Source organism: Rhinolophus sinicus, chromosome 5 (genome assembly GCF_057876585.1).
Source record: "Rhinolophus sinicus isolate RSI-liver-muscle chromosome 5, RSI-T2T, whole genome shotgun sequence".
Classification (NCBI taxonomy): Eukaryota; Metazoa; Chordata; class Mammalia; order Chiroptera; family Rhinolophidae; genus Rhinolophus; species Rhinolophus sinicus.
The window spans coordinates 16,811,930-16,945,648 of record NC_142505.1 but is presented as its reverse complement, the minus strand read 5'-3'; the positions used below and the strand labels follow the sequence as shown (position 1 = coordinate 16,945,648).

The 133,719-nt window shown below is 39.8% G+C and overlaps 1 protein-coding gene across 2 annotated transcripts; it reads left to right on the top strand.

The window, feature by feature from the left end:
• Positions 1-23,876: 23,876 nt before the first annotated feature.
• On the top strand, positions 23,877-74,929 carry PDCD6IP (programmed cell death 6 interacting protein). 2 transcript variants are annotated; one of them, XM_019727687.3, is made up of 18 exons: positions 23,877-24,229; positions 31,856-31,910; positions 33,419-33,488; positions 39,417-39,544; positions 41,685-41,838; positions 43,203-43,303; positions 45,591-45,722; positions 52,298-52,520; positions 53,535-53,658; positions 55,631-55,808; positions 58,783-58,894; positions 59,845-60,014; positions 60,553-60,801; positions 61,160-61,294; positions 62,603-62,697; positions 69,231-69,351; positions 70,474-70,661; positions 71,448-72,104. In XM_019727687.3, the coding sequence occupies exons 1-18, from the start codon at positions 24,021-24,023 to the stop codon at positions 71,620-71,622; spliced, it is 2,619 nt and encodes an 872-aa protein (XP_019583246.1). In that variant the 5' UTR covers positions 23,877-24,020; the 3' UTR covers positions 71,623-72,104. The 2 variants fall into 2 exon arrangements, with proteins under 2 accessions (XP_019583246.1, XP_019583247.1); XM_019727688.3 differs by having other exon boundaries at positions 23,888-24,229; positions 45,606-45,722; positions 71,448-74,929.
• The last annotated feature ends 58,790 nt before the right edge of the window (positions 74,930-133,719 follow it).

Here is a 133,719-nt window from a genome sequence, read left to right as displayed (position 1 = left end):
TCAAGACAGTATGGTACTGGCATAAGGATAGAAATATAGAACAATGGGATAAGATTGAGATGCGAGAAATAAACCTATGCATCTATGGTCAATTAAAACTTAACAAGAATGCCAAGACCATTCAATGGGGTAAACAACAGTGTTTCCAATAATTGGTGCTAGGACAACTAGACACCCACATGCAAAAGAATGAATCACATACAAAAATTTTCTCAAAATAGACCTTACTGTAAGAGCATAAACTATAATACTCTCAGAAGAAAACATAGCAGTAAATCTTCGTAACCTCAGATTTGGCAGTGGATTCATAGATATGATACCAAAAGCATGAGCAACAAAAGAAAAAATAGATAAACTGGATCGCATCAAAATTAAATCTTCTATAACAGTATTATGCTTCAAATGACACTATTGAGAAAGTGAAGAGGCAAGCCACAGAATGGGAGAATATATTTGCAAATCATATTTCTGATTAGGGACTTATACCTTGAATATATAAAGAAATCTTAACACTCATTATAAAGACATATTCCCCAATTTTAAAAATGAGCAAAGGATCTGAACAGACATTTCTCCAAAGAAGACATATAAATGGCCAATAAGCACATGAAAAGATACTCAACATAATTAGCCATCAGGGAAATGTAAATCAAAACCACAGTTACCACTTCACATCTACTAGGATGGCTATAACAAAATAAGTCAGGTAATAACATGTTGCTGACAGAAACTAGTGACAAAAGACCACATACTGTATAACTCAATTTATCTGAAATTTCCAGAATAGGCAAATCTATAGAGACAGAAAGTAGATTATTGGTTGCTTAGGGCTAGGAGGAATGGAGAAATAGGGAGGTGATAGCTAAAAGTACAGTTTCTTTTTGGGGTGATGAACACATTATAAAATAGACTGTTATGATGGTTGAACATTATCAGTAAATATTAAAAACCATTGACTGGTACACTGTGAATATATGAATTATATGGTATTTCAATTATATATTAATAAAGTTGTTATTTTTAAAAGGTCACATACTGTATGATTCCATTGATATGAAGTGTCCTGATAGGCAAATTCATGGAGATAAAGGGTAGATTAGTGGTTGCTACGGATCAAGGAAAGAGGGAATCAAGAAAGACTGTAATTTGGTATGGCATTTCTTTTTGAGGAGAATTAAATGTTCTGGAATTAGAGTGGTGATGGCTGTACAACATTGTGAATATATTGAAAGCCACTGGATTGAACACTTTGAAATGGTGAATTTTATGTTATAGGAATTTTATCTCAATAAAAAAGTAGCTTGTTTCGTTTATTTTAGACATTGAGAAAGACAAATGATTGCTTATACTTCATTTAAGATAAGCTCATTAAGTAACTGACCCATTCATTAAATGGAAACAAATTATTACAAAAAGTTTAAGTAAAAGCTCTCTAGTTTTTCTAGCTTTTCACTGCTCTGACTTACACTGACTATAATTTCCATCACTATGCATTCTTTAAATGACAATGCTTACTTATAAGAATAAAAGGCCCAGCCACTCACGTTTTTAATTAATGTAATTATATCAAATCTGAGATAATTTTTAAAAGCATTTGCTAGACATTAAAGTGGGCTTTAATAGCTATAATTTTCAGATTAATTTTTTTGGCCTAAATACCTATTTACTTATCTACATGTATACAGAAAAGAAAGAAAAAATTATAGTCGTTTCCGTTTTTGGTGTCCTTCCCTGGGTCCACATTATGACAAAGTTCTTTGTATTTAGTACAAAAATCAATATGGAGTGATTTACTATCAAACTGTAGTATAATAAGTACTGTCATAAAGTTACATTACAGCTAACATTACAGAGAGATGCATGGTGACAGCATCCATCTAAATAATTATCAGCTGCGTTGTCTATGAGATGTTATGCAAATAAATTATTGCTACTTTTTCCTTTATAAAGCTCATTGCCTTAGAACTGCATCTGTTGAAACTTACATTGCTGAATGTTTGATGGACAGATATATATATATATATATATATATATATATATATATATATATATACATATATATATATACATACATACATATATGTATATATATGTGTATATATGTGTATATATATGTAAACATTTCATGGTATATGGGGCTTGGAAGTTTCTTAAAGTTTTGAGTAAGAAATAAATTTGTTGATTTTAAAAAGCGAGAATTAATAATGATGTGGAATAATAGACCACATGAATACTCTGCTGCTGAGGATATAAACTGGTACTAAACTTCTGGACAACAGCTTGGACTTGTATGCATCAAGATTCTAAAAATTTATATAATCTTTAACACAACAATTCTAGTTTTAGAACTAAATCCTAAGAAAATAGTTGAATTAATGTGCAAAATTCTGTTTCTTGTATCGCTATATCTATATAAAAAACCTACATGATGAGCAAGCTGCATTTCTACCAATAGGCATGAAGTTTGACATATTTATACAATGAAATACTCCACGGCCATAGATATTGATTATAATGGAAAGATGTCCAAAACATATTTTTAGTGAAAAAAAGGTTATTAATCAGTATTTATTGACCAATGTCATTAAAATGATACAAAGAGGTTGTACTTTTCTATTTTTTCTGAATTTTTGCATTGAGCACGTGCTATATTTACAATCATACAAATCAATAAAACTAGATCCCCCTTGAAGAAAAGGACGCCTTTGCTTGCAATAATGAGTGGTTACCCCTCTCTGTCTTATCCTCTTACTACTAAACATCCTTCAAATCCTGGGACTTGTTTGAGTTTCCTACTACCGTGCAAGGAGGGCAATGTGGGTATCTTCCTCATTCATAACAGCTTAAGGTATGCCAGTGTCAGGCCAAAGGTCACATCAGAGAAAAGCACTGATGGCTAACTCCAGTCCTTAGCCAGTTGTTCTGGTCAGGGGTCTTAGGTGAAGGCTTGCCATAATATTTCATAGTTAAGCTTCCATGACACTCCTCCTAGGAGCTTTAAGAAGCAAAAGCATAGGTCACTTCATTGTCCTCACCAAACCCTATTCCTCCCTCCTCATTCCCAACATTGTTCTCTACTAAGCCAGTCTATCCTGTCCTTCTTATTCTCCCTCTAGGAGAATCCTGCGTAAGCTCCCTTCAAGGGGTCTTCAATACCAGTGTTGGCCTCGTCTTATTGGGTTAGGAGGAGGAGTTAGCTGACAACTCTGTTCCCATTACAGTAAGTATCAGGATTACTGAAACTACATATTAAATGTGTTTGATCACCTGGATAAAAAGTTCATTTCACCTGTCTGCTCTTGGGAGTAGAAAGCCCTATCCCTATAATTTTGTTCTATACACTTAAGGATACATAAATACGAGTAAAAGGTGGAAGGATAGGATAGTCCCAAATTTGACATAAATTGTATTAGTCATAACTATCCCTTGCTTCAGCAAAAAAGAGGGGGTAGAGTAGGGAGTAGATCAGATCCAGAACAGAAACACCTCTTGTCCAAGAATTGTGTGCACATCACATCACCCTTTTTATACATTATGGTACCCACTACAATTTACTTTCAATAAACGCCTATGAAATATAAGTGGAGTTAGCAATGTATCTTACGTATTCAACTGCACACCATGGTTGGATCTTGATATACTAGATGTTCGCAAGAAGGGTTCTACTATAACCAAGTAAGATCCAAATCTATAAACAGATTGGTGAAATTTCTACTTATTAAGAGGAAAATTGCATCCCACAGAGAACACTGAAGTCCATAATTCTGTAATTGAGAGCAGTATTTATGTAAGAGAAAAAAGTTTTAGTGAAAAACATATAAAATTTGTTTGTCTCAAAACAGCCACACCTAAGTGTATTTCACAAAGCTTCCACCAAAAATGGGTTACAAACCTGAAGATTAATGCAACTGAGTTCTAGGTTATAAAAATGAGCAAACCCCAGTTTTTGTAATTATCTATTCGAAGCAGTGTCTCTTAGTGTGGTTCTTCTCACTCACCCTGGGCAGTAAGAGATTGGTAGTGTCTCCTTTGGGTGCCCATCCAGGTGCCTAGTATTTTCCCAGGACTGCATTCTTCATGTGACCTTATCATTCACTCCTTTCCCATTGCCCCTCGTGGGTAAACTGATAAATAGTCCCAGGACAGAAAAACTTCTTTGGTTAGCTAGGGAGTAAGTGCATTTTAGGCATGGGAATGAATCTCCTTAACGAGGAAAATCTCAGGTGAGCGAACAAGCTGGTATAAGGTATTTTGGTCAGGAATACCTTTAGGTGCCCCGCAAACATTGTTGTGAGTATTGTCCTGTAGGGCAGGCTCCTCTGAATCTGGTTCTCTTCCCAAGTGCTACATGGAAGCCAAACACAGGCCACCTCACCAGGCCCACCAAAGTGTGTGCCCAATCTTCCTTACCTGCATCTTTCCCTACCAAGATAGCCTACCCCACTCCTCTCACACAGGAAGGATTCTGCTCAAGTTTCCTCAAGGAGTCTGCCTCTTTGTTGGCCTCTCTGTTGGGGGAAGGAGTAGAGAATGCTGAGCAGGGGACTGTTAGCTCCGTTTGCTTATAGGGATGGCTGGGTGGACGGACGACTATTCTCATCAATAGTAATGCTAAGCATGTCACTTTCAGTGTGTTTCTGGACATGGGCTCCCTCTTGTGGTTCATAGGATATGAATATGACAGACGATGTAGGAAATTACATGTGCATTTGTACAGTTGCAAAGATTACTTGGGCTCTGGTTGAAAGATGATTGTAGCTGAATGGATAAACAATTTTTAAGCAAACATTGTGAAGACCTAAGTTAACTTATTTAATCCATAATTATACATGTATAAAGACTCAGTATGCAAGAAGTTATACCACTTTAATAAAGAAAAATCTGGCTTCTTCATTATTCCAAAAGTAATAACTAACATTTAGGGAGTGCTTCCTATGTTCCAGGAGCTGCTATAAACATTTTATGTAAAGAATTATGTGACTTTTTATTAAGGAAAAATTCAAATTTAAGAAATAAAGAAATGACCATAAAAGAATCTGCGTGTATCACCCACTTTCAACTGCTATAAACACGGTTGGTGTCACTCCCAGCTCCTCTTTACCAGACCAGTGCACCCATTCCCTAGGTCTTGTGAATGTTGACTGCTGACTACTCACAGTCATCCCCCTCTCTGGAGAATTGCCCTCAGTTGAATGGGAGCTGAGCTGCCCGGAAGACAACATTTCCCTCCACCCCACCAAGCAGCTCAGAGTCAATAACTGATGACGTATTTATTTGGGTGAAAAAATAAAAACTTGCTCCCTTCCTTTAGAGTGATACCAACTCTGTGGTGCCCCCTGCTTTAAAGTGATACCAACTCATGCTCCAGAGCTTTCCGTGGGATCAGGCTGAGTCTAGATATTAGTTGAGACCACATCCCTGTGTACTTGCTCTGCCAGCCCCATCCTACTTTTTTTCACTCCCCTTCTCCCATAAGCACTCCTCCAATAAACCACATGCTCCTGCACCCCTGTCTCAGGCTGAGCTTCTGGGAAACCAGACCTAAAACAATATATCACCCTGTGGATCAAAGAAACATTTATAAACAAATATTATTGGGCATCTGTAGTGTGCTAGCACTTTCTAGACACTGGGTATCTATCTATACAGACCACATTCTCTGTCTTGTGGAGATTACACATTACTGGGAGGCACTGACAAAAGTAACCAAACAAATGGATACTTGTATATAATGAAGATAAAGGAGCACTGTTTGATGGGGTGGGGCACTATTTTGGAAAGAGCATCCACAGTTGTATCAGTTATTTTACTTTTGGTATAAGTAAACAAAAAATCCGCCTCACTGTGACTTAAGTAAAAAGGGAAATTTATTATATCAAATAACAAAAGTCCAGATGTAGGAAGGCTCCATCGTTAGTAAAATAAAGATATCACCAAGGAACCAGGTTCTTTCTGTCTTCCTGCTTTGCCATCTTTGATGTATCGTTTTGGACCTCCAGACAAAAGAAACATAACGATTCTGAGGCAGAGTAAGTGTTAAACTGCAAAGAACACCTTGGAGACAAATTTAGTGCAACATCGTGGTTATTTACTCATTTATAGGTATATAGGAGAGAGTACAGCCTTCTATAGACTGTTTCCGATCAAAGGCATGGGCAGGACTTATAAAGGCAGAAGTCACAAACTTTCACTAGGAAAAAAATGATTGCTTGGTTTAAACAACCCCTTGGATTGCCAGTTCAATCCAAGGGTATTGTGGAGCTTGGCACAGCTGATTGTCATGGCCAAGGTGAGTTTGTTGAGTCTAGACAGTGGTCACAAATTCATCATCAGGCAGATTGTCTACTGACTCCGACTAGCTTTCTGAAAAGCAGTTGTTCTGATTCCTTCTTCTGGGGAAGCAGTTACTCTGACTCCTCACAGGTTCAGGGTCATGCAGTGAGTAAGTCTGAATGCTTATGTTCAAGGTTCAGCAGTTATTTTACCATTCTCCTCCTGGTCACGAGACGGCGGCAGCAGTTCTAGACAAAATAGTAGGGGACTATCTTGAATCATGCTGTAGCATATAGTCTTTAGTAAGCCTTCAATAATCCCTTTCAATGGTGAAGGCTAGATATAATATCAGATATAATGCGCTGGATTCATTAATGCAATACTTACTTTCCCCCAAGCAGTGAAGCAATAAAATATGGGTCAGAATGAGAATCATGGTGACTCACAGTTTTCAAAGGCAGGTTGAATCATGTAAACTTCATTCATTATTGCAACTTAGCTTGTCATTAGCTAACTCAGTTCTTCTTCAATCAGTTTCTTCTCAAATATACCTTCCTAGTTTGGTTCATGTTTTTGTCCCCTTTTCACATAAGCTACAATATACCTCTTTGAAGAGATCTAAGAGCTTTATAGTTCAGTTTAAATTCTAGTTAACTTGTTATGGAGCTTGCACTGACAGAGCATATAGTACAGTTAGCATAATATTTATTCATTCAAGAAACGTTTGCTGTGTGTCTCTATGTGCCAGCAGGGAACTACACAAGCAACACAGCCCTTTCTTTAAGATGTTCAGCAATTATCAGAGAGTTGCTATTCTTGTCATTTTTACTCTCCATCCTCACATACTCTCCAGAATCCATTTAGATCAGACTTTTACTCCACCAAAATTGCTCTTGAAGGTTACCTTTGGTTATATCAAATTTAATAAGACCAATTTTCATTCTAACTAAGAGCACTTGGCATGCTTGATCATTCTCTTCTTTTTGAAATATTTTCTCCACTTGGCCTCCAAGACACCACTCCCTTATGGTTCTCCTCCAATGGTTCTGGCTGCCCTTTCTGTCTCCTTTGCTGGCTCCTCTTCATCTTCCTGATCTCTAAACATTGGAGGGACCCTGAGCACAGATATTAGAGTTTTTCTCTCTGTCTACCTCATGATCTCATTCAGTCCTGGCTTTTTAAGTTTTATTTTAAAATTAATTTGTATTTCATTGAAGTAATATATACACCCTTTGAAAAGTAAAATAGTACTTTTGAGGTAATAGGAAATATATATATTGGTCTCTGTCCTGGCTGCTGGCACAGAGCTCCTAAAACCGCGTAATTTTCTAAGTGGTAAGAGCACTAGGAGCATCTTGAGGTGACTGAGTGCACTCCTGGATGAGGGCTGGTCACCAGAAAGACCAAGCCATGATTAGAAGCTTGGAACTTCCAGCCCCACCCCTTATTCTCCAGCGAGGGGAGAGGGGCTAAAAACAGAGTTAACAATTGATACCTATGGGAGGAAGCCTCCATCAAAATCCCAACGGTTGTGGGGTTTGGAAAGCTTTCAGGTTGTCACATCTACACCAGGAGGGTGACACACTGTCTTCCTCCTTTAAAGAGTGTTGAGAAGTCCAGTCATTTTTATTATGATTCCTTATATGTGACCTTTTCCTTTTTCTCTATGTGCTCTAGAGTATCGTCTCTTTGTCTCTAATGTTCAGTTATTTCACAATGATTGGGTCTTTAAGAGTATAAAATTCTGTGTGTCAGAAACCCGGTGCTTTAAAACTCCATAAATAAAATTGAAAAGCAAACAACAAATTGGAGTAAATATTTGCAATATGTAAAATCAAGTGTTACTATCCTTATAATAGAAATGACTCTTACAGATCAATATGAAAAAATGAGTTCTCCAAAACAAAAATTGAAAACAGTAATTTGAAAAAGAATACAAAAATGCCTAAGAAACACATGAAAAAATCCATAGTCTCACTAGAAATAAAATAAACGCAAGTTAAAACTGTGAAAAACTATTTTTCACTTTTTCAATCATTGAAGGTTAAAAAAACAAACGACAGCCAATGTTGGTTAAGGTTTCAGCACTTTCATATGCTGTTGATAGAAACGTAAAGTCATACATACATCTCTTCCAGATGAGGCACAATTTTGTGGGTCAGATCAAAAACTTTAACAAAATGCTCATATCCTTTGATTTAACAAATTCACTTCTGGGAATGTATTCCAACGTAATGATAATGAATGTGAATAAAGATTTAACGACCATCCAGGCCATGTTGTGTACATTATTGAGAAAGTGGAAACAGTTTACATACTAACAAAACTAGTGAAAAGCACTCCTATAATAGGATGTTTTAGCAGAATGTAGTAGTAAATTTATAGTATAAAAAGTAATCAGTATTGGTAAGAAGCTGACTCATGGGTAATGGAAATGAGACTTACTACCGTTTAAAAGTGACAGCTGCATCTCTGTTAGGGGAGGTCCCCCAATAACCCTTTGTTCTGGAAGGGGCATTCCTTTTAATTAGGTAAATGTAAGGCAAGCAGGGGAAGGGTGTGGCTGGACACTTTGGGAGTTGTCGATGCTTCTCTTTTCATCATGATCTTTGGAACAAGGAGTTTGAGGGTTGCTGGGAAAAAGTCAGCAAAATTTCCCAAAGACTAAGAAGCTTTCTGGGAAGGAAGTCATTGGGACCCTAACAACTTTCTTAAGGAGGGTCAGTGTTACTACATCACCTGTGATGCACTGAAAGTGGCCTTGACCTGAGATGGCAGCAAAAGACACCAGGCTTACCGAGGAGAAATTCACCGGGAAGGAGAGGGGAGCCTGGCCTGCTTATCTGGGTGTAACATTGCTGGCTGGGAGGACAAGTTTCTAGCTCAGTCCATATAAATTTCACTCTGACACCACAGGCGTGTCCTAGAAAAAACTAGCGCTTAGTCTTTTTAACTTTGGAATTGCAGACTATCCGAGTACTTAAGTTTTAACAGCTCCATCTTGTGAGCAGTCTTGATAAAGCGGATCTCCTGTGTTTCAACAGTGACACCCGGTGGAGCGGAGAGGTAGGAGAGACTGCTGTCTGTGAGGAGTATAGCGGTTTTCCATCGCTCATTTTTTCATTTTTTCCCAGCTTTATTGTGATATAACTTACAAATAAAATTATAACATATTTAAACTGTACAACATAGTATTTGACGTACGTATATATTGTGAAAGGATTTCCCAACGAGTTAACTAAAACCTTTTGTTGTTTATTTGTGACAATACTTAACGTTCTACTCTCTTTGCAAATTTCGATTATACAGCACAGTATTTTGAACTATGTCACCATGTTATCATTAGAGCCCAGACCGTATTCATCTTGTAACTGAAAGTTTGTATCCTTTACCAACTTCTCCCTAAGTCTCCTACCCCTCAGCCCCTGGCAACCACCATTTTCTTTATTCATTCACCTGTCACTTAGGTTATTTCCATACCTTGGCTATTGTGAATAATTCTGCAATGAACATGGGGGTACAGATATCTCTTTGAGATAATGATTTCATTTTAATATGGTCGTTCTATTTTAATTTCTTGAGGAACTTCCATACAATTTTTCAAAGTGGCTTTACCAGTTTCCATTCCCACAAACAGTGTACAAGGATTCCCTTTTTTCCATATCCTCACTAGCATTAGATATCTTTTGTCCTTTTGATAATAGCCATTCTAACAGTTAAGAGGCAATATCTTGTGGTTTTGATTTGTACTTCTCTGATGATTAGTGAGCACTTTTTCATGTACCCGTTGGCCATATGTATGTCTCCTTTGGAAAAATGTCTCTTCAGGTCTTTTGCCCATTTTTTAATGTTTTCTTTGGGGAGGGCTATTGGGTTGTTTATGAGCTCCTTATATATTTTGTATATCAACCCCTTATTGGATATGTGGTTTGCAAATATTTTCTCCTATTTCATATGCTACATTTCCATTTTGTTGATGGTTTCTTGGCTGTGTTGAATTGAAGCTTTTTAGTTTGATGTAGTCCACTTGTTTATTTTTGCTTTTGTTGCCTTTGCTTTTGTGTCAAATCCAAAAAAATCACTGCCAAGACCAATGTCAAGGAGCTCACCCCATTTTCTTCTAGGAGTTTTATGGTTTCAGGTCTTACATTCAAGTCTTGAATCCATTTTGAGTTGGTGTTTGTGTATAGTGCAAGATAGGAATCTAGTGTCATTGTTTTTACATGTGGATATCCACTTTCCCCAACACCATTGATTGAAGAGACTATCCTTTCCCCTTTGCATATTTTGTCAAAAATTAATTGGCCATATATGCATGGGTTTATTTCTGGGCTCACTATTCTGTTTCATTAACCTATGCATCTACTTTTATGCAATACCAGTAATTTTGATTACTATAGCTTTGTAGTGTAGTTTGAAACGAGGAAGAATGATACCTCCAAGTTTGTTCTTTCTCCAGATTGTTTTGGTCATTTGGGGTCTTTTGTGGTGCCTTACAACTATTAGAATTGCTTTTTTCTGTTTCTGTGAAAATACCACTGGAATTTTGATAGGGATTGCATTGAGTCTATAAATGGCTCGGGGTCGCATGGACATTTTAATAACACTAAATCTTTCAGTCTTTGTGTCTCGTTCAATTTCTTTCATCAATGTCTTATAGTTTTCAGTGTATAGCTCTTTCACCTACTTGGCTAAATTTATTCCTAAGTATTTTATTGTTATCTTAATTTCTCCCTGATAGCTCGTTGTTAGTGTATAGAAACGCAATTGCTTTTTATATATTTTGTATTTTACAGCTTTACTGAATTCATCCATCTTTCATTCTTAAAGCCAGTATAAGGAAAATTGATCCTTTGGACTCTTCCTGAGCTTACATGGAAGGACACAAATATACAGTACACACAATGTACCATTACTGTCTCCTTAATTTAATGGAAAAATCCTCAAGAAATTCAAGCCCTGTTGTTATATTCCAGTTCCTAATTTTTCTCCCCTATTCTTAGACACCAATCTCTCTGCAACAATAATTCCTTCTCACCTCTCACAGAAAGGCTCACTCATTCTTTGAAATGACCCATCCCTTCCAGATGGTTAGACTATAACCTCAGCAGTACATTCCTCAAAACAGGAGACTGTTCTGAACAGTATGCTTCCCAAGAGTGAATATCACCCTTGGTATTTTTGACATTTTAGACCAAGTAGGTTTTTGTTGTGGGGGACTGCCTCTTGCATTGTAGGTAGCATCCCTGGCCTCTACCCATTAGATGCAAGTAGCATCCTCTGTCCCCCACCCCCCAAGTTGTGACAACCAAAAATGTCTTTGGATATTGCTAAATGTCCTCTGGGGGACAGAATTACCTCTGGCTGAGAACCACTAGATGGTGGGTAAGGGCAGTGGAATTCTCTTATAGTCCAAGTTAGGGTGGGGAACTTTTGACTATCCAGATCCCACAAAAAGTACAAGGTAAATGAAGGAGCCCACTTCTGTGAGTTGTAGATGAGTCTCTTTGTTCTGCTACAGATGCTGCAGATGACTGTTGAACCACTATTTCTCAGACAAACATTAATATTTATAAAGTATAGCCTAAACACAAAGTGGAAGATATCTAATTTCTCATCTGCCCTACAATTTGCAAGGCCACATTTCTCATAATGAGGTTAGAATTACACATTATTATTAAGAGAAGACTTAATTCACGTACCTTGTTTCCAGATGTATCTTCTTTGGATCATCCCTGAGCAATATTCCTTTTGATTCACTTAGCTACTCAGAGGAACTGGAGTACAATAATAAGGGTTGAATCTCTTGAGGACTTTTCCATTAAACTAAGAAAGTTGTTGTCATTCTTTTTGTTGCCTCAATCCTCACTAAAGGGAGAATGAAGAAACACAGCAAAGTCTGTGACTAGGACCACATTTACCGAAAGATTTCAAATTATTAGTTGGAAATTTAATCTTGTAGGTTCTTTTTTTGTGATGGTGGTTGCTGTATTATTTGGTACATAGATATTTCAGGTTATCTAATACATAGTTATTCAAAACTTTTAATTGTAGCCTTTAGTTACAATATGTTTTCTGGATAATTTTATCGTTTAGCATTATAAAGTATCCTTAATCATATTTAAAAGTCTTTTTGGCTTAAATTGTCTGATATCAAGGAAACAATATCTGCATTCTAATTGTTACCATTTTTCTGGTATATCTTTGTCTACTCCTTTCTATTTACCCTTTCTGAATCACTTTGTTTTAGGTTGCATTGCTTGTGTGTACTATAATGATGGTGTATTAGTTAGCTTTTGCTGCATAACAAACCATATCAAAACTTGGTGGCTTAAAACAAGAGCCATTTATTTAGCTCATGATTCTGTAGGTTGGCTGGGCATTTGTGGTCTATGCTGTTTCAGCTGATCTCTGATGGGTTTGCTCATATGTATGACGTCAGCTGGGTGTTGGCTGATGGCTGGATGATCTAAGATAGCCTTATTCACATGTCTGAGAATTGGCAGATTGTTGGCTAGGACTAGGGAAATGACTGAGTCTTGTGTCTTTCATAATCCAGCAGGCTAGACTACACACACAGAGGTCACAGGGTTTCAAGTGCAACCAAGAGGGGACAAGCCCTGATAATTGAAGTGTCTGCTAGCATCACACTTGGTAATGCCCCATTGGCCAAACCAATTCATGTCAATAACCCAGACCTCAGGGGTGGAGAAATAGACTCCACTTCCTGAAGAGGAAGATCTACAATGTCACATTGCAAAGTCATAGATGAAGGGAGGGGAAGAATTTGTGGCCAATTTTATAATCTATCACATTTGGGCTTTCTTTGTGAGTCAATCTAAGTCTTTTTCTTTCAATGATTGATTTAACATTTATTTATATTTAAACATTTATTATATGATGGCTATGTTTGATCTCAATTTTGTTGTATCATTCTGTGCTATATTTACTGAATGTATTGTTATTTTTATTGTTTTTCTCCATGTGGTCTGTTTGCTCTTCTTAATTTTCTTTTAGTGTTTAGGCAAGTTTATATGTATTTTTTGTTTGTTTTTAAAGTTTATTAGGGTGACAATTGTTAGTAAAATTACATAGATTTCAGGTATACAATTCTGTATTACATCATCTATAAATCCCATTGTGTGTTCACCACCCAGAGTCAGTTCTCCTTCCATCACCATATATTTGATCCCCCTTACCCTCATCTCCCACTCCCCTCCCCCATTACCCTCTGGTAACCACTAAACTATTGTCTGTGTCTATGAGTTTTTGTTTCTCATTTGTTTGTCTTGTTCTTTTGTTGTTTTTGGTTTATATACCACATATCAGTGAAACCATATGTTTCTCTGCTTTTTCTGTCTGACTTATTTCACTTAGCATTATACTCTCAAGATCCATCCATGCTGTCACAAATGTTCCTATATCATCTTTTCTTACCGCCGAATAGTATTCCATTGTGTATATACACCACAACTTCTTTATCCATTCATCTATCGAAGGACATTTTGGTTGTTTCCATATCTTGGCCACCATAAACAAAGCTGCAATGAACATTGGAGCACACATGTCTTTATGTATCAATGTTTTCAGATTTTTTGGGTAGATACCCAGGAGAGGGATTGCTGGGTCATATGGTAATTCTATTCGTAATATTTTGAGGAACCTCCACACTGCCTTCCATAACGGCTGCACCAGTCTGCATTCCCACCAACTTCCTTTTTCTCCACAGCCTCTCCAACACCTGTTACTATTTGTCTTGTTGATGATAGCCATTCTGACTGGGGTGAGGTGATATCTCATTGTGGTTTTTATTTGCATTTCTCTGATGATTAGTGATGTTGAGCATTTTTTCATATGTCTATTTGCCATTTGTATGTCATCTTTGGAGAAATGTTTCTTCAGGTCCTCTGCCCATTTTTCAATTGGGTTGTTTATTTTTTTGTTGTTGAGTTTCATGAGTTCCTCGTATATTTTGGATATTAGCCCCTTATCGGAGGCACTATTTGCAAAAATCTTCTCCCATTCAGTTGGTTGTCTCTTTATTTTGTCGATGGTTTCTTTTGCTGTGCAGAAGCTTTTAAGTTTCATATAGTCCCATTTGTTTATTTTAGCTTTTACTTCCATTGTCTTTGGAGTCAAATTCATAAAATGCTCTTTGAACCCAAGGTCCATAAGTTTAGTACCTGTGTTTTCTTCTATGCAGTTTATTGTGTCAGGTCTTATGCTTAAGTCTTTGATCAATTTTGAATTAATTTTGGTATGTGGTGACAGATAGCAGTCCAGTTTCATTCTTTTGCACATGGCTATCCAATTCTCCCAGCACCATTTATTGAAGAGGCTGTCTTTCCTCCATTGCATGTTTTTAGCTTTTTTGTCAAAAATTATCTGTCCATATTTATGTGGTTTTATTTCTGGGTTCTCAATTCTATTCCATTGGTCTATGTGTCTGTTTTTCTGCCAATACCATGCTGTTTTGATTATTGTAGCCCTGTAGTACAAGCTAAAGTCAGGGAGTGTGATACCTCCAGTATTGTTCTTTTTTCTTAAGATTGCTTTGGCTATTTGGGGTCTTCTGTGGTTCCAAACAAATCTGATGACTTTTTGTTCTATTTCTTTAAAAAAATGACATTGGGATTTTGATGGGGCTTGCATTAAATCTGTATATTGCTTTGGGTAATATGGCCATTTTAACTATGTTGATTCTTCCAATCCATGAGCACGGAATGTCTTTCCATTTCTTTGTGTCTTGTTCAATTTCTTTCAAAAATGTCTTATAGTTTTCGGCATACAGGTCCTTCACATCCATGGATAAGCCTATTCCTAGGTATTTTATTCTTTTTGCTGCAATTGCAAACGGAATTATTTTTTATATATGTTTTCTCTGCACTATTCCAGCTTCTCACACAATGCGGGGATTCCCTGGGAGACGGGCTTCTCCTCTGTTAATAGTTCGCCTGGGTCACAGGGCGCAGTGTCCGTGTGGGTATGCGGAGAGCTTTTGAAGTTCCAAAGCTCTTCCTGCACCAGATTCAGAGCCCATAAGTTTCAGCAGTTCTGTTTACTCCTGCAGGGATCGCCCAGATAGGTGGGGCCAGGGGCGGGGTGAGTTGTGAGAGGTGGCCCAGAGCAATGGCGGCGACCACCACCACAGCCGGTCCTGCTTCCACAGCTCCCTCCCCTTTGCTGGAGCTAGTTGGGCTGCGAATTTGTGTTTGCGGCCCACAGTTCTCAAAACAGCAAATATTCTGTTGTTTTGATCTGACACTGCTACTGTTTCGCTTCTAGCACCGGGCAGGTGGGAGCGGGCGAGCTCTGGGAGGGGAGGGAGGGGGCGGCTAGTCTCAGTGCCTAAGGCTTCTGTTCTCTGCTCGGCAGTGCGGGCTTAAACCACCGTTTTCAGCCTTCTTCCCTCAGTCTTTTCTCCAAGGTCTCTGCCGTGAGTGTTGGGTTCAGCCGTGTTATATGCTGCCCCCTCAGCCCTGTGGGCCATAAGCGGAGCCCTAGCAGTCTGAGTTCTTACCTCTCCCGCAGCTGCGGTAGCTCCGGGAAGCAGCGAGCTCGGAGCACTGAGCTGGGTCTGCGTCCTGAGACCACGCGTCTCTGTCTCCGCACTCTCCCTTCCCTCCTCCCCCGCTCACGCGTTTCACCCACCTTTAGGTGAATTCAGTAGTGGGCCTCTTCATCTTGCCTGTCTGCTGTGCAGGGAGTCCTTTGTGGAGTTATTGTTGTTTGATTAGTTGTAAGTTCCAGGGGAGCTTTACAGAGGCTCACCTCACGCCGCCATTTTGATGACGTCTCTATGTTTTTGTTTTAGTGGTTACCTTTATACTAATGCCTTTTTCTTAATTTCGTCTCATTTTTCCTTGCTTCCTTCTGCTCTTTGACTTGTCAACTTTAAGTGACATTTGTTGATATCATTTAAATAATATCTTTTGACTCCTATCTATTAATATTTACCAATCAAGTTATTTATTCTATTTTTCCTTTCTGATGCTTGCAATGTACTGTGAAATGGATCCAAAAAGACAGATTAATGGATGGATGGTTAGAGGGATAATTAGACAGATAAGCTATAAAGATAGATATGTGTGATGCTAAAATGTTAATGTTGGAATCTATGTGGTAGGTATGTAGGTATTAGTGTAAAATTCTTTGCTGTGTTTGAAATTTTAAAAATTAAAATGTTGGAGGAAAAAGTACATAGGAGCCAGCCTAAATGTGCTCCCATTGGCCAAATGTTGGATAAAATAGAGCATCAAAATAAATGATAGTAATGGATTATGATCTACTGAAAAAAATCTATGGTCCATGCTGATATAAATACACAAATGAATGAATAAATAAATGGGAGAGAAAGGAAAACTCTTCCTTATAGAATAATACTAAGTAATAAATAGAGGAGGAATGATGGAGAAGAAAATTACCATTTTGCAGCCATCATTGAAATAATAAATTCAGGCAAGAATCATCAAAGGATGTAAAAACTAGTGGAAAACAGTTTAATGAGGAATGATATATTTATATAGTCGCAAAGTATATTCCCATACATTACTTGTTCATTACAATGAGAAAATAGTTATTTTTCCAGGAAGAAACCGGGTGGACACCACCTTAAAAAATTAGTGTTTACTATGACTGTAAATTTTGTTAACACCATACCAAGCTATGTCCTATGATTTTATTTCCTTACTTGCATAGTCTTTTGTTTTTCTTAGAGTGTCACTGTCTTTCTTTTCTTCTTTTTTATAATAATTCTTATTTTTCTCTAAAAGCTCCATCATGTCAGGTATTTTATCTAATCTTGCCAATCTCTTTTTTTCTCTATGGGATCTTCCTCTGGAGCTCTTCATTCGCCTGCTTCGATCAGGGTGGCTACTCTTGAAGATCACGTAGCACAGTGCCATGGTAGAACTTTCCTGAACTGCTCTCCTAGACCTCTTCCTATGAACCAGCTCCTGAACTATCCTCTATGAGGGTGGAATCAAGACCTCTGTAAATATATGCAATAGATGACAGATTGGTCACACAATTCTCTTGATTTAAATTTTGCTGGGTACACAGTGGAAGCTCAAGAGATATTTGCTGAATGACTTAGTATCATAATCCAAATGTTATTGATACTTTCCTTTGTACTCTGAGCTTACAGGGTTTGGTTTTTAATATACGACCATAAAGATTAAATAAATAAAGATAAATGAAACTACATATATGCTATATATATGCATATTGTATATATGCATATACAATTTCTTACATGGAAACTCAAGTGTATTTATTATGAAGAGACACTAATAACCATTTTTTTTTTTACTGCTCCCTGAATCTGAAACAGATAATGTATGCCTGAGGTAACAGAAGAAAGAAACATGCTTATGTCACTCTAAAAGCAAATTAACAACAAAAGTCAGGGTGAGAGAGTGATGGTGCTCCCCTTTCAACTTGAAATACTTAAAAAGAAATATTGGATTTTAGTGAAAATAAGAGTCTTGAAACTGACCTCAATGTCACAATCTTCATTTCCAGCTCTCCAGAAATATTTATTTCTACTCTATAAAGCATTTTTTTTTTCCAAAATAATGCTTATATTTATTCTCAGAAGTTATCTTACCCAACCAAAATGACTCTCATTTAAGAGAGACACTGGTGGAAAAGGGCAGTAGTTATTTAAATAGCTGTGAATGGTATTAGTGAGCTGGCAACTGATGGAAATATGATCAGCAGTAAATGGGATGAGAATGAACTTAGGTAGGGAGTAATTCTAAATAAAAGGCATAACAGTTTCCCTATTTCTCTTTACAATTTTTGATGCCATGCAGGCAAAATCTACATACCCACATGTGAAAAATGGGTAATTTTCTCTTTTTGCATTCATTTCTTGTTTTGTTTTTTAAAAAGTTAAATATGCAAACAGAATAAGAGACAAATAGTTTTCTATTACATGTTGCAAAAAAAACCAACAGTGTCTCTAACACCACTCCCCCCTTTCCATTCCTTACCTAGGATGTATCTCCCCAGGTGACATGGTATAGGGACATCATTGATGTTCTTGATTTCATCAAGTCTGTTTGAGTGTTTCTATTCCACACCTCCATCCCTCTAGGCTGTCCCCTGCACCCCACCTGCCCAACATTCTAGGTTTACCCTGAGAGTGTGGAGTAAGCAAGTGAGGACACTTCATTTACCTTTTGCCCTTCACTTTCTCTCAGACTCTTCCTCTTAGCATCCAAGGGCTTTCTTTCTTGCATTACAGGAACTTTCCTTACATCAAATCCTTGTCCTATTTATTCTCTCATTCATTGTAAAAACTACTATAGTCTTCTGGACTTGGCTTCTGTAAGCCTCTTTTCTCCTCAAGAAAGATTGGCTCCTTCAAAAATCACAAGTGCTTTCTTTCAGGCTGTTGTGTCAACATAGACTTGGAAAACTCTATTTTGAAACTGAAAGCTGTTACCAGCAGGGTTCTGTCCTTCCAGAGAGACAATTATTTCCATTGGTTCAATCAATGCGGGTAAGGTTGGGCCCATCAAATAGGGATTATCAAGGAGGAAAATCTATGGATTTAATATCCACCAAAATATTACACTGAGAATAAATTCTAAGAACATAATTTATGAAGTTCCAATACACAGATGGGGAATCAGTGATACTCTTTGCAAGTGTGGAAGTAGTGAAACTCATTCTTGGAATGTGTCACTAGTGTTCCCCAACATCCAATTCTCCCTTCCTTCCCAGGGATACAGAAAACTACCCTTCCCAGTTCCACTGCATTTTGACAGGGCCAAGTCAAAGGTCTAGCCATTGAAATGTGAGGGATGTGAGAGACCTAGTGCAGTGAAAAGCTGCTGTTTGGTGCTATGAATTCCCTCTTCCCCTCTGACCATGGGGTGTCATGTGGAGATGGCTAAACTACAAGATCAAACTAGTCTGGATTACTGAGACACCACTTGGAGGACAGCTCTCCTGGACAGTTGCCTGTCCCATTAGACTTTGTGTGAGCAAGAAACAAATGTTTATTATGTTAAGAAACTGAGATTTTGAAATTGATTATTATAAGACCATGAGCCAGCCTATCCTAATATACCATCCTCTTTTGGCCGCTGGCCTGTGGCTAATTAATAAAGGTAAAAATTAAATTAAATCAACAAAATACTTGCAAGTTAGGATAAATGCTATGAAGGAAATAAACAAAGGCTGAGTGGGGAATCCACTGTAGATGGCATCATGGGGGGCAGACATTTCAACAGAACTATGCAGGGGGAAGTATTCTTGGTCATATGAGCAAAGAAAGATCTTCCTGAGTTTGAAAAACTAAAATAAGACCCATATGACTGGGCAGTAATAAATGAGGAACAAGTGGTGAAATATTAAATTGAAGAGCTATGCAGAGATAGATCATGCTATGTTAAGGAGTGTGTATTTTTTTCTAAGTTCCATCACATAGGATTGTCTTAATCTTCTCTTGATCAATGCCACAAAATTAATCACATCTACATTCATTTCCTTTTTCCCTCCATCTGCCTCAACGATTGACAAAATTCTCATCTTTCTGACAGTTAATCCCTTCCCTTGTATCCTCCCTGCTCTGGTTACCCTTTCCTCTCCTTTTACCATGCACTTTGCTCCTTTGGCTATCTTCGGATCTTCTGACTCTTCATTCTCTCCCCAATGGATCAGTCCAGTCAACCAACCTACAAGATACTCTATTTTCTTCTGTTGCAAAAGACACTGAATCTGATGCTGTATTTCCTGATAGCTTTTGACCTATTTCTATTTCATTGTGTTCCTTTATAGTTCCAGGGGCTTAAAAATAATTTGTATGCAAACTGTTTATTCCCAAACAAGGCCTCCTCCTGGAGTTCTCATCTCATACCCAACTGTCAATTTAATGCCTCCATTTGAAAGCTTGGGTATAAATACTCTCCATCCCCAGCCCCATCAGTGGATTATCCATCAGTTTTCCTTATAGTATCACTAAATCATTCCACCAACCACTCAGATGTGCAGGCCTGAACATGGGGAGCCATCCTGGATCACTTCCTTTCCTTCGCCTTCCTATCTTGTTTATCAGTAAATTCTCCAATGTTTAACTAAAAAATATATCGACTTGGCTCACTCCTGTTAATGTTAGCTTTCATGATCTCGTGTCACATCTATTTCATGATTTGCTTCCCAGCTTCCATTTTGCCTTCCTCTAATGCATTCTCTATACAGCAGCCAGAATAGCTATTTTACTTTAACCTAGAATATTTTGATTAAAACAAATTTTTAAAAATTTGGTAAAATAAACTTTTATAATAAAAGTAGTGTGTATGCCTTAAAAATTACATAAAAAGATAGGCAAATATAAAGAAAATAAAAATATACATTTCTGCTTCCAAAGATTACAACTGCTAGCACTTTAGGGTATAATCCTTCTAGATCTTTTTTTCATAGCACATAAAAGCACACATGCATTTTGTAACCAAAATGGGATATTGTAACATATATACTGTTCTGTGACTTGCTCTTTACAGTTAATGATCTCCACCTTCCATGGCAATACATTTTCATCTTATACTCAGTCCATTTATATTTACATTTCCTCAAGAGTCCTGAAAATGCATTTTATAGGTGGTCTGTTCAATCCAGGATTCAATCTAGACTCTTAAAATTCTTTTCATAGAACAGTGGCTTTTTTCATAACAATAAGTTGTTGAAGAAGGGCCAGTTAGCCTGTAGAATGTTTTTTACCTTCCGGATTTGTTTGGTTACTTCCTATGGTATCATTTACTTTGTTCTTTTACCCTCCTGTGTTTCTTATAAATTGTGTTAGATGCAAAGTTTGGATAGATTCAAGTTAAACATTTTTTGCCTGGAATATATCACAGAAGATACTGTATAGTTCATACTACATCCTATCAAGAGATACAATATCAGATTGATGCACAGGGTGTCCTTTTAACATTAATTGTATAATGTCACTATTGCTTAAATGCCATTTATAGTTTCCTTTGCTTTATTCTACAATACAAATTCTTTAATTTGGCATACAAGTTTCTGAATGATTTGACGTTTGCTTACTTTTCCAAATTTATTTCATTCCATTCTTTACTTGCTTTGTAATTTTTTGCTTCAACACCCTGGAGATGGAAAATGCTGCCCCCTAGGGCCTTTCCACTTGCTACCCCTTGCTCTGGGATGTTCTCCTTTGCCAGTCTTCCCTTCTTCTAATGTCAAGTCTTTTTTCAAACTGAAAATCCTTTTAAGTTTACCTTCTCAGAAAAGACTTCTTTAATTATCCTGTTTCAATTAGGTTCTTCCAAGGGACCCTAATATCCTATATCCCAAGAATCCTGTGGGGACAGAGCCAGGAGTGCAGTTTCCAGGCTCTCGTCCTCACGTGGAAAGGTGCTGGCTTGGGTAGTAAATGGCCATCAACTGTGATTGGATGGCCATCAGCTGTGGCTAGTTGGCTGTCAGCTGTAACCACTGGCCACTAATATAACTGCTGTGGCTATGCCAGCAGAAAATGGGGCGAGCAAGAAGATGGTGGCTGGCAAGTGTGGATTGCATTTAGCACGGTGGAGTGCGGGTTGTGGATTACAGAGTAGTGAACAGCAGGTTGCAGGTCATGTGACTCCAGCCTCCAGTGAAACTGTAGTGCCATCAGTGAGAATATAGTGGTATGACTCCCCTATCTATGGCTCTGTGGGTGTTCCTTTTTGGCCTCACCCTATCCTGCATTCTTATGTGGGGAGCGGGACCAGAGACCCCGTGTGACACCCTGCATGACACATGGCGCAGCGAGCAGGGTACAGTGCCAGCCAAATCTCTCCGAAGTGTGGTGGAGCAGTTTGTCCGTATGAACACTCAGTCTCAGGGAGACCAGGAGGAGCAGCTGCCGGAGAGCTGGATCCCCGTGGAGGAGTGGAAAGACGTGGACGGTTCCCCAACCAGCATAGGCCAGAGAAAGCGAAGGTCGCTGCGGCCCTGTGGACTGGGAAGTTCTTGCTGAGGCAGCCTGGATGCAGAACTTGTAGTCCCAGGAGGAAAGGCTTGCTAAGTTCTCCGTGGGAGATGAGGGTAAGATCAAGGTTGTCCCTCACCCCCAGGACAGCCCTGGCGAATGACTATGGACTATGGGGAATTGCCTTCTATCCCTAATTTAATGGACCGCTTGACTGTTTGCTTGAGAACGTACCACCACGTAGTGGAACTGGCAGATGTTTGCTTTTGTGTCTCGACCAGCCACCATGAAGAATGTGTGAGAAAGCCTGGCTGTGTCCGGGGAGACTAGTGGTACCCTAAGAAGCCCAGGAAGTCTGGCTGTGCCCAGAAGGACTTGTGGTGCTCTGAGACTGTGCCCAGGAAGTCTGGCTGTGCCCAGAGAGAGGGTGTCAGTGCCCTGAGAGGCCCTGGCTTTGCCCGGGAAGTTTGGCTGTGCCCAGAAAGACTGGTGGTACCCTGAGAAACCCTGGGTGTAGACAGGAAGTCAGGCTGTGCCCAGAGAGAGTGGCAGTGCCCTGAGAGGCCCTGGCTGTGCCCGGGGAGACTGGTGATACCCTAAGAAGCCCAGGAAGTCTGGCTGTGCCCAGAAAGACTGGTGGTGCCCTGAGAAACCCTGGCTGTGCCCAGTGAGCCTGGCTGTGTCCAGGATATTGCATTCACCTCCAGGCTCCTCGCACAGGGCCCCTCACGGAAGACTCTTGTTGCGTAGATTGTGAGGCGAGACCCTGTAGGGGTGGAATGTGGGGATAGAGCCAGGAGTGCAGTTTCCAGGCTCTCGGCCTCACGTGGAAAGGTGCTGGCTCAGGTAGTAAATGGCCATCAACTGTGATTGGATGGCCATCAGCTATGGCTAGTTGGCCGTCAGCTGTAACCAGTGAGCCACTGGCCACTAATGTAACTGCTGTGGCTACGCTAGCAGTAAATAGGGGCTAGCAAGAAGATGGTGGCTGGCAAGCGCGGATTGCAGTTAGCACGGCGGGTTGCGGAGTAGTGGACAGCAGGTTGCAGGTAATGTGACTCCAGCCTCCAGTGAGACTAGTGCCATCAGCGGGAATATAGTGGTATGACTCCCCTATGTATGGCTCCGTGGGTGTTGTGTTCCTTTTTGGCCTCACCCTATCCTGCGTTCTTATGTGGGAAGCAGGACCAGAGACCCTGCCTGACACCCCGCATGACAAAACCTGTTTTTGTACCATACTTTTTTCGTATCTGCGTTTTTATCTTAAGTGTAAACTGCACAGTGCTGGGACCTTGCCTTGTAGGCTTATTATGCACTCAGTGGTTGTACACAGCAGTCCGCTGAATGAACTACCATAGGTCACAATAACCCTGAGGCTATAAGGTCTTGCGTAGGTCCCTGCAAACTCTCGCGGGTGGTATATATTATAACAGGGGTACCGCTCGGAGATGTTCGAGTGGAGGAATGGTTACTTTTAAGTGAACGTGTCTGTTCACCCATCGCGGCAGTAAGGAGGAAGGGGAGAATGCCACCTGCGAAGAAAGCCAGGACCTCATCGCGCAGCCAAGGCCCAGCAGGGCCCAGGTGAGCTGAGCTCCCAGCCCGACTCCCTCACGTGACAGCGGGCGGTGCGCCGAGGGCGCCTGCGCGGAAGCTCCCGGAAGTGGCCGGACCGAATCGCAGGCCGAGCGCACGTCCGTCAGCCGGTGGGTCCGCCAGTCTGCTCGCCGGTGTCCCGCGCTCCCCTGCCTCGTCGCTGTCCTGCAGTTTATTTGGCCGGAAGGCGATCGAGGTGCTCGCCATGGCGACGTTCATCTCGGTACAACTGAAGAAGACCTCGGAGGTGGACCTGGCCAAGCCGCTGGTGAAATTCATCCAGCAGACGTACCCGAGCGGCGGGGAGGAGCAGGCCCAGTACTGCCGCGCGGCGGAGGAGCTCAACAAGCTGCGCCGCGCCGCGCTCGGCCGCCCGCTGGACAAGCATGAGGGCGCGCTGGAGACGCTCCTGAGGTGGGCCTGGGCCGGGCGCGGGAGGTTGTGTGCAGCCTGCCGCCCCACTTCCTTCCTTCGCTCGTCCTATTTCCCTCTCACACCCACGGCCCGGTCCGGCCGCCCCGCCCTGCGTTGGTGGGGCCGTAGGTGTGGCCGCATTCCTTCCTGGTGAGCGGAGCTGCACCGCTGGCCACCGCTGACTGCCTGCTTGTCTGGCCGGCTCGCCCCCGCCCTAGATCCACTGGCGCTCGGTAGATCCGGATACCTGGGGGGAACGGTCTGCCACAAACTCTCTCTCTTGCCACATGTACCCAGGACTAGTGTTCTTCATTTTTGTTTTCATTGGGGGGGTGGTGGTGTCTCTGAGACTCCCCTCTTCCCCCCGGTTTTGCATCACCGTCTTAAGACTTTCTTGGCCAGATTTAGATGTCAAAATAGTAGTTGCTTAAGGGAAGTGGGAGAATTGAGACACTGGAATAAATAAATGTCTATTTTTGTCCGCTTGAAATGAGCCCTCTTCCTAAGTTCATTATAATCAAGTGACAGATTGAGAAGTCCAAAGTTTAGGAGCTACAATTTTTTGAAATCAAATTTGAGTGACATAATAGAACCTTCAAGACAAGTTGCTTACAGTCAGTTTGTTCACAAACAGGTATGCACATAATGGAGCAAATTTCGTTATTTTAGTAAAAGCTTATTGAGCTCATGCTGTATTTAATAAGAGTTCTTGCCTGGTTCTTTCCAGTTAGGCTAGCAGAACATTTTTATAGCACTTTATAGTTAAAAAATTTCTTTGGACTGCCTTGTTAAATGATCTCATTTCCTGTGTGTAACATTCTTGTTTCACAGGAGAAATACAACTGTATTAGGATGTAAGGGAAGCTCAAGTTAAACTAACTTATTTGTTCCAGTGACTGAAAAGTCCAGGACTTTTGCTTCCTTAGCTTTAGGCGTCGCTGGAGATACTCTCTTGATTCCTTGTTGATTCCCTCTTAGGTTTGTTCCTGTATTGGGAGACATGGCCTCTGGCAGCTCCACTGTAATTGCAGCCTGTAATACTCAGAATCATACATAAGAGTGCTTTTCTCCTTAGCTCTGGTGGAAGTCCATGGGAGGCCTTTGATTGGGTTGGCTTGTGCCCATGTATGATGGTGGAAAATGTACTTAATTCCCTTGTCTGAGTCACTCAACTGGTTTAACTTGTTCATCCTCCGAGATCAAAGCAATATGGACTCGGGAAGAGATGGTTCCCCCAAAGGAGCATATCGAATAGATTGCTCAGAGGGATTATGACCTCTTGATGTCAGTTTTAAAGATAAGACTGTTGGGTTCTAAAGATCATTATATGACACTTAGTATAAGCATTTTTTAAAAGTTAAGTTAGGGATACTTACACATTCTTTAGAATTAATACACTTTAAAAAAAATTTCTCCAAAGCTGTTTTTATGTAGACATGAATAGCATTCAGTGAGGATTTTCCATTAGTAGTGTTAAAAAAGCACGAGTGTATTGAGTAGTATGATGACAATCTTGTTGAATAGATTAGGTTTGTTTTGGTCCCAACCCTTAAAGAGCTTGGAGTCTTCAGAGACAATTGGTGCATGGATTTGAGACCAACAGTCGAGAGAATAGTGGATTGTAGTTTTGATGGGGTTTTCCTGTGAACTTTAAAACGTCATTTATTTGTTGATTCCTTTTTTCTTTTCCCAGGCATAACTGTGAGAACTGTTCCTAGGTACTAGGGCTGTTACAGAGATAGTCTCTTTGAAGCTACCATGTTTCTTTGGTCATCGCCATATTATCTTCTCCTAGCGCATTCGTTAACAACTACTTTTTTTTCACTTCTTGCTCTTCTAGTGGGGTTAGGGTGAGCTAATAGACTACTATCTATTAAATTTTATAGTGGAGGTGTGTACAAAAGTTCTTTAGGTACATATGCTGTAAAAAACATTTGTGAGATGTTCATTTCAATCAAGCAGAATATCTTTTAATAATTATTTTTGGATAATTGTGTAAACTGAACATTAATTAACACATTTTTAACTTAATTGTATTTTAACTTTTAAATACAATTTTCATAAAGGAGGGGTAAGCTAATTTCTAAAGAATAGAAGCTAGCTTGGTAAATACATAGCTCTGCAAACAGGTCCAGTAATGGACTTGCCTTTTTATTTTTACTAACATGTAGATGCTCTGTTAAAATTTCCAGAAATATACATTTATGTGTATGATATTGAGAATGAACATCATGCTTTATGAAGTGGCTTTGACTATAAGTTAATTAGAAGAGCCTTAGCAAATGGTGAGCTTTACTCTAGGGTGATCAGAGGGGAACCTGCTGGTTTTTTTGGGGGAAACTCCAGATAGCATCGTCTGTGTCTTTTGTGGCGATTAGTTTCTTTAGAGAGAAAGCTTCCAGTCTACTTCCATGAAAAAGCCTAGTTATCAACTTTCTGAAATTTGATCGGGGGAGTGGAGGTTGGGGATCTCAACAATTACGTGTGCAATCTTTTATATCTATTTTTAGAGTGGCGCCTGTATTAGGTTTTTATTCAGCTGCATGTGATAGATCTCAAATTATCAGTGAGTTAAACTATGATTTTATTCCTGTAAAAAGTTGGTAGGTAGGTAGTTCTGGTAGTCTAGGGCTGGTATAGTGGTTCTGTGAAGTTTATTGGGCTCGGGCTCCCTCCAGCTATCTGCTCTGCAAAACCTGGACTCTTTGTCCTTAGGGTCCAGATAGCAGTCAGGCTCAAGTTTCAGACAGTGGGGTAGAGGAAGAGAAGGGAGGCATAGGGCTCGGCCTTCCGGATGTTTCCTGGAAACTGCCCCGCAATACTCTGTATATATATTACTGACATTACGAATGTCCACATCTCATAGAAGGGTAGGATAGGAAAAGGAATTTTTATTAAAGGCAGCCACATACCCAGCTGAAATCTGGGGTGCTGTTAGGAAGGAAGGAGACAGAACGTGCAGGCAAGTAGCCTCAGTCCCCATCCGCCCCACTTAGCTGTGCTCATCACCACCTGAGCTGCGCTTCACATCCCTAACATTTCTTGGGAGTAAACCTACGCTCTGGGTAGAGGATCTGGTAGCCTGAAGGTTTCTTTCAAAGATTTTTCCACCACACCTTCTCTTCCCACCCTCACACTGAATTCCTGCCTTCAGTGAGTGGTACCTCGCGCTTCTTAATTCAGACCCTTTCTGGCTTCTCTGGCATGATTTGGCTCATGCTTTGTTAGCTCACTTCCCTTTAGGCAGTTAGAATTTTGGCTTTCTATGCTTCATTCACTTTTCACCCCTTAGAAAATGTCACTGAAACCTCTTGTATGCTGTTGTGCCCTTTCCCATTCTTTTGGTCCTTGTGAATTTTTATCTTTTTAATTTCTTTTTTTAGTGGAATTTTGGGAGGAAGCAGAAAAGGGTGTTTGTGCAGCAATTTGTTTTAAGTGGAAGAGGAGGGTATCTGCATTTTTCAACTCTCCACATGTGGTTGTATCAATTTACATTCCCATCAGCAGGAATTTGTGAGTTTGTTTTTTTGTTTATTTGTTTTTACCTCCATGTCCTTCCTAATACTCGCTGATTAATAATTCAGGTTATTGCTTTTTGCTCAACTGATGGATGAGAGATGGTACATTATTTTAGGTTACAGTGCCCTGATTTCTCTGAGGTCCAGCATCTTCCATTTACTCTTCAGTTTCTTTTTCTGTGAATTGCCTGTTCTTTTTCTTTGCCCATTTTATAGGTTGTTTGTGTTTTCCTCACTGATTTTTAGGAGTTATTTACCTTTTCTGGCTGTTTATCCTTTTCCATTATATATATTGCAAATCTCATTTTCAAATCTGTTACTTGTCTCTTAATTGTGTTTATGATATCTTTCTGTCACACAGAAGTCCTTGCAAAGTGTTTTATTTTCCCCATAATCTGTAGTTACAATTTTTTTTCTTATTCCTAATGTTGCTCATATATTATGTATGACTTTCCCTCCTTGATCAGATTTGCTAAAGGTTTGCACATTTTTCTTTTTCCAAACTAAATCTGTTTTGTTTTGTTTTATTTTCTGCTATTGTCATTCACTTATTTTCTTTTTCTTCTTCCTTTTTGTATTGAATGATTAACTTTTCATGTTTTTTGTTTTTTTAATACATTTATTTTAGCACTGTCTTTTCTGAGTCTGCTTTTGGCTGCATCCAACTGATTTTTGATATGTTGTATTCTCATAAGATATTTATTCTTTAATAGTTGGTAATTTTAGTTTTGTTTTCTTTAACTCAAGAGTCATTTATATAGACTTGGTAAAATTTTTAAATAGATCAGTCTGTCACCCTTTTGTGGGTTAAAATTTAGTTTGTTGCATTGGGGAAATATCTGTTTTGTTTGTAAAATAAAATTGATGGAACTAGTCGCACAATTTCTGAAAATTTTTCCAAGTGCTGGTGTTTTATAGACCAGGAAAGAAATACTGTTCTATTTGACTTCAGAATTATTGCTTACATTCTGATTGTTGGTTTTGAGGTGAAGATACTGAGATAATCTTAGCACTAATAATATTGCTGCAATTTGTGAATCAAATAGGGTAGAAGATGTAAAGATACCATACCTTATCCCTCTCATTTCTTTAATTTTCTTCATAGCACTTATCACTATCTGCTATACTATATTTGTACTTATTTATGTTGTTTGTCTATCCCTCTAGCAGTAAGCTTCTGAAAGGTACACATTATAAAATGCTTCCGTACTGCTGAATTCCTATGTCCTAGAACTGTGGTGCATAGTAAGCTCTTAGGATACTACGTGTGACAATTTAGTTCGCAAACTCATCCTAGAAAAAGTGCTACATACCTCATCGCTGAATATCACTATGGTCACCTTCGAAGTACTCCCCTTGGGAAGCTATGCACTGATGCCAGCCCCTAGTCTACCCTTCAAAGCAAATTTGGAACTCTTTCTGGAATGGCCATCAGAGCTGTCGTATTACCCTAGATGTCCTGAATGTCATTCAAATGTCTTCTTTTCAATATTTCCTTTATCTTCGGGTAAAGAAAGAAGTCATTGGGGGCCAGATCAGGTGAGTAGGGAGGGTGTTTCAATACAGTTATTTGTTTACCGGCTAAAAACTCCCTCACAGACAGTGCCGTGTGAGCTGGTGCATTGTCCTGATGCAAGAGCCATGAATTGTTGGCAGAAAGTTCAGATTGTCTAACTTTTTCTCACAGCCTTTTCAGCACTTCCAAATAGTAAACTTGGTTAACTGTACAGTTGGTACAAATTCATAATGAAGAATCCCTCCTATATCAAAAAAAGGTTAGCAACATCGTTGCAACAAGTTCCCGAACTTAATTGTCAGCCTTCTTTTATTTGTTGAACGAGTGAATGAGAAAAGGCTTCTCTGATGATATGTCAGCCTAGACAAGAGAGGTAGAAAATTGTGGTGGGAAGTTTCTAGGTACAGAGAAAAACGTGTGTGAAGGTCTGGGGCCAGGAGAGAGCATAGACTTCAGCGACAAGGATGAATAGTGAGTCCTCTGAGGTGAGGCTTGGAGAGTTGAATGATGGCCAGGTAATGCTAGACCTTGTCAGCATTTTTAGATGTAGTTTTAAGAATAGTGGGAATCCATTAAAGGGTTTGAGTGCTTAATACTTCAGAGTTTGTTTCCTAAGTACAGGAATACGCTCCTATATAACAACAGTACAACTTTCAAAATCAGGAAATGAACGTTGGTTGAATATTACCATTTAATCCATAGATTTCATTAAACATTTGTCAGTTCTCCCAATAATGTTTACAGGTCCACAATTGAATCCAGAATCCTGTGTTGCCTTTAGTTGTTGTCTCTTTAGTTTTCTTCAATCTGGGAACAGTTCTTGTTTTTCCTTATCTTTCACGACCTTGACATTTTTATAGAGTACAGGCTAGTTACTTTGTAGAATGTCCCTTGTTAAGGATTTGTCTCATATTTCCTTGTGATTAATGCATTTTGGGGCAGTAGTACTACCAGAGTGATGCTATGTTCTTTTTAATGTTATCAGGAAGAACAGAATGTCGCTTTGTCCTGTTACTGGTAATGGTAACTTTTATTGCTTAGTTAAGACGGTGTCTGCCAGGTTTCTTAACCTTATAGTTAATAAGTGTGTTGTAATAGTATTTTGTGGGGAGATACTTTCAGACTATAATATCCTGTTTTCATCTGACTTTCGTGTTTTAGCATCCATTGATGAATCTTACCTGAATCGGATACTATACTCTGAAAGGTACCAAATGGTGATTTTTCTTACTTGCTTATTTTTTCTAGATTTATTAGTTGGCATTGTACAGTGTGGTAGAGCTTTTCCTAGCGACCTGTTTATTTTACTTCAGAATGGTGGTCTTGTTTTCCTCCATGGGTTATGATTTGTTATTTATTTTATTTAAATTGTTCTAGACTTCGCTAGTGGGAGCCCACTGAAGCTAGGGGACTGTGTCCTTTTGATGTGTCCTCATTATTTTTTGAGTGCTTCCTTAGCTTTTGGGCATAGCAAGATGTCTTAGGCTTGAGTCTTCAGTTTGCTCAGTCTCCGTGGTGAGTCAGCTATCTATCTAAGGAGCGCTGGCTCCTTTTAATGCAGAGCATTATTTATCTGGGCACTAGATATGCTGAGTACTACCTAGGTGTTACTGCTTCTAGACCCTCTCAGCATATACATTTAGGGAACACACACACACACACACACACACACACACACACACTTACTTTTCCACTGTATTACAAAGTGGGTTTACACTGATACTTCCATTTCCAGTCCAAAGCCACAAAGTTTATTCTAGCCTTCTCCCTTCTCTTATTAGTAACTCCTTTCTCTTATAGAAACCTGGCTCCCATTATGTTTGATGTAGTTCCTTAATTGCTCAGCTCTTCCCGTTTGTAACGAAACGCATGGCCATGCCAGCCAAAAATTTAGTTTCAGACATGTTGCCTCTCCCTCCAAAGACTTGGCCTCAGAAATAACCATTGGGAAGATAGCCTTGATGAAGGGATGGCAGGGCAGGGAGATAAGGGAAGGAGGACATTGGAGAGGCCAGCTAGAAAGCTTGGCCTTGGATACACCCTTACCCCCCTTGCTACTTCAGTGGTCATCTTGTTGAGGGGAAGACGGCTTCATGTTTGATGATCCTTCTGGCTGTTCTGTGGAGAGCAGATTGCAAAGAATGAGGGAGGAGAAAACAAGATAGGCTGGTGAGGGAACTTTTGAATTAGTCTCCTTTAAAGGGAGGGTAGTGGCTTTGGTGAACTGTGTGGCAGTGGTGGAAATGGACAGAAGTGGAACTATTAATTTGCCCAGTGGATGTAAACAGTTATACTAATAAAAAATAGTATTTTAAGAAATAGTTTGATTTCCTGCAATAATAGTTGATGAGTATTTTTCTTTGGTGGTGAGTATGAGTTTTTGTTCACAGTTTTTTCATTGCATGCGTTTTAGCTCCTGGGTTACACGTTAAAAGATTATGTTCATTAACTTAAAAATGGCTGATTGAATTTTATTTGTGGGCCACTTGAAGTAAGCATGAATAATTTTAGTATACTCTTTAACCGGTTGTATTTGCATAAATGCGTATAATATTGAGCTCTGGTAATTTTTAATTTTGCTCTCTTTTTTAGATACTATGATCAGGTCTGTGCCATTGAACCTAAGTTCCCATTTTCTGAAAATCAGGTAAGTCATTTATTTAATTTGTTTCAAAATTATATGATAATGGCAAGTCACTCATTTTCTCCCACCCATGGTATTGTTTTATTAAAATAAATGGTGTCTCTTCACTATCTTTAGGTTTTTATGAGACTTTTATACAAATTGGAAGCTTTTAGGTTCATCTGATATGAATCTATGTCTTTTTGAAGAATGTCTCCTGGAACTTTATTCATGTCATTCCTCAGTCAATTCTGGGCTCACGTAGAGCATTGGACTGCTTTTCTTTCTTTTCTTTCTTTCTTTTTTTTTACTGCATTTCATATCAATAAGACCTATTGACTGATTAATCTACAGTGTCCTTTGGCTCTTACAGAATTAAGGAAATTATCTAATTCAGAAAGAATTAGTCTTAGTTTATGTACTTAAAAAATTGTACAAGTACCTAAATGTAAACAACTTGTATACAATGTTGTGCTGTTGTGATTAGATGTTACAGTATAAGAATGTCAACTTTACTTTTTCTAAAAGGCTGGATAGTGAAGATGCTGATGGATTACAGTTTTATTTGGGAACCTTGAAAGTCTTTAATTTCTACAACATTTCTAAATTTTAAAATGAAAAATACATTAAATATTCTAGTAATAAAGTTTTTATAGGTGTGATATGTTGCGATTTGCTTTAAAATACTGCAGGAAAAAAAGTATGTGTGTGTTTGGGGTGGTAGGGGTGGATGGGCAGGGAAAGTGGGGGGTGGGGTAGATGAATCAAAAAGGGCAAAAGGGTAGAACTGGTGATGGGAATATGGGGGTTCATTATGTTATTCTTTCTAGTTTTGTGTGTATTGAAAATTAATCTAGAGTTAGAAAATTAGATTGTCATACATAATTTAAAAGAGGCTAAGTTCTTTTAAACCTTCATGTGTGGAATATTTTAGAAGCCTGAGATGTGGTTTTTTGTTTTACTAAGTAAACCCTTTATTCATGTATAACAGATATATAGAAAAGTGAACATACCGTATATATAGCTTGAATCTTCACAAAGCAAATATACATGTATAACCATTGCCGAAATCAAGAAATAAAATGTTACTTTACCCCACCCACCAAAGATAAGCATTGTCTTTTGTCATCATGGAATAGTTTTTAACTTTATCTTCTGGGAAACCTGTAATACTTACTTTACTGCCTGTGCTTCTCTCTTGGCTTATTTGACAAGCATTTATTAAGTTCCTATTCTGTTCAACCCATTGTGTGTTAATAAAGATGAATAAGATCGTGTTTTCTGGAGAAGACAATATGTACAATTATTGAAGCAGAGTGACCATTTGAAATAACTTAGTGCCAGTATTTTATTTGAAAAAAAAAAAAATTACGAAACAGGAAAATGAATTGATTGGCTAGAGAAGATAATATTTTAGACAGGTTGAAGCTTTTGTCTTTTTCCTCATTATGGGTTTTTCTTTGAAAGAGACTTAATATTTAATGAGCTACAAGAAGGTAACATAGTTTTCCATTTTCTCTTTTTCTATTAAGATCTGCTTGACATTTACCTGGAAGGATGCTTTTGATAAAGGTTCACTTTTTGGAGGATCTGTAAAGTTGGGTATGTAATTTTTTAATTAAAAATGGTAGGAAACTTGGTCTAAACACTTTGTTTTAGGTTTTAAAAATTGCTTTCCAAATGACTCTTTTTAAGTAATAAGATGTTTTACATTTCCTTTTTCTTTTTAATTTCAACTTTTAATGCAATTTCCAAATATTTGTAGAGAGCCTATGCCTTGCCAGGCACTGTCCTAGTTATAAAAGTGAATAAGACAGTTATACTCAGGCTGGTTGGGAAGACAGTTGATCAGTCTGTGAACAGACTTGGGGGAGCATGGATGAGGAAATTAATTCTTCCTGTTGAAAATAAGCAATGTTGGAGTGAGACCTTGAAGGATGAATTTGTTCTTTCCAGGTAGAAAATAACATTACAGGTAGAACATTATAACGAAAGGTCGTAAGAGTGAAAGCTTTTTAACTTGGCAAGTTAACCTCTCTGTGTCTTCATTTTCTCTTGTGTGTGAAGTGGGGACTAGTACTGTGAAGTACTGTTTATCTTACTGGGTTCTTGTGTGGATCAAATGAATGAATACATGTAAAGTCCTTAGAACAGTGCTCAGTAGGTAGTAGCTGCAATGAAAAATTATAATATTGTGTTATATAACCATATATAATATATTATTACAGTACGTATGCATTATAGGATATATACTGTATACTATTACATAACAATATTATTCAGGATAAATTATATACATGTTACTATTAATTATTGTTAAGGCTTGAAACCATAGGTTGAGTTGGGGATTACGGAGGGTGAAGACAATGGAAAATAGACTGTGAAGAGTTGTAAAGAATATGCTCCTGAGTTTTGTACTCATCTAGCTTACATGTTCATAGCTAACATTTATTGAGTACTTATTCCACCCAGGCACTGTGAAAGGGGCTTTACACAGACTATCTTACTTCCCCAATAGCCCATTGAGCAAACTGGTTTAGAATGATTAAGTTTCTAAGGTCATATGGTAAGGATTTCATGAAGCTGGATATGAATCCAGAAAGCTTAATTCCAGAAACTGTGAAGAAACAGACCAGTTAGAAATGGTGAGAGATGGATGAAATTAGACAAGGAGTATATACATATGTGGGTCAGAGGAGAAGGGATGGGATTGAGAGACATTTCAGAGGTGAAACTGACTGGGTCTGCTGTCATTCAGAGGGAACAGTAAGAGTTAAGGGTCTACTTCAAGATTTATAACTTGGTTTGACCGTTAGATATTTATTCCTTTCAATAGACAGGTTGAGTTTGACTTTTCTCTGTTTTCTCTGGGTAGAATTTTTTCTTTGGCATTTGGAAATAATAGATTTAAAGCTCAAAAGAGGTAGAGACATGGTTTTGGGAATAGTTATCATTAAATGATAAAACATTTATCTCCTCTGGTAGAGTATAGATTGGGAAAAGTGTGAAAGCCAGAGCTAGAGAATATAACATTCAGGGGAAACGGTGGAAGAGAGTCCTGAGAATGAGGTTGAGAAAAAGCTTTCAGATCTCAGAAGAACCAGGGAAAAATAGAGACATGGACTTGAATGCCAGGAGATTTTTCAAAGTCATGTAGGCCAGTGGTTTCCAAACCTGGCTCACATTAGAATTACCTGGCGAAATGTTAAAGATACATCGGTATCTTTAAGGATAAAGTTACAGAATGCCAGATGTAATAGGAAGTTTCAAGGTGAGAGGCACTGGAATTAGAATCTGAAAATATTTCCAGGTGACTCTGATGTTCATCCCGGTTGGAACATTATTGACAGAAGTCAAGTCATGTAAGGTTGGAGAAGTCACTGGATTTGGCAATGAAAAAAATTTCACTGAGGTCACGCTAAAGCAGCCAAATTGCATCAGTTTGAAGGGTGGAACAGAAGTGATGAAATGGAAACAGCAAATGCGGGTTGTTTATTTCGGAAAATTTGCAGTAAAGATTTTAGGATAAAGGGAGCATTATGCTGAGAGAGAGGCAAGGTCAAGAAAAGTTTTTAGTGCTGTTGTGACAAGCAAACTGGTCGGCTGAGAATAGGGAGCCAATGGCAGGAGAACTAGCAGATACCTAAGTGAGATAGATTAAATGATGATCCAAGTTCCTGGAAGAAGTGGGAGGCAAAAAAAAAAAAAAAAAAGCATACATAAAGCAGGAGGTACTCCATCAAGGCATTTCTATTAGCAAATATTGGGAATTAAATGTCCTTCAATAATACCTTTCTTAAATAAAGCACGAACTACTCATTCATTCGAATATTGTGTAATTTTAGAATACTAAGAATGATAATGTAAATATCTATTTGACATTTAAAGCTATATCCATGGAATATTGAATAAAAGGCTGTTACAGCTCAGAGCTGCTGTGCTATGAACAGTGGGTAACTCTGGGAGGTGGAGGGTATTGGGTGATTTTTCATTTTCTTCTGTAGTTTTTGTAAACAATTGTTTGACTTTTATAAAAACTATTTATAACAGCTATTTTCATTTTGAAAAGCTTAGTGTGAAAAAAAAAGAGCTCAGGTACAAATAGAGAAGAGTTGAACATTAAGAAAAAAGATCTCTTTGAAGAAAGGAGAATTGAGTATTTTTATTTTGAAAAAAAAACCTGATTTAAGTTTAGATCTGATAGAAATCAGAAAGGAAAAAAGATAAGATTTAATTATAAGAAAAAATTTTTTTCACAAAGTCTCTTATACATGAGAAATGTTGAAATAAAATGACAGACTACAGCCTGAGATGATTGTGTGTGTGTGTGTGTGTGTGTGTGTATATCTTGCAATTAAAATGTTTATGTATCTTGTATATAAAAAGTTGACCCCGTATCTGTTGCTTGGACTGTGTTTCATTTTTTCTGAAGTTCACTGACTTTTTGTCATGTGTTAGGACCAGTTGCTTCATATTTAGCCATGACTTTGTTATATTGCTGGGTGTGTGTGTGTGTGTGTGTGTGTGTGTGTGTGTGTAGAACTTGCTCCACCACCATATACATTGTGTGCTTTTATCATATTCTCAAGATTTTCTAAACTTTTCAGTCTTACTATTTATTTCTCTGGAGTCCCTTACTTCCTGAGAGTCTCACTTATGGCCTCTTCTCTTTTTTGCTTGAATCTGGACTGTTTGCTCTATAAAGCTGCTGCATAACTAACATCCTGGACTGTTACTGCTCCCTTGGTTAGGGCTACTGTTTTCTGGATATTGTGTCTTCCTCTTTTGCTAGAATACATTCTTAAGTAACTTTCTGAGAAAAGGTCAACTTTCTGAATTCCCTTTTTCTGAAAATGTCTGCATTCTGCGCTCACGTGAATTTGGTGTGAAATTCTGGCACCTGGGTGCTTAGGTCAGAAACCTTGGAGTTATTCTTGACACTATTTTGCTTCATTCCCCACATCCAAATAATTTACCAGCAAATCCTATCAGATTTTTCTTTAAAATACATTCCAAATCCAGTCACCTCTCAGCACCTCTCCTGCTGCCATTCTAGTCAGTCACCACCCTGTCAGCACCTCACTGCAGCAGTTTAGTCTCCTCCTTTCACCAGCGTTGCTTCCCTGCAGTCTGTTGTCCACAGTGTGTGGGCTGAGTGATTCTCTGTTCAAAACTCTGCTGACTTCCCATCTCACTCAGAGTGAAAGCTAAAGGCTTGACAGCATGAGTTGTCTCTTTTACCTCCCGGAAATGATTGCCTACCGTTGTGTCCCCTGCTCTCTTTTTTTCCAGCCATACTGGCCTTAACACATACTTTTTGAATTTATTAGAATTGTTTCTTCAGAACTTGAAGGCATTGTTTCCTTGCCTTTTACTATCCAGTGTTACTGATGAGAACTCTGATTTTTGTTCTTTTGTAGGTGACCTGTTTTTTGTTTTTCCCTTGGGAAGATTTTTATAATTTTCTTTTTATCCTTTGTGTTTAGAAATCTCAAAAAATCTAACTGGCTTTCATTTTTTTCGTATGTGGCATTTCCCTTTCAGTTTGAAAGCTCATATTCCCTTTAGCCCTGGAACATTTCCTTACATTTCTTTGGTAATTTCCTCTTCACTTTTTCTCTCTTCTCTTTGGAATGCTGAATTAGTCAGATGTTGGCTTACTGAGCTACTCATAACTCTTACATTTTTCATTTATTTGACTTTATGGGCTGCCTAGATATTATTTTCTAATATTTCTTTTGAAAAACTTTTAGCAGTCAAGTTTTTAATTTCCAGGAGCTTTTTCTTATTCATGGGTTGTTCTTTTTAAAATAACATCGTGTTCTTCTTTTATGGATGCACCATCTTTGAATCTCTTTAAGGATGCTAATTAGGATCTTTGAAATGTTATTTTCCATTATTGGAATCATCTTTGTTTACTCTGGGCACAGTTTTTCTGTTGACCTTGATCTTTATTTTGTTGCAGGCTTTCCTTCCTCACATCCTGGTTATTATAGGTTTTTAATATATTTATTTAAGAAATCTCAGTAGCTGGTATGTATGTCTGCTTCATTTTAGGTTGAGGAGGGTTGGAGGCAAGCTGAAAACTGGCCACCATTACAGGGGAGACTACTAAAATGGTGTAGCAAGGAAAGTTTTACTTTATGGCACGACTCTGTGGCACACACAGTGGGTTCTGGTTCTCCTAGATGGTTTGTTCAGTGTTTTTGTTTGTTTATTTGTTTGTTTTGTAAGGAGGCTTCTGATTATTTTGCTTGCTGCTGGATGCTTGGCACATTAGGTAAGACTCTGGCTATCACTGTGATTGAATTTGTCTTTTTTATTGTGGTTAAAAAAACACAACATAAAACTTGCTATTTTAACCAATTTTAAGTTCAGTAGTATTAAGTATGTTCATATTATGAAACAGATCTCCAGAACTTTCTGATCTTGCAAAACTGAAACATTCTCTGTATCCTTTAACAACAACTGTTTTTTCACCCATTCCTCTAATCCCTGGTAACCACCATTCTGTTTCTGTTTCTATGAACTTGACTACTTTAGGCACCTCATGTAAGAGGAAACATACAGTATTTCTCTTTTTGTAATTAGCTTATTTTACTTAGCATAATGTCCTCACAGTTCATCCATGTGGTAGCATGTGACAGGCTTCTCTTCCTTTTTAAGGCTGAATAATATGTCATTGTGTGTATTTGTCACATTTTCTTTATCTGTTCATCCCGTCAGTGGACACTTGGGTTGCTTCTACCTTTTGGCTATTGCGAATAATACTGCATGAACAAGGTGTACACTTGCTTGGAGATCCTGCTTTCAGTTCTTTTGGGAAGATACTGAGAAGTAGAATTATTGGATCTTATGGTCATTTTCTAATTTTCTGAGGAACTGCCATACTGTTTCCCACACTGGCTCCATTTTACATTCCCACCAACATTGTACAACAGTTACTGTTTCTCTACCTGCTTGCCAACAATTGTTATTTTCTGTATTTGGATAGAAGCTCTCCAAATGGTAGTGAGGTGTATAGATTCTCGGTCAGAGTTGTATTTTAAGCAAATGATTTGCAAGCCTCTGAGAGATATTTTGACATAAAGGAGTGAGGCATGGGAGGCCCACTAGCAGCTCTGGCATTGGCTTAGTTTTGGAGTAGTGAGGAGTTGGTTTACATGAGTTGGGAAGATACAATTTTGAGAGGAGTGATGGAAAAATGGAATGAATTTATTTGGATTTAAGTGAGAAATGACACAGAATGACTTTTCATCTTGAACCTGACCAATAACAGTGTGGATGTAAAGGGAAAGAAAAAATAATATTATTGATCTTTTGAATTTTAAATGTTGGGAATATTGTTATGGAAATAAATGCCTGGCAGGGCAGCTAGAAATATGGGAGCATATTATGGGTGAGAAAACAGGTCTGGAAACTTGTTTTATGAGAGGCAATGGGAAAGAGGTCATAGTATATCTCTTTGAAACATTAATTTTCTTTAGAAAAAAATAATCTGATAAATTTCTCCTTCTCAATTTTTTACAGCTCTTGCAAGCTTAGGATATGAAAAGAGCTGTGTGTTGTTCAATTGTGCAGCCTTAGCTAGCCAGATTGCAGCAGAACAGAACCTGGATAATGATGAAGGATTGAAAATCGCTGCTAAGCATTACCAGGTATGCAGAACAGTAGTCACTACATAATGATCAACACTAAGTTGGATTAAATTGAAAATAATTTGCCTTTAGGTTTATAGATGTTTCTTTTACAGACAGGTATTTTCTTGAAAAGTAATATCCTTTTTAATGAATTGAGTCATATTTTTGAAGCCCTTAGATAAACTGCTTACCTATAAACCAGCTCTGTTTTTCCTCAGCATTTTATACCAGCACCTAGCACAGTGCCTGGCACATAACAAAGGCTCAATAAATGTTGGGAGAACAAATGATTAAATGTGTGAGACGAGATCCTTGGTAAATCCCTTTTAAATAAATGACCTTGTTTTAAAAAAATTGTACACTATTTTCATATATATTTTTTCTTATAGTGAGACACACGTAAAATTTCACCAGAGTCACAAAAATTAAGACCTCTTGGCAAGAAAAGTTTAACTCTGAGACTTGTGGAGAGGTCATATTTAAATGTGGTCAGATATGTAATGTTCTTAAATTGGCTATATTTATATTTTTAGATAGTGTCATTTCTTAATATGGCATATTATTTTGTGGCAATTATTTATTATTTACTCAGTTTTTTTGTTTTAATTTAAAGAATGATAAGTGATTATTAAGTGATGTCATCTATAATCATGTTTTCATATTTGATATTGCCTTATAATTTACAAAAAGTGTTTTCATGTGCATTATTTGACTCTCAGATAGATTTGTGATGCACCGTTATGTAATGTCATTCTCATTTTACAGACAAGGAGACTAACGGCAGAAGTATTAATAAAGTGGTCCATTGCGCTTTCAGGTGTTCTGATTTCCAAATTTAATGGAATTCCAAATGGTCCTCCACTCTCTCATGCTCTGGAATTTGCTTGTCTTAGAGGTGGAGTCTGATTTTTCCCATTCCTAAAGTTTAGGGGAGAGGTGAGGAATGCTGTTCTAGGAAAGTGAGAGGAAAACATAGTTTTAGCAAACAACATGCTCCAAATTGTGGCTTCTCATACAGTCAGATAAAAAATATGCCCTTTCTTTTTGAGGCCATAAATGGCAAATATTTAAAAATGTGATAATGAAGTAAAATTATGCATACTTTTCTAGTAACTGTAACTTAGTTAATTGGCACGTGAGATCTTGGAGGGCATTCTGCATTATTGAGGACACATTCCGTTTTGTGAGTCACCTCTGTGATTCACAGGTGGTCACCCAGTGTGATGGAAAGAGAACTAGTGGTATCAGATGACCTAGATCCTTGTCTAGGCTGCTGGCCGCCAAGAAGCTGTGTGCCCCTGGGTAGGTTCTGTAACCTCTGTAAGCTTCCAGTTCCTTATCTGAATGAGAGACTGGATCCTTTGCTGCTCTAGTCTGTGATTCTGTTAGTTTACTAAGCAGGGTCGGTGGATCACTTCCTGCAGATACTCTAGTTTTAGGATACTTCGTGGCTGCAGAAAACGGGATGATCACTTGAAACAGTGAACCTTGTGTTATTTCTGCGCGGCTTATCTGTATAACCCACATCACCTTTCAGTTCCAGACTGCTTTCTTTTTCCCAGTGTCATTTGTTTCATAAAAGCAAAGATATTTTAGTGTTTACCTCAGCAAAATATAATTGGGAAGAAAAATCTGATGGATAACATTTCACCAAGGAGCTCTGAGAGCCAAATAGAAATTGCTAGCAATGAATGGTTATGATATTCCTCAGAGGTCTAGGTAGCTATACTATTTGAAGTTTCCCCAAGTATGGCATATTTAATTTTTTTGAGAGATGAATTTGTTTCGGACCATAGCAAGAGCATATCAGTACTAAAAACATTTTAATATTTTATCTCTACTTCCATTCTCTTGTTAGTTTTGAGGATGTATATCTAAAAATAAGCTTAATCAATTTGTCCCATTAATTTACTTTGTTTTTCTGTTTAGTTGACTTAATTTTTGTTAAAGTTCCTGTTACTCTGTAGTGTTTTAGAAAAATACCCTATTGTCTATAGGTTAAATGTTTTTGATCTGTTTTCCACAATATAAAAATTTAAATATAGTAACTGTTCAACTGAGTTAACATTTGAAATGATTTGTGTGTAAATGATTTTGTAGAAAACTAAGTCTTGCTGAATTCCTATAAATTTTAAAAATTCTTTTTTCTTTCCTTTAGTTTGCTAGTGGTGCCTTTTTACATATTAAAGAGACGGTTTTATCTGCCTTAAATCGAGAGCCTACTGTGGACATATCTCCAGATACTGTTGGGACCCTCAGTCTTATTATGCTGGCACAAGCCCAGGAAGTATTTTTTTTAAAAGCCACAAGAGGTAATTCCAATTTGTCCTCCATTTTTGTTACATATGGAAAGAAGGGATAGGCTTTTAAAATTTGAAGGTAATTAGAATTTAACATGTTTACTGTAGAGCTTTCCTCTTTGAACTTGACACGTGGATTAAATTTTTCAGCTTACCTCTGAACTTAGGGTGGAGCAAATGCACGTTAAAAAATGTAAGCTGTCCTTGAAGTCTTTTATATAGAATGGATAGTTAGCTATTGTCTTAAAACACTGAACTCTGGAATAATATTTATGTAGGTTTGGAATATGTCAAAAATGTACTCATACAGCAAGTATTTATTGGGTACTTTCTGTGTTCCAGTTCTAGCCTCTAGATTAGGGGTATCCAAACTGCGGCCTGCGGGCCAACTGCGGCCCATGATCCATTGTTAATTGGCCCACAGCAAATTCCAAAAATATATTTAGTTTACTTAAATAAACCAGGTGAGGCAATACGTACTTCATGAGTGGCCCGGCTGTTTGTGTATTTTACCACATATGGCCCTTGGTAAAAAACGTTGAAAAAAGTTTGGACACCCCTGCTCTAGATAAATAGAGTTAGCAGACAAACAAGATTACTTATTTCAGGAAGCTTATATTTTAGCTTGGGGGAGATGATAAGCAAGAAATTAAGTAGCTGAGGTAATTTTAGAGAGAGGTAATTGCTATAAATAAAATAAGATGGATTATGTGATGGTGGCCTGGCTGTGGGATAAGTATGTAAGAGTGAGTCATGCTAATGTTAGATTCATTAGAGTCAAGAAGAGTTTGTTTGAGGAGGTCTCATTTCAACCAGACCTAATTGACCAGGAGGAGCCATCTAAGCAGAGTCCCTGGCACTGTGAATCTCATAAGGCATGTAAGTTAGTATGACAGATTGGAATGTGGGCTGAATATGTGAGTGCAGAGAAATTGAAAATAAGGGAGCAGTCATCAGGTGGAAGTGATATTAACTAGAATAATTTTTTCTTTTAAAATAGCTTATATTGAGATAGAATTCATATAAAATAAAATTCACCCTTTTAAAGTACATACTTCATTGATTTTTCAGTGTTTTGTAAGCGTCACCACCATCTTATTTTAGAACATTATCATCACCCCAGAAAGAAACCCCATACCTACTGGCAGTCACTCTCTATTCCCTTTTCCCCTTAACATCTGGCAACCATTATCCTGTTTTGACTCTTTGTATTTGCCTATGGAGTAATTAAGTTCTATGCAGATGAATTGATTTCATCAGTAAGGATTTTTTTAGACAAATGTACAAACTTGTGATGTCAGTGTCTATATTGAGTCATGATATATTAGATTATTTTATATTTTAATTATAATGGTCAATTTAATATTTTATTCCAGATAAAATGAAAGATGCCATCATAGCTAAATTGGCTAATCAGGCTGCAGATTATTTTGGTGATGCTTTCAAACAGTGTCAGTATAAAGATACTCTTCCCAAGGTCAGTTATTGTTTTTATATACACTTGGTTATTTTGCATGTGGAAATATTTAGATACTGTTATGTACAGAAGCAAGTGGAAAATTATGTTTTATAAAGATACTTGAAATTTTAGGAAAGGCATTTGAGCACTAAATTTGTAGAACTAGTTTTTTCTTTAAGGTGCATGAAAATTTGTTTTATATTTAGGGGATACCTTTGCCTCTGCTCTTTATGAAACTTGTTTTTTTGAAGCTAACTCTCTTTCTGGAAATTTTTGAACATCTGTCTTTAGTAATTTTATCAAATCAAGGCATTGTGTAGTTCTGAATCATTGGTGATTTGGGACAAGCAGGAATACTTGAGCATGTTGATTATTCACACTTTTAATTATTGTCCTGTTTTCTTAAAGATGAGTCTTAAAGCGCAAAAACAGACATAAAGAAAAAAGGAAAAGAAAACTTAACAAATTCATCCAATACTTTGATTAGAATTAAGTTTTGCCAACAGGGATAGAAAATTAGGCTGCTATTGGACAGTTAAGGAAAACAACCATCTTTAAATCACACATCACAGGAAGTATTAATTGTTTTAATATAAACTTCTCTGAAGTGGCATTTGAAATGACTAGTCAGTGATGACCATTTGAAATGATAAAGCAGAGGACTAAACTAACAAGTACATTTAGAATGGTGAAAAATGGAAACTTAAAGATTGAGTGAAATGTCGCATGGTTCAGCGACTTTTTCAGAAATGTTCAAGGAATTAGTTTTACCTGTATGATAGCGTATGGTATTTGTCACATGATCTTTTGTAGAGAAGTTTATTGTTTAATAAGTCATTCAGGAACTTTTGTAAATGATGAAATTGCAGACAGTTTTGTGGTGCAGTAAAAGAGCATGTAAGTGCATCAACAGTACCCCTTAGTCAGAAAATGAACAGTAAGGAATTGATGTGAAGATTCCTGGAGATTTAAAATGCACCAAGAGATCAGTTGAAATTTACCCAGCACTCTTGGGTATTAATGATGTTACTCTTAAAAAGAGACTCGAGATCTCCTCTCACCGTTTTTTCATCTGAAAGACCTCATGTTCAGCTGCACAGTGTATCGTTAACGTCCTGTTGGGCCATTAGTTCAGTCCTATCATGGAGAGAAGAATGTCATCTACAAAGACTTGGAAACTACCTCTGCAGCATTCCTGGTATTCCTTGAAAATCTCCTGTTTAAGTACCAAGTTGCTCCAGCCTTACCTTGAGAACTGGCATGAGTGCAATTTACGATTTAGATGTCTTTTATTTTTGCCTTTTTACTAATAAAGCTCATAAGATATTTTCATATCCTAGTTATAAAACTGGAATATCTGCAAGTAGTGATCCAGGAAGCTAGGATATTATTCACTGGGAGACAGGAAAGCACACAGGTAGTAATTCAGTTTTCGATTCTCTTATTTTTTTTTTTTCTCTAGACAGTGATTTCTAGTACATTTCTTGGATTTTAGATGGCATGTACTTCCTAAAAACAGTGAGGTTGCAGGCTAGGATTTGATATTTTGGAAGAGTTTCTATCCATGTAACTGCTTTTCAGGTTCATGTTTTTGGATCTTTTAAAATTAATTGTGACTGGAATTTTTTTCCAAACAGATTAGGGCAAGATAACCCTGAATTGTATTAGTCATTAACTTAGTGCATTTGTCTCTTTGCTTTGTGGTTTTGAGTATATGATACTGAAATGTTAGTTTTTATATGATACTTCATTTTTATATGGCTAAAAATCCATCTTTATTAAAAAGTCTCAGGATATGAATGTAAGTGGGAATTTACTTTATTGTCTTTTGTCTTTTAAACATGATGAAACAGCTATAAAGCAATTTCATTAGTGTGTGTGAGTAATGGTGGTTTAGTTACTCTAAGGGCTGGGCAAGGGCTCATAAGACAGCTTCTAAACCCTGTGCTTGGTGTTCCTCTGTGACTGTCCATTCTACTTCTCTTTCTAATGCATGCTTTCCTTTCTTCTTTGTAAACACAATATTGACTTCATGGCTCAATTAAAGAGAATTGTAAAAATTTTAATTGGCTTTACTTAACTTTTTTTTTTAAAAAGACAACCTTAATTTTAATTGGAAGAAAAAAATTGAGATTATTGAATTCAATCCATGCTAAATCATGTGGTCCTCTCTGTTTACACCTGATCACGAACCTATCTCTAAACCATTAATTGGGTAATTCTAACTTCTGTCTCCTTTTCCTTTTTCTTCCTGCATCCCATGTTGTCTGTGGTGGTTTGTGTGGTTGGACTCTCCCCTGGTTAGTATTTTTATTTCCAGGAGGTGTTCCCCGTCTTGGCTGCCAAGCACTGTATCATGCAGGCCAATGCTGAGTACCACCAGTCTATCCTGGCAAAACAGCAAAAGAAATTTGGAGAAGAGATTGCAAGGTTACAGGTGAGTCCTTTAGAATTAAATATCAAGCAACTTGGATCTCCATTTTGTTTTTCTTAGTAAGATTCTCAAATTTGCTCCTGAAAATCTTTCCCAGTCATTGCCCCTATCAACGGAGTCAAGCAATTGCTTTGATCTTTAGGCTTTACCTACTGCATGCTTTCTCAATTCTCTTATTTAAAAGATTCATGCAAAATTTACACTTAGTTCTCTTCTATTTACCCCCATTTATTTTAATAGAAAATATTCTAGATTACCAGGCCCCAGAAAGGATGTACAGTGTTTAATCTGTGGTCTAGACTTCGTCTAAATTGGAGCAGATAAGTCCACAGCTTGAGAAGGACAGTGGGAATATAGATACATCCGCAAATAGCAGAGTACCTTCTGTGTAGTTGTATCTATACTGTAGGCTTCGGGGTTGTCAGAAACTTGCTGTGACATCTTGGGCAACTTCACAACAGGGCAAGGGTTGTTTATATGAGTTGTTTGTATTTTTGAGTATTGGTAAGCAGAGTAGGAAGAGGACTATTAAGGAAATTTAACTACGGACTGGATATTGGAAGATACTATGCAAGTATCATTTAGGAAGTTCAGATTAATTAGTCTTTTCCTGAGAAAAGAAGCTCAAGTTTTAGAAAAAATAAAATGTATGCTTGTATTGTACCCCACACTGGCAAAATTAGGAAAGCATACTTTTTTTTACAAAACCCAGATTATCAAACATGTCTCTTTTGTCCAGTCATTCACTTTGATTATAGTAATTTACATTCTTACGTGAAAATGCTTCTGAGAAAGGGGTTTCTGTGGGAAAGATTTTTGTAGGCTAGCATATTTAAAGTATTAGAAGGTAACTTTTTTATTTTCTGGAAATTCTGGGACTAGTGGATTCAAGCAGGCCCTTATTTGGTCTCTATAAATCAGTCAGAGAAGAGCTCCTTTTGAAATTTTACTGTAATTTAAAAAATCCACTCTGGAAAAAGGAAACTACTCCAGAATCACACAGTGAGAGGTGAAATTTTTCAGTTACAGACACGTAAGGGTTTGTAGTTTTAGCTTTACAGCTTTAATCGTAGGTCAGAAGTTAACACAGAATGTACATGCTTACAGATTCATATCTCAAAAGACTATTCCTCTTTTCAGTAGGCATGAAATTTTTTTTTTTACTTAGAAATTGATTAGAAATAGGCAAACAGACTGAGAAAGATGACCAACAAATCATATCTCTGCATATAGTCTCTCACTCAGTAGTGAAGAGTACCCCATGAACCAGATAGAAATCATTAGGTGATCACAACATTAAACTAGCTTTCCAATCATTGCCATTAGCAGTGGGGGAAAAAACTTACTGGTTATGAGCAAACCAGAAACAAAAACAAAATCAGAGTCAGGAAAATCAAAACAGTAGGTAAAGCAGCAACAAAGGTAAAATTGCTGCTTGGGATTCACTTCTGGGGCCAAGCAAAATTGTGTCTGGGCTTCTATAGCTCACGAGGGGTGCTTCTAGGGCAGTGCAACTTATTTGGCTCCAGAAGGTGCGTCCACTTGATCATCTTGATGGAATCGCTAAAGCTGCCAAAGTACAGTTTTCCAAAAGACCTAAAAATATCTAGATAGAAAAATATGAGTTATATAGAATGAACACGTTAGAGATTTGTTTAACTCATTAGTGAGTGACCTAGTAAGATCGTAAAGCTGATTTTGTGAAAGGATTGTTTGTTTTCTTAGTTATGATAGTAGCTTGTAAGTATTAAAGAGAGAGTGTCCTGATTAGGAGATATATGCTGAAGTATTAGGGATGAAACATCATGACATCTGAACTTTAATTTCAAATTGTCCTGCAAAAAACCAAACAAACAAAAAACCCCAACAAAAAACATGTATATATGTATATATAGGAAAGAGACATAAAGCAAATCTGGCCAAAGGTAACAGTTGTTGAAACTAGGTAGAGGCTCTATTGTTATTCATTGTCCTGTTTTTAAATTTTCCTGTGGGGCTTGAAAATTTTCAAAATATTAGGAAACAGGTACATATAAAGGTATACATTTCAACCTGTTTCTCTACCTTTTTCCTTCTGTCCTGTTCCTGCCTTTCTTTTTTCTCACTGCCCCATAGGTAATTTCCACTAGTTTCTTGTTTAATTCGTTCAGTGTTGTTTTTCTTTGAGATACAAGCAAATACTCACGCACACACAACGTGCATTCTTAACTGTCCCCATTCTTATATAAGAGGGAAGTACGTTGTGCATCTTGCTTTTCTCATATAACAACATATCTTGAAGATCTCTTTATTTTAATACAGCAATAGAGAGAGCCTCCTCAGTTTTCTTTGGAGCTGCACTGTAATTCATCGTATAAACCAGTTTATTGCTGTGCTCTATTGCTGGATACGTACGTTTCCAAGATTCACTATTACAAACAGTGCTGCAGTGAAGAATTATGTACACTTGGCATTTCGTATTTTAGCAAGTGTCCCAGGTTTGGCTTCTATATCAAAATACCACCGACTGGATTGTTTAAACAGAATTGTTTTCTTACATTTCTGGAGGGTCAAAGGCTGAGATCCGAGTGTCAACATGGTCGGGTTCTGGTGAGAGCTCTCTTCCTGGCTTGCAGACTGCTGGTCATCTTCTTGCTGTGTCTTCACATGTTGGGGAGAGAGAGCGCAAGCTTTCTGGTGTCTTTTCTTATGTGAGCCCTGCCCTCATGACCTCATCTAAACATAATTATCTCCCAGAGGCCCCATCTCCACGTTACATCACTTAGGGTAGAGTGTCAACATATGAGTATGAATTTTGGGGAGGACATGGGTCAGTTCATAGCAGCAGGTATATCTTAAATTCCTAGAAATAGGATTGCTGATGCCAAAGTATAAATACAGCTGTAATGTATTATGTATTATACTGGAATCTTTGATCCACTTGGAGTTTATTCTGATATGTGATATGAAGTGTGGATCTAATTTTTATTTTTCCAAATGGCTGCTAGTTGTCCCCAAACCATTTATTACAGTTTTCTTTACTCCACTGATTTGAGATTCTGAGTTTATCATATCATTTGGGTCATTTCTGAACTTTTTATTCTGTTTCTTTGGACTGTTTATCTTGCCATGCTTCAGTTCCGTACCCTTTCAGTCAGACACTTGAGAATGTTTTAATGCCTGATAGGTATTGTCATCTCTCATTTTCTGAATTTTCCTGATGATTCTTGCTTGTTTATGCTTCTATATGAATTTTATTTAACTATTTACTATGGAAAAATGTAAACATATCTACAAAAGTATGACTTACCAAATACCCATTACCCAGCTGTAATGATTGTCAGTATTTTATTTGTTTTTCATCTATTTTCTCTTCCCCTCTCATTTTTTTGGAGTATATTACAGCTATTCATATCATTTCATCCTTAAGTATGTTAGTATGTGTCTCTAATAGGTGAGGATTAAAAAAATTGAAACCACAATGTCATCGTATCTAGAAAAATTAATACTAAGTAATACAAATTAAAATTAATACCAGTAACTTAATATCCAGACCTTGTTTAGTTTTTCCTAATTTTTTCTAAAACGTCTTTTTATAGTTTGTTCAAATCGGGATTCAAACAAGATCCTTCTGTTTCATTTGGTTGATATGTCTCATAAATCTTTAATTTGTAATGGCCTCCCCTTCCCCAACTGCCATGTTGAATTTTCCTCACTTTTTGTTTTGTGTTTTTTACAATGATTTCTGTGACGACTATTATCCCTTTTTGTTCCTTGTATAAATATTTCCATCATTGTTTTCTTAAACGATTTTGTATTGCGTTTTTTTTTTTCACTTTCTTCTGTCAGTTCTTGTTTCATATTCTCCTGATATCTGGCCATCACCCACTGTTGTCTGGGCCATCTGGTTCTCTGTTCATATTTTGTATTCTTTTGGTACTATGATTACGTCCTTAAGGTTTTTAGTTTGTTTTTTTTCATATGCCATTTCATCTGCTTTGTGGCAACATTTCTTTGGTGAATTTTCATTATTTATTGGAAAATTATACTGTCCCTTTTCATCCTTTTCCTTATGGTTTCTTTGTGTTGAGGCGGATAGGATGATTTTGCAGTTACTTGTGTTTGAGTGAGATTGGTTTTAATGGAGGGAATAGCAGGAGGTTTCTTGCTAGGTTGGAGAATGGGCCAGGGTAGCTTTCCAAGCCTCACTATGTAAGGGTTCCTGTCTCAGCTCCACTTCTCAAAGCCTAGCCTGGATTAGGAAGGATCCCACTTCTGTACCTGTGCTTCCCTGAATTCCTCACAGCTTTTGCTTCTCAAGGTGATGTGTCTACTTTTCGAGTTTGTGTTTTGCTGACCTTTTCTAACTGCTCCCCCACTCCTACTTTCTTCTCCCTTTTCAGTCCTTTTCTTTTCTGCTTCCCCCAACATCCCTGCCCTTGTAATTAATCTGTCTCTTGTTCTCAGCTGCTCTCTCTTGGGATGAGGCCCTTTGGGACACTGTTTTTCCTGTGATGCCTTGGTGGCTCACCATATGGGCCATTTGCCTTTGCCTTTATCATCAGTTGGCAGTTGTTAGCTCATTCCATTTCACAGCTTTCAGATTTACTTACAGCACTTTCCACTCAGGGTGGGCCCTTAGCAAGTTTCCTTTTCCTCCTGGTGTTGTCAGCGTATCTTATGGTTCTAGCACCAGTTTTACTCTTTGAGGGAGTGTTCGATCACATTTACAAATTAAACTTGATTTACAAATTTAAAAAGTGATTGAAATTTGTGCATCTTCCCATCTCCTAGTTTACACTGAAGATGCTGCTTTTGTTTGTTTTGGTTATCCTTATTTCTCTCTGTGGTTTCATGTTGATCTTGCATATATCTCTCAAAATTTATTCCTGGATATTTTGTCTGTTGCTAGTAACAGTGGATTTATTTCTTTCGTTAACTCTTAAAATTGGTGGTTGTTTATCTGTATTTGCTCTATTGGTTTTTTATCTAAGTTCCTTCTCATTATTTAGAATAGTTCGGTTGGTTTTCGTTGGTTTTCCAGGTATACAAATAACACCTGTAAATAATTTTGTCCTTTTCTTTTCTAAATTTAATACCTCTGATTTCACTCTTTTGTCTAGTTGTTTTGACATTTCTATGGTTGTGATGATACTGGTGGTCTTTGTTTTATTTTGACTCTGGGGATGTTATTTTTCTGCTAAGCATGAGATCAGCTTTGGGGGTTAAGATTTTATCATGTTGAGGTACTGGATATCTGTTTCTGTTTACTAGTAAAGATTTTAAAAAATCGAGAATGAATATGGAATTTTTAAAAAAAATTTTATTGGGGAATGTTGGGGAACAGTATGTTTTTCCAAGACCCATCAGCTCCAAGTGAAGTCCTTGTTTTCAATCTAGTTGTAGAGGGTGCAGCTCACTGGCCCATGTGGGAATCGAACCGGGTGGCTAACTAACTGAGCCATCTGGCTGTCCCTGAATATTGAATTTTATCAAATGCTTTTCAACATCTGTGGAGATAAGTTGCTGTTTTTTTTTTTTTTTTTTTTTTTTTAAATAACATATCTATTATTTGGAGAATTACATAAGTAGATTTTCTGATATTAAACCATTCTTGTATTCCTGTAATTTTGGTGTTTTAGATTTGCTTCATCTCCTTATATAGGTGTTCTCTAAACGTATTCTCTAATCATGGAGTTCAGAGTTTCCATGTCTGATAAATCAAACTCATTAATTGTATTGTTCAAATCTCTTATAATCTTAAAAATATTTGTTTACTTGGTAGAATCATTGCTGAGACAGGAGTGTTAAAATCTTCCACTCTGATGATGGGTAGATGTATCAACTTTTCATTATAATTGTTTATGTACATACAGACTATTAAATGAAAAGTTTAAGAAGTTTTTTATCTTTCTGGCAAATTGGCAAATGTTAAACATTATGTACTGAATTTATTACTAATAATGCTTTTGGCTTTGTTGTCTATTTTATTTGATATTACTATACCTAATACCACCTAAGTAATATAATTTGGGCCCTAAGTTTACGTGAGGCATATGCTCATCTTGTGAATTATTATAACAGATTTTGTATTGATGCTGAGAAAACTTGTTTCTTTATTGACTCCCTGTGTTGCTGGGTAATTTTTTTCTGATTTACCCTTTCACTGTGGTGTCCTTTGAGCTTCCTGCCTTCGTGTAAGGTGGTAAGCAGTATGTTTCTCAGTACTCTGTCTCATGTAGTTTCAAAACCCCATCTCAGATCTCCATGAGGGCTTTTAATTCATTTTAATTGCTAGTCCTTTGTGTTACAGAAATACACAAATCCGAGCCTTCTCAATGTTTGTGTGTAATTGTTGGTCCATGGATTTCTTTTACTTTCTTGGTAATTCACACATGTGTTTAAAGGGATGTCTGCTACGTATTAGTCTTCATTTTGGGGGTGTTTTGTGATGGGAGAATTTCTAGGTTATTCTATTGACCACATTGCTGGAAGTGCAAGTCCTCAATTTAAAGAATTAAAAACAAAACAACAACAATGCTAGGATGGTTGGTTGAGACAAAGAAACATTCTTTACTTGTTTAACATTTTCTTTTTAGCACGCAGCAGAATTGATTAAAACAGTGGCATCTCGCTATGACGAATATGTCAATGTGAAGGATTTTTCTGACAAAATCAACCGCGCCCTTACCGCAGCAAAGAAGGATAATGACTTCATATATCATGATCGAGTTCCAGACCTCAAAGATCTAGACCCTATTGGCAAAGCCACGCTTGTGAAATCTACCCCAGTCAATGTACCCATCAGCCAAAAGTTCACTGGTATGTTAAGTGTTCAGATGCACTTTAATCTTACTCCTCTTTCCTCCAGTTTAATCTGTTTTTTTGTAGCCTAAGTCACACAATTGGCTAAAGTATGCTTTGAATAATATAATTTGCATTTGTGTTCAAAGTGAATATGACAATTAAAATTAAGTGTTGTATTTATAGTGAAATTTTAAGATGGGAAGTAAATGGTAAAGCATATGTAAAGTATACAACTGAGTAATGACAGACTTTAAACAAGTACTTATGTTGTTAACATCTGTTATGTTATTTAAGATTCTCTTATTAAAAATAAACATACATAAATATGACTTCAAACATAAACAACTGGAGCCATGGTTGTATCCGATGAATACATGTTATAATATTCTCGGCCATTGTAGATATATGAAATGTATGGTGGCTTGTAGCTGAGATTTCAAGGGTAATATTCTTAGTTATTGGGGAAGGCTGATTATTTTACTTATTTCTGTTTAGTAAAAACAAAATATTTACCATGTGCCAGGGCCTCATTTAAGCATTTACAAATATTAGCTCGTTTATTTCTCACAACAACCCCATGAGAAAGGTACTATTATTATCCCCACTTCACTAATGAGGATACTGATGCACTGAGTGGTAAGGTAATGTATTTATCCAAGGTCATGTAGTTAGAAAGTGGTAAAGCTGGGAATGGAGCCATGGCACTGTAGTGCAGTCAGTTTAATCAACCAGTGACGAACAGTGTTTTCTTACTTTTCCCTCTTCTTCACCAAAGATCCCTTAAACTCAATGACAGACACATCTAAACTTTGAGAAATTTTGGTTCAGAGAAAAAGCTTTCATTTTCATTGTCCCTGAATACTGTGATCTAAAGTCTCTTCATCATTGTACTTTCAAAAGTGATTTAGTTTTATTTTAAATTTAAGTATTTGTAGACTTTTTATATGAATGTTGGAAAGGAAATACAGTGACTTTACAGTTTGAGTTTTTGTCTTAACATTTGGTTGAAATTTCCATTCCTAATTGTAGATCTGTTTGAGAAGATGGTTCCTGTGTCAGTGCAGCAGTCTTTGGCTGCCTATAATCAGCGAAAAGCTGATTTAGTTAACAGATCAATTGCTCAAATGAGAGAAGCCACCACTTTGGCAAATGGGTAGGTAGAGCTTACCTTTCATAAATTTATCTCTAAAGTTCTAATGTTTTCTGTTTGTTCTTTAGCTAAATAGTTCATGAACATTTTACTTTCTGAGCTTGTAGCTGAGTGTCAAAGATGTGTGAAATAGCAAATGTAGACACACACACATACACACATTTCTTGGGGACACTGTGCTTACTAAGCGCTGGAAATATATCATAGTTGGAAGAAATTTAATTTCTTCCATTAAGAAATGAAATGAAACAAAGCAAAAATATTTGACCACTAATTTGTATTTTAGGGATATTTATTTGAGGCAAATGAGAAATAGAAATTAACTTTGTCAGTTAAGCTACATGGTACATTCAATATTTGTAACCTATTTTGTTTCTGATGGATCTATTGGTTTTCAAAAAATCTTAAGTGTAATTTTCATACAATAAAATACACCCATTTTAAGTGTACAGTTCTGTTGATGAATACCCTTTTAACCACCACCGCCACGATCAAGACTGATTACATTTCTGTCACCTTAAAATAATTCCTCCTGCCCGTTTCCCTTCAGTTTTTCCTCCCCTGGCTCCTAGCCACTACCGATGTGCTGCTCCCTGTCACTATAGATTAGTTTTACTTTTTATACAATTTAATATAAATGTAATCATTACAACATGTGTAGTATGTGTATTATAGTACATAGTACAGTATTGCTATAGTATACAATACTTAACAGTATCTGCAATCACGTACAGCAAATAACCAAAAATGGGTGTCTTGCACTTAGCGTAATTTTTTGAGATTCATATGTTGTGGGTTATCTATCAGTTTGATCCTTTTTATTACTGAGCAGTATTCCATTTTGTGGTCAAGTAGTTTGTTTATTCTTTCACCTGTGGATGGATACTTCAATTGCTGTGAACATTCATGTGCAGATCTTTGTGTTGACGTGTTTTATTGTATCTCTTGTGTGCATACCTAGGATTAGAATTGTTGAGTTGTATGGTTAGTGTATGTTTAATTTCATATGACATGGACAGATTATTTTCCAAAGTGGTGGTTCCAGTTTATATTCCCACCTATTATATATATTTGCACTGTTTTTGAGAAATGTTGTTGCTCTGCATTCTCATCAGCACTTAGTATTATCAGTCTTTTTAATTTTAGCCATTTTAATGTGTGTGTGTAGCAGTATCTCACTATGGTTTAATTTGCATTCCCTTAGTTGCTAATGATGTTGAGCCACTCTTCACATGCTTATTTTTAGCCATTCTATCTTTTGTGAAGTGTCTGTGGAAATCTTGCTTATTTTAAAAAATTGAGTTTTCCTTCTCATTAATCTTTGAAAAACTGCATATTTTAGAGACAAGTCCTTTGCTAGATGTATGTAATTGAGAATATTTTCTCATAGTCTGATTTGCTTTTTCATGTTTTTAATTTTGGTGACTGTCTGGATTTTGACCTCATTTTTCAGTTTCTAGCAAGAAAGCAACACAAGTTTAACATCCCCTTTAGTATATAAATTAAATAATAGAATAATTGTTACTGTGCCACAAACAGGACAGATGAAGATTCTGTAATTAATGCTTAGATCAACTATGTTCTCTTGACATTTTCCCTAGATGATACGAAATTATAACTATGTTTGTCAGTGACATTATAACAATCAGGACTATAATAACAGGATTGCGTTTTTTAAAGATAGACTTTGACTTTTAATTACCTAGACTGACAGGAGTTAAGTTTGAGCTGTGAGCCAAAGGTATTTATTATATTTTAATGTATATTTATTACGTTTTGGCTTTTAACTCTGAACTGTAAAATTAAATAACTTAATTCTTTAATAATTTTGCTTTAATTTTATCAATCACTGATCTTTTGTTTTTGCCTTGTTTTTCTATTGATAAGGCTTATCCACTTTTGGGGTGCTAACTCCATTGCTATTGATTTGGATATAGGAAATTAATGTTTTAATTAATGTATTTCATTTTTTCAGGGTGTTAGCTTCCCTTAATCTTCCAGCAGCAATTGAAGATGTATCTGGAGATACCGTACCTAAGTCTATATTGACTAAGTCCTCATCTGTGATTAAACAGGGAGGCATCCAGACAGTTGATCAGTTGATCAAAGAGCTACCTGAACTACTACAAAGAAATAGAGAAATCCTAGATGAGGTATGTTTTCAGAGATTTGCTTTTCAAATAAAACCTCTTCGACCCCTTGGTGTCCAGCAGGGGTTAGGACTGGCGCCTTCCTCCTGTGGGTTTCACTCATCATCTTGGCGAATTCACTGTGGCCCAGAGCCTGGTCTTGAGCCTTAAGGAGAATTTCGATTGAGTGAGAATGGGTTCATACATGTCTACAGGGGTGTGTAAATGCACACAAATGAAACTCACGTGACCAGTGTCTAATACTAGTATATAATCACACAAACTGTTCAAAGTCTTTATAATTAATGATTTCTTTTATACTAACTATTCGGCTTCTTGTTGAGCCTGGAATCAAAGGAAGTTAGGCCATCAAATGTTTCATAAGCCCACTGCATCCATCTTCCAGCAGAGAGGACATCTTGCCAATAGGAATGGAACATTAAATTTAGTTTTCTGGTTGAAGCCAACTGTTTGCCAATGTTATTCTCCTTTACTAAGCCTTCCACTCTTTCCCCTAATTGATACATTTCTTTCTTCAGCTATAAGTATATTCAAGCTGGTTACATTGGCTTTTGCCAGTTTAGGAGTCACGTCTCTCTTAGGTGACTTGTGTTATCAATACCTTCACCCCTGATAGTTTTGATTTTTCAGTTGACTTTCAGAGGATATTGTACTTACATCATTTCTAAGTACTTTGGGGGAAGGGGCAGAGTACTTATGATAGTGTGAACCTTGGGGATGAGAATATTTACCTCCTAGGGTTATTTAAAGGATGAACTAAACTAAAACAGTGACATGTCTCGCTTATGGGACACACAGTATGTGCTTAATAAATTATAGCTATTATTACTATTGCTGTTATATTACTGTGGTGATGATAATATTGCAATTATTATAACTGATATGATGATGGTAGTGGTAGTTATTCACCTTTCAATGCAAATGAATTATTGAAAAAGGTAACGGAACTGAAATAGCAACTTACTGCATTATTGCCCTAGGAAATCTGATTTATGAGGGATTCTACATTAATTATACAGTCAACGTTACTGCTTACCTAGGTAGATGTAGTTATAGTCATTCCTGTGCGTATGAAGTGGTATCTCATTGTGGTTCTGATTTGACCTTATATATAGAAAATCCTAAAATTAGAAGTTTGGTAGGGGCTGCATTGGATGTTCAGATCAATTTGGGGAGTATTAAGTCTTCCAGTCCGTGTACACAGGATGTCGTTCCGTTTATTGAGGTCTTTAATTTCTTTCAACTGTATTTTGCAGTTTTCAGTGTACGAGACTTGTACCTTCTTGGTTAAATTTATCCCTAAGTATTTTATTCTTTTTGATGCTATTATAAATGGGATTGTTTTCATTATTTTCTTTTTGGATTGTTCATTGCTGGAGTATAGAAATAACTGATTTTTGTATGTTGATTTTGTATTCTGCGACTTTACCAAATTCATTTATTATCTCTAATAGTTAATTTTGTGGATTCCGTAAGATTTTCTGTAGATAAGGTCATGTCATCTGCAAGTAGAGGTAATTTTACTTCTTCCTTTCCAGGAAACTTCAAATGTGGAATAATTTTAGATTTACAGAAAAGTTGTAAATTTAGTAGAGTTTCTTCACTCAGCCTCCCTAAAAGTTAAAGCCTTATGTATTATGTAGCCATGGTACATTTGTTAAAACGAAGACATTGGTACAATATTGCTACTCGCATTTTACCAGTTACTCTGTTGTTCTCTTTCAAGATCCAGCCTAGAATAGTACATTGCATTTAATGTTCAATGATATTTTTAATTTTTACTGTGGGTTCACATTTCTTGGAACTTTATTTGTGGAAATTCTTTGAGATCTGGGTTTAAAGTGAATTCTTCTAGAGAGGTTTTTTGTTTGTTTCTGCTGTGAAAAGGCATTATATATCTGATACCTCTTTAAACTTGAAGTTTTTTTGTTTGTTTTTTTGTGGTTGCTCTTTTATAAACAGTTCATCTCTGGACTTTGTGTCACACAGGTAGTGTGATTTTCAGTCCTATGTTCAGACTTCTGATTAGGAATCTTAGGTGATACTTTTCTATTTAGAGCCAAGGTTCGGACAGCTGAGTTTCCTTCTGTTGGGCAGTTTTCCTTTTAAAAATTCATCTACTGGGTGTCACCCATTTGAAAGTGTCCCAGTATGAGTGAGGACAGTGCCTTTGATCTCACCTCCTACTCTTATTAGCCCCACCCATGTTTCTTGTTTCCTACTCGTGTTCAGATAAATTTACACTTGAAGCCAGTAGTGAACTACGGAGCTGGTGAACTAAGGACTGGTGGCCTATTTTTATATGGTTCACTAGCGAAGGATGATTCTTACCATTTGTAGAGGGTTGTAAAAAAAGAAAATAAGACTATGTAACAGAGACTGTGGCCCACAAATCCTGGTGTTTCACAGAAAAGTTTGCAGACCTGCTCTAAACTATATACCATTGACTCTAGCACTTGGTTCTACTGGTAGATTAGTACTTATGTTTCTGGCCGCCTACCATCCTATTTTCTCAACTGTGCATTAAAAAGGCATTTTTTGTATATTAGTTTTCAGTTTTTATGTTAATTTTCAGTTGTATTGGGATAGAAGTCCAGATCTTTTGTTTTCACGTAAATTTATCAGTTTTTCTTTGTTTATGGCTTCTGATGTCCAAAGGCTCTCTATTTTTATCTTAAAAATAAACCTTTGTTTAAAGTAGTCTTATATATGGAAGTACATAACCTCTTAATTATTCTTCCTTTTTATCTTTGCTGAGTAAAGAAATGGCTAACCTAGCCTTAAATTTTACAAGATTTTTTGTTAAATACATTATAACATCAATTTCTGCAACAAAAATTGTACCAATTTATATTCTAACCAGTAAGAGTATTCCCATCTCACTAATTCTCACCTGTTTTGAGTATGATCATTTTAAAAATGTTTAAAAGTTTTACAGCAGAAATAGCTCTTTGTTGCTTTGCTTCCTCGTTAAAAGTCATTAAGGTTGTTGGATGAAGAAGAAGCAACTGACAACGATTTAAGAGCAAAATTCAAGGAACGCTGGCAAAGGACACCATCCAATGAACTCTACAAGCCTTTACGAGCAGGTAAAAATGTGCATAAATGACTTTCATATGAACAAAGTCTCAAACTGGATCCACATTTTTGCTTGATTAAATTAGGTTCAATTTCAAATCTGATTTTACTGCTGCTGTGTGCCATTAGAAAAACCTAGGTGTTTTTCCTCAGTTCAGTGTAAGATAAAAAAATAACAAAGGTAATCCATGTTCATTATAAGAACTTCAGATTCTTAAGAAGGGTATAAAGTAAAAATTAAAATGATCCTATAACTCTTTTCCTGTTCCAAGCCCTGTGCATATTTTAAAAACATAAATGAGATCATGTTGTGTGTATCGTTTTGTAATTACATTTCACTTAGTAGTGAATCGTGGGTGGTAAACGTTGAGTTTCAACAGTTAATTTGAAGCCAAATTATTATTTTTAGAACTTTAAGATTTTTTGCTTGTTAAGTGATGTCTTCATGGTACCTTGTTTTATTTATCTCTGTAAAAGGAATTAATGCTATTGAGATTTTTCTAAAAATGTATCTGCTGTTATTTTATGTAAAGTTGAAGCAGTAATCCTTTGAGAAAGGAGGACTTATAAAATAAGTTGTAATCGTTTTTTGGGCTGAATGATTTCTTTCAATATTCACGAGTTGTAGGAAAAGATTAGATGACTGTCAATTAGCTTTTATTTGGTGGACAGTAACCACAATTGTATTTTAAGGTATAACTGTGCTTTTGCTTTACAGTTGGCTTTTCAAAAACAAAAATGCAAAGACTGACAGGAGCTGAGTTTCTATTACCTAGTGAATTGAGGCCTGTAGAAGGAGAAAAAAAGGTCAGAAGCCTCCTAAGACAGGGGCTCCAAAATGCTGAAATTTAAGTATAGGCTTGGGGCCTGTAGAAGGAGAACAGAACAAAAATACAACCAGCCCAGAAACATTACTGTTCACATCAACGCTGTCCTCTGAGAACATTCTTTTTTCCCACAGAGGGAACCAACTTCAGAGCAGTTCTGGATAAAGCTGTGCAAGCAGATGGACAAGTGAAAGAACGTTACCAGTCTCACCGTGACACCATTGCACTTCTGTGTAAGCCAGAACCTGAGCTGAATGCTGCCATCCCTTCTGCTAACCCAGCAAAGACCATGCAGGGCAGTGAGGTGAGGAGATGCATTTTGATGCAGCCAGTTGTCTGAAAGCTATGGTCAAGCCATTATCCGTATACAATGGATCGCTGATTTCTTTCTTACTGGCATCTTTTTAAAATTGCAGATGTGAATTGAGGTGGTTATATTTAAAGTAACATGATATATACACTGAGTAATGGGTAATTCTGCAAATACTATTGCTATCCTATACTAATCATTTCTGTTTAGTGAATGTCTTCTGTGAATTGGGTACTGTATTCTAGTTACTCCCTATGTTCACAGTGCTTAGGACAGTGCCTCGCCCATAATAAATGATCAGTACATTGTAACTCTTGCCAGTGTTATTGCTGTTGCTGTTACAATCTGAGTTCACCAAAGCTACAATGTCTATATCTAAATAAATCTGATATATGATTTATACTTGGCTCTCTGAGAAATCATCTTTTCCTGACTGTATGATGAGCCTTTGTATATAATTTCCTTGAAATTGGCTTCTGGTTTGGTTTCCTTTTTTTTGTGGCAATTAAGCGTTTTTGTTATTGTTGTTTAGGTTGTAAATGTCTTAAAATCTTTATTGACAAATCTTGATGAAGTTAAGAAGGAAAGAGAGGGTCTGGAGAATGACCTGAAATCAGTGAATTTTGACATGACAAGTAAATTTTTGACGGCTTTGGCTCAAGATGGTATGATAAATGAAGAAGCTCTTTCTGTTACTGAACTGGATCGAATCTACGGAGGTCTTACAACTAAAGTCCAAGAATCTCTGAAGAAACAGGAAGGCCTTCTTAAAAATATTCAGGTGAAGGTTATGTACTTTAGTAAGATTTATGTTCTTAAAAAATTACAGAAAGGATGAGCCTGGAATAAATCTGTGTTTGTTTAGGATTGTCTTTTTTGCAAATGTTACATACTAATAGAAATCCATAATCATTATCGATTATGTTTTGACACGTACTGAATTTGTGGTATTTTTACTTAAGGAAAGATATAAAGCACTGCGCTACTCCAGAAGAAATATTAGGTAAATTTCTAGTAATTCCTGAATGTAGTCATGTATGATTTTCATAGTTAGAAAAATATCAATAAAAATGTTAGGAGCTGTATTAATTTGATAAATAAATGTGTAAATTTGATACATAAATCTTTCTTTTAACAAGGTCTCACACCAGGAATTTTCTAAAATGAAACAATCTAACAACGAAGCTAACTTAAGAGAAGAAGTTTTGAAGAATTTAGCTACTGCCTATGACAACTTTGTTGAACTTGTAGCTAATTTGAAGGAGGGCACAAAGGTATGATGCACAAAAGAAACTAGCTAACCAGTATAGATGTAAAAATAAAGTTTGGAAAGTTCATTCTTTTTTCCAGTTGGACCGAATTATTCTTTGCCTCAGATTTGTTAGCTTTAATTTGTTAAATTTTGCCTCAGAGAAGTGTATTATGAGGTTAATGAAGGTGGCAACATTTCATGGGAACTTTGATGAATTGTGTATTTCACCAGGCAGAAAGGGTTATGGGCATTTGGTGTAGTAGGAATTAGCAAGAGATATCAAAAGCCAATGACATTTTTTTTGGGGGGTGGAAAGTTGACCAATTTGAGTGAATTCTGAGGAAACAGAGTAGTCAAAGTTGATCTGTGGTGGGAAGGTGGGTGGGTATGGCCTTTATACTCTGTGCTAATGGTTTGGATGATGATAGAGTTGTAACCTGCCTGAATCTCAGAGTGCTTACTAAATATATTTTAAGTATTTAATTGCCTCTCTTTTAAAAAGTTTAGGGAAATGCTTTTATATGTGTGTGTGTGTGTGTGTGTGTGTGTGTGTGTGTGTGTGTGTATATATATATATTTATTTTTTTAACCAATTATTAGGTTGGTGCAAAAGTAATTGCAGTTTTTGCAGTTATTTTTAACCTTTTAAACTGCAATTACTTTTGCACCAAGCTGATACTTTGCTTACGAGGGAACAAGTGATTTTTAAGTTTTTCAGATATACCACTCCTTTGGTACTTTAACTCCATAAGGATCATTGAATAAAGTTATCTTGAAGTAAATATAGTAGATATAATGTATAACCCCCTGAAAAGAGGGTAGAAATACTGCAAAGCCTTCCAAAGTAGACAGGATAGTAAAATACCATTTTAATTTGGTTTAAAATGCTTTGTTGAAATAGACAAGCAGAGAAAAACTCCAGAGATCCGTGGGAAATTCTTCTAAGGGTTTTTGGAATGACACCTGCATTTCTGAAGTGAACCTGCAAATCTAGTCCTTCCAATTAAATAAGTTTAGTGTCTTTATGAGATAGTTTATTTTTCTCTAGGAATTGGGGAAATGTTTATGATTATGAAAATTTTACCTTGTTGCCGTTTAATTTTTGGTTACCATATTCTCTAAAAGTAATTTTATTGTTTTTATTTCCTTTAGGAATCTTAGGTCATATTTAACACTAAGTTGTTGGAATTAAATGGTATGACTGTATCTCATACAGAAGATTTTAATTCTTTAGTTTTAACCATTATTGACAAATGAGCTCTAGATTGTGTTCCTCCTTAGATTAAAAAATTGTTCTGATTTATTACCTATATTTGTTCTTTGCTTATAGTTTTACAATGAGCTGACTGAAATCCTGCTCAGGTTCCAGAACAAATGCAGTGATATAGTGTTTGCACGGAAGACAGAAAGAGATGAACTCTTAAAGTAAGTTTATTTTGTGTATCAAATTGTATTTAAAGGATTTTTCTTTTAAGAAATTCATGTGGAGACTTTTAAGTTTTTCAGATATGCCACTCCTTTGGTACTTTAACTCCATAAGGGTTTGAACTTGGCAGTATGAGATAGCAATTTCCTTCCTTTTCTCCTGGGTATTTTACAAAGCAACAAGCAAACAACTGCATGATCTGGGAACAAAAGGATAAAAAGCAGAAACTCTAGATGTAGGAAGTACAGTAATGTCACAGAAATGATAACAAAACAGTTCAAAGTGGCAGATCTCAGGAAATGCCAACAACATAGGCAGATTACCTTGAAGTTACAAATAGGTTCCCTACATAAACTAGACGTACAGAACATGGGGAAGACAGAGTGAACAGCTCAGATCAGCAAAATCACTTTCTGAAGGAGCCTACTGAGAAAGCTGGGCGAGTAATATAGGACTCATTCCATGCTGAATAATAAGTACAGAGTTGACATAGCATCAAAATGGAGATACCATATTTATTTAGGTGAAAAAGTGAATAACAAAACTTAATAGATGAAGAACATTCACCGGAATATTATCACAGAACAGATGAAAATTCTGAGCTAATATTTCACCATGAATTAAAAAACAAACAAACAAAAATGGTTAGAAAGCAGTCTCGCTAAGGCACACCAAAAACAGAAATGCCAGAACTCAAGGTGGTGAGTAAACAGGAGGTGATAAAATGCGAAGTGTCAGAATTCAGGAAAGACGAAGAGCAAAAACATTACAGATATAAGATGGAATGGGGAGGAGCACAAAAGGAGAATATGGATAGTGAAGAAAACAGGAACATACAGAGTAGAAATGAGGAAATCAAAGAAAAGTGAAACCAAAGTAAAGAGAGAGTTAAAAAGAATTAGAGATGGGCAAAGAAGATCCAATATATGCAAGATTGCGTTCCCCTTAAAGAAGAAAAATCAAAACGGTGATTAAAACAAGTATTTAATGATAATACTCAAGAACCTTTTCCTAAAATAAGTGAAGGCTTTGTTGAAAGGCTGTATCTTGTGGTTGAGGAAAGTTAACAAGAACTTCTAGCACCAAGGTGTGTGAATTGTTAGCCTTAACAGATAATGGCAGGATCCTTCAGGCAGTCAGGCAAAAAAATCAAGTCAGTTTGTAAAACGTAAAAAATATTTAGGCTGGCAGCACTGCATGCTACAAGAGAGTGGAGTGATTGCTGTAGGAACTAAAGGAAAGCAAATATGAGCCAAAGATTTTATATCTGGTCAAACTCTCCTTCAGGTATATACAAAGCCATATGTTCATTAGTAATGAACATAAGGAAACTCGCAGACTATTACACTCATGAGCCTTTCTTGAGCCCTTCAGCCAACCACATTTTTATTTACTTCTCTGTCCATGTTTAAACAGTTTTCCATTGAAGTGATGGGAGGAGTTATCAAGGAGCTACCTCCACTCTTAAGAAAGAGCAGGGCCAGTTGAGTTTAGAGGGTATTTCTACTAAAAACCAAATAATTATTAGGTTGGTGCAAAAGTAATTGCGGTTCTTGCAATTATTTTTAACCTTTGAAACCGCAGTTAATTTTGCACCAACCTAATAGAATAATTTTTAAAAGGTTCCAGACCTTTAAAAAAACAAAAACCAAAACCCTGTATATTACTCCTGTTGAGAAGAAAATCTGACAAAGATTAAAACAAAGCACAGTCTTCAGACTAGTTTTATTTATGAGTACAAAAGTCCTAAATAAAATACTTGCCATCGATATTCAGCAGTATGTTAAAACAGAACCATGACCAAGGGGAAGAGGGCGGTTAATCCAATAATGCAATAACTGGTTTAGTATTTCTGCATCTATGGAGAAAAAGATTCCCTTCCTAGATGAAGAAAAAGCATGTGAGAAAACAACTATAATGGTATTCAATAAAATAGGAGTAGATGGATACTTCCTTCACGTGAAAAAACATTCGCATGTGTCTGTCTGTCTGTCTGTCTGTCTATATTTGCACAAAAGCCAGCATCATGGTTAATAGCGAAACACTGTAAACATTCCCCCTAAATTCAGGAACAGACTTCAGAGGCCCACAATCAACATTATTATTTAATCACATATTGGCAGTACCAGCCAGCACAGTTAGACAGAGAAAGAAATTAGAAATACAAAAATTGGAAAGGAAGAGGTAAAACTATCCCTACTTACAGGTATTGTTTGTACAACTTGAAAACCCAAGAGAGTCAATCCCAAAACTCTGCAGATAATAAAAGAATTATTACCAAAAATAAAAATAATCTGCAGAAATCAATGACTTTCATATAAACAGACATATAGAAGATATAATGGTGGAAAAGACCTCAGCTATAATAGCAACAAAAAAGATAAAATACATGAAAGCTGTATGAAGAAAAGTCTGAAACACTATTCAAGACCACAGAAGACTTAAGTGTTGAAAGACATACAGTGTTCTCAGGCAGGATGACTCAAATTCATAAAACGTCAATTCTGAGTAAACTGAGGCATTCAACATAATTTTGATTTAAAATAAAATCAACAGATTTTCATTTGAAACTGGACAAGTTGATCCTAAAGCTCAAGTAGAAAAACAGTCAAACAAGATTAGCCAGGAAAACTGAATAAAAAGAACAGCAAGGAGAAACTACAAGGAGAAACTCATACCACCAGATATTAAAATATATAATATTGTCTCTCATTAAAACACAGTAATACTGGTACATGATTAGGCCAAAGACAGAATAGAAAAATAGGAAAAGATTCAAACACATACATGAATTTAGTGTAAAAAACATCCTAAACCAATTAGAAGTTAGAGACAACTGGCTAGTCATTTAGAAAACAAAAGTTATTTTTGTACCTGAATAAATTCCAAGTGGATCAAACTTAAAAGTGTATAGAATGCAATGTCAAGTCTAAAAGAATATGAGAGAATTCCTTAATACATCTGAAATGGAAAGGGTATTTCTAACTCTTACGAAAATTCAGAGGCCTTTAAAAAAGGAAAATGTAAGTTCATTGTAACAGCAGAGTCAAAATGTAGCAAACTGGAGAAAATACTTGAAACTTATTATCAGGTAAAAGGTTTATTTACCTAGTTAATAAAGAACTAGATATTAATGAGGATAACAAAACTCAATAGAAAAATTGACAAAGGATGCAAACAGAAATTTTGCAGATGAGGAAATACAAGTGGTTCTTAAGCATATGAAAAAATTCTTACCTCATTCAATGTAAAATATACAAACTAAAATCACTCAGAAATAACATTTTTTTAGGTTAGCAAAAATCTAGAAGTTGCGTAGCATGCTTTGTTGGCACACGTGGGGGAACAGGTCTCATATATTGCTATGAGAGTGCAGCCTGGTGCAGTCTTTGTGTGGGGCAACCTAGCTATAAAGGTCAGGGTTACAAATCCATACATCCGTGAAGCCAGCTATTTTTGAGAATTTATTTTGAGGATATATTAGCACATGCTAGAAATGACATATGCATGAGCTAATTCATTTCTGTATTGTTTGTAGCAGTAAAAGAATAGAAACAAATGTCCATGGCTGGTGAAATAATGAAGCTACATCTGTACAGTGAAATACTATACAACCATTTAAAAAAAGAATGTTTTCTATATACTGATATAGAAAGATCTCTAAGATAGTTAATGTAAAAGAAGGACAATTTGTAAAGTATGCTTTTTGTGTAAAAAGGGAGAAAATAAACATTTGAATTGGTTTATTTATACATAAGGAAACTCTGGATGGACTCATAAGTAAAGAATAGTTAGTATCTATGGAGTGATTGATGGAGTGGGAACTGGCAGATAAGGGTCTTTCACTCTTTAGTTGTTGAGTCATGTGAATGAATATATTGTCAGAAAACTATAATAAATTAAATAATTAATGGGATTTCATGTTCTTATAGTCAAAATCAAGTACTCTGATTTTTTATTTTTCACATGGTTTTCAATCCCCCTCCCTCTTTTTTTTTTTTTTTTAAAGGAGGACGCAGCTCACAGTGGCCCATGTGGGCATCAAACCGGCAACTTTGGTGTTATTAGCACCACGCTCTAACCAACTGAGCTCACCGGCCACCCCCACTCCTTTTATTTTTGAGCTGCAGAAATCTTTGTTCAAACTAATCTTACAGAGAAGCCCAATTTGTAAAATAGATAAAAATGGATCTAGCCCAGATCCAAGCAGGGTCAGGGGCTTGGAGCAGGACCTATTGCCCATCTTTCCTTCTTTAAGGCAGCAGCCATTGAGACATCTGTTCAGATCCCCTAAATTCTGTGTAGCTGAGGACCAAGTGAGAGCTGAAAAAAGCTGAAAAAGATATCTAAATTGGATATATTACATTGGAGATTGGCAAACTATGGGACCTCAGGCTAAGTCCAGTCTGCCACTACTTTTGTTTTTATTTTAAGTAAAGTTTTATTGGAACACAGCCACTCTCTTCATTTTCAGATGATCTATGGTCGCTTTTGCATAAACAACATCAATGCTGAGTAGTTGTGACAGACACACCCTGTATCCCTGTATCCTGCAAATCCTAAAATATTGTCTGGCTCTTTACATAAAAAATTTTGCTGATCCTCAATTTAAATCATTTTCTTGTCAATTGTAATTGGCTTTCTAGTTGGACTGTTTCTCCATTTAAATATTTAGTGTAAAATGGGCTAACATAACTCATTGTAGAATTTTATAGCATAATAGAAGTTCATGGCTTAGGAAGAGAATTTTGAATATTCTCCTTTTCAGATATTTCATAATTCAAATCTCTAGTTTGAAAATTAGGCTTGTTGCTATTTGCATACTTATAAATAAAATCAGTTCTGAGACAGTCATAAACTTGTTTAGTGGTTTCAGCTCAGTGATTGAAAGGTGAATGAATGATGGAAAAGTAGGCCAAATATTAGCTTTTAAAAATCTGAGGGTTTATTTTGTTAAAATCACTGTTAATATCCAGGGCCTAAATTCTTTAAAACATTTTTTTGAATATAGAATAAAAACACAAGGAAAGTGTACATAAGTGTATATATCTTGTTGAATTTTCACAAACTGAATACACAGCCTGGTGCAATCCTTGTGTGGGGCAACCTAGCTGTAAAGGTCAGGATTGACCTTGCAATGAGCACTTACATCAACACACAGAACATTCTAGGCAACCCAGAAGCATAGCTCAGGCATCCACCCAGTCATTCTCCCATGGCAACCACTGTCTTGACTGTAACAGTGTAGACTAGTTTCTCCTGTTTTTGTTCTGTATATAAGTGGAATCATATGTACTCTTCTGTGATTGGCTTTCAGGCAGCATTATATTTGTGAGGTTTATCTATATAGTTGTGTGCAGTAGAGCTTTTATTTTCATTTCTGTATATATTTCACTGTGAGAATATACTACAATTTTATTTATCTGTAGTGTTACTGTTTGAGTAGTTTTTAGTTTTGGGCTATTGTATTGTAAGTAGTGTGGGCACGAATGTTCTAAAGCACAACTGTCCAATATTGCTGGTAGCAGTAAAAGAATAGAAACAAATCAAGTGTCTAAGACTAGTGAAATAAATAAAGTTACATCTTATGGTGAAATACTATGCAGTGAAGTATACAATTTAGAATTAAAAATTCCTAGTAGCCACATTAAAAAAGCTAAAAGAAACAGGTGAAATAAGTTTCAGTAATAGATTTTGTTTAACCTAGTATATACATATATATCCAAAATAGTATCATTTCAACGTATAACCAATGCAAAGATTCTGAAGGAAATATTTTACTCCACCCCCTGCACTAAATCTTAGAAATCTGGTGTGTAATTTCCACTTACAGCATATCTATTTTGTTTAGTGAGATTTTGGAATGGATTTCAGTTTACTGTTAGGGGGGATTCTAAAGTATTTTTCTGTTTTTTAATACTGTATTTTAATTGTAATAGATTTTGAGGAATCTTTTAACATGAAATATCTCAGTGCCACATTGTTTTGGAATATCTTTAGAAAGTTTTCGTTAAGAAATTTACAAAATGGTTTGAGTAGGTTAGCTTCCTTACCCGTTGTTTTGCTTTCTATTAACACTGATATAATACAGTGATTAAAATATTAGCTAGGTGACTGTGAGCAGTTGTAGTTTTCTGATAACTTCTAGTTGGGTATTATGTTAGGAATTTCTCATCTAGGGGATGATCTCTTACTAAGAGTAGGCAGTCTTTCAGGACCACTTGGGGAGTTTGACGTGTTCCTTACTGTAGCTGTAACTATGATCTCTGGAAAAGTTTCCTTCTTTCCTACTCTTCAGAAGTAGAGTAAGAACTAACTTCATTTTATTAAGTAGTAGGGAGAAAGAAGATTTAAGCTAGTTCTAGTGAAGAAATGTAGCATATTTTAATATACCATCGTTTTGAGTCTATTTTCTATGTTTCATGTATGAAGAAAAGTAAGAAAAAGACCTGTTTTTTTAATGTGTTGGTTTTATGTATGTGTGTCTGCACACGTGTGTGTGTTAATCTCTAACACTTGTGTCTTTAATAAGGGACTTGCAACAAAGCATTGCCAGAGAACCCAGTGCTCCTTCAATTCCGACGCCTGCATATCAGTCCTCACCAGGGGGACAAATGCCCACCCCTCCAACTCCAGCACCAAGAACAATGACGGTCAGTAAACAAACACATTTCTCAAGTGGAAGTTTCTACATCAGTGACAGCTGGCTTGCTGTAAAGGATAAAACAGACTTGACATTGGAGAAATCTGGTCTCACCATTTTCATCAGGTGGCCCACCCTTCTGATGTTTTGCAATATGAAGAAGCCAGCATCACCCATGAATTCTTGCCAAAAATCTAATCAGGTCTTTAGAACCAGCTTTCAGTTCATAGCAAATACAGTGATAAAACAAAAATTTAACCTGTGCCATGAGGAAACAATTGGACAAATGTAGAAGTGGGACATCCTGTGAGGCACCTGGCTTGGTCTTTTCTAAAAGTAAATGTCATAGAAAGAAAAAAAAGCAGGTGGAGGGCATATTCTAGATTAAAAGAGGAAAGATTCATAATAATCAAATGTAATACAGGAACTTTGATTGAATCTTGGTTCATAAAAATACCTTTAAGAGCTTTTTTGTCATAAATAGGGAAACTTGAATTGAAATGGATACTTGATGATATTAGGAATAATTGTTAATTTTCTGAGGGTGAAATGGTATTGTGATAATGTAGGAGAAAGGACTTATATGCTAACGTCTCTAGGGCTGGTGTCTTGAAGTTTGCAACTTTCAAATGGTTCTGCAAATGTATAGATAGAGAAATACATGGACATAGATAACTATAGATGAAACAAATATAGCCAAATGTTAATAATTACTTAATTTAATTGGTAAATACATGATTGTTTATTATACTGTTCTTGTAAGTTTTCTGGTGTTTGAAAATTTTCATATAAAAACATGTTGGGGCCAGGTGGAGATTGTAGTAATAAACTGTACCTGACCTCCTTCCTCCCACCTTAGATGTCTAACCATTGGTGGGAGCAGCAGTGAGCAGTAAGTGATTAAAATATTAGGCATCAGGAACAGAGCGGTGGCTGTGGTGTATCCAGAAATTAGAGAATTATTCCTCAACTGTGATACATTTCTAGAGTAATAAGCCAGCATTAAGAACGGGAATTTGAAATATATCTGGTTGGATTCTAGAGTTTCTCATATGCCCTCGTTTATTTTAATTAATAACAAGTTGAGAGAAACGTGAAACATTTTGTAGCCAGTGCCGACTTTTTCTTACAGCCTACTAAGCCCCAGCCCCCAGCCCGGCCTCCACCTCCTGTGCTTCCAGCAAATCGAGCTCCTCCTGCTACTGCTCCAGCTCCAGTGGGCGCTGGCACCACTGCACCAGCTCCATCACAGACTCCGGGTTCCACTCCTCTTCCACAGGCCCAGGGGCCCCCCTATCCTACCTATCCAGGATATCCCGGGTAAGGCCGAACGTTTGTATAGCCCAGTGACTTGGCTAATGTTTTTACGGTAGCTCTGATTAGTCTTATAAAACAGTCATCCCTTTAGTGGAGGTGTCATGAAGACTAAGTTATACTGTCAGCTCATACAGAAATACAGATAATTGTATAGTCACTTTATTTGAGTAGTTGGATAGTCATTTCCCAAGCTTATTTAAACAATTTATGTTTTTAGTTTTTACATATTGGGTTTATACGTCACTTCTGTATGGAATTCAGAATGTCTTTTCTTGGTCTTGTTTATTTAGGTGATAAATAGGTGGCTTTTCTGAGCTTAACATAGCAAGACTGATAAGGCCTTATTTACGTACCTGTACTCTGAACTTTGATATTCTGATAAACTGTTGAACAGAAATCTAATTATGGAATGTGCTTTCTTAAAGATGAACTTTCTTTGTGATAATTTGTTAATCTTAAAAATCAAGACATTGACTACTTTTTAAGATGTACTTCAAACTTTGTACATTCTGTCTTCCCCATATTAGAAATTTATAAATAATAAATTTGTGCTCATTACAGTGAACTTGATATTCTTTCACTTCAATTAATAACAGGATAGGAACATTTTTCGCTAAGAAGTACCTTGAAACAGCTGTTTTTTTCTCTCCACTTGGTCGCTAATAGACTGAGCAATAGAGAAAAATGGCCGTCTTGAAAAAACTTGGTGTTAGAGTAATTGTTACATGTTTCATATTTTTCAATATTTGATTTACTAATCCAGTTCTTTTGTTTTCTTCTTCCCATCAGGTACTGCCAAATGCCCATGCCCATGGGCTATAATCCTTATGCATACAGCCAGTATAACATGCCATTTCCGCCAGTGTATCACCAGAGCCCTGGACAGCCTCCGTACCCAGGACCCCAGCAGCCTTCATACCCCTTCCCTCAGCCCCCACAGCAGCCTTACTATCCACAGCAGTAATGTCAGCTCAGAAGCTCAGCTGGTTCAGTTCAAAGGGAAAAAAATACCAATCCTGCAATAAATGTACTAAATTCTACGCTCTGGTTAATATAACGTACTCTTACTGTACTGAATGCAGTGTATAATTTTTGTCTGCGGCTAAAAGCAGTGCCCCGATTCCACAATTGACGGCACATGTGAGGTTTGCTGCTGTTGCAGTATAAACACTAAGTATAATAGGATTTGAAATAAATTATATTACAGTTCATAAAAGTTGAAAATGAGAAACCCACAAGTGAAACATTTGAAATGATTATGCTTATGTCTACATAAGACGTGACTGGGACGTCAGACACTTATAATGATGGTTTAAGTACTGATACTAAAGAAAACTAAGTTTTCTTTCTCTTTTGGTTTATTGATTTGGTTTAATTTCCATTATGCTATTTTGCATAATCAAAGCATTGTAATCTTATAATTTAAAAATAAATTTCTTAAGAACAGTTGTTATTGTTATGTTTTGTCATTGATTCTCATTACTGTCTAATTTCTTTCTGGTATTAGTCTCATTTTATATGTACATGAGTTAAACAGATACTGTGTTTAAGTGCATGATTAGTGCAAATTCATAGGTTCAAGTACATTTTATGGGAAAACCAAAAGAATAGTATCATAATATATCTTTCATATGCAACTTAGTAAATTAATTTCGACATTTATTTTGAAAAGTCCTATAATGTAGAAGAAACACAATTGCTACCAAAGATTTCTTCAAATAAATATACAAATAAATATGTATATTTAATGTTTTATTAGCATCTCCAAGAAATTGGTACAAATTCTGATAATTTTTTTCATGATCTGGTTGAATTATATCATTGACAGAACTGTCTAACATAATGGGATTGTTTAAAGAAAATTTACTGTACCATCTTATTCCTTTTTTCCACCTTACTGTCTTAATTTATACCATTTAATGCGCACTGTGTATGAAAAGATTTAAGCCCTTTCATTTTTATGCTCCGAAAGATTGGACTATTTTATAATTCAGGGAGCACACAAAACAGTTGTTGGGAGCATATGCCAGTTTTGGAATAGGCTGTGTATTTAATATTAATCTCTGCTGTTAGGATAACTAATCCCTGTATAAACCTCAGTAAAAAATAGTGAGACATGCTTCACGGAATGAGAAAATAAGAAAGGAGTGAGTGTCTTAATAGCACAGTGGGATCTATTTTGTATGAGGTTCATTTTTGAACACATCAGGCATATAAGCAATTTTCCAATGAAGCGGTTTATGTTTATTTACTAAGTTTTAATGCTGACCTTTTCTTGCGTTACTGTTTCATTTAAATGATGCTATCACTTGGTCCACTGTTGTTTTCATTGACAGTTTGGGTTTATATTTTAAGTGTTGGACTGAAGGTATGATTGTAAAAGGGAGTGAAATGGTTTAAAAATATATGTATATTAAAAAAAATCTTACTTTGTTGTATGTAGAAAACATGAAGGCATGTTACTGCAATATAAATGAACTTTATATGGAATATTATAGTTGGTTTAAAGTCCAATAGTTAAAACCTTGGCAAAAAATAGTTTTTACATATCATAGCTAAGTTTTATTAATGTGGAATCATCGAAGTATGACATGGGCTTGTTTGACTCGTGTAAATCACATTTAAATTCTACGTTCCTATTACTCAAGGTATTATATACTAACATAAGATACTTCAGCGAGAGGGGTATTCTAAATTGCTAGTTTATAATTCTTACTAATGCAGAAAAAACAAAAACAAAATTGGCCTGAATATTCTCTTGGGGAAAGACGGCACTAAAGAAAGGAATAATCAAAGGGCCAAAAGAGAAGTTCGAAGGCCATGTAGCCCGTTCCCTGTGCTAAGCTAGGTCTGCTGCCAGAGTGCACAAGGAGGTCGTTCAGAAACTCGAGGAAAAGAGGCACCAGAGCCTCTTCCATCATGTCTGACTCGCTCGACTTTGTTAGCAAAGCCTTTTTATGCAGCATCCCAGACTCAGTCCCTCTCGTCCATTCACTCATCCTTTAATTGATACTTTCTTTTAGTCGTCTGTCTAGGTACAGATGACCAAGTTTCTGCAGCCCTTCATTGCTGGGTCTGTCTTTATAGGCCCATCTAGTTTCATTATGGTAGCTCATGGAAAGAAGTTTCTCTTATGTCCATTTTGCATTCTACCAAACAAGCCCTCACTGGGATTGTTGTTACCAAACTTTTTAATCCTTTACTTAGCTTCCTATGTTCTACAAAATACCCTAAAAAGTTGTTCTGGATAATGCTGTTGTTTTAGACGTAGGAGAGTGTCATTCTGGTTCAGTAGTTGTACCTGTGCTAGTAATTAGGCTTTTTGATTATCTTCCTCACCTAAAGAAAGGAAACCATCCCCAGGCTACTTAAGTTTGACTATGGAATACTGTTTTAAGATGGATTATACTTCAAGTAATGAAACTCTGCGTAGAGAAGTTACAAGTGGAGTTAAGTCTAACTTATTTCTTGTTTCTAGTTGGAGACGGATGGCCTGACTTCTCCGTCTGGTATAAAGTATTGGGGCTACTCCTATGCCCCTTGGTCTTTATTCTCTTAAGAAAAATAGTCATATATAAGTGCAAATTCATTCTTTGTGGGATGCCCCTACCCCCAACTTCTTAGCAATTTATCATCTCCTCCCCAAATCTAAACAGAAAGAACAAGACTTTACAGCCTTCTGTTCCTGATGCTCTATCTCAGCTGCCTTTCTAGTCCAAATTAGATTTTAAAAAATGTTTCCCATTAGAGTTTTACAGTTTGCAAAAGTACTTTGTACAATGTGATTTGTTAAGTTGGTTTCAGTTTGCTAATGGGGATTGTCTTTTTTTTTTTTTTAAAGATCATTACATCTTGAAGAATCTTGCTACAACCTAGTGGTATCTCTCTTTTTTTAAACACCTGCAATTAGTTGGTTCACAGAACAGGATACAAAGAAAAAAAAAGCAGTGCTATAGCATTATAATTACTAGTTTAAAAGTAGACTTTAGATCTAAATGGTGATTATAAGATTTACATGAACGAGCAAAGAAGGAAAATTATATTTTTAAAGAAAAAGAGAATATTCAGGCTTTATTTCTGGTATGAAGTTTATATTTTTTAAAAAATCCTATATTATCACACCAGAGATTTTAGAGTCTTTTCTGGTTACAAACATTGCTGGTAGTTGGATTATATTTTTATTGTATTCATTTATCTTAGGGGGAAAATTGTAAAGAAACAAAAAGGTTCCAGATGAATGTATCCTAGAAATAAAAGTTGAAAGATTCTTACTTTCTTGGAGTATGAATTCTTATTTAAAGTGCTTATTCTTCAGCTTTATAGTTTCTATAATTTCTTTGACGAATGGTGGGTTGGGAAATTTAAAAAAAAAAATACCCACTTTGACTAAATGCATGAGACTAAAAAGGAAGACAGTATTGTTTAAATGTTTTCTTAATAGCTGTGAACCCTATAATTTATCATGGATGGACCATGGTTTTGTTTTTGTTTTTTTTAATGATTTGCCCAGTTCTTTCAGATGGGTAATTTTGTCTTCAGGTGTCATTTTTTGGGGTTAAATTTCAGAAATGTTTGGCAAGATTACCATGTTATTCAGTTGATCAGGGGAGGGGGTGGTGAAATGTGTTCATCTTTTAAAACATTTTTTAATTTTCTTTCCAATTCTCCCATGTGTTAAGGTCAGATGCAAGTATTTTATTATGTAGCTTAGAATACACAAGTTATTTGAAAGTGTGTTGATTTTGTATGCTTTTCAAGTTTGGGGAAGGTGAATAAGCCAGCTCCAGTAATGAATCAATAGTCTGAATCCCTATTATGTGTATTTTAAATATGTGACAGTTGGGCATAGTTAAATCTTTTTTGTTTCCACTGACCTGGCATCTGGGTTGGAGAGTACAGAGTGTTCACACTGGGGGCTTGGGAACCTAGGAGTGTCAGGTGAGAGGACAGTGGGAACCTAAGGGACTCTCCCTGAAACTTGGGTTGTGCTGCAGCCTCAAGGAAGTGACTGAGAAGCTCTGCATGTTTGGACTCTAACATTTACTAACTGCAGTGCGGGATGGCTTAGGAATGGCCTGTGAGCAGCCTTGAACTTGCCTGGAGCCTGTGCACCAGAGAGCAGCAGGCCACTGCCAACCAGTGTTCCCACCCACTAACCAGCCTTGCCTTTGTAGATAATCTGGGGCACCTTCACGTTGTGTGCTTTAGCACGCCTGCCTCCAAGGGACCCTGGCTTCTGTCAGTTCTGTGGATCCTGATATCCTTTTTGCTTAAAAGTTGCTTAAGTCCGTTTCAACTAAAGCACCCAAGTGATACAGGTGAATAGGTTCAAGTCTATTACCATTGTTACTTCTTTGTAGGTTTTCCTGTGTATTTAACTGTTTAAGGATTTACACACTTTTATTCCTATTCACTCTACACGGAAGAATCAACTTGTTGCACAGAAGTTGAGCAACTTGTCCAAGGTCATGGCTGCTGAGTAGCTGAGCTGGTGCTCAGGTCTCTTTCACTTGTCACCTCAGATCTGAACAACTTTAAAGAGAAACAGCTTTCTCTTGTGCACTGCTAAAAAAGCTAACTTTGAGTGCCTGTCACGTTCCAGGTCCTCTTCTAAGCATTTAAAAATCTATTAAATTATTTTATCAGAGCAGCCACTTAGTGAGGTGGCCAGTTATTTCATCCCATTTTATGGGGTGGGGTGGGGGGAACAAGCCACAGAGAGGGTGAGTACCTGGGATTGGCAGGTGATGGAGCTGAGATCTCACTGAGATGAAAAAGACTTTCTAAAGTTTCTCCTGTTTCTTGGAGTATTTGTTTTATAGGAGGGCATTTGCTCTCATTCCTCACATGCATCTATCCATCCATTTACATTTTTCCCCCTAGTAATTCAAAGTTACATGTTGAGAGACTACTTATTATACTAGGTGCCAGGGGTACAACTGTGCCCTCAAGGAATTTACATTCTAGGAAAGAGTGAAATTGAACTAGGAATGACTGGTTTGAAGGTGGATTATATTAAGATGTAAATTTGTGGGAGGGAGGTCTCCATGTCTTTCTTCCTGAGTTCAGCTCCAGCCAAGTAGCTAAAAAACCCTTTGCATGTTTCTGCCGGGGTTGTTTGCTGGCTGGGGAGCAGAGTTGGTGTCTGGGGCCGGGAGTTAAAGGGAATGGCAAAATCTCAAGAGGGAATAGCTTTTTGGAGAGATCACAGCATTCCCAGAGGATGTCACGCTTCCATAGCTGAAGGAACTGTGACGTTGGGCAGTCTGAAGAAATGGTGACTCAGGACCTGGCACCACCTGTGTGGGGAGCCAGTAATGACTAAGACTGAATTTTTCATCATCCTGTATGGGATGGGCTTTAGAGTCAGAATCGAATGACTTCGAAAATAAAGAAATGGATATTTGTGTGTGTGTCTGAATTAGCTTTACTGCACAGCCACCTACTGCATTTGGGCCATCTCTGGGATGGCAAAGAATATTTATGCTGGGCACCTCTACACCCATGGTCTGATGACAGCACTGCATTAATTTTCTCTTAATCTGTATGTTCTCTTACACGTGCCTGTATCGTTGCTGTGGTATCTGCCTCCATACTAATGAAACCACTTGATGACGCTCGGCACACTGTGGAAGAGGAGGATCATAAGATTGGGAGAGCCAGTTACAAGGGGTGCAGTGTTGGAGGAGGAGGTCATCGACAGGACTTGACTGGACTGGTGGTGGACCCACGAGCTCCACCCAGGCAGTGAGTGGGAGGCGCCTCATCCCCTTCCCTGTCCTTGGAATGTAAGTTCAGTCCACCATTCTGGTACTACCGTGTTTCCGGGAAAACAAGACCTAGCCAGACAATCAGCTCTAATGCATCTTTTGGGGCAAAAATTAATAGAAGACCAAGTCTTATTTTACTAGAAGACCGGGTCTAATTAATATAATAATAATATAATAATATAATATAATATAATAAATATAATATAATATAATATAATATAATTAATATAATATAATATAATATAATATAAATAATATAATATATAATATATAATATTGGGTCTTATATTAATTTTTGCTTCAAAAGACTCATTAGAGCTGATTGTCCGACTAGGTCTCATTTTCAGGGAAACACTGTAGGAACTGATTTCAAGGTCGGAACCTTGAGAGCGTAGGTACTGAGACCATCTGGACGGAATACGTGGCAGAACCACATTAAGGCCTCTATATAAACTTGTAAGAAGATGGTGGCAGGTGTTGCAGAAGGATATTCATCTTGCAGCCTCGGGAAACTAGCCTCTTAACAAAGTTCCCTCTCTTGTTCAACTGCCCCCTACCAATGTGCAGTGGTGACCCTGTTTGGCCTTCTTTGCCCTTGGCGTTTGCGGACCAGTTTCAGATTTTCCCTTGGAGTTCCCGAATTTGTTCACCAACAGCAGCACTGCACAGGGGTGAAAGACTTGGTTGTTAGAACCAGCCTGACCTGGACCCCAGGCCTGACCTTCACTCCCAAGCAGCCGTCTGATTCTGGGCAAGACACTGGTGCCGGCCGCCTCTACCTCCTCGTTGGTGAAACAGGTAATAATCCTTATGTCACCGGAGGCTCACAGGGATGTCCAGGAGAGGACTCAACCCGGAGCAGCGGTGACCCACTTCTTGTCTCTGCTCAGAAAGAATTCAAGAGCGAGACAGATGCAGGAAAGTGAAAATGGTTTATTGAAAATGAAAGTACACTTGTCATGCAGGGTGGCCTGCAGGGTCTCTGCTCCCACTCCCCACATAAGAACGCAGGATGTGGTGAGGCCAAAAAGGAACACTCACAGAGCCATAGGTAGGGGAGTCATACCACTATATTCTCCCTGGCGGCACTATAGTCTCGCTGGAGGCTGGATCCACACTGTCTGCAACCCGCCATCCTAACTGCAATCTGCGCTTGCCAGTTCAGCCACCATCTTCTTGCTAGCCCCCATTTTCTGCTAGCATAGACACAGCAGTTATATTAGTGGCCAATAGCTCACTGGTTATAGCTGACGGCCAACTAGCCACAGCTGATGGCCATCCAATCACAGTTGATGGCCATTTACTACCTGAGCCAGCACCTTTCCACGTGAGGCCGAGAGCCTGGAAATTGCACTCCTGGCTCTGTCCCCACAACACTCTTGAGAGGAAAACGCAGGCGAAGTCAGGGAACTAGTTGCTCAGAGAATGTCACCATGAGGGAGGGGTATTTATCTGTCTTGGGGCGGGAATTGGTGACGTCCCATTGACTCGGTTCATTCATCTCTTCCTCCTGGGTGGGACCCTCTGTTTTCTGCTTTTTCTTCCTTATTTAGTTCCTCCAGAACTGTCAAGGCATCAGACGCATGATGAGAGTCCTAGTAACCGCAATGCAATGACATCATGATGACATAATTAGCTAAAGGTCAAGTCCTGCTCATAGGCATCAGCTTAGTTGGATAAAGTTGGTTCTGGGTTTTCTCCAGCTGTAGGTACTGCATACAGTTACTTGTGTAATCACTTTTGTACCCTGGAGGGGTTGTCAATTTCCTAGGCTACATGTCCTGCCTCCCTTCCTCAGATGGTAGAGTGCCTGAAAGATTGGCCCCTGGTAGGTACTCAAATACTGTTGGCTGTTTTAATTATTACTAGCACAGGCAAACTTTCCCTTGTGAAGAATTTGGCAGGATTGTTGGCCCTTCTGTGACTTCAGGTTTCTTTATCTTGCTGTACTTTATCTCCCTATACTTCAGGTGTACTTTATCTCGCTGAAATTCGCTTGCATTTCTGACATGTTCAGCCAGGATGGGATAGAAGCTAGTGCTCCTGATTTTTAGATGGGTTGTTTCAGTTACATTTAATGTGTTGAATGTAATTTAATTCAGATTCCCCAGTTCTCACAGCCTAGAGATAACAATAGCATTTCCCCCGCTGAAATAATACAAAATTGGTAATCCTTGCCGCATGTGGAGAAACTGCTCAATGAATAGATTAAGCTAGATTAGAATTGCTAGGCTCCACCAACCCTGGGTTCTGTAGATAAAATTCAGGAGACCCACATACTAGAATGGGAAAAGATTGGAGCTTTGTGTTTACTAACCTCTAACTGAAATACAGAATTTCCTTCAATTACACATGGCAACAAAAGGTCAAATACCGACCTTTGCTGTATTACCAGAACCTGTCACTTCTAGAAATCCTGGCTGTTTGCATATCTCATTGCAATTGCCACTTATTTCTCAAAATGTCATTTATACTCATCAATACTTTGCACTGGTGGTTAATTAGACCTGCCACTAGGTTTTGTTACCTTCTGTTAAAGAAGCACATAGTACATATTTTCGGATAGCTCCCACTTATGTAATAATTGGATAAATAAGTACAATATAATTGGATTTCTTTGTAATTCTGTGTTTTACCATATGCATTTGTGAAGAGGTCGACAGGCCTTGCCTGATTGCCAGTGTGGCCCCCAAATTTTTATTAACCTCCAGACATTATCATATAATAAGACTTTCTGGATAAAAGCGGCAATTTCCAGTTAAACCACAAGAGGGAACTATTTCCCAATGAATGTTTTCAAAGGGCGCAGCAGGGATTTTTCTTAACTCCCTTTTAACTCTTGTTCTAAAATTGGTTCAAGTTTTCATCTTTACTGTCAGTAATGTAATTGGGGCCCTGTGATGAGGTTCTGTAGCTGATGCCCTGCCAAGAGCTGAAGCATCCGTGTATTGTGAATCCAGGACGACATGAAACAAAAAAGTGAGTCTCCCAGACACTAGATGAAAATTCTAAGTTTAGTGTCCACAGCATGTTTGCCGTCTCTCCCTCCCCCCCCCCAGAACAAACCCAAAACAAAAGCATAACTTGTAAAGCAGAATATAGCAGATTATACTTGCTTTGTTATTCTGGTAAGAATACACCCTCTATCGGGGTAGAAACATAGCTGTAGGTTTTCCATTGGTTAAAGGCTGGTAGAAGAAGGTGTGCTTGTGTGTGGGAGAGGGAGGTGGGATCGTGTGGGAGCTAGGGAGAGCAGAACTTTATAGGCAGAGAAAGGCCATGATCCTATAATGAAAACCTGAGGACGGAGCCAGGCCTTCCACTTGGTTATGCAGTGGTTGCCCCCAGGGCTGATTTTAATGGGAACAATTTCACACGTTCCTTGCCCTTTGGCCACATCAGCACTGAGGTCACTGTATATATTTAAGGGCTCAGAATAGAGGTCTTACAGTGTCTAATTGCAAAAGGCAGCAGCCACTTTTACAAGTCAGCGTCAAACCAAGGCACAGCTCTGTAAACTCTCACTCACCCTGAAGTGTGTCAGGATAAAGGAAGTGCGGCAAAATGCCTGTGTGGGAGGAGTCAGTTCCACTGGGTATCAAGTTTTGCGTTCCAACCTCCCCCACTGACTCTGAAATTCATATTTGTTATACTATTTGTTTCTCTGACCGGTAGGATTGTTGGCTGTTATTTTTGCAGTTTAAATTATGAGCAACATTGTTTCATTCGTTCGTTCATTCATTCATTCATTCATTCACTCATTCATTCATACTTGCACGAACGCCCCCACAGAATGCTTGGCACACGTTGGGTGAATGTGACTGCTCTGAATAGGGTCCTTCCAGGACTGTCTCCTGCATGACCATCAGGCAAGCTGTTGATCTTCTCTGAGCCTCAGTTTCCTCACATAAAATGAGACTCATATTACCTACCTTATGAGATGATTGTCAGAATGAAGAAAACAAAGGATACATACAGTTACGTAGCACCGTTCCTGGCTGTTACTACTGAGGATCCTAGTTTTGTTTCATGGTGTCCATAGGGCAGGCACATATTAGTAGCCAAGAGTGTGAGCTGCTGCAGCATCCTGCCTCGCTTCATGACACTGGTACCCCCAATAACCTGGTGAACTTAATACATGCTCTTCATTAAAGTCCTGTTGATTGATTTTGCAGGATGACAGTGTGACAAGGTAGTCCAGAGCACGACTCTGGAGCTGGGTGGCCTGGGCTAAGTCCCAGGTCTGACACTTAATAGCTGCAAGACTTGAAGCTACGTCCTTAGGCCCTCTGTGCTTCAGCTTCCCCACAGGTAAATAGGTGCAGTGATGGCCCTTTCTGCATACAGTTATTACAATCAATGCATGAAAAGCACTTAGGATGGTCCCCGGCACCATCCTTGAGACTTTATTATTATTGGTATTACCCTACGCAACTTGTTACATCTTCTCTGATGACAAATGTAAATCTACTAGACAGACTAGACCAGTGGTCTCCTGTCCCTGGTCCCTGTTTCCTGCACATGCTGTGGGGAGGATGGGATGGGCGTGGGGGAGCGACTGTGGTGTGGTGCTGGGAGAGTTCAGTGAGAGGACGTGACTGCTGGTTCACCCGCAAGGAGCTGGACCCCGGCAGCTGGAAGCTCCTCACCCCCGCCCCTGTGATTGGAATATACATTCTGCCCACCTTCTTCAAGGGGGAGCCAGTTTCAAGGCTGCAGCCATGAAAGAGTACTGTGTTGTTGAGACCTCTGTACAGAGTACATGACTGAACCACGTTAAGGCATCTATGTAAAGTTTTAAGATTCTAGTGGGCGTTGCAGAGCTCTACAGTTCTTGCAACTGCCCCAGACAAACCTGGTACATTAGTTCCCTTGCTTGTTACACCTGCCACCTACCAATCTGGAGTGGCCTGGCTCTGTCTTCTGCTTCTCCCTGCCCTCTGTGTACAGGGCCAGTTTGCGTACCTCACATGTGGTGGCACTGTGATAGAGGTGATGGTGACAAAAGGTGGGTCTTGGTGGGGTGAAGGTGGGCAGTTGCTGGTAGTCGAGGTGGGGGAATGATGATGGAGAAGTTGGTGATGACGGTGGAGTGACGGGTGCATTGACAGTAGTGGTGGGGCAGTAGGAGGTCTGGGTGGTAAAATAGAAGGACCGACCCATCTCTCTGACTCCTCGGAGGCCATCCACGCTGGGACTAACTTCAGGAACTAGGTGTATCCCTGATCCTGTGTGTGTCAGGCGCAGAACTCCGCAGGACTCCTGGCTGGGCTCCCAGAGGGCCTGCATGCTCCCTTAGCCAGGTCAGTCCTGGCATTTAAGCAGCAAGGCCAGTTTCAGCATGTGGTCTAAGAACTTGTTTCATTCATTTTTGGACATGCCTACACGTGTTTTTTTTTTTTATAGTCTCACCTCATATTCCATTTTTTTCTCTGAGAAACCACAAACACTTTAAAGATATTGTACAAATGTTTCTTATAACGTCCCTTTGATGTTGGGGTCAGATAGAAGAACCTCGCTTTACGGGTGATGAAATTGAGGTGATTCTCCAGGTCACATGTTTCTGAAACCAACGAGAGGTGGCATCTGGTTTACAATCCTTACTGTGGCTGGTAGAATTAATTTTTGTTGTGGGAAAAAAAAGGCCATTTTGTTATATTTCAACCTCCCTTCATCTATGGAGAAAGATGACAAGAAAAGCTCTTTCTTCTCCTTTTCAGAATCATGCTGGGTGCTTTCTCTCCTGTGTATTTGTCTGTGACCCTAATTCCTTTCTGGTGAGAGCGAGGTACTGGGGAGTGGAGGCTGACGCTGCAGGAATGAGTGAGGAAAAGGGAGTAGAATGTGAGTTCTCATTTTAAACTTTGGTGACTGAAGGTATTGGCACTGACCTTGTCATCCAGGGAACCGTTTTGGAGAGAAAAGGAAAAAACAAAACCAAACAAAAAAACCTGTCGTTCTGACCAGTTAAAAAATACATTTGCTCTGCATTCACTAAAGCTGAGAAAAACCACCTATTCCTCGGTACAAGCAGTTCCAGTTTCTTCCAGGATGCCTTTGAATATGGGCTGCTGCGGCTGTTCCTGTTGGGGGTGGTACACTGTGCTGCGTGAGCCAGGAAAAGGGCAGCTTGCCTGCCAGCCATTGTGTTCAAACTGCAAAAGAAATAAAAGGGTACACTTCAGGACATACTTCTCTCCAAAAGGCTGCTTCCTAAAGCTGCTAATTGTGCATGTTAAACAGGAACCATAGGCTCCCAGCAGCCTCTCCGATTCCTATTTGCAGATGTTTTATGGAGGTGGTTTAAACCTTAGGACTCTTCCTTGCTTCCCTCTGGTGAAGGATTTTGATGTTATCAACTCATTAACTCGTGTTCCCGTTATTTGCCTGCAGTTGCAGTCCTCTGGTTTCAATAAAGCAGCATAGCACTGTCAGGGGATGGTAAAGCCACAGAGTGGCCTCAGTGGACGACCAACAGTGACAGCAACTTTGCAAATTTAAGAACAGCACATAAGGCAAAAACAAGAAGCAGTATCCGAAGTGCTGATGAAAGGCAACTTCCTAATATTCGCATCCTGTGAGATGTGGGCTGAGAAGAAGGAAGAGTTATGAAGCATTTGGTGCTTGCTCTTGAGATCCTCAGAGGCCTATCCATGCTGCTTTGTGGTGTGGAGTCTTGGGGTATTTATTGAACAGACATCCTAGGCACCGGCTCAGTGCCGAGGAACACATGACCCGTGTCATCAGGGAATCAACAGTCTTATGGGAGAGAGGTAGAGAGACGGTTTTACCAGGAAGTGCAATACAGAGGACGAAATGTTGCACCAGAGTGTTGTTCCAAAGATGATTCAAGAAACCTGGAAGTTTGCACAGGTAACATAGAAATATGTGAGAGATAAGTTTTGCCCTGCAGGATTGGAGAAGGTCAGAGGGAAAGAGGTTGTGAACGACCACCTGCCAAAGGCCACCAGGAATATGCAGGTAGTTAAAGCTGGGTTTGTAGCTTGCTGCGTGAAAGGAGCACGCACAGCACAGACAACTATGGAGGGTCTGGGTAAGAGGGAATTCCGAGGTGCTTAATGGAGGATATGGGCTTATCTTTTATGATTTGAATACAAGGAAGCGGGGGTATTTTCTGGATTGGTGTTGCTAGAAAGCAGAGTAATTTGATGACTGGGCCTCTTAACACTTTTAATCTAGGAGTTGGGAGGAATGGAACGGAGTTAGAGATGTCACTGGAAAAGAAGCAATAGTGACTCATGTTAGCCTCGGGACGGGATGTCTGGTCATTGCTGTGGTGGCGCAGTGTCTTTGTTTTTGTCTCTGTTCAGGTATGATTACAGAGTGGTATTGTACTTGTCTTGTTGAAGTTCTCCACTGACGTTGATATTCTATGAAATTGTTTATTTCATCAGGGGAACATCACAGCCTACCTGCTAGCAATTAGGCCAACTACCAGCTGAAAGCTCTCAGGGATGCTTTTATTTTTCTAAAAATGCTTGGTCTGGGCACTGAGGGATGCGGAGGAGTTCCCCAGATCAAAAAGGGAAGGATCTTCAGCAGGGAGGAGGGATAGCTGGAGTAGAGAGAGGGAGGCATCAAGTATCACTAGAGGCTGAGGACACTGGGTAGTCGCTCAAGATGCCAGAAATGACGGTGTGAGAAGAACAGGGGAGAACGGCCAAGGAGGCAGACAGGGCCAGATTCGGAGGGCTTGTGGATCTGGCTAAGGAGCTGGGACTGTACCCCTTGGCCATTTTCATCTGAGTGCTCGACTCAGAGCAGCTGATCCACCAGTGTTTGTTACGTTGGGATGAACTTCATTTCCCTTGTACACTCTTCTCTCTTCCACACAATCCAAGCCAAAACGGAAAGCTAACTGATCTTCCCACAAATCTAGATGTCTTGGAATACTATAGTCACAGAGCTGGAAGGGCTCTTATGGCACGTTTGGTCTGCCTCCCTGCTTTCACAGAGGGGGACCGGAAGCCATGGCAAAGCACTGGCTCAAGGCTCCACATTCAGTTGTGAAAGGATGAGGCCTTGAATTCGCATCCCCTGCTGCCTTGTCTCTGCTCTTTTCACTACAGTAACCCTTGTACTAGTCATTCAGAACTTTCCTAAATTAATACTTAAGTAACCCTAGTAAATCCTGGGGCTCCACATGGTTCAGTCACTTCAGAGAACATCCCCCCACTCCCCCAAAAGAAAAATTCAGCAGCTGGAAGTAACTGAGAAGAAATTCCATTTGCTACATGGCTCTGTTGAGGAACTTTGAGGAGACGTGATTCATGAGCTATAGTAACACTTTTTCAAAGGCCCTTTCTCCTACTCCTCTCTCAGCTTCCTCAGATGCTCTGTTGTACCAACACCAGAACTGCTATTCTAACCACAGTCTGCAGTTGAATCTTCTCTTGCTCCTTCCTGCCTCTTCCAGTTCTTTCCTAACTAGATTGACCTGACCTCTCTGCCCATAACCTCCCTCCCTTCTTATCCCTCAAGACCCAATCCCCCTCTTAGATCAGTCTAGGCTGTGTCTGGTTACATGTTGGAGAAACCTCATTACACTGGCTACTACAAGTAGGAGGTTTCCCTTTCTCCCCAAAGAAGAAATCCATGGGAAAATGCTCCATGGCTGTTCCAGGAGCTTCTGCTTTTCTGCTTGGCCATGCATGGTGCATAGCTTTCTTCTTCATTCTCACTGATGGCTGCTGCCCCTTTAGGCATCATGTTTACATTCCAGGCCAGAAGACAGGGAATGGTCAAAGGCAAAGGACAAGAGCCTGCTGAATGGTTTCTTTATATCAGAAGCCCCATCCTGTGGGTTCCCACTTTCACGTCATTGGCTGGAAATGGTCACGTGGCCATTGCTTGGTGACCAGTTGGTCACCTTGCAACGCTGAAAAAAAATCAGAATCCTGTTAACGAAGGGAAGAATAGATATTGAACACGAAGCTGGCAATATCTGGCATACTCATGCTCTAGATTTTGTATCACAAAAATTTTGGGGGCTGATCTGGGAAAAACAGGGCGATTTTCCATGTTGGGATGGGGGGAGAGGTGATGAAGCAGACTTACTCAGCGGTGAATAAATATTCACTTACATGAGCACGCCCGTTCTGGAACCTACCACTTTTGTTTTCATTTTGCAAATTTTTAGACTTTAAAAATAGGTTACAAATTTAAATAGACATTTAGGGATATATTGCCTATAGGAAACTAAAAATTTTTTCTTAAAGCATTGTATCCAACATCAGGGCTTTGCTCTGAGATGTCTCAATTCTAAGAAGTTTCCAAATGCAGTCTACTTAGAAGGATTATAGTTGTTTTTCTCTTGTTTACACACTAAATAAAATAATTACGGAGAACAAAAACACCAAGCTCTAGGTACTACAATTTCATTTCTCATTTTTGTCAATGTGCACGTAGGCACCTTAAGGTTATTACAACAGGTCCATTTTAATTGGTAGTGATCTTTTCATTTAGCATTATTTTATAGATATGATTTTATGGACTGACAGTTCACATAGTTATTTTTAGTGACAATATAATATTCTGATATGCTATATTTGACTTGGCCATTCCCGTTTGAGCAGAAGTATTTTAAAAATATTAACAACTGATATGTCATTAATATTAGTCCATCCAAATACATCAGGTTCTATTATCAGAGCATATCCTGGAGGCACCTGCTGGACCCGGCATTAACTCCTGTTTCTGGGTTGGTGAGTGGTCCAGGAGTCTGTCCGTTGGTGGTGAAAGATTGGTAGTCAATAGTAACTGATAGAAGAACTGTAACAATTTAATAACCATTTTATCAATTAGCTTTTGCTGTATAACAAACCATTCCAAAAGTTAGTGATTTTTTTAAAAAAAGCAAGGCATTTTAGCTCATGATTCTGTGGGTTGGCAATTTGTGCTGGGGTCAGGTGGGTCACGTGTCTCTGGTGTGCAGCTGGTCAGTTAGACAATCGGCTTCTGGCTGTTGCAGGGTCACCAGGCGAGATGGGGGTGACTTGGCCATGTGTAAGAGGATTTTATCCTCCAGAGGGCTAGCCCTGGCTTTTCACATGGCTGGATGGAGGTCCAAGAAAATATGCAAAAACATGCAAGGATTCTTGATGCCTGAACTTGGAACAGGCATGATAGCTCTTCTGCCACTTAATTGGCCAAAGCAAATCCCAAGGTCAGACTCAAAGATAAGGAAATAGATTCCATTTCAGGGTGGATGTGCTGCAACATAGCATTGAAAAAAGTATGGATACAGGGATGAGACTAATTTGGACTCCTTTTGCAAAAAAACTACCATGCAGTTGTATACCAGAATGGCTGGCTAAATATCCGCTCTTTTAGTAAGTAAGCATTGATAATTTGCGTTTTCTTTGGACATTACATATACCACTACTACGAACATCACATTTTCTTGATGATTTTACTATTCTTGGCATTAGGAAAACACTAGTGGAGCAGAGTTGGAAGATCTTCATTCATTTGGGAATCATTTCTTCAGCATCCTTCTGCACTAGATGTGTGTGTGTGTGTGTGTGTGTGTGTGTGTGTGTGTGTGTATGTGTGTGAATGAGTGTGTGTGTGGGAGTGGGCATAAAGCAGCAGACACATTTGTCTGGAATCCAGCAGGGAAGATACACAACACTGAATGGCACAGTGCAGAATGTGGTTTGTGCTTTGGTAGTGGTGTGTGTGTGTGGAGAGGTCTGAGGATATGTATCTACGGACCAGAGGAAGGGATGTGGGTGGGGAACATGTGTGTGTCTTGTGTAAGTCATGGCAGCCCAGGAGTAATGGCTGAGTTTAGATTTGAAAAATGAGTTAGCCAGGCAATGAATGTGGTGAAGAGTGAATCCCAATAAACACAAGGCATTTCATCCCAGATGATGAGGGTGCTCTAGGGTAGGGAGCAAGTCAGAGTGAGATGGGGGTGAGAAGCAGGGCAAAGTCTTAAGTGCCTCTGCCTGCCTTTGACCTTTCTCCTGGAGGCAATTCAGGGCCACTGACAGACTGCATGTTTTATTATGTAGATTTTCAGAATTGGTACGGAAGAGCTTGGCTTTGACCAGTGCAGGCTGCTTGATTTCCTGCAGTTGGGAGCAGGCTCTTGTCCTAAAACCAGAGGAAGAATCCTTTTTCTTCTCTGAACACACCTTGGTTCTCGGCAGAATCACACTAGAAGAAATAAACTTGGCCTTACCTCACATCCTGCATCAAAAGAAGGTCTAGATGGATCAAAGATTTAAGTATTAAAAAAGTCAAGTCATAAAGTATTCATAGAAAATCTGAGAATTGTGTTAATCACAAAATGGGCAAGGCTTTTCTAAGAATGATACAAACCCAGAAGTCATAGTAAAAGGGATCAATGTATTTGACTACATAAAACAAAAACAGAAATAAAAAACACCTGCATTGAAAAAAAAAAAAGAAAAAAACACCATATGAAGTAAGAAAACCAACAACAAATTAGAAAAAAAATATTTGGAATTGGCAGCCCTGCTACCTGGTTATTCAGTTTTTCCAACATTACTTTGTTGAAAAAATCCTTTTCTTTTTTTAAAATCTTTTTCTTACGGATTCAAAATATCATCTTTATCATGTTAAATGTTTATTTATACACACTCAAATTTACTCATGGATTTTTTTTTTTTGGCTTTAAATTTTGTTCCTTTGATCTGTCTGTGCTTTCATGTGTCAGTACCATATTAGTTTAATTACTATAGTACTGTACATATCTTAATATCTGGGAGTCCTCTCGTAATGCTTTTAAAAGATTTTTCTTAAAAATATTTGCTTGCTTTTTTTCTATATGAGGGATTTCCTAGTTAAGAATATCTTATACTTTTCCATTAATGTAAATCCTTTTTTGTGTGTATTAGGGGTAATATAAATTTTCTTCGCATATATTTTGCATGTCTTAGTGTCATGCAGGGTGTCATGCAGGGTCTCTGGTCCCACTCCTCACATAAGAAGGCAGGACATGGTGAGGCCAAAAAGGAACACCCACAGAGCCATAGGTAGGGGAGTCGTACCACTATATTCTCGCTGGCGGCTGGGTTGGTGACACAGGAAGCAGGAGCCACACTATCCACAACCTGCTGTCCACTTCTCTCTGCCAACCAACCTCACTTGCTAACTGCAATCCGCTCTTGCTAGCTCAGCCACCATCTTCTTGCTAGCGTAGCAAGAAGTTATATTAGTAGCCAATGGCTCACTGGTTATAGCTGACGGCCAACTAGCCACAGCTGATGGCCATCCAATCACAGTTGATGGCCATTTACTACCTGAGCCAGCACCTTTCCACGTGAGGCCGAGAGCCTGGAAGTTGCACTCCTGGCTCTGTCCCCACACTTTCTAAAATACATATTTCTATGTATTTTATCCTTTTTGGTTATTACAGATGAGATATTTTCTTTCATGATACTGGTACCATGCTAAGAGTCCGACTGCCTGCCGCTTGAAAAATTAAAAGTTGAGACAAGGTTGGTGGAAAGAAAAATAGGTTTATTCCGAATGCCAGCATTCTGGGAGGGTGGCCGACTCTGTCCAAAGGCCATCTCCCCGTTCCTAGAACGGGCAGAAGGTTTAATAGGTACTGTGGGGACAGTGCCAGGAGTGCAGTTTCCAGGCTCTCGGCCTCACGTGGAAAGGTGCTGGCTCGGGTAGTAAATGGCCATCAACTGTGATTGGATGGCCATCAGCTGTGGCTATTTAACCATCAGCTGTAACCAGTGAGCCATTGGCCACTAATATAACTGCTGTGGCTATGCCTGCAGAAAATGGGGGCTAGCAAGAAGATGGTGGCTGGCAAGCGCGGATTGTAGTTAGAACAGCGGTTTGGGGACAGTGTGGCTCCTACCTCCTGTGTCTCCAACCCAGCCGCCAGCAAGAATATAGTGGTATGATTCCCCCATCTATAGCTCCATGGGTGTTCCTTTTTGGCCTCACCATGTCCTGCATTCTTATGTGGGGAGCGAGACCAGAGACCCCATGTGACACCCTGCATGACAGGTACACAAGAAGAACAAAAGAAAGGGGGAGTCAGGCAGGCAGGTCTGAGGGACATTGCTTCCTGGAGTCTGGTCTGTTTTAAGATAATGTGTATCTCTGGACTCCAGACTCGGCTTTGGCTTCTGTGGCCTGGGGTTTTATGAGTCACCAGTAAAAAATTGCAAGGGAGTTGCAACATGGATTCTGGTGTCCGCGTGCCTGAGAATTAATAAATTGGTTTTTTCAGATTAGGATTCTGTTGATGAAATGGATTAACGGGGTATGTGTAGGCTTAAGAAAGGGAACAAAACAGAGCTCTTAAGTCAATCAGTGAGGGGAGAAACAAAGAGCAAACAGCTGAACGTCTAATATAACTGCAAACTAGCAAAGTCCAACTACCGTATTTCCCTGAAAATTAGACCTAACTGGAAAATAAGCCCTAGCATAATTTTTCAGGATGCTTGTAATATAAGCCCTACCCCCAAAATAAACCCCAGTTAAGATTGTCAGCCAGGTGGACGTATTTAGTATGTCCGTTGCAACACACGACAGACATATTGAATTATGAAATAGTAATATTAATATATAATTAAATGTAAATAAATAATATTATTGATATTAATACTTAAAATAAATGATAATATAAATTATAATTATTTGTAAATACCCAAGTGAGTGCCTTTGGACGAGAGGTAAACGCCTATGTAAACAGATGAACTTGAGACTTACTGCCGAATAATCAATCCGAGTACAGACAGAACGCTGGAATAACGTGTGTACTTGGTAACAAACGGATGCAGTTGTGTCTAATATGAATCTTCATAATTCAGTACATTGTGTGTAGTAACAACATACTTAATGCACTCGTGTGAAATAAATAAACGTTTTCTAAATTTTAGTGCCTGTGATTTTTTGTCGCTTTTGTGTGGACCATCAATCTTAACTGTCATCATTTTTGTTGCCACTCCTGTCTCGTAAGTCTTCAATTAACACTTGATTTAATGGTAAATTTAAAGGGAATAATATTTTGATATCTAGACAAGATGAGGGCAAGATTGAGTACAAGAAAGGAATCATGGAGGACTCCCGGGGCAAGAATCTTACGGCTTTCTGCAAAGAGAAGAAGTTGAATCGCCAAATGGTCTGAAAATGGTGAGCAGAGAATGATAACCTTAGTCAACAGGCAGACAAGGGAAATGCTGAGAAGTGCCAAGTGTGGATAAGGTCAGCAACCATTATTTCCTGAGCTGGAAGACATCATCTGTGAATGGATTGCTGACAGGAGAGCAAAGGTTTTGGCTGTGCACAGGGCTGATATTCAAGCATTTGTCCTTGCAATGGCATCTCAGTTAGAAATATCCCCAAAAGAATTCAAAGCATCACAACCCTGGCTGGATGGCTTCCTTCAACGATTATGAACTGTCTCTAAGAAGATCGACAATGCTGTTCAAGCCGAAAGATACTGAAGTTATTAAACGTGCACTTACATTCAAGTCCTTTGTGGATGGCATCGACTTTTCTAAACATGTTTCTAAACCAACTCTCCAACATGATTGCTGTGGATGAAACTGCAGTGTTTATGGGTCAAGGATCTCAAACAACAATTGATCAAAGGGGTTCCTCGTCAATCTACGTTCCCTCCACTGGTTATGAAAGCGCACGTGTTACCTGTATTTTGGCAATTTGTCTGGATGGAAAGAAAGCCCCACCTCTAATCATCACTAAGGGCAAGAAAGATAAGGTTGAACATGTTTCAGGCATTTATGTTCTTGAAACCGAAAAAGCCTGGTGCACACAAGCAGTTATAAGTAAGTGGGTCAATTTCATGCTGCCACTTGTTTTGCGAGGTGGCCAAAGAGGTCTGTTAGTCTGGGATTCAGCCAGCACTCACTGATCTAGACATGAAGAAATTCCTTGCAGAGAATAGGTCAAATAATGATTCCTGCAGGAATGACTGCCTCTCTCCAGACTCTTGATATTGCAATAAACAAGCCATTCAAGAACCATTTGAGCATGGAAATCAATGACTACATTGAAAATAGAATGGAGAGAAATCAGCATGGAAACTTTGTGAAGCCTAGCCTGCAAGAGATTGTGACTTGGATGAAGAATTCATGGGATAAAGTCACTGACAGCTGTGTTGCCAAGGCACTACGAGCAGGCTACATGGACAAGAAGTGCTCATTTAAGGAGAGTTGTATCCTGGACATGAGAGATTGGGGCCAGTGGTTCTATAGGAAATGGAGTCACAAGAAATTCAAGCCAGAATTCGGGGTTTGGAGAGTTATGATGGTGTTCCAGAAGAAGATGACATGACTGTATTTGAATAAATATAGATTTTTGTACATGAACAAATGAATAAATGTAGATTGTTGTACATGGAAAAATAAGACATTCGCTGAAAATAAGCCCTAATGTGTCGTTTGGAGCAAAAATTAATAAAGACCTGGTTTTATTTTCGGGGAAATACGGTACAAGTGGCTAGATAGTGAGCTATGAAGTGAATCAAACTGCAAAGTAGCTGAGTCTAACTGTGTTATTGATTCCATGGATTTCACGCGTACAGTACCTTCTAGCTGTTTATTAAATTCTTTATATTAATTTTGTATCCATTCAACCTACAAAACATTGTATTGTTTGCAATAGATTTTCATTTAATTCTCTTGGACTTTTATGGGTTGGTAATCATACTGACTACAAATACTTCTCACTTTGCTTCCACTTTTAATTTTTTTGAACTTTATATTTGTTCATTGTTGATTGCATTGGTTAGTATTTCCAGGACCATGTTAAATAATTAGGGTGATAGTGAACATTTTTGTTTTCTTCCTGACTTTAATGGGAGTGCTTTTTGTGTTGTCCCATTTAATATGAGGCTGGTTTTAAAACTTGAGATAGATAAATCTACCCTGTTTCCCTGAAAATAAGACCTAGCCGGACAATCAGCTCTAATGCGTCTTTTGGAGCAAAAGTTAATATAAGATCTGGTCTTATGTAAGATCGGGTCTTATAGTAAAATAAGACCGGGTGTTATATTAATTTTTGCTCCAAAAGATGCATTAGAGCTGATTGTCCGGCTAGGTCTTATTTTCGGGGAAACACGATATCGCATTAGGGAAACATCCATCATTGGCCGCCTCTGCTATAGCTAACTTTTTTGGCTAGCCGAATATCCACATGTGTCCTTTCCCTACGTAGAACATATTCACCCCTAAAGGGAACAGAGTCTCATTTGGGTTCTGCACCTGGGAAGGATATTCTGCAAAGGCCGGGATCTCTAGGTAATGCACAGTTCTGTCCATCAGATCAAGAGGCTTTTTTTTTGGATCTGGTGGTCTTTAATCTAAAAGGAAAAATTATTTAATCACAGCATAGTGACTCCACAGACACAAGATAATTATAACAGGCACTCCAAGTTGAGTAGGGTAAATGGGATATGCTGCAGACATTGGCCCATGAGAGAGGTTACACTGGGCTGTAGTGGCAAATATTCCCTTTTCTGGCGGTAGAACACATTTCATGGTTAGTTCGTTTGGACCCCCTGTCCCTGATGTCTGGGAAAAAAGCCTTGTTTCATTGTCCACTGAGGTCCCCAGCTCTGCCTGTGGGGACTTTCTTTCTTGTCTTTTATTCTTTAAGGCCATAAAAGTATGGGACTCCCAGTCAACTTAGATCACTGGGCACAGACAGAAAGTACGTCTCATAGCAGAATTATTTCCCCTTCCATTTCTGTTTGTGTGACTCGCCCCAGACTGAATTAATCTCTCTTGGCACTTTGGGTGAAAGGAAAAAAAAAAGGCAGCTAATGCTCACCAAAATTTGGAATTTTTCCTAATGTTTCACTTCCACTGGCAGGTTGTTTGTCTTCCAAGATACCACCTAAGAGCTTTGTGTGGAATAACAAGAGTCAAAGATGACCAGCCTGTAATACCATATTTTCTGTAAGATATTAGTGATTGCTGGACCTTACTCAGCAATGTTAAAATGTAAAAAAAATATCCCATGTCAGTTGTGGTATGCTTTCAACCGTAAGATGCAAATCAACTTCAAAATGTTAAAACAGGCAAAAAATGTGCTTCTTAGATGTGATGAAATATTATATCTGCATCCTTGCCATCTGCTGTCTTACCAATTTCACTTGGACAATGTTGCAGTTTAGGCTTTGCTAATTGAGGCACCCCGCCTGCGGGTACCAAATTCTGTTTAAAGTTCATTTTTCACTTGTGGTCCAAGATGGCGGCTCCAGCACCAGGAACCATGAGAACTTTTCCACCAGGAAGAAGGAGGGAAGGGAATACAACGGACATTCTTGCTCCCTATACATATATGTCCAGGAAGTTGCTTATACCATTTCTGCTTATATCTCATTGAACTTAAGTTACATAGTCATAACCAGCTGAGAGAATGTAGTTTTTGTTTTGGGCAGTGAAGTACCCAGCTAATGTTCAGGTGTTCAAATACTATAAAGGAAAGGATGAATGCTGTGGACTTCTGACAATTTCTAAAGGTTTAGAAGATAGTCTGTAAAATAGTTTCTATTTTTATTAAGAAAAAAAAATCATCCTCAAAAATGTATGTCATTTCATTCAGTGCCTTTTAAGCATCTCTAGAGATTAACTTATTTTTGAATAATAGTAATAAATTTCCTAATATTGAGCCATCTTTGCATTCCTGGAATAAGTTCCACTTGGTTATGTCAAATTAATATTTTATTTTGTTCCTAAATTCTGTTCACTAATTTTTAAATTAAATTTACTGGGGTGACATTGGTTAGTAAAATTATGTAGATTTTAAGTGTATAGTTCTATAACACATCATCTATATGTTGAATTCTGTGCTCACCACCCAGAGTCAGTTCTCCTTCCATCACTATATATTTGACCCTCTTTACCCTCCTCTACCATCCCACCCCTCTTTTCCTCTGGTAATCACCATACTGTTCTCTGTGTCTACGAGTTTTTGTTTGTTTATCTTGTTCATTTGTTGCTTTCAGTTTTATATCCCACATATGAGTGAAATCATATGGCTTTCAATTTTTTCTGTCTGATTTATTTCACTTAGCATGATAATCTCAAGATACATCCATGTTGTCACAAATGGCAGTATTTTATCTTTTCTTATGCCTGACAGCATTTCATTGTATGTATGTACCACATCTTCTTTATTCAGTTGTCTAGCAAAGGATGCTTTGGTTGTTTCCATGTCTTTACCGTGAATAATGCTGCAATGAACACAGGGGTGCATATATCTTTATGGATAAATGTTTTCAGATTTTTTTGGGGGTAGATATGCAGAAGAGGGATGCCTGAATCGTGTGGTAATTGTATTCATATTTTTTTGAGGAACCTCCATACTGTTTTCCATAGTGGCGCTACCAATTTACATTCCCACCATCAGTGTATGAGGGTTTCTTTTTCTCCACAACCCCTCCAACACTTGTTATTATTTATCTTGTTGATGATAGCCATTCTAACAGGTGTGAGGTGGTATCAATGTAGTCTTGACTCGCATTTCCTTAATAGCTAGTGAAGTTGAGCATTTTTTCATATAGCTCTTGGCCGTTTGTATGTCTTCTTGGGAGACATGTCTGTTCAGTTCTTCTGCCCATTTTTTAATTGGATTGTTTGGGTTTTTTTGTTGTTGAGTTGTATGAGTTCTTTATATATTTTGGATTTTAGCCCTTTACTGGAGGTGTTGTTTGCAAATATCTTCTCCCATTCGATTGGTTGCCTCTTTGCTTTGTTGATGGTTTATTTTGCTTTGTAGAATTGGTTTGCTAATATTTAATTTAAAAGTTCTTGCTGTGATAGTTATCAGTGAGTTTGGCTCACAGTGTTATTTTTTTGGTGCATCAGTGGTATGCTCTGCCTGTGTGTGAAGTTGACTCCTCTGGGCATGAAGAGGTTGCCTTTCATTGGGACTAAGCCCTGTTAGAATCCTGAGCTTGTACAATGTCTAGAATGTGGCATGTTTTGGTTTCTGTGGCCTCTCCATCCTTTGGTCTCCAGGAACCCTTTCTTGGCATCTGTTGTGGAATCTGTCATTTCCAACCTTGTGTTATTATCATCTGTGTCTGTCTTCTCTTCTCTACCTATTAAATAGGCTATAGTTTTCATATGCCCAGTAATTCCTTCATCACACTCAGAGCGACTACTCCTTCAGTGGTAGGTACTGGAGATAAAGGGAGAGAGAGGACCACTGCCATTCCAAGTCTGGAGAGGAAAGGGTCTTTACGAAAACAGATGTGTGACAACATGGGAATAGGTGTCATGGAGGATTCTACTAAGCATTGGGGCTCAGGGATCTTGGGGATGCTTCTCTGAGGTGTTGGAGAATGAGTTGAATCTTGAAGCAGGCATGGGAGTGAACCCAGTACAGTTATAGACCGCCATTCATCGCTCAATAAATATTTATTGAGTGGATACATGAAGAAATTTGCTAGGTGGACAAGGCACAGAAGGAACAGCCTGTGAGAAGACATGGATGAAGGACCTGATGTGTTCAGTGCACAGTGAGGTGTTCTTGGTGGTTAGAACACAGAGAGTGGGATGGAGCGAAATGAAGGTGAAGAACTGAAGACCTTGGGTGCAGAGTGTGGGTTCCAGCCTGAGGAAGGTAATGAGTGACCAGATATCTCTCTTTAAGATGATCAGAATGGAAGCCTGAACCTGATTCTGGTTTAACTTATTTTTTTTAAATTCAGATATAACATACATAAAGTACGTATAAGAATTAGGTTTGCAAACTCATCCTAAAAAAAGTGCTACCTACCTCATTGCTGAATATCGCTACGGTCACCTTCGAAGTACTCCCCTTGGGAAGCTACGTATTGATGTCACTGCCTAGTTCACCCTTCAGAGCAATTTCAGAACTCTTTCTGGAATGGCCATCAGAGCTGTCGTCGTATTACCCTTGATGTCCTGAATGTCATTAAATTGTCTTCCTTTCAATATTTTCTTTATCCTTGGGTAAAGAAAGAAGTCAGTGGGGGCCAGATCAAGTGAGTAGGGAGAATGTTCCAATACAGTTATTTGTTTACTGGCTAAAACTTCCTCACAGACAGTGCCATGTGAGCTGGTGTATTGTCATGATGCAAGAGCCATGAATTGTTGGCAAAAAGTTCAGGTCATTTTCATCTAACTTTTTCATGCAGCCTTTTCAGCACTCCCAAATAGTAAACTTGGTTAACTCTTTGTCCAGTTGGTACAAATTCACAATGAATAATCCCTCTGATATCAAAAAAGGTTAGCAACATTGTTTTGACTCTTGATTTGGAATGATAGAACATTTTTGGTGGTGGAGAATTGGCTGACTTCCATTGTGCACTTTGACATTTTGTTTCAGAATCATATTGGTACACCCATGTTTCATCACCAGTGATAACACGGCCCAAAACATGGTCTTGCCTCTCCAAAAGTTCTTGCCAAACTTCGACCCTCCTTTGCTTTTGTTCATCAGTGAGCTCCTTTGGGACCATTTTTGCACACACCTTTCTCATGCCAACGTTTTCAGTTAAGATTTTCCTAACCATTTCTCTATCAATGTTTACTTGGTCTGCTATGCTTCTCACAGTCAGCCCATGATTTTGACACACAAGTTGATGAATTTTTGCAATGTTTTCATCATTTCTGCTTGTCACTGGCTGCCCTGAGCTCTCTTTATCAGTGACATGCTCTCTCTCCTCAGAAAAATGTTTAATCCATTTGTACACTGCCGTTTTCTTCATGGCATCATCCCCATAAACTTGGACTAACATGTCCCTGATTTCACTTCCACTCTTGCCAAGTTTAAAAAGAAATTTAATGTTTGTTCATTGCTCTAATCCAAGCTCAGACATTCTCGTGACAGCACACAAAAACACGCAACAACAATCATGGATGCCACTCAGCAAGACACTGCCATACGTCGACACGAACTAGCTGTGAGACACTGATATACCAAGAGTATGAAACCTTACCGAGCTGTTTGTACAGTGTTGCCAATGTAAGCGCATGGTGGCAACTTTGCGAACTTAATCGTCAGACCCCATATGTGAACCGCTACAATCTTAAGTGTACAACTCAATGAATTTTGCACACATACACCCAGTGTAATTGCCACCATAGGGAGATGTAGAGCATTTCCAGCTCCCCATGACTCTCTCTCAGGCCCTCCCCCAGACTGTTGTAACTTCCATCACCATGGACCAGTTTTTCTTCTTGAGTTTCCTATAGATAGAATCATACAGGTGTGTTCTCTGTTGTGTCTGTCTTCTTTCGCTCCTGATGTCTGTGAAATTCATCCATGTTGTTTTATGTTTTGGCAATTTGCACATTTTTATTGCTGTTTGATTTAATTTTGCTTCTACAATGCTAATATAGTACTAGTGACCCCAATATTATAAATACTCAATGAAGATTCCCTGAATGAATGAGTGAATGAATGAATGAATGAATGAAATCTATCCTTTCTAAAAGAAGCCCTTTCCACTGAAACTATATTCATGGTTGCTTAATTTAAATAACTTTTTTGGGTAAATACCATTATTTGTACCATTGCTACTTGTAGAGACAAAATTTATGGACATGTCACTCTCCAGGGTTGCACCCAGATCACCTGGGGTCCTCTCCTGGCTCAACCTGATTCGAGCTGCACGCCAAGGACCATCTTTCTGGAGTTGTCATTAGGCATGTCCTCCTGTTAGCCACCTGGACACTCACAGGCCCTCTTCCTACACTTATTGGGCACAATGGTAGGTCCCACAGAAGGGGGTGACTGCTGAGAACCTGGCTGACCTCATTGCTAGCCCCTTTCCCGGGGGATTGGACTATAACCAGCCTCAGAGTTCTCAGCTTCCTTCTTAGCTGAGTTAGGTCTGTGAAGGAGGAGGCTGGCATGCATTTACTCGTGTATACACACATGGCGATGCTCAGAGGTACCAGGAAAGGTTCCAGGACCCTCGAGCATGGCCTCTGCTGCCCCTGTGTCTCTGCCTGAAATGACCACATTCCCCAGCCTTTGCGTGACAATGTCAGAGGCCCATGCTAGAATGCAGGGGTGTCATGACAACCATGGCAGTGAGTGGCCTCCTATATTCATCTTTCTATTTGTTGTTGTCTTCATGTACTGAGAGCTGCTGCTCTCCAGCGGCTCTGTGGCCCCATCTACCTTTCCAGGCTCAGCTGGAGTCTACCGCTGTCCTCCTTGGGCTCTACTGCTTCTGAAAACAGGGCCTTTGCACATGCTATTCCCTGTTAACATCCTCCCCTTCTCAGGCCCCTCCCTCTTTGTCCAGTGTTGTTGCAGCAGGTGTATTCCATTGTTGAATCTGGAGAAAGATTCCCCAAGAATCCTGAGGAGACAAATCCCAAGCCCCTGACTCTGTCTGGGCCTCTTGTCCTATAGAGTAGGACATACACGGTCACTCTGAACTTTGTAGCAGTTTTTGCAGAGCATAATTAAGTTTTTGTTTGTGTGATTCCTTGATTCAAATCTGATCCCACCACCAGCATGTAAGCCCCACCCAAGAGAACAGGGACTGTATCTCTTTTCTTACCACTGTGAGGCTAGCCTTAATGCAGAACTTGGTACATAGTGGGTGCTCGGTACATTTCTAAAGAATAAAGGAATGAATGAGCCGTTCCCATTTTGTGTAAGGTTTCTAAAGGAAAATAGTGCACACTTTCTGCCCCCTCCCACCAAGCCTATCCCTCTCTCCCACATGCAGCAATTCTGACAAGACAAGACAGTTAATAGGGCAGGTGGGTGGCTTCTGCAGCTTCCAGGCTTACCTCCTGCGGTCTTTGTGGACATGAGGAACTTTGAATTAATGGTGGAGGAGATCTTTGAGAGTCTTTGCAGACAGCACTGGGTGAAGTGCACAAAGCTGTTTCCGGTGTCGGAATGTGAGGCCATTAGCACAGGGAAGAGGGCTTGCTTGGAGAGACCTGGCCAATTACCAGGAGTGCAGGTAGCAGGAAGGTGCACTCAGGTTCACACAGGTCCCAGCCTGCTGGCATGTTATCTAACACGGCAGGCCCAGTGTGACCCTCCTTCCTTTTGGAGCAGAGAGGTGCCATTTAGAATTTTTTTTTGACACTGGCAGGAGCAGCAAACTGGGTTAAGGCATCTTTTTTATTTTTTAACCAGTTCATTAAGGATTGGGCTGGAACCTCAGGAAACCTGCAAACCAGGCCACTTAGCCGAAGTCCCAAAGGCTTTTCCTCATCTGGAGGTCCTCTCACTTCCTCATGGCGTCTCTCTTGCTCTCTTGGGAGCATTTCAGGAGAGGCTGGAAGCAAGAGTGGGGGCAGAGAAAAGATGCCCAGTTAATAAGGAGTGGACCAGGTTTGTTGGACTTTAAAGCCCATAGTAATGACAAAAGTCATAGCAATAATCTTATAATAGTAGTTAACACTTACTGCATACCCACTTAGTGCCAGGCACTGTCATTTCAGTTAATTCTCACCACGTGCAGGTCTGTCCTGATTTATCCCCACCTCGCAGACAAGGAAGCTAAGAGATAGTTAGTGACTTGTCGAGAAAGAAAGGCCCATGACTGCAGGGGTGAAGATTTCCTCCAGACAGCCTAAAGGTGAAGCTCATGCTCTTAACCACTGTCCTTTCCCTGCCTTCCTTCCCTGGAAGGGCAGAGTGAGGGAAGGCGAGTCTGGAGAGGGAGGCAGATAGGCCCGAGACCTTGCAGTGCCTTCTATGCAGCACATGGGCCCATGGGCTATTAGGCAGGGCAGCCCATTGCAAAGCCCCAGTGGCTACAGTGGGAAGGCAGCCTCAGGACCTCCTTCATTGGTCCAGTCGGGGCCATTCTCCTTGAATTCCATTTTTGTCTCTAACTAGACTGTCAGGGTCTGTTAGGGTAGGGGCTGTGCTGTCTGCTTCTTCTCGGTCTCTTCACTGGCCGCCGTAGTGTTAGATTCACACAAAAGCCAGTGATGAAATGACAGCCAGGATGGAAGAAACCAACCCTCACTGCTCAGGATGCTCTGGGATGCCTCGGGCCTGGCCAGAACACCCTCTGTCCACTGAGTCTGGTGTTTCCCTGACGTCATCACGTTTGCCCACAAGCCTGCTTCTCCCAGCTTCCCCATCTCAGTAACCAGCAGTACCATTGTGATGGTTACTTTTATGTGCCAACTTGACTGGGCCATGGGGTGCCGAAATATTTGGTCAAACATTAAGCTGGATGTTTCTACAAGGGTGTTTTTGGATGAGATCAACAATGTAATTTGTAGAGTAAAGCAGATTGCCTCATCCAACCAATTGAAGGCCTGAGGAGAACAAAAAGGTGGACGCTTTCCCCGGTACAAAATTCTCCAGCAGATGCCTTTGGATTTTGTGTGTACCATAGGCCGCCATGTGTGCCATCGGCTGTCCTGGGTCTGGAGCCTGTTGGCCCACACTGCAGATTTGTACTTGCCAGCCTCCATAATTGCATGAGCCAATTCCTTATAACCAATCTCTTTCTCTCTACATACACACATCCTGTTAGTTCTGTTTCTCTGCAGAACCCAGACTAATATAATCATTCTCCCAGTTGCTCAAGCAGAAACCGAGAAGTCATTATTGACATCTCCCTCTCCTCACCCCCGGCACCGAATCAGTCACCAAGTCCTGTTGATGTCACTTCCTGAAGTGCTCCCATGTCCAACCACTTCTCACTGCCACCTGCGAGGCCTGGTGGCCGTCACCTCCCTCTGGATGACAGCAGTGCCCACTGACTGGTCTCTCAGCTAGTCTTGCCCCTTCTTCCCACATGGTTCACATAGCAGCCAGGGTAATTTTTACAAAAGCACATCTTATCCTGTCGCACCTGTTTAAATCCCTTCAATGGCGTCCTGTGAAACTCAGTAGAAAGCCATGGTATCAGTTAGTTTTCACTGCATAACAAGCCATGCTAAACTTAGTGGAAACCAACAAGCGTTTATCGTTTACGATTGGTAGCTTGGTTTGGATTCACTTGAGTGGTACTTGTGGACTGTCTGGGCTCACTCAGATAGAGGGTGCAAAAGAATTACTCTGCATTCTTTTGGGCCAAGGAAAAGAAAAAGACAGCTCAGATTCAAGAGATGGGGAAATGGACTCCATTTCTTGATGGGAAGAGCTGCAAAATCACATTGCAAAGGGGACTAGATCCAGATAGGAGAAATAACTGTAGCCATTTTTGCAACCTACCATGGCCCCAAACCCTTACCCTGGCCTATAACTTCATTGTGATTTAGCCCCTGGTTTCCTCTCCAGTCTCACCTTGTGTTATCTGTCTTTTCATTCTTGGCATTCCAGCCTCAAAGACCTTCAATCAGTCCTTTGAACCTACCAAGCTTTTCCTGCCCTAGAGACTACACATATGCTGATTCTTTTGCATAAAATGCTGCTCCCTCATTCAGCTGGACAATTGCTCCTCATCTTTCAGGTTTCAGCATAAATGTTGCTTCTTCGGGAAAATCTTCGTTGACTAATCTGGATGAACTAGATCAGGTTCTCCAGTTATAAGTTCTCAGTGCACATCATTCTTTTTTTAGTATCACTTATAGAGGTTGGAATCAAATAATTATTTTGAATGCTTGTTTAATATCTGTCTCCTCCTAGACTGTAGACTCCATGGACTTTAAGTAATTAAGTCATCTATTGAACAAATGTTTATTGAATGCCAGTTATGTGCAAGGCATTGTCATAGGTGCTGGGGATATATGGTGGTGATAAAAGTAGACCCAGTTTCTTTTCTCTGGGAATGTATAGTCAGATGGGAACACCAACATTAAAAAATAATTACCAAAACAAAAATAAAATTGCAGGAGAGGTAGTTTTACAAAGAAGGGTTACATGATACACCAGAGTATCTCTCTAGTGGGACAATTTGACAGGGAAATTGGGTCAAGTAAGGCTTTGTTGAGAGCTGAGATATGGAGAACAGATGTTAACTGGACAAAGGCCGAGGGTGGAGGGGTGGGACGGCAAGAGGCTAGAGAGTTAGACAGGGCTAGTCACAGAGGGCATTCTCTGTGCCCTCTTGAGGTTGAGGAGTTTGAGAGGGGTGCTACCTTGAATTTGTCTTTGAACATGCTGAGCTTGAGATAAGTTCAAGATATGTAAAGCTTGCTCTTAAGTAGGCAGTTGGATATAAGGTTTGGAGTTCAGAGGCCAGGGACCTAAGGTGAAGACGCATATCTGTCGGTTGGTGATAATTAAGGCTGCAGTCGTACATAAGACCCCATGGGAGACAGTTCTTCATTTTTTCGTGCGTCTTGAATTTTTTGGCAGTCTGGGAATGTCTGTTTTTAAATGTGTGAAATAAGATGCACAAGATAACAGTGGAAAGCAATTACGTTGAAATGCAGTTATCAAAATACTAACAAATTTGTGATATAGAAGTATATATGCTGCTTTATTAACTCATAAATAACAATTATTACAACAAAAAGTTGTAGTAATTACTGTAATTTCAAAGTATGGTGAATATAGTTTTTGAGACCTGTGGGATTAAGTTACCTGGTGTTTTTATTGGGGACAAAGTCCCTGGTCCTGCTAATAATAATGCTGCGGTTTGTTGCTTGCCTTCATAATTGAAGGAATTGCTAAATTTCAATAAGAGTTGAGTGAAAATAAAGATGCATTTTTTATTTGACATCCACGTTCACTGACCCCCAAGGGTCCTGGGGATCCCAGATTAAGAGTTTTCATCTACAGTGAGAGGTAGAGAGAGTGCTTAGGATGCTAGGATAGTGTGTTGGACCAAGCAGAGGAAGATAAGGCTGCAAAGGGACTGAAGCAAGACCAGAGAAGTAGGTAGAAAAAGGAGAGTTTTGTCCATAAAAGCCATGGAAAGCAAATGATGCAAGAAGGAGGTGGTCAATTATGTCCAATGCTAGGGAGTTCCCTAACATGAAGGCTGATAAATGTCTGTTGATTTGGTGGTTTTGCAGGGAATGAATTTGTCTTGTTTATTGCTTAATTCCTGATACATTTCAAGTCACATGGTAGCATCCAATATCTGTTGATGGAAGCGATGAATTGGTGTCTTTTCTCATCACCATCTGGTGGGAGATTGTCTGCCTGGTAGAACAGTCAATGGAGCCTGCACACTTTTAAAATTGATTTCTTGACTGAGGGCTATGGAAACTGTAGAGACTCTGCAAAGATTAATGAAGCCCCAGAGTTTTGGAGGCTGTCATTTGTGCACCATGCCCTTGGGATGGAAGTTAAAGTGGCCCCTCCCTATACAGCTGCAGCGTTCTCCTATTGGTTACTCATGCTCAGAGCTGAATGTCTCCCAGTAGAAACTGCTTCCCCTGGGGATTTGCCTTCATATTGCATTCTCTTCCTGGCAGCAGCTAGGTGGACCCTTGTATTTGCGAAATGCTCTGTTGTGGGCAGGGCGAGCTGGGTTGTCGTTTTCTCAGTGCCTTCCTGATAGATCTGCAGCCACTTTTCCAGTCACTACAGCATCTCCCTGTGAAGTGGGGTCACTTCTCTTTTTGTCTCTTACCTATGCTCCAGTCCTGTGGGGGTAAGAAAACTGAAACTTGTGTGGGTACGCCACGCAAAGTGACCATTATAAGCTTTTGTCATGAAGGTTTCTCTATTATAAGTTTGAACTGTTTAAAACAGCAGAATAACCTAAAATGATGGTTGGGCCAACGGAGGCAAGAACTTGGCAATGATAATAACGAAGCTTTGAACATGGTGAGGATTTAAAACTCATTTAGTTCAAGAGGTTTCAACCTGGGCTCTCAGGATCCCAAAAGGTTCCACGAGATGCCCGGGGAGCCCTAGGATGGGGATAAGAGAGGCTAATCAGTGGGATGTGGGGCCCACAGGGACCCCTGCAGCATCTCCCTTATCTGTTGAGCACCTCTATAATATTATTTGAAGAAAGAACTCTGGTGCTCAGAATTTTGCAAATCTCTGATTTAGTCCAACTTCCTTGTTTTACTCAAGCAGCAACTTAAACCTAAAGAGACAGAAAGCTGTGCCCAAGATCATATGGATAGTCAGTAGCAGAACTGTGACTAGAATTTAGGTCCCAGGTGTGCTCTTTTTTATGGTTTGATTAAGTAAGTCCTGATAAAGGCGTGCATATTACTGTTATGTATGCATGTAAAATACCATGCTTATACATGGATCATGGATAATTTCTTCCAATTGCACATTCCCCTGTGAGTTTGTTTGCCCTATAAGGTGCTTGGGGAAGGGTGCTTAGGATTCTTACAATTCAGAAACTCTTTTTCGTTTTTCTGGCTTAAGAAATACAAGGTAAATTGCGTATGCCTATGAAGATGTCGAGTGGTTTTCACATGCAGGGAAATGAACCCCAAAAGAAAATGGCCTAATGAAGTTAATAAAGGTCAGCATTCCTGGGGGAACTGGGAAATTAATCCAATGACTAAAGCCTCTGAGGGGTTAATGGAAACTGTAAAGCAGCAGCTCTGCATATTGAAAAGTCTATAAATAGCTCAAAGTCCTGAACCGCCTCCCGAAGCTGTGATATTGTCCATATTAACTTCAGTGGCTTTGTGCCAGGCTAAGATACAGCCTGAATTCATTCCAGCTGCATCCAGAGGACCCCTGCAATACCTTTCAGCCATGACCAAAAGAGTGGGGGAGATAGATGAAAGGCTGGCTGGTATTATGAGCCAGATCCCCGTAGAGTGAACGGTGAGGGGTGTGTGTGTGTGTGTGTGTGTGTGTGTGTGTGAGAGAGAGAGAGAGAGAGAGAGAGAGAGAGAGAGAGAGAAAGAGAGAGGATTTTTTTTGTGGTCTCTCAATTTGACTAGAGCATGTAGGCCTCCTGAGGCTTAGAACCTTTTAAAATTTTTTCCATATTTATTTTTTGTAATAGGATTTCGGGTAGCAGGACATGGTAGACTCATTCATGGGCCTTAGGGCTTGTCTACTTCAAACTCCTCATTTTTCATGAGTGGGGCCCTCTGAGGTACAGAGTAGGAAGGTTACTGGCTATGCCTCAGACAGCCGATGAAGTGGGGCACAGGCTTCTCTGCTCTCCCTGATGGAGGTGACCCGTCTTCCTCCTCTGTGTTTCTGTAGCTCCTGTCTCCCTCCATCTCATCCCATCTCAGCTGCTGTATGTCTGTTTCTCCCAATAGCTGTACCTGTCTTGACACTAGGGACTCTGTCTTATTCAACTTTGATGCCTATCTCTTGGCACATTGCAGACGCTCAGGACATTTTTGTTGAGAGATTGAGTGAATGAACGAATGAGATTTCTTAGGAGAAGTCTTCTAAGAGTGAAATTGTCCTGTAAAAAGAGACAGTAGGTCATGGGAAAAAAATGTGAACAGAAGCCAAGCACTGTCCTCCCTTCTCCAAATTCAGAAACAATATGCCTTTTATTTGTGTAAAATTTATGATTACAAAAATCATTTATTTGATCCTCATAATTTGCGAGAAAGACTGGGCAGATGTTTGTTATCCCCACTTCATAGGTGAGGAGTCTGAGGCCCTCGGAGATTCAACATGCGCTCAAGGTCACACAGCTGCTGAGAGGCCAGGACTCGAGTCCTCTAGTTGTCAGCTAGAACTGTCTTCCTTATTCTGCGGGCAGCTGTCCTGTTGGATTGGCTTCGGAAAACCTCACAGAAAATCTCTGAGTGAGAATTTGTGGCCAGGCAGTTGGTGAAAGAAAACAAGAGTTACCGTGTTTCGCTGAAAATAAGACCGGATCTTATATTAATTTTTGCTCCAAAAAAAGTCATTAGGGCTTATGTTCAGGGGATGTCATCCTGAAACATCATGGTAGGGCTTATTTTCCAGTTAGGTCTTATTTTCGGGGAAACACGATAGCGTTTGTGTTTAGACCCTTTGCTTTGGTTTCTCATAAAACATCACATTGGTCCTGATTTCAATGTTGGGATGTTGTTGCTATTATCACTCACGTTGCATAGACAAAACAACAAAAATCAGACATTGGTTTGCTCCTATCACTAATTGATAAATGATGGCATTGGAGCTGGGCCCAGGGCTTCAGCCACATGAGCCCCAGCTCCATCTACTGCACCACCAGTCATCAACCCAGATTGTGACGGGACAGGTCTGAAAGCAGGAAGAAAGACCCCGTAATTTAAGGAAACTGGATCTTGTGTACAAGATGGTGGGCATTCCTGGGCTAAAGGTTGTGCTGAAGACAGGTGCTGCTGGGGGGACTCTGGAGAGCCTGGAGGAGAGATGAGAAGTCCTGAAGAAGATGAGAAAGCAAGCAAAACCAGACGGACAGGAAAGAAGTCAGTGATTTTTATCAGCAGAATATGGATGGGAAAGAATGATGTAACCTAAACAAATGTGGAGAAACCGAACATATCATTCTCCCCGTGAAGTGCCTTTAAGCTGCAAAATGTAAAGAGATGTTATTTTTGTATTATGACATTTTAGACTTCAGCTACTTGCAGTTGAAAATGAAAGAAACAAAATCCCAAATCAACTTAACTTGTTCGATGCCGAGTTAAGGAAAATAACAGAGGCAGGACATAACACTTAGCTGCTAATTGCCGTTCTTTGACAATCCAGAAAGATAGCCTCAGCCTATTTAAAATAAACACGTTCTCAACTCCTTACTTCTCATCACTGACATCACAGCTCATGGAAAGGTGGTGAGAAAAGACCAGAAAAACAGCAGAAACCATGTATCCGAGCAAGTTTAAGAAAACTACCAGTATCATGAAAGTCGGGCCCTGGGACAGAAAGGGCAGCCCAGGCACCCCTTCCAAGCCAGAAGATGGGGTCACCCGGTGAGGCTTTCTGACCTTTGAGTCCCCCTGCACATGTCTTTTCTCTGCAGAAGGGTGGCAGGGCTCTCTCCAGGCCTTAGCCCTGCAACCTGGTTCTTCTTTTCATTTGAGGTTTTGATTGATCTTAGATTTAATTTTGTCTTCTAGGATTTCCTAGAAGGAAATCTCCAAGCAGGAAACAATATTATTTTTCTTTTCTTCTCCATGAAATGAGGGCAGCACCTTACAATAAGTTTTCTTTGTGAAAGAGGATGAATTGAAATGTTTGCAGGGTAGGAAGAAACACAAAATAGGATTTTAAATAAAAGGAGCTTGGCAGGGCCTGAGAACGAATCCCAAACTATAATGAGTAGCTGCTACAATTAAGTTACCACTGCCCCTAACCAAACATTTCAGGTGTATCACCACTGCCCCCTCCTCCACCAAAATATATTCCCAAACCTCAAATGAAAGGATTCAAGTCGCCCCCTGAACTTGAACTTACATGCTGTATAATGCTGCTGGATTTGTCAGTATATACTTTTCAAAATATTAAAAACACTATTCCTATAAATACAGAATGAAAACCTCTCCGAGATTTATTTAACTCATTAGTTAATGAGGGAATCAGCAGGATGTTAAGGCAGTTTCTTAGAGGGGTTGGTGACCTTGAGGTCTAACTCTTCCTAGGAAAGGACTCTCCTTGGCTCTACCAGGTCCCACAATGTGGCCACAGATTTTGTCTTTTGCTGTCTTGACCCCTCAGAGGAGAGGGCAGCTAAATGGAGGGGGAACCTCCATTTCCCCAGAATGCAAAGAGCTGCCACACTGCATGGCTTTTCTGTTGCTGGATTTTAAAGGAACACTCCCTTCGCCTCATAGCTCCATGTTTTCATGTCAAAGAATCTTCCAACGGGCGGATGAGGCCGTTCTCTTTGCAAACTGAGCTGAGTAGGATTGATTTTTAGATGGCAGCTCTTTTCAGGCAGGTTTAAGATAGAAACAGTCAACAGATGCGATTGTGAGTAGGAATTTTGAAGTCAGACTTGAGTACCTTGCAAAGACTGAACTCCTTTGTTTTACATGCTCACTGGATTCATTTGAACACAGAGCCGGGCACACAGTGGGTGTGCAGAAAATGTCTGCTGAATGCATCATCTTAAGGATGTCCCTGAGGGCAGCAAGGACCCCTTTGTCACAGAGGGGTTGCGTTGAAGGGGGGGAGACTGGCGTGTGCTGTTAAATGATCTTCACTGCTGAGACCGATTTCTTCCTCGCTCTCCCACATTTCATGTTCCAATTTTTTTAAGAAGAAGATGAATTTGAGCATATTTTTTCTTATTCCTCCTCATTTTGTGATGATGTCACTGCTATGATCCTCATGACATTTTTGGATGAGTCACCACTGTGCTATTTTGGTGGCTGTACATTTCAGTAGATAACTGTCTCTCCCCACCCCCTGCCCCAGCATGACACCTGCTGAGATCTGGAGATTTCCAACACAACAGGTCCTTGCCAACTACCAACTCATTGAGCCTGGTAGTGAAGGTGAGAGTTACTTATGAATGAAAGATGGTAAGTGAGGCAGTGGGTGAAAAGACAGGAATGAGCTGTAAATTAGTCCTAAAAGTCATCTGAGGCTCAGCTTTTCTTAGACACAAGGACAAGAGGGAAATCTGGGGAATGAGGCTGTTATCCTGAAACCCAGTATGGCGTAGGTGTTCCAGGTGTGTTGAAACTCTCAGGACGAGTCTCTCTTGAGAGAGAGGTAGCTGCTGAGGGGAAACTTCCAGAACATGGTGTGCTGGGGTTTAGTGATGTCCCTAAGGGGTCAAAGGATTCAATCCATCTCTGGAAAATCCCTCCATTTCTTCTGAGGGAGCCCAGGTCTCTCCATAGGCAGTATTCAAATTGGCTTGGTAAACCAAGACTGGCTCAAATGTGTTTCCTCTCTGACCAGTTCTGCTTTAAGTGACCCTAAGTGACTCCTGATGTCCCTGACTCTCTTGGTAATAATCTTCTCTAGAGTCCACAGGGCGACTTTAAACGTACCTGCTTGTGGTCTATCTTTTATGATGATTTACAATTCTTATTTGACTCTTAATACACTGAACTTTTGTGTATCTACCTTTTGCTGTTTTGATAGCTTGATCGATACACTAAGCATAGCATATGTATATGACTGCCTCATTTACATATTAGGATGACTTTGTCATTTGGTGAGGACGAAGGACTCTTCAGTGAGTAGGGGATCACTCATTCCATTAAGCTAGGCGTTCAAGACCATGGGGATTTTGTCTTCAAGGGATCCGAAATCCTGGTAGGCCACAAAGGATGAAATCCTTTCTTATTGTTTAACTTTCCTGACATTTATGACTTGTCTTCCAAATAAGATTTTATGCATCTTGAAACAGGGACAGTGCGTTATTGCTCATGAAAGTCCTCATAACATCAGCATTGAGGGTTCCATGACTACCTGGCATGGTTGGGGGCTTTAGGCTTGATCATGAACCAGGCTCACCGAGTCCTACATTCATTCCACACAAATTTATTGAGCATCTGCTACGTGTTGGGCATTGTTCTAGTCCCTGCCCTTATGGTGCTTGTATTTACGGAGGAGAGACAGACATTAACAAGGCAAATCAGTATAATATATAGTATAGTAGTAATGACAAACACTAAGAAGGAACAATAAAGAAGGTAAGGTGGATATAAAGGGTTGGTGGATGGTCAGGGCCGGCCTTACCGAGAAGGAGACTTCTGCGTGAGGACCAGGGCTGAACCTTATGGATATTTGAGGGCAGCGCTTTCAGAGCAGAGCAAAGGTAGAGGTGTGCCTAGCATGTTCGTTATCCCTGCTCTGGCCCATCAGGCCCTGGATCACCTTCTGGTCTCTGTGATCTCATTTCCTCACTAACCATACCCGCCTCCTACACATGGGAAAGACTATATCTCTCTGGTCTCTTTTTCCCCCCTCTTACCAAAAAGGCTGTGACGTGGGAGGTAGGTCATCAAGCTCTACCCCTTCATTGCATGGAGATTGAGCTTTCTTGCCCCTCAGGCCTCAGGATGGGGCCGCTTTTGGAGGGACATTCAGCCGTGTTCTCTAGTACAATGTCTTCAGAAGGTTATGAACGGAGGAAGAAAATATCTTAGAACATGGAAACATAGTTTAGGTTTAGTAACAGGAGAGCAAGCAGAGAGCAAAGGTGGGGGAAGCCCCAGGCATCTCATAAGATCATCCGTAGGCGACTACCCATTGACATCTTTAAAAAATTTTTTTTTCAGTTACAGTTGACATTCAGTGTTATTTTATATTAGTATATTAGGTGTTAGGCATAGTGGTTAGACATTTATATAATTTTTGCAGTGATCTCCCCGATTAGACTAGTATCCACCTGACAGTATACATAATTGCTGCAACATTATTGACTATATTCTCTATGCTGTACTTTACATCCCTGTGACTATTTTGTAACTATCAATTTGTACTTCTTTTTTTAAATAGAAAGCTTTTTGTTTCAAAGTGAATGCATTTTTTTTTTTTTTAATTTTTAATTTTTTTATTGGGGAATATATTGGGGAATAGTGTGTTTTTCCAGGGCCCATCAGCTCCAAGTCAAGTCGTTGTCCTTCAATCTAGTTGTGGAGGGTACAGCTAAGCTCCAAGTCCAGTCACCGCTTTCAATCTTAGTTGCAGGGGGTGCAGCCCACCATCCCATGCGGGAATTGAACCCGCAACCTTGTTGTTCAGAGCTCGCACTTTAACCAACTGAGCCATCAGGCTGCCCCACTGGCAGCTCAGCCGCAGCTCATTGTCTTCAATCTAGTTGTGGAGAGTGCAGCTCAGCTCCAAGTCCAGTCACCGCTTTCAATGTTAGTTGCAGGGGGCGCAGCCCACCATCCCATGCGGGTATTGAACCGGCAACCTTGTTGTTCAGAGCTCGCACTCTAACCAACTGAGCCACCTGGCCGCTTCCTTAATCCCTTCTTAATCCCTTCATCTTTTTCATTTAACTTCCCAACCCTCTTCCCCTCTGGCAACCATCAGTTTGCTCTCTGTATCTATGAGTCTCTTTCTATTTTATTTGTTTGTTCTTTAGATCCCACATATAAGTGAGATCTTCTTGAAGTGAGAAAAGACTGCCTGCTCTGAGCTCACCTCAACTAAAAGTTTTGACACCAGTACATTTAAGGACTTGCTTCAGTGTCTCCTCTGTCACCCTGAAGTCATCTTTCCCAAGGCTTTCCTGGAGACTTACTGTAAAATGCTCCTGGCCTTCCAAAGAGTTGCTGCCTTTTTTTTTTTTTTTTTTAAATCATTTTATCTGGAATTCGCATTCAAATATAGAAAAAAGAATGGAAAAGGTCTTGGGAAGAATTAGAACAATGCAAATGTATTCACCTCTCAGTGCTTCTAAAGCTTCAGCTTATGGTTGCTTCTCGCGGCTGATTATGGCTTCACGTAACAAAGGGATTGTTAAAGGAGTAGAAAACACTTTCTAGTAGCAGATTGAGGAAGTTGGAATTAGGAATAAACTTCGTTGATAAAAGGTTTGTAAGTTTTATTCCTTTACATGGGAATTTTGATACAGCTTCTTCTGGTCAGAATGACCATCTTGAATAGACAACTCCTGTCCTCCCTAACTCTTCACACTGTGAGCTCTTCGGGGCCTCAGCCTGGGAACTGAGCAGGAGTACCCATTGCCCACTTCCGTCCCGGTGGCTCCCACTCCCCATGGTGCCAGCCCGTTACTGTTCACTGGAGGGCACAAAGCCCTCAGGGCCTGAGGCTGACTACCTACGTGCTGCCCCCTTTGCCTCATGTCCAGTGGGATGGGAGCGGAAATGGTTGTGCAGAAATTAAGCCATCACCACCAAGTAGAAAGATGGGGAAGGAGGGTGGTGCATGTGCATGGCTCCATGTCAGCCCTGAGCTGGGCTGTCAGTTGTTGTGTTCCCTTGGAGATCCATTTACAACAGAAGAAGCAGGTTTCGGAGGCTTCAGCAGAAATCAGAAGCCAGCAGCAGTTATTACCTTGTCTGCTCCTCACATCCCTCTTCTCTACCTTCCAGCTTTTCTTAGTACAAGGCCTTTTGGCCTCTAGGAGTCCCTGCCTGTTTGAAGACTTGACATCTCTCATAGACAAAGTAACAGTCAAGGGGCAGCAGGATAGGGGACATTCCTAGTAATGAATGAGGATAATATGGAGCCGCTCAGCCCAAACATGGGGCTAATTACTGCTTTATGTGTACTATCCCTGAGTAGTAGTGTGTCCTCATTTTAGAGAGGAGACAGTGAGGTTCAGCATCTTTCCCAAGGCCATACTCCAAGTGGCAGAGGCAGATTTTAAACCCCGAGCTCAGGCATGTACCCATTCCCTATACTGCCCACCAGGGCAGGCTTCCCTCACACTTCAAGCAGGCTGGAGCACGGTGTCCTGTGGACTCTGTGTGTGTGTGTGTGTGTGTGTGTGTGTGTGTGTGTGTGGCGGGGGAGGGGGTGGGGAACACTGTGCGATTTAGAGACAGAGCTGAGGCCGCTTCTGAGTAGTTAGATGCTAATTAATGCCTGAGGAGTCTCTGTTGGCCTTCGTGTTCCCTGATACTCAGGGTGGTATCTGGACCACAGGCATCAGCTTTGTCTCGGAGCCTGTTAGAAATGCAGAGTCTCAGGCCCCACCCCAGACTTGCTGCCTCAGAATCTGCATTTTAACATGATCCTCTTGTGGTTCAAGTGCACATGAAAATTTGAGAAGCCCTGCTCTAGAGGTGTCTTTGCTAAACTAAAAGCTCGAGAAAGCTAGTTCAGGGGGCTTCTTTCAGAACGAGGACTAGGATAGCCGTAACACCAAGAAGCTTCATGGTGGTGTGTCCCCAGCATCAGGAATCCCCCTGCGAGTTCTGGAAAAGCCAGACCCACTCCCAGTATTTATTTCCAGGGGCACTGAACAAAATAGCTCACGGAAATTCTCGCAGCAACCGCCTGAGAGCGAGGCAGATCTGACAGTGTGCAAACGCTAGATGGCAATGGATGGACAGGCACTGGCAGAAAACATGCAAGCTCTGTTGCTGCCAAGGGTCAAGTTGAAATGATAAAGGCGTTGGGGTGGGGAGGGGGAGGGCTGAGCACAGTTGGGTTGTGAAAGGCGATTGTTGGGATGATATTAAAGAAGCTGAGACGTCACCAGCAAGTCTGGGAAGGCTGTTTTGTGGAATGAGAGATTTGGGCAAGAGTAATTGCTTCTTTTTTGCCTCGAGCTATGTTAAACACACAATCTCCCCACAGGCAAGGGATGTCAGCAGCTGGGTACAGTGAAGCTGAAGGGAATTAAGTGTGGGTAAAAAGTTCCTAATCTACTTCGTTCTGCTCCCTGAGGTCAGGGGAGGCAGCAGCAGCCAGTCTGCAGCAAGGGTTAGTCAAAGCCAGCCCACAGGGGATGAGCACATCCTTTCCCACCATGCCACGGGCTCACAGGATATGCCCACACTCTGCCCAGATGCTCTGGTAACACCCTGTCAGCTCGGAACAGGACAGAGAAGGGCTTGGCGAAGTGTTCAGATCACAGCTCTGTTTCCTTCCTGTGTCCAGCCGTTCGGCTGAATTACAGACTGGGAAAAGAATATGCAGACTTGGCTCCTCAGGTTCTCTCTTCTGTACTCTCCATAGGTTCCTGGGGACTAAACTCTAGAGTGGAGCCCTGTGACCCTGATATTGGAGAGGCTGGAGTCCACCTTTGGACTTTAGGAGCTTAGCTTCTGAGAAAACAGGGCAAAGCAAAGTTTCCCTAAATTCTCCAAACGGTGAGGTCGCCTTCTAGAGCGCAGCCTCTTTTATCCTGTCATGGTTGGTTCCAGCAGCACGCTCTCATGTGGTCAGTGGACCCAAAAGTCGGAGAACTTTGTTGGAAGTCCATTCAAGGAACAGTAATGTTTTCCTGACTCTTCGGTGGGAGTGCTATCTGAAAACGTATTGGAGTCATGTCAGGTGGGTGGAGACACAGTATTAGACACATTGTAAGTTTAGGGACTGTACTTCTTCTAGTTATTCTTTATCTCTAACCAAAATTTAGGTTTGGCTAGATAGCCGAGCCCTGTGGAAGTCTGCAAGTCTATTGGAAATAGGTTGTAGAATTATAGAATGGATGGTAGAGATTGTCCTGTCGCTCTCTCGTCTTGTTCAGGTGGCAAAACTGATGCCCAGAGAGTGTTTTTTGTTTTTGTTTTTTGTTTTTAGCAAATCTTCAATGAATGTCCACTCTGTGCCAGGAACTGTGCCAGGGACAGAGGCCATACAAGGAGCATGAAACATAGTCTCTATCAGTTTATGGATCAGCGATCAGCTTATCTATCCAGTTTGTGGATTGGCTTAGGGCCCAGGTCCCCCTGCCAGTGAGCGGTGAATACAGGTACTACAGAAGGATGGTTTCCTTCTTCCCTCCCTCTCTCTCTCTCTTTCTTTTAAAAAATTACATTAGTTTTCTCCTTGCTCTTCTTCCTTTTCTTCTTCTTTTGTGGAATTCCGATGACTTTTTAAACCCGTGGGGCTTTGTATTTACCAGGTGGAAGTGAATAAGCAGCAATATTAGCAATTCCAAGGACACGTGGGATCACTTTGTCCTTCTCCAAAAGCCTCCATAGGAGACGCAGTGCTTTCAGACAGACCTGAGGGAGCAAATTTTATTTTTTTACTTGTAGGAGCTGGCCTTGAATTCTGAGAGGGGAAAATAAACCAAGCTAGTAAACTTTAAGGCTTTTTATTTATTTATTGCCTCAGAAAACACCTTCTGTGAGAGATAAACTCAAAAATACCCTCTGGATGATGCTGTCCAAACTGTAATCCCACCACAGTTTATGGTAGGCTGCCCTCATGCTCCAAGTTCTCACTTCTCCTTCTCTTTTAGGTTATATTACTTGAACAGATTTTTGTGCATAGAAAGAAACAGTGAATTCAAAATAAAGATGTTACCAACCATAACTGGAAAAGTACTAGAGACTGTCTGCACATACTCCTGTTATACAGTGATATTCAATGATATTAAAATCACATGCAAATAGGCCCCCAGCCCTCCTCACTATGGCCAGATCTGGTCAAAGTCATGGTCTGGGCCTCTGTCCCCACTGATCAGCAGGAAGAATTAGAGGCCTGAACATCAGGCACCTGAAGTTCGCGTATCATTGAGCTTCCAGGTCTCTAAAAATCTTACATTTTATTCACAAACGTGAGCATCTGCTACTAATTAAAGTATCAGGGTATAATTATACCCTTTCTTATTAGTGGATATGGAATCTGACAGTTGCTTAGATACAAAATAAGCAAGTGCAGATTGCGTTCTGCGCCCTTCACAGGCTGGGGAAACAGAACAACAGGATTTTCAAACGCTCTGTGTAAATGAATCGTGTTGCCCAGAAAATGTAAAGTTCTGAATTATCATCAGTAAATTTGCCTGGGAACAGATGTTAATCCCATCAAGAGTCTGTGGTTTGAGCTTTAATATCATTCAATTATTTCCCTGGCGTGGTCCCCTCACCTCTGTACTGCACTCCAACCTCCAAACAGAAAGTATCGTACCAAGGTACTGACAATTAAAGCCCCACCAAAATCTGACAGTGTTGCAGGGAAAAAACAGACATGGCTTCCTTTGGGAATTCCAGAGCCGCAAGGCACCCATCTGGAATAGCAGGGCTGTGTGGTGACCACATCAGCCTTTGGGCTAGACAGGGGTCCCCTCTGAGCACAGGAATGTGGATTCACATTATACACTTAGGGAATTTCCCTGCTAACCATCAGCTACAGAAGTTCAGGGACCAGGTCTTTTTTGGGTCACCCAGTCCATCTCCAGTATCCAGCATGACACTTGACACTTAGAAGATACTTAATAACTAGTTAATACAGTGGTACCTCGGTTTTCGAACATAATCCCTTCTGGAAGACCATTCGAGTTCTGAAACGTTCGAAAACAGCCGACAGCTAGGCCTCAGGATCTTGCACTCAGTGGAAGCCGTGTGACATGTTCAACTTCCAAGGCGTGTTCGAAAACCAAAGCATTTACTTCCAGGTTTACAGTGTTCGTAAACCGAAATGTTCGTCAACGGAGACGTTCGAAAACCGAGGTACTACCGTAAAAGAATGGAATCCATGGACTCTCTTACATGAAAGTTGTCTTGTAAGAGGTAATACTTTCATCCTTAGTAGTTATTTACTCCCCGGTGTGTGTGAATTGATTAGATCAGGACTTGGCAAACTACTGCCCCAGGATGGAATTATGCCTGCCAACCTGCTTCTCTGTGGCCTATGAGCTAAGTATGGTTTTTCCATTTTTAAAGGGTTGGGAAAAAATCAAAATAAGAAGACTATTTCATGACACATGAAAATTATATGTAAGCCAAATTTCTGTGTCCATAAATAAATGTGTTACTGGTGCACAGTTATGCCACTCATTTACATATTGTCTTTGGTACTTTTGCAGTACAGTGGGAGAGTTGAGTCTTTGCATCAGAAACTGCATGGCTTCTAAAGTCTAAATTAATTATTATCTGGCCCTTTGCAGAAAAAGTCAGCGGGCCTGGATTAGATTATTCTGTAGGGTTAGCTTTTGATGCTGGGGGTGGGGGGAGAGAGAGAGAGCGAGAGAGCGAGAGAGCGAGAGAGAGAGAGAGAGAGAGAGAGAGAGAGAAACATCTGGGAGGAAAGGACCACCAGGAAATCTGGAAGAGCACTTGGGCTCTCTTCACACTTCTGCCAGCCTTGGCTCTTTCTCCATGGAAGTTTCCAGTTTCTCGTTATAATTCTGATGAATGCCCTCAAGGAATGCAGTGATAATCATTTCTCAGACTGCTGCACAAAGGACTGTATCTTTCTCTTGTCTTTTGGTCGTTGTAAATCCCTAGTTCAAAATGCTCTTTCTTTGTCAAAGACATAAAATTTTGCTTCTCGGACAGTGTTTAGGTAATAAATCTGTATGCGTGAGCAAGTGTGAGCTGGAGCTTGTCTTTGGAAAGCACTTGTGTTCAGTTTTCAGCCACCCAGCAGGCCCCATGTGCAGCTGTGCCACAGCTTCACTCCCCAAGCAGTGTGGACCCCACCGGCAGAATGCCCTGAGCTGTGTTTCTGAGCTCCTAGCAAAGGGAGAGCCCTACCCTTCCAGAGAAGTGCCTTTGTGAACACGCTGGCAAAGATGCAATCAGCCCACTTAAAGCCTTGATAATCCACTTGATCCATTCCAGTTAGCCGGCCAAATCCCAGGAGGCATCTTGTCGACCTGAGACTCATTTCTCTGGAGTTTACAGGAGCACCTCCTGGGGTAGACGGCATCATATCGTTATCTTATTAGCCATCTAAATTCTGTATGAGAGTCTAATTTTCTCCAAACCCCACACTTTTTTTGGAAAGAGGTCACTCCCATGTGGGTTCCTGGAGGCCTGACTCATCTCTTGGTGTAAAAAGTGCCCAGTGTCTTCTGATGGTGTTGTTAATGGGGTGAGGGATAGATTTGCTTTCTGAGTGACAGTGACTAACACTGACATTGTTTACCTTAAGTAGGCCTGGGTTTTGAAAATCCTAACCAATAAGAAGATTGTCATGTCTTTTTTTAAGGGGTGACTAGTCGGGCTTCCTGTGGGAGCAGTAGCTGGGTATCTGATTTATTTTGGAAATAATGTAGGAAATGATTTTTGTGGAAAGAAAATACAAGTTTCTACTTTCTAAATAATACTACGTGTTGCATCTATTATGTGCTATGCATTTCTCTAGGTATTTTGTATATATTTCTTCTAGTTCTAACCCAAATCCTACAGAACAGATAATAGATGTTACAATCTCCATTTTATAGAGGAGGAAATTGGGACTTAAATAGTATATGAGTTGCCTGCGATTCCATGGACAGGAAATGGAATACCTAGGATTTGAACCCATGAAGTATGACCTCAGAGCACATGTGCTTACCGTCATATGATACTGCTCCTCTAGAAAGACAGTGCAGTCACCTTATATTTTAAGGACAGAATTTTAGAAGAACCAAAATACAAAGAAGTTAACAAACGGGACTGTTGAAAACACAGATTCAGCCAACATGTGGTTATCCACCTTAACTCATACAGGGATCCTGAAGCCCCATATTTTCTTTAGCTAAAGTATTCATCTTCTTCCTTACTAGACATTTAAAAAAAGATTTAGATGAAATTATTTATTGTATTGAAATTATTTAGTGGATTCAACACCCAACAGAGATAAGAAGGCATATAAGGCAAAGTCCATCTCTCACCCCTGGAGATTTCTCACAGGCCTCCTTAGAGGAATGCACAGATAATATGGTAGATTACAGAAATGGTTCTCTTCCTCCCTCTGTCCACATCTCTTTGCTCTGTGACCTTGAAGCTTCTCCTATTAAGAGGTGGAGTCCATTTCCCCATCCCTTGAATCTGGGTTTTCCCTGTGAGCTGCTTTGGCCATTAGAATGCAGCAGATGTGACCAAGTACCAATTCTTGAGATGGAGGCTGAAACTTGAGCCAGCCCCAGAGAGCAGCTCCTCAGCTGGGTGATAGCTCTGACTCCCACTGCTGCTTTGTCTGCCCTTGGAAGCTTGCTACACACCCTCTTTTCACCAATCTGCTTTCAGGACTCTCTGCTTTTCCTTTTTGGTTGAGCAGCCTGTGAATACCTGATGGACCATTGACTTGCCTCCCCTCCTGGATTTGGCCTGAGGTCCTGGGCCAGCTCCCAGCCCCCTCTTTCTCCAGAGACACTGGATCAGGGAGCAAAGGGTCACATACTATATCGTGTGCTCCCCTGGGATTTTCTGCTGTCGTTTATATTCAAGTTATGGGGGTGAAACAATAAATGCCTCGAGGGTTCAGGAGGTTGCAGAAATATGTGAATTAGGCCAGGTGTCATATGTCAGGTGTGGTCGGGCCTAGGGAGAAATGGAGATAGCATGTTTTAGCTAAAGGCCTTGTAAGTCCAATTTTGAAAGACACATCATGAACAAAATCTGCTTTTTTTTCAGGTCAACAGGCTACCTCTTTTGAGTCTCTCAAGGATTAGAATGAATGTCACATGAAGCTAGCCTACCTTGTTGGAAGACACAACCATCAACTTTTTATCTCAGTAAGTAACCCATGTCATATCTTAACTGGGTGCCCTGACTCCCTTCTCATTCTCTTTTGGATGGAGCTTTTGATTTTCTGCTCCCCACCTTGAGTGGCTTTCTGGGACAATCTCTCATACAAATTCCCTTCGTGGATGCTGGGCCCGAATAGCACAATATTTGGGTGATGGGTTGAGCCAGGTGCTGAGACACAGGGAGGACTCGACATTCTGTGATGCCAAGTGCCCCCTGCAGGGATGGCACGTCTTTCTTCCTGGGATACAGAGGTGCTTCCTCCCTTCCTTGGCCTCATTTTAAACATTCTCAAATACGTCAATAAGTACAAGAAAATTAGAGTGGATGAGGGTGTTGGAGGTGGAAATGGAGTGTTGGATGGATTTGAGAGTTATTTAGGAATTAAAATGGACTGTATTGAATATGTGGGTGGTGGAAAGGGTACTTTCTGGGCTAGTGCACAGGTTTATTTTGAGTAATAAGATGGCTGATGGTGCCATTTTGTGAGATGGGGACTGCAGTAAAAGTAGCGGATGGCCACAGCCACCTTGAGGGACTGTCTGTCCATAAGTCATTAACCATCTTGATGCACTGTTTGCTCAAGAACAATCAGCTCAAATGGTTCTTGAAAGGATTACACAGAGAAGGCTGGCAGCTCTCAGTATTCACAAATAGGCAGTAATTTGCATCCTCCAAAGGACACCCCCTGGAATGCCATGGCTGGTTGCTGTTCCCAGCCCTGGGCTGTTGAGCTCAAACCATTGAGACATCATTGATGTGAACAAATGAACAAATTAACATGCTCTGGAATGAGTGATTGGGTCCCCCTCGGACTAATTGCTTGTGTTTCCTGAAAACTCAATTTATTTTTACTCTGAGAGCGTGTATGGCCCTGTAGCACCAGTCTTCTCTAATGGCCAACACCCAGGGGGTGACATGAGCCCCTCAGGCTCCAGGAACAAGCCAGTTGTGAGGCAGGTGTGCCTGAGCCCACATCTCACAACCTGAATCCAGCTCGGCCCCTCACCAGGCTGTCTAGGCAGCCAGCAGCAGAGAGAAATCCTGGGTCCAGGCACCTGCATACAGCCTGGGCGGGCGCCTCTCCTCAGCAGGATCTGGCAGAAGACCCAGCATCTTCACCTCCCATGGCCGTGGCTACCAGTGCCGTGCGCTGCACATTTCAGGACTGTCTAGTCTATGTGGACAGAGCGGTTATCAGTGCAGAAAGAACAGATTTGGGTCCAGGCAGAGATGGAGAGAGAGAGACAGACAGACAGACAGACTTCCTTCCCTTCCCACAAAGACATTACAGCCAAGAAATTAGATATTTTTAGATAAATGTGTATTTTTAGAGTATAGACTTTAAAGTACCTTCTATTTTTAGTTGAATTGTTTTTGAAAAAAAGGTTTTAAAATGTATGATGTGATTTCTACTGTTTGCAAGCAGAATACCCTAAGATCAAGTTAGCCTTAAATATCTTTTTTATTATGAAAAATTGTAAGCATATACAAAAATGAAAGAATCATAATAAACCCTGTGTTCCCAATAGTCAGTGACAACAATGACAAATTCATGACCAACCAACTCTTACTTCCCTCGACCCTAGATTATTTAAATCCACCCTGTTTATGCTGACCTAAGGTCATCATTACGGCAATTTGTTTGTAGTACATGTAGTACACGTCCCCTTTCAGTGTATTTCTCATATCTGTATCTTTGCCTTTATGAGGACTTCTTGTAGTTTGCCTCCTATAATCTAGTCTGGAAAGTTAGATAGCTAAGGTTAAAATTCTGTGTTAAATAAGAGCACATAGGATTTGAGAGAGCCTGTCTTGCCTGGATTTTAATTCTGGGTTTATCTTGGGCACTCATAGGCTGTTTCTGGAGGACTGAGGTTTAGGATTTTTCTTCTCTTAAAAATGGGAGTGTTTTATTATGCTGTGGCAGTGTTCTCTTTCTCTCTCTTTTTTTTCTTGAAAATGAAGTCATTACTAATAGATGTGAAGAAATGGAAAAATATTCATTTTTGAGAAAGATTTTGAGACATAAATGAGGAATTCCAGTATACTCAATACATCATTTGTTGTATTAATACGATGGAGCTTGTCTTGTTTGAGCACCATCTTCTGTGGCTTCATGCAGGAGCCATTTTGGGGAATCGCACTCAGTTTTGCACCAGATGCCTCTAGGCTGTTATGTTTTTCTCTCATCTTTTGCTCCCTATTTGCTATCTTTCCAGATTATTTGGTTGTTCACTGTCTCTGCTGTTTGCAGTACTTCTGCGTTTATAACATAGAGAAGAACTGTAAGCTGCCAAGTCAACCAGATAACCACACCTGTCACATCAGTAACCTATCAGTGTGTGTGAAATTGAATCCCTAAACCCCCCTTTTCCAAAAAAAGTGCATGAGAATTCCCTGTGCTCAGAGGTGTGTGCCCAGTGACAGCCTCTGAGGATAACGGTGCAGATAAAGTTTGTGCAGCTCATGGGTGCAATGGGTTAGGTCCTTACATGCAGCCATGAAGACGGGAAGGGAACAGCTTGAGAATCCTGTAGAAACTCTTGGTGCTTTGCAGTCAACAGGAGCTACCCCCACATTCCACCACCTTCTAGTACTTTCCAGCACCCTCTGCATGGGTATTACTCCCTGGAATGTATGGCGATTAAATACCTGGATTCTAAACATTCTAGGCATTTGGGCGAAGTGTCAACCACCTGAACTTTAATTGAAGAAACTAGGATGTAGAAGCTTCTTTATTCCCTCTTAATCTCTGCCTTCAGCAGTTTCTCTTTATGTTATCTGCCTTTCACAAATGTTTGGCAAAAACATGTCCTTCAGGATGAAATTCTGAAGGCATGCCATCAATCCTTGAACATTGAGAGTGCTCAAAATGGGCTTTTCTGGTGAACAAAGCCACCCTTATTTTATGTAATTAGCCTTAATTCATGACGAAAGGAACAAGGTGAGGAGGAGGCCTGGCAGAGGGGGGTTAGTGTTGCAGCAAACAGCTCTGTAGAATGGTATTTTTGTGAAGTGCGTTCTGTCAAGATTGGGATTTGGGTGGCAAGCCAGCCCCCCATTTTCACACAAGGAATGTGAGGTAGAGATACAGGAATTTGGCATGGGCTTTCTCCATCTTAATGTTTATCTTTGTGTCTTCCTTCCCTGGCCTACCTTGCGCCCCCAGACTTCTTTCCCTCTCTGTCCTCCCCCACCTTCCATTCCTGTCCCTTTTCACTATCACTGTCTAGACTTCTATTTCCCACCCTGGATGCAGCTTCCTACCACAAATCTGCCGTGTGCAGCTATTTCTCTTCCTCTTTCCATCTTCTTCAGGTCTCTCCAGACCCATACACTTTCAGGTTCCAACACTGTGTCTTCTCAGTTTGAGAACAGGGTTATTTTCCTACATAGGAGCCCTCGTGCAGGAGAAAGAGATGAACTGGTGGATGTCTTGGCTCCTTCAGCTCCCTCTTGACTTAAAATAGAATTGATCTTACCCATAGGTGCTGACTGAGGGCCTGGAAACCACCAGGGGTCCTGATTACAAAGGCATCTCTTTCCTGTGCGTGCACATGAGACCCCAAGGATGGCCTGTGGTGGTGGTGGTGGTGGTGGTGGAGAATGCCTCTGAGGGAGCTGACCCAGCATCTGAGAGCAGGCCTGCACTTGGGGCTTTCCCTGGGAAGTGGAGTGAGTTATAACCCCGAATGACAGACCAGCAGGTGCCTCTGAGTGAGAATGTGATAATGGTACAAAGTTGGGGGTTCACAGCAATCCCTCCTTTTCTGCCTTTGTCCTGTACCTAATCTTCTCACCTGGAAAAAAAAAAAAGGGATATTGATGATGAAGAGCTAGGGGACATCCTGACCCAGCCCCGACACTGAGGACGCTCCCTCATGCTGCCCTCAGAAGGTGGTGATTAAAGAGCTCATGGATGGGAATAATGCCTTTTCTCTTGGAAGTGATATTATTGGTGATGGTTCTGGGCGGGACTTGTCTTCCAAACCCGGTTGAACTCCTTATTTATCTTTGTGTTAATCTGTAATGCACTGTTGAATACTCATCACGTGCTAGCCATGATGCCCTGGGCCTTACATTTTTCCATTGAATTCTCAATACAAGCCTTTGGTAGGGACCATTATAACCTGTACTTTACAGATGGGTAAACTGAGGCTCAGAGCTGTGCTGTCTTCTAAGTGTTACCCAGCAGGAGAGTGTCAGAGCTGAGATTATGGCTTCTGGGTCCATGACCTGGAGCAGCTCTTGCCACTGTCCTTTTTTGAAGCTGGAGCTGGGCCAAGGACAGGCTAGAAGTTGGGATTAAAGCTGAAGGTCAACTCTGCTGATGCTATGGTTGGTCTCTTGTTTATTTCACTTGCGTGTTGTCCCTGTTCTGTAGGAGGTCAGTTCTCCTGTGGTCCCTGATTCCTCAGTTCATTCCAGAGGTGAGCACCTCTTCTCAGGTGAGCGCCTGTTCTCAGAGCCTTCATATTTCAGTTTGGCTTTGTCCTGTCATCTTACCAGCTTGTGCAGGCAAAATTGTGGTTACATCAGCCACAAGTTGTGGATCACGTCCTCATATCCCCCCTGGGAATATGACAAATGGAGAGAGTTGGATTGTTTTGAAGCAACAAGTGTGAAGCATGCTGTGCAGGCATTCTGTAGCTGTGCTCTCAGAAGCTCATGAAACTCAGAAAAAGGAACGGGGAAGACCCGTACACCTTGTGGCTACCCTCCCATTGACAGTCCCAGGTACGCTCAGGACAAACCAGATGTGGGCTTTTCCAGGTCCAGTGAAGGAAGGCTTTGTGGGAAATGTTTTGTACACTGGAGCTCCGGCATGCAAGCTTCAGAGGTCTTCACCTAAACTCTCTGTGGGATATCCAGATCACGGCGACCTGCTATAGGTGGCAGCATTCTGGTTGCCGGTGATGGGATGCTGTGTGTGTGTGTGTGTGTGTGTGTGTGTGTGTGTGTGTGTATACATGCACCTACTTTGGTCTAAGGGGTTTGCTAAAGCTAGTCACCTGACTGACATTGGTATCTGTAGGCTGTGAGCCATGGGTGTTTGAGAATAGTACCTGGTAGCTTTGTAAATACAGGCGGTGGCTCACCAGCGTCAGGGTTCTGGAGCTGCATAATCCATGACAGCTGTTTGCTCTGTTGGTTTAAAAAACATCATCTTCATTTTTGAACACCTAGTTGTATCCCAAATATCACAGTCCCAGTACTTAGAGGGAATGGGTGGCAAATTTGGTTCACTAATTATCTTTAAAAATAAATGCTCTATATTACTTCAACATATTTAACATTTAATTACAGATCTTTTAACATTTTCCTACCTGTAACCTTCTTTGCTTCTGCTCAAATGTTTGTTTCAACTTCACCCTAACGGGTTAAAAGAACACCTCTTTTAAGCAAGACAGTACTGCTCTTCTCCCCTTTCTGCTTTCCCTTAGGATATAAGGTACCCCCACCCTTTCCCTCTGTTACATAACTGAGAATGCATTTTATAGCCAAGATTTCTTTTCTTGTCTCTCTGAGGAAAGAATCCTGTGCATACATTTAGCATTAAAAGAATAAAGACTCTGAAATCCGGTACAGTGTAGAAACATGGATCCCGATATGGGCAGCTCTTAGTTTAAACAAGATACTCCCAATAATGGGGACCTGAAGATTAACTGCATTTGCACTGGAACTAGATTCTCAGATGTTAATTGCCCATAAAAGTTTTTTCCCCAGCTGGCCATCTCCTTAGCTAATTTGGTGTACTTCCTGCCCATTGTAGCCATTTAGCAAATAAGAAAATCTTGAACTAAACAATTAGGCAGCAGTAACAATTTTCAAGGGGCATACAAATCATTTTTGGATTAAGTTTGGATTATCCTAGTTAGTACTTTTCCTTCATCACAGTTTATAAACCTGGTGTCCTAGTTCAGATGAATGGAACAAGTTATGGTTTTATCACCTTACGGACCCGTGAACTTAAGTCCATCCACTGATCACACAGCTTAAATCTGGCTCATTATCTTCCACCTGTGTGCATTGGCACCTAGGGGAGCAGGTGAGGGTGGATGGTTGAATGGGCACAGACTCAATCCCTCTTCTGGGAGAGCAAGTCAACATTGTGGGATAGCTCACTCCCTTTCTATATGTTAGAGGGAATGATGTATCCATCTATCCATCCATCCATCCATCCATCCATCCATCCATCCATCCATCCATCCATCCAACCAGCAAACATCTGAGGGCCCCATAATGAGCTGGGAGTTCACAGTCTGGTGGAAGAGCCAAGAATCCCAGAGTGTTGAAAGAAGTTTATTTTGAGCAGACTGCTGGAGGCTTGGGACAGTCTGGTAGCTTGGAGGGGAGGATGTAATTTAAGTTAAATGACATCATGAGTGAATTTTAGAAGTTCTTTATTGAGGTTTAACTTACATACAGTAAAATGAAATCTTCAGTGTACAACTTGATGTCTTTTTATAAGTGCATATACCCACAGGACCATCAGAACATTTCCATCATCCCAGAAAATACCCTTCTGGTCAATAACCCCTTCTGGAGATAACCACTATTCTGACTTATTACCACAAGCAGTTTTGCCTGATCTTATAGTTCATAGAAATGATATCATACAGTATGTACTTTTTGGGTGAGACTTCTTCCACTGAACATATGTGAGATTCATCCATACTGTTGCATATGTCATTGGCTTGTCCTATTTGATCGATAAGCAGTAATCCATTGTATGGATGTGTCACAATTTGTTGACAGACACTTGGGTTGTTTCTCGTTTTGAACTATTTAGCATAAAGCTGCAATGAACAGTCATGTACAAGTCTTTTTGTGGTTACAAGAACTCATTTTAAAATGGATGAAACATAGGAAGATAAAGAGAGTCAACAGATTTTCAATTATTTGATGTGATGAAACCCTTTATGACAGAGAGAAATCCAAGGCTGACTGGATTTTGAGACAGGCTAAATATGTCCCCTCTGAGATGAATGATATCATTTGAATGTGTTCATCACACGAGGTTGTGTGAGGAAATGAATTAATCATAGTACCTTCAGCTTAGTCACAGATTTCCCTGCAGGAGGGGAGGCTCTGAATGGACCCCACGTTTGATTTGTTGGGGGACTCAGACCCTTGGGAGTAAAGTTAGGAGCTCTCATCTCCTGTGTTGAAGAGGGGGTCTGTAGACTGCTCACTCCCAGTGTGTGTGTGTGTGTGTGTGTGTGTGTGTGTGTGTGGCAATGAATCTTCCTTTTGGTCCTGATTCTAGTTTCTGAGAAATAGTTAAGGCAGAGAAGGTTATGGTGTGTCCCATTCCTAGTTGTTGGAGTTCGAAGTCAGCAAATTTTCCAGTGTCCCAGGCTCTCATCTCCCCAGCTGTGTATATGTGGCAACGCGGAAGGCCAGTGCCTCGTGACAGACAGTTTAATCTTACCTGCCTGCTGTGAGGTACATTCACCATCCCAGAAAATTGCAAAGTATATATTGTCTCTTAACACTGATAAACAGTAAGGAGGAGGAAAAATCCCTGACAAAATATTACAACTTAATTGTATTTCTCAGCTGGGCTCAGGAAATCTGCTTCCTCCTTAGGCTAATGCTATTTACCAAGTCTCCCAGCCCCACAATAATTATTTCTTTAACCCTTAGCGTGGGACAGCACCTTCGCACGGAGAGGCCTGCATGCCAGGGAAGCGTAATGAGGCCGTCCCAGGTGCTCAGGTTGGGAGGTTTGCCTTCATTAGGTGCATGAATCACCATGACTTTTGGCTTCCAACTTTGAGTGGGATGAGAGGACAGACTGCCCCTGAGAATACAGGCTGCTGGGCAGGGGGGTAGGAATGAGGAGGCAGAACGCTCTGCTGGCCTGGTTTTCTAGTACACAGGTGTTTGCAATTCTAAGTAAATGTGCAGTGTCAGTACTCAGCAGCTTATCAGCCGAGACTTAAAATGAGGCTGAGCAGGGATATAAGATTGGACTCCTCTGGGCACTTGTCATTATATTGGATGGACCCAAATCAGACCTAAATACAAAAATGACAGTGTGGAAGAACTGAGTTTGGGGGTGCAAGAGACATGGGGGTGGCCCCCTGTCTGAAACACTGTGTGCTCCGAAAATCCCCTTCCGTGGAATCTGGAAGCTCACTGCTGTGAGCATTGTTGCTTTTTCACTTTGAGAGGTGTCTCCATGCTTTCTGGAAAGTTTTGAGAAACACTATGTTTGAATGGTCTTTTCTCTTCACAGAGCAGTGTCCATTAGTGACTCACAAAAGCCCATCTGGTGGTCTTGGCAAGCGATGGCTGCTTGTTTTACCTGGGTGACCATTCTCTCCTGCATCGGTCTGTTTCTCATTTGTTCACTCACAGCTACCTCACACTTAGACTAAAAACCCTAATTCCTAATTGTACATGGTTGAATAGTGTTCTCCCCAAATTGATGTCCTTCCCTGAACCTCAGAACGTGAACTTATTTGGAAATAGGGTCCTTGCAGATGTAATTAATAAAGTTAAGATGAGGTCAAGCTGGAGCAGGGTGCGATCCTCATGTAATGTGACTGATGTTCTTATAAGAAGAGGAGACTCACAGAGACACGGAAACAGAGGGAAGATAACTGTGTGATGACAGAGGCAGAGGCTGGAGTGACGGGTGCATCTACAAGCCAAAGAATGCCAAGGATGGCTGGCAACCAACCACCAGAAGTGAGACGCGAGTCATGGCACAGATTCTCCTTCTGAGCCCCCAAGAAGGAGCCGACACTCCTGAACCTGGTTTTTGGACCTCTGGTCTTGGAACTGTGAAAGAATCAATTTCTCATGTTTTACGCTACCCACTTTGTGGTGCTAGGTTATGGCAGCCCTAGGAAACTAACACGCTCACCATGGCTTGCTAGGCTCCTGGCTATTTCTCCAGCCTCATTTCCTACACTCTCCCCTCGACTCCCCTCGGCTCCCCTGGCCTCCTGACTGCTCATCACACGTGCTGAACTTGGTCCTCAGGGCCTTTGCACTTGTTTCCTTTGCCTGGAATATTCTTCACAGATAGTCCAAGACTTGCTCTCATACTTGCCTCAGTTCTCCACTCAAATGTCACCTCTTCAAAGAGACCTGCTTCGGGTAGCTTATCTAACACAGCATCTCCTCTGTCACTCTCTATCCCCTTACTCTGCTTTAATTTTCTTTCTAGCCTGTATCACTCACTAGTAGACCTCACAGTGTATGTTTTGTTTTTTAATTCCTGCTTCCCCAACCAGACTGTAAGCTTTTTGAGGACAGGGACTTTGTCTTGTTTCCTTGGGTATACCCCAGTAGTACTTGGCAAATGGTAATTGTTCAAAAAAATGTATTGTTAACATTACCCTGTGCTAGGTAACCAAAACCAAACCCAGTCTCTGTGCTCGCGGGGCTCGTATTCTAGTAATTGACACCCAGAGATATAAAGAACACCTAGGGATAAGGGTGGGCGAGTGCATGTAAATGGGATTTTACCTGGTTGGAGAGGCCAGGGGCGGATTTCCTGAGCAAAGAATATTTGGAATTGGAGTTGTCCATGCAGGGAGTGTGTAAAGGCCATATGGTGTGAGGGATTATGGGTTTGTTTGAGCAAATGAGATATAACTAAGAGCCAGCAGGAGCCAGGCCATCCAGGGTCTTGTAGGCCATGAAAGGACCCTGCTCCTTATCATGAGTGATGGGAAGACTTTGAAGGGGTGAAGATTGAAGGAGATATGGGAGGGCATGATATGATCCAATTTGTGTTTTGCAAAGTTCGTTCTGGCTACAACCTTGTGGGGTGATCAATTAGGAGGTGGTTGTGGTTGTCTGGAGAGGTGTCTGGATGTTGTGACAAGTGGCTGGATTAAAGAGCTCTTCAGGATTCAGAATGGACAGGATCTGGTAATGGGTCGCCGTTACTGTATAAGGAGAGGGTAATATCAAGGCGGGAGCCTCAGGTTTATGACATGCACATTGGAATGGATTGCGGTACCATTCACAGAGTAAAGGAACACTGGCGGTGTGTGTGTGTGTGTGTGTGTGTGTGTGTGTGTGTGTGGCGCGGTTGGGAGCAAACCTTGAATCCATGACAGTTTCTGCATCATTGCTGTGTTAGGTACCTTCCAGCAGCCTCAATGGAAACAAGAGGAGAAGCCTCTGAAAAGGGCTTGATTCTGAGAAGGCTTGTGCCCTTGTGGTAGACTGGTGTTCTCCAATGAACCACGAGTCTTGGTATGCATGCCCTTGGGTAGACTCTCCACACTGACCCTGAAATTGGCCATGAGAGTTGGGTTGCCCAATGGAATACTGGTACACATAAAGCAGCAGAGGCTAGATAAGTGCTTGCACTTGTGGGCTTGTCCTCTGGGACGCCTCTCTTGAAAGCTGGCTGCCATGCTGTAAAGAGCCCCAGGTAGACCACTGAATGATGAGGTACTCTGTGTGATGAGAGACCATCTTGGAGGTTCCAGCCCCAGCTGAGCTCCCACCTGAATGCAGCCACACGAGTGACCACAGCTACACCACCTGGGGCATAACCCAGTCCACTCATAGAGTCATGATGAAGAATAGCTCATTGTTGTTTTAAACCACTGGTTTTGGGTGGTTTGTAATACAGCAATCGATGAATGAAATACCTCTTCAAAGACAGATTAAAATGAGGGAATGGGGCTACTCTTGGGCTTTTCTGAGTAGAGTCGCCAAAACAGATTATCTGTTAGACTCCTCTGCCTGCAAGCTTTCTCTTGCTACTTCTTCCTTTACTTTGACTTCAGTTATGGCCTTGTGGAAGGCAGTCTGTCTCCGGGGTGCAGGTGGCACCAGACGGCATTTGCTGATGGGATGTCCCACTTTCTCTCTATCTCTCTTCTCTCCAGTTTTTCCCTTTACCATCCCTTCCGTGGCCTGTATCTATGCCTGGTTTTCCTCTCTTCCTGCTTCTTTCCTTTCTATAGCTGGGGGGAGCCCTCAAGGCTACAGAAACTTCTGAAGCCTGGTTCAGGATCTGCATCACCACCCACACCCCTATTCCTTTGTCCCCTATCCTTGCAGTGGAGCAAAATTAGGTCTTCTTTGTCTGTTTTAAATGAACAACTTTAGCCACTGTAAGCTGGCTGTTATATTGGACTGAAAATGCTGTTTCTGAGCCATTGTCAACTGAGACATGGGACCAACACTGACACCTCCTTAATTATGTGCCATTAATGATGTACATGCTGCAGTTAGGGGAACATTGTAGATCCATTTCCTGCTTTCATTCTGTGTTGTGTTATATGAAACGCTAATGAGTCTAGAATTCTCAAAGGTCATAATCTGAATACATTGCCTTTTCTTCTTTTTAGGGGAATGGGGATAGGATTCGAAACAATTAAAATGAAATTTACTTTATCATTTGGCGAACACCATCCTCGACTGGACTAATTACACTGAGATCCGTATTCATCTGCTGGTCATTTGGACAGATCTGAGTATGGCTGATTTCTTGTAAGGCCTCCGTCTCTGAATTCTACACGAAGTGTTTTTTAGCTGCTCACCCAATTGATTATGAGAAATAACTGGGAAAAAAAGTCCACCCAAACCCTTACAATATGGAAAGTGCAAATTTAGCACAACCAGCATTGAATTTTCCAGGGAGTCATTTATCATCCTTAGAAAGTTTTGGTTCTTTGCAAATAAAAAAGAGAAAGGAATGGTAATTGCTCTGCTCAGCTAATTGACAGAATTGTGTCAGAAAAAGGAGGCATTTCAACACTGCTTCCAATGATGACATTTGAAGGTTGTTCCCCTTCTCTCTTCACTGCTAAATTAGGTAATCATTATTTCCCTGTGAATCTGATTAATCTAGTGCTTGCTTCTCCCCCACCCTCAGTTAAATTTGAGATTCAGACAGAAATGTGAAAATTAAATGCTGAAGGTCAGATAATAGTTTGGCCAGTTTAGGTTGTATTCCCAAGTTTTGTGGTTCAGTGCAAAAGTGGGAGGGGACAAGAGGGCATACCTTCAAATTGCAGTCAGTGTCATTCAAACCGTCTGTTAAGAAGGACCTTCTCATTACGTGAATGGAACCCATACGTTTGAAATCTTTGCTGGTAGATTTGAAGAATAGGTTAACCCACTGACAGGCTAACATAGTGGAGGTTGAGAAACTAGAAAAAGCCCAGGACAGTGCTTCTCAATCTTATTCTCTTTCGGATGGCTTCAGTGGGGGCAAAAGGCTTCACTGGGTACTCACGGGTGATGACAATCTCCAAGGTTTTGCTGTAAAAAGGAGTGTTCCTCAGATGTAGGGCTTATGATACAGCTTCTGATGAGACATTAATGAGATAATGTCTGGGTTAAAAAAATCATGCTTGGCTTTCATTTGATATTATATCCAAAAATGCAGTTTATGATAGAAACATAGTGTAGATGGTTTGGTGGCAAAACCAGCGATTCCTTAGGAGGGCAGATCAGCAGCCGCCCTGGATGACACTTGGAAAACAGCTGGATGCCCTGTGATGATGAAAGCAACATGTGAAGGTAATTCCAGCTGATGGTGGCATGGTAGTCACCAGTCTTACACCCCGTAGTGTCTCACTGGGTTTGGGCAAAGCCTCCTCAGTCTGCCTTCATGATCTTTCTGCCCCTGGGAATGCTCTCCTGCCATCCCCATCGCACGTCCTGTCGTCCTTGGCCTCGGTGGTCAGCGCTCCTTAGGGCAGTCAGTGTTTTTGCACCCTGAGGTGAGGAGGCTGAAGGTACCTGGCAAATGCATTCTGGGATATTTCCTGCTAGCCTGTTCCCCCTAGCTCCCCAAATTCCACGTAACAAAGAGAAATAGAGTAGATGGTGAATGGGTCTCTGTAGAATCAAAACAAATATGGAAAATACTGTTTGAGAGTAAATTACCTGGATTGACTTTTTGAATGTGTCAATTTTTTTGAACAAGATGTTCTGGAAACTCTAAATATTTCTTTTAATAATCATCTTACTCAATTTAGTTATTGGTATTTAATATTTTAAACAAAAGCCTTTATGGAACAGAGCCTACCCTTTTTCCCTGCTGGACTCAGAGAGAGAACCATTTCATGTTTTTCTCTGGCAAGTCAGTCAAAATCAAGTCCTGCATCCATGGGTAGGTTTCAGAGCCTCTGGTTCCCACTTGAGGGGCAAATGATCTATGACAGTGTCCTTGTTCAGAAATAAGGTAAAACGATTCATGTTTATATGAAACAATCTAGTAAATGGTATGGATGCTTTCTTCATTTTGTTTTGTGATGGAAATAAGTCATTTTTCTCCTGTTCATAAGATATTTTTCCTTTGTAACTTCAATCTTCATAGAGAAGTTCAGTAAACAACATTAAAAATGATAGAAAAGTAATTTGAAAATGTTCATTAGTCAAGCTATTCTTCTGAAAGCAGATGCAACTATATATTTTTTCCCCTTTTTCTCTCCTTCCCTCACCCCCACAAATTGCCTT

Coding starts and splice junctions, on each gene's coding strand:
- PDCD6IP (XM_019727687.3), top strand. CDS start 24,021: ATGGCGACGTTCATCTCGGTACAACTGAAGAAGACCTCGGAGGTGGAC. Junction 24,230..31,855: donor GCGCTGGAGACGCTCCTGAG/GTGGGCCTGGGC, acceptor TCTCTTTTTTAG/ATACTATGATCAGGTCTGTG. Junction 39,545..41,684: donor TCGCTGCTAAGCATTACCAG/GTATGCAGAACA, acceptor TCTTTCCTTTAG/TTTGCTAGTGGTGCCTTTTT.